Here is a 143780-nt window from a genome sequence, read left to right as displayed (position 1 = left end):
TGTTCACTTTTGATAATTTATTGAGGAATATTTTTATGATTGGTGCACTTTCCTGTATGCATGTTATACTTCAAAAACAAGTTTTCATGAAAAAGAAAAAAAGCAAACAAATACCAGTGCTGTCTGCTGTCCCCTCCTGTCCTCCCATGCCCTTGCCCTGTGCAGGCCAGCACCGCCTCCCCCTGGATGGCTGCCCTGGCCTTCCTCTTATGTGCCCACCTCCCCATACCTCCCACTCCCACTCCCACTCCAAATTATAGTCACCAGGCTTAGCAATAAAACTACACTAATTCCAAAAAAATTATTCACTGTTTATCTGAAATTCACATTTGGCTGAGGGTCCTATGTTTGACCTGACAACTCTACTCCTGATGTGTGTTCAACCCCCACCTCCTGAGAGGTCTTCCTCAAAGGCAAATTGGACCATGTCCCTCCCCTTCCCCTGCTCCCCTCTGGCCTAGGACTCACCAAACGCCTTAGTATGATTTTTAAGACTCTCCATTTCCAGCCCCCTCCAGTGTTTTCCAGTCCCATACTCTAACTACACCAAACTTCTCATGCATTCATTCATTCAAAAGATGTTTGCTGAGTGCTCGCTGTGTGCCAGGCCCTCTTCCCAGCCATACCATTCCGTCTAGAGGACTGTCACTCTGCAGGTGCTGTCTTCCGTGCCTTAGGTGCCTTCCATAGCTGGGCACCCGGATGAACTCATCTTCAGAATGCAGGTCAGGCCGCTGCCTCCCCCAGGGCACACACCCACCCTCCTGACCTCAGTCTATGTTAGGGGCCCCTCCCTGGGGCTCCTCTTTGTCCCAGCTCTGAGCACACCGCTTTGTCATTGTCATTGCCTGTGTCCACACCTGTCTCCCCACCAGACTGTGACTTCATCCTGGACAAAGGCCAGGTCTGACTCATCTCGGGGTCCCCAGCCCCGGCCCAGGGCCTGCAGAGGAGCTGGCACCAGGAAAGGTATGTGGAGTGCGCGGGAGAATCAGTCACAAATGAGCACAGGGAGCGGAGCCCTGGAGTTTTCAAGACAGTTCTGATTTCAGTTTCTGTCCAGTTGCTCCCATAAGAAACCAGCTATGGCCAGACCACACGTCTCACCTGCTGGCTTAGAAAGCACAGTCTCCATTTACAGGAGAGGCATGGGACCTGGGGTGGTGGTGTTATATCCTGATGCTCCAGTTCTGCCTCTGCCTCAGGGGCTCCCTGCTCCCTCCAGTCCCCAAGCCTCAGTCCCAAATCTGTGACGGGGTCTGGGGAGACTGGGAAGTGTCTGAGGGTCCTTGCCATGCAGCCCTCTCACCCTCATTTGTCTTCTCCGAGCTGCCTCTGTGCCTCACGCTCGAGCGCCTGTGGCTCTGGGAGGCGAGACTGACAGCAGCAGAGGTGAAACCCCGGGTGCATTAATGGAGCCCGTGTTTACCCAGGCTGGGCCCATAAAATGCCTGAAGCGGAAATGAGCTCGGCTTGCAGCTCCCGGGCATTGTCCGTTCCGGCTGCTGAACCTTGGAATGGACCACCCGGGTGGGCATCTCATTCCCTTGACACCTTGGAAAACTCCAAAGGGAAGCTTGGGAATGCCTTGAGGCAGAGGAGTAGACAAGGATGGGTTGCAGGGCTCGGGGCCCTGAGAGGTCGGCCTGTCCAGCCTCCTGCCTTCTGCTGCATTATGGCCGGGGGAGAAGGACTTAAGACTTTTTCTGCATGCTGCCTCTAAGCGGAACCCTGCAGTGGTACCCAGTAGACATGGCTCTGTGACTTGTCACCTCTGCCTGGTGTAGGTCTTCTTTCCCTACACTATTGCTGGGCCCTGTGGGCAGGTCCTGGGGCACCTCATCTCTCAGCCCCCAGTCTGGCCCTTTTCTGAGTTCCTCTTCTCTGTCCTGCCCTGTGCAAGGGAAGAATCAGACTCTGTCTTGCCTTTGGGGAGTTCCCTGTCTGAAAACAGCTAGCAGCTGAGTACCCAGTAAACTAGAGGATGAGGCAGGCGTTCATCCATCCATACACCCATTCTTGCATCCATCTCTTGGCAACAGTCCCATCAGTTTCTGGGGAACAAAGTTACCAGTGCAGCCTCGGGGGTCACGTGGTTCTGACTTCAAACCTGTCCCTATCAATCACATGACTTTTGGCTTCTCTCTCTACCTCTTTGGACCTCCGTTTCTGCATTGTTAAAAAAAAAAAAAATCCCACCTCACAGAGTAGTTACGGAGATTCCCTGAGACAATGCTCATCCACTGATTAGAAGAGGGCCAGGCACCAAGGCAGACATACCCGGAAGTTAATAAAGTCTACACTTCAGTGCCCCTTGCTTACAGCTGTCCCTTCGCTGGAAGATAGATACCTTAGCAATGCGTTCCCTTGGTTGTATGTTTTTGTACAACTTTGCACAAAGCAAGGTATTCTAGCCATAAAGCGTTGATACCGCTGTTTCTTTTCACTTTTACTTCCCCTCCTTCCTTTCCTGTCAAGGGGCGTTGAGTGGCTGAGGCATGTAGGGGATTTAGCTGAAGGGAAGCTGAGCTGAGGATACATTTACAGTAATTTGGGATTAGTGGTGCATATTTATATGGTTCGCGGTCACTTACGGGTAGAGTTATTACTAGATGTTCTGGTATAGGAACAGCTTTCAGAATGAATACCCGTACTGCCTGCCCACTGTGCCGACTCATTTGGCGTCATAGCTGTGACCGGGGCTGGAAGTCTGTGGACAGTGGAGGAGAAACAAGGTTTGAAATGTACAGAGACTGAAGCCAGTCTGTGGAGTATTCGTTCAGGCATCAGACGTACCAAATTGTAGGCAAAGAATTTGGGCCTCATCAAAACAGAAATCATCAGCCTGGTGCGGTGGCTCATGCCTGTAATCTCAGCACTTTGGGAGGCTGAGGTAGGCAGACCATTTGAGTCCAGGAGTTCAGGACCAGCCTAGATGACATGATGAAACCCCCATCTCTACAAAAAAATGCAAAAAAAAAAAAAAAAAAAAGTTCTTTGGCCATGGTAGTGCATGCCTTATAGTTCCAGCTATTCAGGAGGCTGAGGTAGGAGGATCACTTGAGCTCAGGAGGTGGAAGCTGCAGTGACCCATGATTGCACCACTGCATTCCAGCCTGGGTGACAGAGTGAGACCCCCTCTCAAAAAACAAACAAACCCAGTAATGACCTTGCATCAGGAATGTAATAGATAGTGCAGCCTATATAATTAGAAATTATAAATACATCTTTTCTGGGCCAGGTGCAGTGGCTCATACCTGTAATCCCAGAACTTTAGGAGGCTAAGGAGGACAGATTGCTTGAGCCCACGAGTTTGAAACCAGCCTGGGCAACATGGCGAAACCCCATCTCTACTAAAAATTCAAAAATCAGCTGGGCGTGGTGGCATGCATCTATAATCCCAGCTACTCCAGGGCTGAGAGGTGGGAGGATCACTTGACCCTGGAGGTAGAGGCTGTAGTGAGCTGAGATCCCACCACTGCACTCCAGCCTGGGTGACAGAATGAGATCCTGTCTCAAAAAAAAAAAAAAAAAACAACAGCAACAACAAAAAACACAATAGGCTGGTGCGGTGGCTTATACCTGTAATCCTAGCATTTTGGGAGGTTGAGGCGGGCGGATCACTTGAGGTCAGGAGTTTGAAACCAGCCTGGCCAACATGGTGAAACCCTGTCTCTACTAAAAATACAAAAAAAAAAATTAGCCGGGCGTGGTGGCAGGTGCCTGTAATCCTAGCTACTCAGGAGGCTGAGGCAGAGGAATCACTCAAACCTGGGAGGCAGAGGTTGCAGTGAGCCAAGATTGCACCACTGCACTCCAACCTGGGTGACAGAGTGAGACTCCATCTCAAAAAAAAAAAAAAAAAAAACCAGACAAAATAAATAAATAAAAAGTAAATAAATACATCCATGTTTTCTTCTTGATGGGAATCATGTGAAATAGAACTTGCCAGAGCTCTATATTCGTACGGCACAACCCTGCAGCAGTAGAAGAAATAGCAAGTGTATTTGTGTCTGAAGTTGCATATTTTATGCATCTCAATTGTCAATCATAATACACTAGTTTCAATCAATCACATGAAAAAAAGACTGAATTGTCTTTCTATTCTTTCTATAGAAAATATTGCACAAGTTGGCCAGGCACAGTGGCTCATGCCTGTAATCCCAGTACTTTGGGAGGCCAAGGTGGGCGAATCATGAAGTCAGGAGCTTAAGACCAGCCTGGCCAACATAGTGAAACCCCATCTCTACTAAAAATACAAAAAAAAAAAAAAAAAATCTGCCAGGCATGGTAGCAGGCACCTGTAATCCCAGCTACTTGGGAGGCTGAAGCAAGGAGAATCTCTTGAACCTGGGAGACGGAGGTTGCGGTGAGCTGAGATCACGCCACTGCACTCCAGCCTGGGAGAGAGTGTGAGACTCCATCTCAAAAAAAAAAAAAAGAAAAGAAAAGAAAAGAAAGAAAACATTGCATAAGTTATTATAATATCAGGAAGGGAAGAGTATATAGTTCAAATTTATAAGAAAAAAGCATTATAGAGATATTTTTGGCACTTAAAAATATTTTTCAGAATTTGGTAATGTTTGTGGTATTTTTTGGCATTTAAAAATTTGTAATTAATTGTGGCTTTCCTCATCCTAAATAAATATTCACTTTTGTATTTGACTTTGTCTTTTTTTTTTTTTTTTTTTTGAGACGTGGTCTTGCTCTGTCGCCCAGGCTGGAATGCAGTGGCGCAATCTCGGCTCACTGCAACCTCTGCCTCCCAGGTTCACGCCATTCTCCTGCCTCAGCCTCTCGAGTAGCTGGGACTACAGGCGCCCGCCACCACGACACCCGGCTAATTTTTTTGTATTTTTATTAGAGACAGAGTTTCACCATGTTAGCCAGGATGGTCTGGATCTCCTGACCTCGTGATCTGCCTGCCTCGGCCTCCCAAAGTGCTGGGATTACAGGCGTGACCCACCACGCCCGGCCAATTTTGTCATTTTTAATTTGATTTCTCTTTTCTTTTCTTTTTCTTTCTTTCTTTTCTTTCCCCCCCAGGCTGGAGTTCAGTGGTATGAACCTAGCTCACTGCAGCCTCAAACTCAAGCAATCCTCCTGCCCCAGCCTCCTGAGCAGCTGGGACTACAGGCACATGCCACCCTGCTTGGCTAATGTTTTAATTTTTGTTTTTAGAGATGGGATCCCACTATGTTACCCAGGCTTGTCTTGAACTCCTGGGTTCAAGCAATCCTCTCACCTCAGCCTCCCAAAGTGCTGGGATTACGGTTGTGAGCCGCTGTGCCTGGCATATATTTTTCTTCTTAAAGAGGATGCTCAGAATTACAACTTTCAGGCCCTCCCAAAACTGGATCCAATCCTGCCTAGCACATAGTAAGTGCTCAATAAGTGTTGGAAATTTCTGGCTTCGCCCTATTAATCTAGCCAGAACTCCAGTCAAAGTCTTCCCCCTCCTCCCACAGTGGAACCCGACGTCCCCTCCCCATTTTGCAATTAGATAAACGGACACATGGAGCCAGATACGAGGGCAAATGCAAGATCAGCTCAGCCAGCCAATGTTCCTGTCTCTCTCACCAAAGAGGGAGGACCCTGGTGGATTAGTTAGGGTTCTCTACAGTACCAACCATCAGGCCTGGCAAGGACATGCCTGACTCGTCTGGGTCCCCAGTGCCCAGCAGGATCCTGGCATGAAGTAGGAACTCAAACCCACGTGGAATCAGGCTCAGCGTCAGCAACATCTGGGTTTCCCCTAGCTTCCTTCACTTTTTATCTGATGGATAAAGAAGAGCATAGCTTGGTGATTTTAAACTGAGCCTTCAGGATCCTCAGAGAGGCTGGGAGCAGCCAAGATGGTCAAGGGAAGGTGAACAGATGGGACTCCAGGCATCCCTCCCTTCCCTTCACCCAGGGCGCTTTCCCTTGTATCTGACAGATGAATTGGGGTTCTGCCTGAGAGTCTCTTGGAAAGCAAGATGCAATGCTGAGAACCAGATGGAAACCAGCGCTGTGCTTCCAGCCTTGCGAGGGTCTGGAAAGCTCAGAGCTGTGTCCAAGGCTCACATTTAGAGAACCTCTCAGCAGGTGTTTTGTGAGCTAACCTTACCTCTTGCATCCTTGTTATTTATTTTATTTATTTTTACTTTTTTGAGACAGAGTTTCACTCTATTACCCAGGCTGGAATGCGGTGGCACAATCTCAGCTTACTGCCATCTCCACCTCCTGGGTTCAAATGATTCTTGTGCCTCAGCCTCCCAAGTAGCTGAGATTACAGGTGCACACCACCACAACTGGCTAATTTTTTTGTATTTTTAGTATATATGGGGTTTCACCATGTTGTCTAGTCTGGTCTTGAACTCCTGGCCTCCAGTGATCCACCCACCTCGACCTCCCAAAGTGCTGGGATTACAGGCGTGAGCCACCATGCCCGGCCCCTAGTTATTTTATTTTATTATTTTATTTTTTGCCCTGATTGTCCCTTCTCCCTTTAAAAACTGGTTGTGTTCTATATATGTCTGTATGCTACCTCCCTTTTGGAATAAGGCGAGCAAGAAATAAATTAATCTAAGGGTTTAATAAAAGTTTGTTGAATGGAAGATTCTCTAAACATGTGCTCTCCCTTAGCCCAGCCCTCCTCACAATTCTCTTGCTTTTTGTGTCTCACGGAATAATTCTCAGCCCCTGTCTGTTTTCCCCACTGGAAGATGGGCTCCTCCGGGGCAGGGGCCTGTGTGTCCAACAACTTCCCAGACAGTTCAAGTTTTTATTACGTGTTTACAGAGAGCAGAAAGACAGAAAGGGAGGAGGAAAGAAAGGATGTCCTGTGTGGTAACCCATCACTCACGATGTGTGGCAGGAGCCCACTTGGGTTCTGGAATCACACACACTTACGTTCAAATATTGGCCCTGCTGCCTGCCAATTGTGTGACATTGGGCAAGTCACTTCCCCTCTCTGAGCCTCATCTCTAAAATAGGAACAATGGGCTGGGTGTGGTGGCTCACACCTGTAATCCCAGAGCTTTGGGAGGCCGATGGGGGCAGATCACCTGAGGTCAGGAGCTCAAGACAAGCCTGGCCAACATGGTGAAATCCCTTCTGTACAAAAATACAAAAATTAGCCAGGCATGATGGTGGGTGCCCATAATCCCAGCTACTCGGGAGGCTGAGGCTGGAGAATTGCTTGAACCCAGGAGGCAGAGGTTGCAGTGAGCTGAGATTGCACTACTGCACTCCAGCCTGGGCAACAGAATGAGGCTCTCTCTCAATAAAATAAAATAATAATTTTTTTTTTTTTTTTAAAAAAGAACAATGATCCTTACCTTGTAAGTCAGTGGTCAGTGAGATAACGGGCAAAGCCTCCAGGCAGGCCTGCCGCACAGTAGGTGCTCAGGAAAGGGCTGGAAAATGAACTCAACTGGCTGGATAGGGGAGGGGCCTCTGGGTGCAGAGCCTGTCCCAAGCTGGGGCCTCCTCTCTCCCACAAGTTCCTCAGCCCTGGGGCTCCAAGTCTAGTGGGGCAGAACCTTTAATTGGGCCAGGCCTGGAGGGTCGGGGGAGGCAATCAAGGCTGCCCTACCTTGGCAGGCAGCCTGGCCCCGCTAAGCCTGCCCGTGCCAGCCACCAAGTCTCCGACAACAGGGTGTTCCAGGCCTGTCTGCCCCCACCAGCCAGATGCTGGCCACACAGCTGCTTGGCTCCCCACCTGTGCAGGCCAAAGCAACTCCATCTTGGATGCTGATATACCATGTTGACTTCTGATTAACCCCTGTTCTGGGAAGGCCTCTAAGATTTCCAGTTTCTCTATTGTTCCTTGTGTAAGAGTGCACACTTACTGTAAATCCTGCCCTTAGGCCAAAACAACCTTGATGTTGTGGTACTTCGATTGTCCTACACATCCCTTCTGAATCACAGATGCCCTTTCCCTATGGTATATAAGCCCTGGGTCTTCAGGGGATAATGGTGCAGGGATCCACCATCTTGTCTCACTGCCACCCAAGACACAACAATGGCTTCTGTTTGTCAGACCCTATTACATTTTTCTCTCTAAGAAACTGAATTTGCCAGCTTCAGCCTCTCGGTTTCCTCAGACACTGGGGACAGGTTTCCATATGCCTGCCCACTGTGGAACACCATCCTATGGAGTCCTTGAAGCCTGATGTGCACGGTTAGGAGCCCAGTGTAAAGGCTGGGCACACAGGTGAGTTGAATACAATTGCAATCTGTGGGCATACTCCCGTAGAATGCACAGATACCTCTGTAAGATGCAGAACCCCCTGGCCTTATATGGGCAAAATGAAATAACACAATAGCCACTTACTGAGCATCTACAGTACATAAAACATATTTATATAATGTAACCGCCAACAGGACTCGGTGGCTTACACTTGTAATCCCAGCACTTTGGGAGGCTGAGTTGGGAGAATCACTTGAGGCCAAGAGTTTGAGACTAGCTTGGGTAACACAGCAAGATCCTGTCTCCACAAAAAATCAAAAAATTAGCTGGGCATGGTGGCTTGTGCCTGTAGTCCCAGCTACTCAGGAGGCTGAGATGGGAGGATCGGCTTGAGCCCAGGAGGTGGAGGCTGCAGTGAGCTACAAACGTGCCATTGCACTCCAGGCTGGGCCACAGAGTGAGACCTTGTCTCAAAAATAAATAAATAAAATATAATTTAATTCCCTCTTGGAGTATTATCCCCATTTTACCCAGGTGGGGAAACTGAGGCCCAGGGAGGTTAAAAACTTGCTCAAGATCACAGAGATCATGAGCTGTGGCTGGAGTTTAAGCCCCACCACCCACCCCGGAAGTGGGTGTTCTTGTCCTGCCTGTTGCCACCCACCTCTTGGTTCAGGCCCATGTTACCCAAGCCTTCCTCTGTGCCCGGCCCAGTGTTGGGGCTGGGGTACAGGTTAAACCTTCAGGGATCTGCCAGGGCAGGTTTGCCTCCTACACAGTCAATGCTAAGATGAGGTAGCCGTTCTCAGAGCAGAAACTGGAAGAATCTGAGCTGGGGTCAGAGGGCCAGAGGTGGCCTTTGCACAGAGCCTTAAGGGGTAAAGAGCGATGAGCCTTAAGACCATCTGCTTTGAATTCCCATTTTACAGACAAGAACACAGAGGGGTGCAGGAAGCAGGGGCAGAGCTGGGCCTGTAACCCAGGCCCTCACACCCAGCCAGGCGCTCAGGCCCTGCTCTCTGTCCACGGCCTCCTGTGAGTCCTTGCTGACTGTTTAGAGGGCAGCCAGGTGGTAGGAAGGTGGGAGCAGAGAAAGAATGGACCAAGAGTGGAGGCAGCCTCCAGAGGACACAGAACGCTCCTGTCACAGAGGGGCTGCATGGGCAGAGGGAGTGGCAGACACAGGCTCCACCCACACCGGACTCACAGTATTTGCTGAAGGAAAACATGAACAAATGAATGAGTGGGGTCCCAGAGGGCAAAGTGAGGATCAACAGAAAGGAGGCACAGGAAGCCAGACGTTTGAACCAGTGTCTGGGTGCATCTTCTCCCAGGCAGGTGGACCCCACATTAGGTTACTCTGGGAGGAGGGAGCATGTGCCCCATCAAGGCAGGGGTGGAAAAATCACTTCCTGGAGGGCGATTGGTCAGGACTGCTGCAGCCAGGATTCCCTCCTGAGGAGCTGGTGTCTCTGGTCTGAGCTTCTTCCCACAAAGCCGCCTGGCCCAGAGCTGACTTGCATTAGGAGAAGGGACGTGCTTGCAGGCCAGCGATCTAGCCAGCTGACAGGTACCCCTCTGCTGGGCCAGGGGGGCCAGGCTCTGACCTCCACACCAGACACCAGCTCCCACTGCCCACTGGCCCCATGGGCCCAGGCCAGCCTGCCACCAGCTCACAGCGTGGCTGCGTGGAGGGTGGATCCCCTTGGTGCCCTCCCCTGCCCTGTCTGCAATCAAGGCTGTTTTGATGCAAAAATCATTCCTATTTCCCCCCATGTTGCAGCCTAAAAACATGTTTACTTTATTCCTTTCATATAAAGGGTGGAGGTGGGATATAAATTGTATCCTCAGTCACTGATACAATTTCTTAGGTACAAAAGCCTCCCCCTGTAGTCGGGATGGGGGTGGTCCCCAGAACAGCCCGTCCTGGGTCATTTCTTTCTCCTCCTCTTTCTCGTCCCCAGGGCTACCTTGTTCTTCCAGTCTCTTCGCCTGTCTAAGTCTCGGTTTCGTGCCCTGTAGAATAAGAATATAGCGTGATTTTACAAAATCAAAACAAACCAAAAAATGTTATTTAGAAAGGAATGATCCTCTGCACCCAACTCAGGGGCTATGAGGACTGGCAGGACGCCTGGCAGGTGCCTGTTCCCTGGCTGGCTTTCAGGCCCCCAGTCTCGACCCCCACCCCACAGCAGGCCTGAGCGTGGGAGCTTCCCCACAAAGCACTGTGCCCAGCTCCCGCTCCTCTCATTTTGTGCCTGGGAGACATGGAAACTCTGAGGGCTTCAAACTCAATGTGTTTTATGGGCCCTGTGAACCCAGCAGCCCCGTAAAGTTGCTCTAGATGGTTTCCCAGTCCTGAGACCTCCCGGGATCCCCTGACCCAGGGAACCCTGAGCTCGCTGGAGAGCACTGGGCCTCAAAACCAAAGGACAAGCTGCCAGGCCCATGGGACTGGGCCGCCGAGATAACTCCCTCTGCCTACCCTGCTGCCCTAGCAGCCGGAGAGAGGCAGGGCATGGCTGTCACCACGGATGGGGCCATCAGAGGACCCAGAGAGGGATTCTACCTGCGGTGATTCTTAGCAGCTTCCGGCTTTCCAAGGAAATAATGTATCAACCCAGCCAGGGCCCGGGCGCTGGATGGGCTGAAGGAGTGGCCGTGCTGCCCACCCACATGGCTCTCCCAGAGGTGTGGCCGGGGCCGCTGGAGAACTGCAGCCTCTCCCTCTGCTTCCCCTCCCAGGAGGGCCATGGTTATAGGCCCAGGTTTAGAGTCAGCCCCAGCTTGAATCCTGCTTCTGCCACCAGCCCTGTGACCTGAAGCAGATGAGTCCCAATCACCTCATCTGTGCACTGAGATGCAGAGCAGCTATTTCTACTGCATGTGGCTCTTGAGGGGACTGAGCAAGAGAGGTCCCCAACAGGTGCTATGATTTTCTCCCTGATTTGCCCTCCAGGTAAGATGGTACCAACCATGGACCCAACAGATGGGCACATCCTGTTGTCGCCATGTCCCAGTTCTCTCTGGGGCTTTGCCCAACCCAGCTACATTCTTTCTTTTTTTTTTTTTTAGACGGAGTTTCGCTCTTGTTGCCCAGGCTGGAGTGCAATGGTGCGATCTCCGCTCACCGCAACATCTGCCTCCCAGGTTCAAGCGATTCTCCTGCCTCAGCCTCCCGAGTAGTTGGGATTACAGGCATGCGCTACCATGCCCAGCTAATTTTGTACTTTTAGTAGAGACGAGGTTTCTCCATGCTGGTCAGGCTGGTCTCGAACTCCTGACCTCAGGTGATCCGCCCACCTCGGCTTCCCAAAGTGCTGGGATTACAGGCATGAGCCACCACTCCTGACCCTACATTCTTTCTTGTTCCTTGATTGTCAAGGAACTTCCAACGGAAACATCTACTCTGTTGTTCTCTAGCCATACCTGGCAACCCCCGAGTTTTAATCTGGCCCATGTAGACCGATCATTTCCTCCAAGTCCCCCTTCCCTGAGGAGCTGGCGTGCTTCAGTCTCACAGGTAATACTACTACTACTAATGTCCATAATCATGATAGGAATAGCTGGCATTTACGGAGGGCGAGCCCCCCATGTATTGCACGTTACACACAATTGAGTTACAGAAACAAACCCAATTTATCTTCACCACTATCTGTGACATAGGTGCCAACATTATCCCATGTTACAGATGAGGACGCTGAGGCACAGAGACAAGTAACTTGCCCAAAGTCACACAATTAAGCAGTAGCAGAGCTGGAATTCAAACTTGTGAAGTCTTGTTGTAGAGCCCCCACAATGATCATTCTTGGCACATGCTATGCATGCATTCATGAAACATGAATGGGGACTGGAAGGCAAAGAGAACGTGGGACAAGATGAGTGTCCTCCAGGCTGGACATCCACAAAGCCCAAGTGTAGATGTGCTCCGCAAATGCTGCACTCCCACTATCTCTCTCTCTCTCTCTCTCTCTCTTTTTTTTTTTTTTTTTTTTGTGCTGGAGTTTTGTTCTTGTTTTCCAGGCTGGAGCGCAATGGCACAATCTCGGCTCACCGCAACCTCCACCTCCCAGGTTCAAACAATTCTCCTGTCTCCGCCTTCCGAGTAGCTGGGATTAAAGGTGCATGCCATCACACCTGGTTAATTTTTGTATTTTTAGTAGAGACTGGGTTTCATCATATTGGTCAGGCTGGTCTCGAACTCCTGACCTCAGGTGATCCGCCCTCCTCAGCCTCCTATAGTGCTGGGATTACAGGAGTGAGCCACCGTGCCAGGCCTACACACCCACTATCATTGCCATTTTCAGATGAGGTGGCTGAGCCTGAGAGATGGAGGAGAGGTGAGTAGCCTAGGAGCTCACAGAACTGAAGGAAGGGACCCCAGGGCCCTGCCTGCTGAGGTCCAGAGATTTCCCTGGCAGTATGATGTCCCTGTGGCCTGGGCACTCTGGAGCCGACCCTGTCACCTACAATGTTATTCTCACCTAAAAGCATCAAGGTGAGGGTCGTGCTTCCCAGGACATGCTCCCTGGACCATCTACCTGTGCCAGAGTCTTCCAGAGACTTGTGAAAATGCAGATTCCTTGGTTCCATTCCTGAGCTCCTGAATTAGAACCTCCGGGGGTTGAGAAGAAGCATTAGGCTAGAAGGATTTCTGCTCGGACATTGGAATCCATTCAGATGCTGAGTCAAGGAACCCTGGGCAAGTCATTGAATTTCAACCTTCATTTTTTTTCATCTGTAACTTGCAAATGATAAAACCAGGGGCTGCGAGATTCAATGAAATAGTGTGTGTGTGACTGGTGTATGGAACAGACCGAATCAGTGGCATGCAAGTAAAAAACTTTTTCACTATGATCTTTTCTCTTTTTTTTTTTTTTTGAGACTGAGTCTCGCTTTGTTCCCCAGGTTGGAATGCAATGGCGCTATCTCAGCTCACTTCAGCCTCTGCCTCCAGGGTTCAAGCGATTCTCCTCCCTCAGCCTCCTGAATAGCTGGGACTATAGGCATGTGCCACCACACCCGGCTAATTTTTGTATTTTTAGTAGAGATGGGGTTTCACCATGTTGGCCAGGCTGGTCTCAAACTCCTGACCTTAGGTGATCCACCATCTTCGGCCTCCCAACATACTGGGATTACAGGCGTGAGCCACCATGCCCGGCCTCAATACCATCTTTCAGACCTGCCCTGTTGGATCTCCCTCCCCACCCCTTGAAAAGGACCTAGGGACCAGGCATGGTGGCTCACTCCTGTAATCCCTGCACTTTGGGAGGCCGAGGTGGGCGGATCACAAGGTCAGGAGTTCAAGACCAGCCTGGTCAACATGATGAAACCCCATATTTACTAAAAATACAAAAATTAGCTGGGCATGGTGGTGCACGCCTGTAATCCCAGCTACTCGGAAGGCTGAGGCAGGAGAATCGCTTGAACCCAGGAGGTGGAGGTTGCAGTGAGCCAAGATTGCACCACTGCACTCCAGCCTGAGACACAGCGAGACTCCGTCTCAAAAAAAAAAAAAAAAAAAAAAAGGAAAAGACCTAGAGTGGACCCGCATCTCCCTGCTCTGCGTTCAGTATTAAGGAACAGGCTCGTCTTCAGCTAGTAACAGGTGCACCCAGTCTGACCCCAGGAGCTTAACCTCATGCCCAATTCAAAGTTCCTCCTCCCCCAGCTCAGGCCCATTCCCCTATTCCACTGCTAGGTGGGGAGGGGCTCAGTTGGTTCCTCTCTTCCCTCCTTCCACTCCTCTATGCTGCCTTCTGCCCACAGTCAGGCCTGGAATGGGGAGTGGAGGGCAGTGTGGAACACCAGTTAGGGTCTTACCTAGAACTGCTGAATCCAGGATAGGGGAGTCCTGTCAGGATGGCAATGTGCAAACGCCACCCTTCTCTCTTTGGGGTGTCCTGTATCCTGTGGGCTCTTCAGTGACCCCTTTTTGCTAAGAACCTCCAACCCACAGTTCATCGGCCTGGGCACGCCTCCTCTTCCTGCTGATGACTTCCCCAAACCCGCCCTCAAGCCCACCTGATGTCTTCAGTCTTCCTTTCAGCCCCACACAGACGCTTTCTGTTGGGATTCCCTGATCCTGGCAAGCAGCAGACTCCTCGGACTGGTCCTTGCTGCATGGTTTGAGCCCCACTCCATTCCAGAGTGTCTACTTTGGCCCACAGGAAATTTGGCTTTTGCCTGCCAATCTCTGGCAGAGAGGGTTTGCCCCTGCAGCCCCCTCTTCTCTCCCTCCAGCTTCCAGCCTCCAGATGGTGTTTCAAGTGCAAATCAGACACCTGTCCCTCTGCCCCCCAAATCCAGGACTTGCCAGGAGGGGGACAGTCCTTGCACACCAGACCTCTCCTTCCAGTCCCTGCCTCTTTTCATGCTTGGGCTAAAGGTGGGTGCCAGTAATAGAACTGGTTTGGGACCATCCCTTCCTTCTGTCCTACACAGAGACCTTAAAATGTGTGCTGCAGAGCATCCATGGTGTGCACTTTGGGGCCTCAGCACCTAACACAGAGAAGGAGTCCATAAAGAATCTCAGACCCTTCTCTTCCTAAAACAAGGGGAGATGGGGACTCAAGGGAGGAAACAGAAGAGCAGAAACCAGGGCTACGCAAAGCATCAGGCGGAGTGGGGCACCTCCACAGGCTCCCGGAGACGGACATAAAACCAGGGATTGGGAGAGATTCGTTTTTAATTAAAAAGCCATCAAGGCCCAGGTATAAAGTATCATGACACTAATGGCTCAGGAAATCTGGAACGCTAAATCACAGCAATTTCTCCCCGGAGAGCAGGCCTGGGACCCCAGGATTAGATAGGGGGCTTGGTGTGTGCCAAGGCAGGAAATGCTGAAGGCGAGTGCAGACTCCTCCCTGCTAAGACATTCAGATACACAGCAGCATGAGAGCTCAGAGGCTTCAGAATCCAGCTGGGCGCCATCATTTCACAAATGGGGAAACTGAGGCCCAGAGTCACACAGAGAGCAGGGGCAAAGCCAGAAGAGGCGCCTGAGCTGGAGGCCCCTCCCTGTGCCAGCCTTGAAATCGCACCCCAGGATGGAGGGCTTTCCCACACTTCCCTGCCAGGGTTCTCCAGCGGGCCCTGGGGGAGGAGAACTCTGCCAGGGTCACTGAGCCCAGAGTGTTGAGTTTCTGCAGGGCTGTTGGGTGGTGGTGCTGGATGGGGCTAACCTAGAGATCTTGTAAACAGGGTGAGCCAGCTGTCCCCAAAAGTAGAGGCCACCAGCACTCACACCATCCAACGTGGTCCTCCCCATCTGCCTGCGCCGCCTTCCAATAGGGACTCCCTGGGTAGAGGCACCTTGCCAGCCTCCCTCTACTCCAGCCTCACTTTCACCATCTCTATGCAGAGGAGGTTGAACTGGACCCTCTGTAGAGGCCCTCCCAGTGCTGACAACCTGAGATTGCATGAGTCTATCAGCCTGCTGTTCCATCCCCCAAAGAGTGGTGTTGTGAAGGCAGAAGGCAACTAGCAGGGTGAGGGGAATGATGAATGGAAAGACAGGAAGTATTTTGAGCTCCCAGGGAAAAACTGTAACACCACCTCCAGCCTTGAAGATTGCTCTGTGCCCTCTAATTCTCTAGATTTCCCTCCTCAGGGCCGGCATGAGCCAAAAATCAGACACTTCATTCATTCATCCCACAAGGATTTATTGCTTCCCTGGAATGTTCTGTGCTTCTTCTACAAATCTTAAAATGTCTGACAGCATCTAGCCAAAGTGGACGGGTCTCCCTGCTGCAGCCGAGTGAGACAGGCTGCCAAATAACTACTGACCTCTTTGGCCACCTCAATAGAGATATTGTACCCAAATCCAGGGAGGTGATTTTCTCAATCTGCTCCACACTGACTAGATTCCTAGAGAGTGGTGGTGACCAGTGTGGAAGCATAACTTTGAGTGGAGCTAGAGGAGGTGACCAGGGAGGTGGGAGTTCTGGAACCAGAACATGTGGGGAATGTTGAGGTTGCTGGGCCAGGTCAGCCCAGGAGAGGGGTCATCTCAGGGGACAGGGATGCTAGTTCCAAACCTCTCTAGAAGACCTCAGAGACGGCTGGTTCAAGCTCTCCCCGCATAGTCTCCCTGGTTGATAAACCCTTATCCAGCTCATGTGCTTCCTGTGACAGGGAGCTTCCTTCCACCTGGCAGTTGCTTCCACAGTAAGAAGATTTGGGCTGGTAGAACGTTCCACTTATAGTCGGGCGTGGTGCCTCACGCCTGTAATTCCAGCACTTTGGGAGGCCAAGGCGGGCAGATTGCCTGAGCTCAGGAGTTCGAGACCAGCCTGGGCAACACGGTGAAACCCTGTCTCTACTAAAATACAAAAACTTAGCCAGGCGTGGTGGCATGCGCCTGTAGTCCCAGCTACTCGAGAGGCTGAGCCAGGAGAATTGCTTGAACCCGGGAGGTGGAGGTTGCAGTGAGCTGAGATCATGCCACTGTACTCCAGTCTGGGTGACAGAGCAATACTCCATCTCAAAAAAAAAAGTTCCACTTATTTGTGGTACCCCACTGGTTACAACTGTGTTGATCTCTGCCAGATACCAAGCTGGGTGCTTTATCAAACCTTTTTCATTTAATTCTCACTGCCCTGAGAAGTAAAACTTATACTCCATTTTCTACAAATTCTGAGGCTCAGACAAGTCAAATAATTCACTCAAAGTCCCACAGCTAACAAGACCAGAACTGGGGCTCAATCTTGTATCTCTCTGGTTCCAAAGCCATTTACATCAGAGTGTTCACTTCTTTCCTGCTTCAGACACATGGAACTTCTTGTCCTTCTCCAAACCCATGATATCCATTCATGAGTCACTGCCTTTGCCTATGAGCTCCTTTTGCCTGGAGTGTCCTCCTTCCATGTCCAGGAGAGAAAAACTTCTATTCTTAGGGTTATGACTTTCTTCACTACTGTTTCACACACACACACACCCCTACCCAAAGTGGGTGGGTCTCCCTGCTGCAACCGAGTGAAAGACAGGCTGCTAAACAGCTACTGATCTCTTTGGCCACATCAATAGAGATATTGTACCCAAATTCAGGGAGGTGATTTTCTCCATCTACTCCATATTGACTAGATTCCTATAGAGTGGTGGTGACCAGTGTGGGAGCATAACTTTGAAGTGGAGCCAGAGAAGGTGACCAGGCTCCACTCAAAGTTATGCTACACACACACACACACACACACACACACACACACACACACACCGTCTGTGCCTATTATGTTTTCTGACACATAGCAGGCACTCTGTCTAATCAATATATGAATGCATCAAAAATTCCAGTCCTCAACTCAACTCTCACCCACTTGGGGAAGTCTTCCCTGCCTCCTGCCTACAGGGGCTGCTGCAGGCCCCCTCCCTGCTCCCACCGTCTCCACCACCACCTGCATCCCTACCCCATACACAACCTCCAGCTGACCACTGGCGTCTCTCCTGACATGGCCTTGGCACAGAGGAGGAACCCAGAAAGGAACGTGGAGTGCACTGTAATGTTAGACCCCTAATAAAACTGAAAGATGACTGTATCTAATCCTCTATTGTTACGAAAGAGGAAACTGAGGCCTGGAGAAGGCAGAGTTGGGAGGACAGGAATCCAAGCTCTAAATCCCCATCCTATTAAATTGTCCTTACCAAAGAAAGAAAAAAGCCAATCAGATGAAGAGGAGGCCTGTGGGGGCTTAAGGGCCTGAGCTGGCGCTAAGTCCCACCTCGGGTCAGCCATCCCCATAGTGGAGCTTGCAAGACCTGCCTCTGGGGCCCTGGAGGGGTGAGCTGGGGGTCAGCGGGAGTTATTCAGGCTCCTGCCTCCCCACAGAGGCCTTTTATTTTCCAAGCCAAGGGCCTCCTCCTTGCACTGGCTGGAGGAAAGGCCTCGGTGGGTGCTGAGTGGAAGGCTGAGGTTCAAAGGCTGCCTGTAGCAGGCGCCGGCCCTTAGCTTCCACCATAAATTTACAACCCCCAAACGGCCCTGCATCCTTCAGGGAGGGGGAGAGGTGGTGAAGGCAGGTTTTTCCATGGCTGGCCCCACTGCTCTACAGAGTCAATGACTTGTTGGAAAGTCTGAGTGAGACAAAGTGGTCCATCATGCTGAGGGAAGCGGTGGGCCTGACCTGGGTGTAAAGGGTCTGCCTGAGGGGCCTCACTTGGGGGCATCTCCGGACAGGCTTATAGCCTGCCCCCATCTGATCAGGCCATTTCCTGCTTAGCACAAGCTCCCACACCCCACAGGATGAAGTTAAAGCCCTGGATCAAGAATCAAAAAATAAGGGTGGGTGGGGTGGAGGAGAGAGGTTAACTCCTTACCTCCAACCCCTGGGGGGCCTCTCTGGGCCCAGAGCCATGTGAGCCTGGCAGAAGCTGCCAGTCCCACAGATGGCAGCCAGGATCCCAAAGTGGAGTGTACAGGCAGCAGCGGAAGTGGGCAGCACAGCAAGATTGATGGATGGTTGCGGGTTGGGGCCCAGCCCCACTGCTGTGCTCAGCCTGGGACCACCCCTGACGCCCTCCTCTGTCTTCCTCACCTTCATGGCCCTCAGAAGCCAGTATCCACACTGGCCTCTGCTCGGTAGGGCAAGACTTCTACACCAGAAACTGCAGAATCCCTGAGCATCAGATGCAGGAGGGGCCCGGGGTCCCTGAAACCATGTCTCGCCTTTTGCAGAATGGGCAACTGAGGTTGAGAGAAAGGAAATAACTTGTCCCAGGCCAGCAGCTGAGTCATGAGCAAGGCACCTGGTTCTTCATCTAGTGCGGCTTGTGCAGGTGAGTGATGACCCAGCCCGGGCTAGGGACTGGGGCAGAGTCACAGCAGGAGAGCTTCCGGCAACACTCAAATTATCTCACCTCCCCTGATGCCACATTCATGCAAGGCCTCGCCTGGCCCTGGGGCCTGGTGCTGATGGTATCTGCCTCTGCCCTCCTAGTCATTTCCTGGCAAGACAGACCACCACATTCTGAGTGCTAAGTGCACTCAGGGAAAGTGAGGAAGAGGAGGTCCTGGGCAGGGGAACAGCACGGGCAAAGGCCGTGCCCAGCTAGGGAGCTGCAGGTGGATTCAGTCTCTCTAGAATGTAGGGTGGGAGTCAGGTGGAAGGAAGATAACCAGGAGATGAAGCAGGAGAGCCGGGTGAGTGAGGCTTTGTGAGCCGCATTAAGCAGGTGGGCTTTATCCTGAGCCTGGGAAGGGTTCGAGGATGTCCTCACAGCCAGCTGCAGCAGAGTCACCTGTGGCCCAGGTGCCCAGCTCTCCCCTGCACCTGCCCACTCAGCAGAAAGAGCCATGGGTCCCCTCACTGGGGAAAGTGAGGCACTGAGGTCTGGCCACGAGCCAAGGCCACCCCAAATGATCTTGTCAAGTTTCCTCCCTTGAACCTTGGGAAACTTGTTCTTAGCCAGACCTGCCAGACCTCACCTCGAACCAGGAATCAGCTTCCTCAAGTCTTTATTTAATTAAGATAATTTTCTCCCAACCTGCACATCAGACTGAAACCAAAACAACAGCCTTGGCCTTTCCCTCTGCTAGGGACTGGCTTTCCCACCAGGAGAGCGCAGCCTCCACATTAACCTCCCCAAGGGCTGAGCCTGGGCCTGGGGGCCAGGGTGGGTGGGTCAGGCCGGCCTCCCCATGGCGGAGGGAGGGGCTGGAGCATAGAGTCCATATAAATTAATTTAATTGGGCCCTATTATCACTTTGCTCCAAGCCTGCAAGCCTAATCTAGTGTTGAAGTAATTCATTGGGTGTGAAGTGTCCTGGAGCCAAGACTTCCCTCTGCTCACGGAACAAACCTCTCCATGCTTGGCCCAGGCCCTGGGCCACTGCAGCCTGGCTCAGTAGAGGGGCTGTGTGGGGAGCAGGGCGGGCAGGGGAGGCCTTAAAATAGCTCTTTGCCTTGGCTACGTCCCCTGACTTTCCCAGAAGGAGGCTCTAGCCCACACCCCACCTCCCGACACAGACACAGCCACATGTCAGGGTGACGGTCGGACCCTCACGGACCTAGAAGATGGCTGAAGAGGTCCAAGGAGACCTGGGTGAACCCCCAAATACTCTAAAATTTGGGGCAAGTCTTTTTTCGCCTTTCTGTGCCTCAATTTCCCTTCTTGCAAAATTTTCTGGCTTCTCCCTTTAGTAGCTACGTGACCTTAGGCAAGTTATGACTCAGTTTCCTCATCTATGAAACACAGAATCCAATAATGACCATCTTATAATGCTACTAGAAGGGCTGAATACATTAATATGCATAAGGTGATCTGAACTATGCCTGGCATACAGTAAGCACTCCATAAATGTTTGCTCATTCCTATTGTGAGGTGCGGGTGGGATGGGAGCAGAGAGCCCTCTGTGCAACTGTGATTGCTGAGGCCGAGGTACACATTGTCATTATAATTTCAGAGAAGTAGGAGGGTGTGGGACGGTCTGGTTCCCATGGAAGTTCTGTCCCAGGATTAGGGCCCCTGAGAGCTGAGAGAATGCAAGTTGCCCAGCATAGTGTTGTTATGATTAGATTTGCATAACTTATGGTGCAATTATTTGTACCCTGATGCCAAGCTCATTAAGCAGTCAGGCACCATGAACCCACGGGTTGAGGCCCAATCTGAAGGGGAGACATGACTTGGGGGCTCTAGGGTGCCCTGCTCTGGGTGCAGAAGAGGACACTCATGCATGAATGCAAGCATGCATACCACATACCCACAGGGGGCCCAGGCACTGCCCGGGTCTCATCAGGAACAGGTAAGGGCCATAGGCCCTAAAACGATTAGGGAGGCTGAGGATTTATTGGTCTGCTTGCCCATTCCTTTACCCCTCCTGAAATACCAGTCGACTTTTGCAGGGCTTTTGTGCTCCAGAGCCTGGGCCTGTGTTAACCCCTGCCATCTGAGCCATGCAGCATCATGAAAGACAGCACTGATTAGCACTACTCCTAGTATTAACACCCATTTAATGGCTTTAGCACCCAGGCCAGTCTCTGGGGAGGTTAATGGGCAACACAATGAGACCCCCATCTCTACAAAAACTTTTTAAAAATTTGGCACAAGGCTGGGTGCAGTGGGCATGCCTGTAATCCCAGCACTTTGGGAGGCCGAGGTGGGCGGATCACGAGGTCACGAGATGGAGACCATCCTGGCTAACACAGTGAAACCCTGTCTCTACCAAAAACACAAAAAATTAGCTGGGCATGGTGGCACGTGCCTATAGTCCCAGCTACTCAGGAAGCTGAGGCAGGAGAATCGCTTGAACCCAGGAGGCGGAGGTTGCAGTGAGCCAAGATCGCGCCACTGCACTCCAGCCTGGGCAAGACTCCGTCTAAAAAAAAAAAAAAAAAAATAGGCACAATGCTGCATGCCTGTAGTCCCAGCTACTCAGGAGGCTGAGGCAAGAGGATCACTTGAGCCCAGGAGTTTGAGACTGCAGTGAGCCATGATCATGTCACTGCACTCCAGCCTGGGTGACAGAGCGAGACCCTTTCTTTTAAAAATGAACAAATAAAAAATAAATATAAACATAAAATTAATCCCCATTTAATGGATGGGGAAAGTGAGGGTTGGTTGGTCCAACCAAAATTTCTCCCTAATAAGCACACAAGTGAAACTAAAGGCTTCTTCCCACTGTTATTTGCTCCTCAGTTCAGAGATCCATAGGATACAGGTCCTATCATTTGTGGAAATAGCTGGGAAACAGCGAAGGAATCCTGGGCTGGGAGTTGGTAAATCTGAGTGAGTCCTTTCACGTCTCTGGCTTCAATCTCCCCGTCAGGGCCATGGGAGTGATAATCTCTCCCCCACTGGGCTGCTGTGCAAATTGGACGGGCTCAGGGACTTACAACACCCCTATGCGGGGCTTGGCACCCACTACGTGCACACAAGACAAAATAGCATCTGAATTCAGCCCCAGAAACACTAAACCAGGAGAATACTCAAGTGGCTCCTGACACACCCCAACCTCTGGAAGAAGAGGCTTCTTGGTCAGAAACCATTGCCTTCTGCATGTCGCCTGTCGCCTATGAGGAGACTCCCCACATGTTGCCAGACAGGGTAGAACGCAAGTTGCCCAGTGCACTGTGAAGTGAGCATGCCAGCTTCACTCCCCGAGGTGAAACCTTCCTTGTTCTGTAGCCAGTGGTGCAATTATTTGTAACCCAGTGGCTGGGAGGTGGAGGGTGGCTCTGCTCCTCCTTCCCCTCTCCTCCCTTAACACCCAGGGCTCAGCAAAATCCAGGCGGAGCAGGTCAGGCAAGATTAACCCAGGGCGCTGTGGCAGAAGCAGCTGTAACCGGCTCCATCTCCAAAACACCCCCAAGTGCAGACCAGAGATGGCCTGGCTGAAACAGGGCTGAGAGGCATCCCCTCCACCTTCCCTGAGGGATGCCAGGGCCCTGGAAAAGTGGTGGCAGCTCACATCTCAAGTCAGGGACTCTCCCCCGACCTCACTCCCATTCTCCACCTTGAATTCTTTCCCTCCTGGGTTCCTCCCGTCACCACTTATCAGCTGGATATCACTGTGCAAGTCACTAGAGCTTTTCAAGCCTCCATGTCCTCATCTTTAAAATGGGCTAAGAAACTGTCCCTCCTGCCAGGCGCGGTGGCTCACACCTGTAATCCCAGCACCTTGGGAGGCCAACGCGGGTGGATCACCTGAGGTCAGGAGTTCGAGATCAGCCTGGCCAACATGTCAAAGCCCCATCTCTATTAAAAGTACAAAAATTAGCCGGGCGTGGTGGCAGGTATCTGTGATCCCAGCTACTCGGGAGGTTGAGGCACGAGAATTGCTTGAACCTGGGAGGCGGAGGTTGCAGTGAGCCAAGATCATGCCACTGCACACTCTAGCCTGGACAATAGAGTGAGACTCTATCTCAAAAAAAAAAAAAAAAAAAATTGTCCCTCCTCACAGAGTTGTGAGAATGACCTGCAGTGTAAGTAAAGCACCTGGGGAAGCGCTTGGCAGACAGTAACAGAGGGCTGGGGAGCTGGGGGTTTGGTTTTGTTTTGTTGTTTAGCCTGTCTAACTCAAAGTCCTGGGAACGGCAGGCCCAGCTCTGCTCACTTGTCTTCCCCCTCAATCATACCACTTACATCACCTGCCGGCTCTCGGCCAGTACCCAGGCTGTGCCTCTGAATGGCACGGGGGCCAGGGATGCCACCAGGGGCCGAATCGTGAGGACAGCTCTGATTCGGGGAGGCCCGAGAGCCCCCACACTCTATACACAATGGTATGGCCCCCAGAGGCAGCATTTGCAGTGCCCCTCCATGTACCAGGTGAGGCCAAGTACCAGATCTGGCAGAGGAACCAGCCCTCGCTGCTCCTCCAATCCACCCCCACGGTGCTGGATTATTGAATTATCTGGAGTACCCCTCAGCCTCTCCAGTGCTCAGCTGCCTCCATGGCTCCCCAGGGGGAAAGCAGGTGCCAAAGGAGGAGAAGTTTGGAAGCAGAGAGATAATTATAAGGCTGATGGGTGAGCCGTAGGACGACAGGAAAGCTTGTAACTCCTGTGAACCTCAGTTTCCCCACACACCACTCATGGGTGATGACACATGGCTCCCATGTGCGATGCTAGGCCTTCCAGGTCCCTCTTCAGAAATGAAGTGCTGGGAGTGCAGGAAGACAGCCCCCAGCTGTCAGCACTTCGGCAAGATCAGCTCTGCTGAAGAAAGCTGCCTTGGCCAAGATCACTCCCTCTTCTAGGGGCAGCCTCCACCGATGACTGACCAGCTTGCAGGGAGGGGAGACCCAGCCCCTCACCTTAAACTAGGGCAACTCTGAGTCTTGTCTCAGGTCCAGAGCTCCCCCAGGGGCCAGCCAGCTGAGGCCTTCATATGACTATCACGCCTCCTGCTTCCTCCCCTCCCTTTAGTAGGGATGATTCCAGGGACATCCCTCATCAGCCAGCCAGGGGCTGCCTCTCAGGGAAGCCAATCTGTGATCAATGCCATGTGAGAAGTGGCAAATACTTGTCCCAATTTATCTCTATTTCCTGGGCATTTCTCTGCCAACATAAGCCTCCCTCATTGGGATCCAGGCTCCCTGAGGGCCAGGACCCTGCTTATTTTTGTTCATCACTGTATTTTCATGCCAGGTAGATGGTAGGCACTTAACAAATGTGGACAGAAAGAAAACAGGCAGGAAATGGAGATGTTAGGATGATCTTTTATTTTTTCTTTTCGAGTTGGGGTCTTGCTCTATTGCCCAGGCTGGAGTGCAGTGGTGCGATCTCGGCTCACTGCGACCTCTGCCTCCCAGGTCCAAGCGATTCTCTTGCCCCAGCCTCCCAAATAGCTGAGATCACAGGCGCCCACCACCACCAAGTAGCTGAGATCACAGGTGCCCACCACCACACCCGGCTAATTTTTGTATTTTTAGTAGAGATGGGGTTTCACCATGTTTGCCAGGCTGGTCTCGAACTCCTGACCTCATGATCCACCTGCCTCGGCCTCCCAAAGTGCTGGGATTACAGGCGTGAGCAACCGTGCCCAGCCAAGGATGTCTTAAGGGAGGAAGGAAGGCAGTCAGAAGGGACATAGGAGAACCTACTAGACTCAGGTTCAGGTGAGAAGAACCCCAGGAAAGTGCTGTTCAAACTGAGAGCTGATGGGAGGGAAGACACTGGCCAGCGGTGGCCGCCATGAGGAGCAGACGGAGGGGCAGAAGGACATATTCTTCCAGGCACAGGCAAAGGCTCTGAAGCAGGAGTTTGAGGAGCTGAAAGAAGGCTGGGTGTAAAGCCCAAGGGGTCACGAGATGAGGCCGGAGAGGTGGGCACAGCTGGACACTGCCCCATGGAACACGGCCTGAGCCTCGAGGCAATGGGAGCCTGAAAGTTTTAAGCAGAGAGAGACAGGGTTTGGTCTGCGTTTGGAAAGATCTCGCTGCCACTGCGGAGGAGGGGTGAGAGGAGACTGTCATGGTCCAGTGTGACTGTGCGTCCATGACTGTGACGATGGTGGAGATGGGAGAATTGGCAACAGCAGCTTATTTGGAGGCAGTATCCTCAGATTTTTACTGCTTGCTTGTTTGGCTGTCAAGGGTGAGTGAGAGGAGAGAGGAATCTAGGAAGATTTGTAGATTTTAAGCCCTGGATGGATCATGGGGTCATTTATTGACCTGGGGAAACCTGAGAGAGAAGCAAGTAGCGGGTAGGGTGGGGGACAGATCAAGTGTTCTAGTTGGAGAAACCTATGGGACACCCAAAGGGCAAAGTCAGGGCGTCTGTGAGATATAAGATCTGGACCTGGGAAGAAGTGCTCAGGTTGAGGACTGAGATGTGAGGGCAGCTTGGAGGTGGATTGTGAGTCTTTGAAGGGAGGACCCCATGGGAGTCTGCTTGGCAGTCCCACATAGCCTAGGCCTGGGACGGAGACCATGCTGGGTAAATGTTTGCTGGCTGGATAGGTGTGTGGATGGACGAATGAATGGATGGTGGGGGATGGATGGAAGAATGGGGGGATGGATGGGGAGATGGAGGGATGTGGGGATGGATAGATGACTGATGGTGGATGGATGAACTGACAAATAGATGTGTCCTCCCCTGTACATCCATGGGTTCCCTAAGGGGGTGGAGACTGGGCCCTCTCTTGATGCCCATAGCGCAACCCAGGCCTGAAAAATAACCAGTGCACAGAATGCTCCTCTTGCTACCACTTTCACTGTGAAGGTGATGGAGCAAGAGTGAAGAGGAAGTGGGGAGGAACAAGGGACAGCCAGGCCCCTCACTCTACAGACAGAGAGCTGAGGCCAGAGAGAAGCGGAGCCAGGGCCCGGCTCCCAGCTGGTGCCTTTTCCATAGTGCCCAGCAGCACCTCCACCTCTCCAGGCACCTTCAGGAGTACTGGGCAACAGCTATTCCTCTGAAACAGATAAAGAAACTGAGGCCCAGAGGAAATCACCCACTTGCCCAAATTCATATCTAGAGATAGCACTAGGGATTAAAATAAACCAGTTTGGAGTTTAAGACTTGAGTCCAGATTCCCAGCTGGGGCACCGGTCACTGGGTACTCGGGGCCATTCCAGCCCCTCCCTCCATGGGTCTCACTTTCCTCAGTAACAGAATGATGATGGGGAGGCCAGCCCTCTGGGGTGTGGGGAGGCTGGGCTGGGTGTGGCACAGGCTTGGAAACCTGCAGAGCATTGTAGAGGCTTTTTGATCCTGTGGGCGGATTGCAGGGCCCGGCCCCCAACCCTGGCCCCCAGCAAGTCCTGGCTGATGTCAGCAGGTCTGCTGGCCAAGCTAGCTTGCTTGGGGCAGAAAGATGACAGCTAAGATGGAGCATTTCTGAGATGAGGCAATGCGACCCAGCGTGAAGGGAATGCAATTTGACGGGCCCTTCCTCCACCGTCGGTAGGCGGGGCCCAGGCTGAGGGGACAAGCACAGGGAGGCAGCTTCAAGCTAAGCATCTGCCAATGGCACTTAGCCCCTCCCTCGTTACCTGTTTCTCAGGGGCAGCTGAAGGGTCCCATGGCCACAGAGTACAGACCGGGCATGTGAAACCAGAGTGGAATGGGGCTTTGCCAGCTGGTGGCAGAACTGAAGCCCAAGGCTTGCAGGGTAGGGATATTTGCACTGCTTGTTTTACTCATCCATTCATTCATTCATTCATTCATTCATTCAACAACCTTTCCTTCTGGCCCTGTCATGGGAGCTGCAGACTCAGAAAGGAATCAACCCCCTGCCTTCAGGAACTCCTGGTCTGATGGGGAAACAACCACATAACTAGTCGATGACAACATGGAACTTGTGTCACAACAATTCACAAAGGCTGGGGAGCCCAGAGCAGGGCCCAATCCAGGCTCCAGTGCAAGGAAACTTCCTGGAGGAGGCTGAGTCTGTAGGAGAAGAGGGGCTCCAGGGCTACATCCCAGCAGGGCAGGGAGTACAGAGAGATGATAGAAAGACAACCTCCGCTAACTAATTCAGGCCCCACCCTAATCCCCAGTTGTCTTCCTGCTCCTCAGATTTGCTTCGCCTACATCTCAAAGGTGGTGGGAACAAGCATGCTCTGCCCACAGGTACCCGAGTGGAGCCTCCCCTCACATCAGCAGCTCTCTCCACACACTGTGGTTTCCAACAGGGCCGGTTCTGAATGCCAAGAAGGGCAGGTCATCTCAGCAGCTCCCAGTCCTAAGAATTAGTTCATTTGCTTACAACAAGTATTGATTGAGTCACTACTATGTGTTAGTTATTCCTACCAGTTAGAGTCACTTTAAGAAAAAAACAATGAATGAATATTGCTTCCCTATGCATGAATAAGGACAGCTTAGGAAAAGGTGAGAAACTGGATTCTGAAAGACATTCAAGTGCGATTCCACTTTTAGTGGCTTGGCAATTCGGGGTCTCAGCTGGTTGATGGGGATGGTAACACCTCCACCTCACGGAGCGGCTATGAGAACTCTGGTGGAGGAGGCCTTTACACCGGGCAGGGGCTCAGTAAAAGTGTGTGTCTCCTCTCATGAGGAGCACCCTCCCCACACCTCCCTGGGCAGGGAGTGGGAGTTTCAGGGATGAGGCAGGACCGGAGGCAGCAGGAGAGGCTCTGGGGCATGCTAATACTTGACTGACTTCCCCACTCGAGCTGGGATGATGCTTTACCCCTCATGTCCCCTGGCGTGAGTTGGCGGCACCATCCCAGAGGCCAATCTGACTTTTCCCACCAGGAAACCAGCAGGGACTCTCAGTGCGGCCCACAGCTAAGGACCAGTGCCAGAGGCCCTGCTGTTCAGAACTGGGTGGTGCTTGGAAGAGCCACCCTGCCCTGAGACTGATGACCCAGGGGAAAGGTTTACCTTCCAGAAGTGGCTGGACCCCTTGGCTGAGTCAAGGAGAAGCCCTGACCAGGACCCCAAGGGACTCCTAAGAGGTAGCCTCCCAGCAAGAGGCTGACCTCACCAAGTGGTGTGATGCTGGCAGGGGTGGTGATAGGAAGGTGGGCATCAGACTGCACTGGGCATCACCACCAAGCAGACACTCCCCAGCAACTCCCCACACTGTCCTGCCCCAAACACAGCCCCAAGAAGGATAGCTGCAGCTAGGGCACAGGGTAGACAAAGGAAGCTCTTTAGCATGCTCACCAGGGAGGCATCCTGAGTGCTCCCTCCTGGGAATAAAGATGAAGCTGCAGGCTGGGCATGGTGGCTCACGCCTATAATCCCAGCACTTTGGGAGGCCGAGGCGGGTGGATTACTTGAGGTCAGGAGTTTAAGACCAGCCTGGTGAACATGGCGAAACCCAGTCTCTACTAAAAATACAAAAATTAGTTGGGTGTGATGGTGGGTGCCTGTAATCCCAGCCACTCAGGAGTCTGAGGCAGGAGAATCACTTGAACCCAGGAGGCAAAAGTTGCAGTGAGCCAAGATAGCACCACTGCACTCCAGTCTGGGTGATAGAGCAAGACTCTGTCTCAAAAGAAAAAAAAGATGGGCCAGGTGCTAAAGCCTGTAATCCCAGCACTTTGGGAGGCTGAGGTGGGTGGATCACGAGGTTAGGAGTTGAAGACCAGCCTGGCAAAGATGGTGAAACCCCATCTCTACTAAAAATACAAAAATTAGCCAGGCGTGGTGGCAGGTGCCTGCAACCCCAGCTGCTTGGGAGGCTGAGGCAGAGAACTGCTTGAACCTGGGAGGTGGAGATTGCAGTGAGCCGAGATCGCACCACTGCACTCCAGTCTGGGCGACAGAGTGAGACTCTGTTTCAAAAAATAAAGAGGCTGCACCAAATGACCACCAAAGGGCTCCCTAAAGGATCTGAACACTCGCCTTGGAAGAACAGGAGGGATTGTGCTTTGTGCCGTAACCAAGTCAGACTTTTCAGGAGTTCTGGGCCTGTGTTCGTTGTGGGATGTGGGCAGCCCCAATCCCTCTCTGAGCCTGAGACACCAAGGGCCCTTCTACCTTTGACTTCTATGTAGCATCAAGACTGGGCACCCAGATACAGAGGCCCCTTGGGGGACTTCAGGCTAAAATTTCCCTTACTGGGGCCTAGAGAGGAACAGGGATAAGATCAAGGTCATGCAGCAAGTTGAGGACACTCCCATCATTGGTACAGTGACCTAGAAGCCTGAGCCCACTCTGCTGGCCTCTGCTTTTGCCCTTCCATGCTCCTGGGTTTTTCTGCAACAAATATTTGCAGTTTGTTACCATGGTTTTTTGTTTTGTTTTGTTTTTTTCTGAGACAGAGTCTTACTCTGTCGCCCAAGGTGGAGTGTAGTGGTGCAATCTTGGCTCACTGCAGCCTCGACGTGCCAGACTCAAGCAATCCTCCCACCTCAGTAGCTGGGACTACAGGTGCATGCCACTTCTCTCAGGTAAATTTTGCATTTTTAGTAGTGATGGGGTTTTGCCATGTTGGCCAGGCTGGTCTCCAACTCCTGGGCTCAAGCGATCCGCCCACCTCAGCCTCCCAAAGTGCTGGGATTATAGGTGTGAGCCACTGCACCCAGCTCATTACCACATTCTGCCCACCTATCTTCGTGGGCAGCCCATCACTGCTTACTTCTTGTTTCCAGGCACCCAGCCTACTGACCACAGGGCCCCTTGAAAGGCCTTGGTATTAATATTTTGGCCCGGCCTGATCCCAGACCATGTGCTGCTTGCCCTGCTGGGCCTTGCCTCTCTCTGGATCACCAGGTCGGCCTCTTGGCTGGCCTCCAGCTGCTGGTCTCTACCTCACAGCAGCCACAGAAGTGCTTCTGGTACTCAAGTCTGTCCAGGTCCCTGCCTGATTTGGAACAACTGGAGACTTCCCATGCTCTAAAACAGGGAAGGAACCTGACTTCTTGAGGGCCCAGGCACCTGAGTGGCCTCCTGATAGCTCCATATTAGCTTTGCTCAGACTCTGGGAGATTTGGCCCCTACTGCCCTGTAGCTCCTGCGAGCAGTCTCACCACGCTGAGCCCATCCCTTTAGCTGCCTGGGGCCTTGCTATGCCAGGCAGCCTGGTGAGCCTGGTTTCTATTCACTCACTTGCTGTGTGATTTTAGGCAAGTCACCTCTCCTCTCTGTGCTTCACTCTCTTCTGCAAAACAGAGTTAGTAATTCCAGTGTGACCCCACCAAGCTGTTGTTAGGATTGCGAGGCTGTGCATGGAAGTACCAGCACAGTGCCTGGCCCATTGCAGTGTACCGTGATCTGGTAAGGATCCTTTCAGAGTGTACCTGTCATTCAGTCATTCATCCAAAAGGACAGCACAAAGCTCCCATGGGGGCCAAGCCCCGTGCCACAGGGAGCAATGTGAATCAGGTGCCAGAGTCCCCACCCTGGAGGCGCTCTGGGTGATTCAGCAGAGAAGACGGGCGCAGGGACCCTCAGTCACACAGTGTGATCACAGCTGTGGCAGCCCAGAAGGGGCACCTAAGCCCCCATACCTTGGAGGACCCCACTAAGCCATGGAAGGTGAGTAAGAGTGCGACAGTAGGATCGGCACAGATAAGTCATGAGGGCTAGGGTGAGCAGGGGCCTGGGAGCCCAGAGCAGATCCGCAGCTGCTAAGCAGCATTTAGGGATGATGGGGGGCAGGGAAGGGTTTAACGGGGGGGCGGTGATCGTTGGATCTGTGTGTGAGGGAAAATCCCTAGGCTGGGTGGGGGATGGATGGGGTGGGGAAAGGTACGGGCAGGCATGGAAGAGACAACACAGCCATCTGTGAGGAGGCTGGGACAGTGGTCTAGGCCAGGTAGATGGCAGGAATCGAGAGGAGAGGGGGCAATGGGGAGGGCAAGAGGAGGCAAACAGGAGGGATTTAGGAGGGGGAAGGGATGGGATGACCTCCCACATCAGGCACTGGAACCACCCCTGAGCTACTAACACATTCAGTGACTCAGGAAACCCTCCCCCTTTGGGGGCCTCAGTTTACCCACATGTGAAATAGGACATGGGCCAGAAAATCCCTGGAGGCCCTCTCTACTCACACATCCTGTGGCTCTGTAAAGCAAGTGGCCTTCCCTGCTTCTGGAGGAGGAGGAGCAAAGCCCATCCCCACCCTACCCCTCCAAGCCTCATCCCTGGAGATGGGGCCCAAGCCCCAGGGCCAAGCAGGACAAGGGGTCTGACCCACTTAGGTGAGGGCAGGTAGCAGCACCCTGGAGGCTGCATACACAGAGCTGCAGCGCCACCTACTGTCCATGTGGGAAGAGGCCACCAGTCCCAGGAGCCCAGCTCTGACCTAAATAAATCCCAGTGGACTTAAGCACAGCTAAGAGTTCCTACCTGGGCCCACTGGCCCAGTTCCCTCCCCGCCACCCCCAGGTCTCTCCAGGTGGCTCGATGAATGCAAGATGCTTCCTTCTGTAATGGATTCTGACCACATCATTCTCTTGCTCAGAAACCTTTCATGGTTCCTCACTGCCCTTGGAGTCCTTGCTTGCTCCTTAGCTAGCATTCAAGGCTCTTCCCATCCGGGCCTCTGCTGACCTCTGATGCCCCATTTCCTATACAGCAAAATATTCACCAGCCCCTTAAACATTCCATACTTTCCCCAGTCTTGTGGCTTTGTATTAGGTTGGTGCAAAATTGCGATTTTTGCCTTTACAGTCAACGGCAAAAACCGCAATTACTTTTGCACCGACCAATATATAGATATATATTTTTGAAACGGAGTCTTGCTCTGTCGCCCAGGCTGGAGTGCAATGATGAGATCTCAGCTCACTGCAACCTCCACCTCCCAGGTTCAAGCAATTCTCCTGCCTCAGCCTCCCAAGTAGCTGGGATTATAGGCACACCCCACCACGCCCGGCTAATTTTTGTATTTTTGGTAGAGACGAGGTTTCACCATGTTGGTCAGGCTGGTCTCAAACTCCTAACCTCATGATCCACCCACCTCGGCCTCCCAAAGTGCTGGGGTAACAGGCATGAGCCACTGCGCCTGGTCCCCGATATATATTCTTGCCTCTGCTTGAAATAACTTTCTCTGCCTTCTTGGCTTAAAAACCAGTGCAGGCCAGGCGTGGTGGCTCACACTTGTAATTCCAGCACTTTGCGAGGCTGAGGCGGGTGGATCACTTGAGGCTAGGAGTTCGAGACCAACCTGGTCATCATGGTAAAACCCTGTTTCTACTAAAACAACAAAAATTAGCCAGGCGTGGTGGCACACACCTGTAGTCTCAGCTACTCCAAGGTTGAGGCAGAAGAATCGCTTAAACTGGGAGGTGGAGATTGCAGTGAGCCGATATGGTGCCACTGCACTCCAGCCTGGGCAACAGAGCAAGATTCCATCTAAAACAAAACAAAACAAAACAAAAAGTGCCAGTGCAAAGTCACCTCCTCCATGAAGCCTTCCTCAGTATACCTTTCTCCCCAAGTTCACTACTGAGCACAGAGCCTGCTCTTGGTAAAAGTTCAATCCCATCTTCCTCTGGGTCCCCATAGTTCCTGTGCTGTCCTTTATCCCTGCATAGGCCAGGAATGTTTCTGTACCCATCTCTTGCCCTCCCCAGGCTCTGAGCTCAAGGGAAGAGACTGTGTGTGACCCATTGCTTCTCAGCATAAGGTCTGGTGTTCAATACATTTGCATTTATTAAGCATCTACTATGTGCCATTGGACTAGATGTTTTCCTGTGCTTTACCTCATTACAGACTTAGGTCACCTGTGTTGAACATGGGAGTCTTGACCACTTTGTTCCTGCTCTTCCTGTCAGCCAAAATGCCTTGCCATGAGCTTGCCGCATAACCATGGGTGGCTCACTGGACCTTCATCTGGGCAAAGAGAAGGGTGTGATGACACCACTCATGGCTCCTTCATCTGGGACCTACCCAAATCCCACGGCTTTGCTCACACGCATCTGATCCTATTGTGCCCAAGATGCCTGCTCCCATGCCTGGATACCTGCTGCAGCTGCTCCAAGCCAGGACCCTACCAATCTGTCATCTTAGATCTTCAGCTCTGGGCTGGTCTTCCGGGTGCCTCTGCCTCCCAAGGAAACCCAAGGAACTCCGCCAGAAAGGAAATGCCTAAAAGAGCAGCAGCGGGGACTGTAGGGGTCCTCCTGCCTGCCCCTTTGTTATCCAGAGTGGGGCCCTGACTTGCCTGAAGTCACACAGGGACTCCGGTATTCCAATCCTCTGCCTTAAAATCGCTGCTATCCCGTTACTTCTTTCTAAAAGCCCTAGAGAAGTTTCAGCAGACACTCAAAGGGCCCTTGTCTGGTTTCCAGGCTGACCAACTCTAGTGGAGAGAAAGCTCACTCACTGAGCATACATCATATGCCAGGCGTATAGAATCCTTCAACGGAGGGATCATTCTCCCCATTTTACAGAGGAAGAAAGTGAGGCTCAGAGTGAATGAAAGACTTTCCCAGGTCACATGTCTGCAGTAGAACTGGGGTTCTCGGGTGGCCTTGATCACCATGCTCAGCTCCCTTGAAGGCTGACGCACGCAGATTAATTCCAAAGACAAGGCAGCAAATAACCAGATACAGGCTTTGGCGTTCTGAGACCCTGAGGGAGTAGGGAAGACTTCCTGGAGTTGGTGAGTGGGGCACTGAGAGAGGCCTTGGAAGAGGGTCCAAGCTGGACTAATGAGGAAGGAGGAGGGTTGGCAGGAGGGAGACATTCCCACTCCCGTCACCTGGGTGCAGGCACTGTGACTTCTGCCTACAGCCTCCTTACCCATCCCCTGCCACTCCCCCAGCCCCACTTCCACACCAGCCAGAGTGGCCTTCCCCGGAAAGCAAATGACTGGCCAGTCAGGGTCCTGCTTACAATCCCTCAGAGTCGCCCATCCTCCAGCATGGTATTCCAAGGACCTGCTTGGGGCTGGCTCTCCCCACTCTCTCCAGCCTCATCTTGAGCCACTACACCTTGAGCTCAGTGTTTCAACAACACACAGTATTTGGAATTTCTCCAACTGCCCCCCTGTTGGTCTTTGCATATTCTATTCCCTCTGTCCATCATATCCGTTCATCTTTCAAAGCTTAGCTGAAATGCCTCCAGGACGCCTTCCCTGAGCCCCGGATTGAGTGGGGCACCCTCCCCCAGCTCCCACCCTGGGTCTGTGTCCGCCTGCCCTGCCCGTGCCCGCCCCCCAAGGCCCACGCTTGCGCCCTCGGGCTGCGCAGGGCGAGAGTTTGGGCGCGCGGTACTGACGGGTGTCCAGGCCTCTCCTCGCAGGGTTCCGCGCGTGGAAAGGTGGGCCGGGGCCAGAAGACGCGCTGGAAAGGCGTTTTCTGCCTCCTCCGGGCCTCGGGAATATTTATGGGCTGCTGGCGGGGCAGGCGGGGTCGGGGAGGCTGCCCGGCGGGCGGGAAGCGCCACGCACTTGGGTCCCCTGCGGTCCCCGGCGGGGGTCGGCGCGTGCGGAAAGCGGCCCCGAGCCCCCAGCCTCGGCCCGTCCGCAGCCGAAGAGGAGGCGACCGCACCCTGGAAAAGAAGAGCCCCCAGCTGCTTCCTTCCACCCGGGCGGGCGGGACGGAGAAGGGAGGGAGCCTGGGAGAGACGCAGGTGTGGCACTCGCCTGTGCTGGCGGGGCGGCAGCCGGGGCGCGGCACCCTCGGAGTCTCGACTCTGTCCACTTCACAGGCAGAAAACTGAGGTGGTCCCATGGCCAGAGCTAAGAAAGGCGGTGCTGATTGCGGGGACCCCGCTGCTCACGGCGTCCTTCAGCATCCCAGTAGGCCGAGAGCAGCTCACTCTTAGGTGACCACAAGAATCACGGGGACAGTTGTTAAAATGCAGATTTCAGGGCCCCATCTCCCAGGGACGCAGTAGGTCTGAGATGGGACCCAGAAATCAGCTCTTTAAAACAAGGAAACAGTCCACATGTTGTGAAGCACTGGTGAAGAGATGCTTTGGAATAGGAAGCTTCCCCCTCGGCCTAGTTAAAGCAGAGGGCAGAGACTTGGAAGGGAGGGACTTGGACCCTGAAGCCCAGGCTTTCCTGCTGGGTGACTAACTTCTCTGTGCCTTGATTTTATCTTGCCTAAAGTGGAGATAACGTTCAGCCCAAAAGGTTCTGTAAAATCAAAGAGATCTGAGTAAAAGTGCTTTACTAACTTCACCACCACCATCATTATTATTCACTGTCACCGCCCATCCCCTAGGCAAGGAAAGAAGCCATCCCGAACCTGTGGGGTGATGATCTCAGATGCCACCACCTCTGCAAAGGCAGCCCTGGTCATTTGGGAGGAAGCCCTCTTTCCTCTGAACTGCACACCACTCCTTCACCCCCATTTGGTGCTCCTTGTATATGCCCAGGGCTGACTCTGCAGTACCATGTACCATTTTTTCACCAAAATATGAGCTCTATATTTGGGGCTCCTCAAAGTCAGCAATTATGTCAGAAGGGCTGCGTGGTAGAGACCTGAGTTTAAGTCTCAGGTCTGTCATTTACTGAGAGATCTTGAAACTGCCTTTGCAAAATTATGACTGAGACAGTGAAAGAGATCTAACTTAACTAACTCCATTTTGCTTCTAACCTCCAAGCTGTCCTTGCTCATTCCTAAGCATAGATTGAACTATCTTTGGGAGAAATTTAGTTTATAGTTTATTGTTTAAACAAAGATGGTAACAGACCTTTCCCAAAGCAGACCTCCTTCTTGCCTGGGAACTAGATTGCTTTGGCAGGACTAACATTAGCCACAAGATAAGGAATTATGGTTTAGGAGTCATGCAGCTGGAGGATACAAGATTCTGACCCTCTCTAACCTGCTCTAAGATCAGTGCTTGAGATGTTTCACAGGCCCTGCACTTGATGGATCAGCTGGCACCACCCAGATCAATAAATTGGCTCATCTGATCTTGTGGGCCCCACCCAGGAACTGACTCAGCGCAAGAAGACAGCTTCCACTCCCTGTGATTTAATCTCTGACCAATCAGCACTCCTGGCACACTGGCTTCCCCCCCACCCACCAAGTTATCAAAACTCTGCTCCCCAATGCTTGGGGAGACTGATTTGAGTAATAATAAAACTCTGGTCTCCCACACAGCCAGCTCTGCGTGAATTACTCTTTCTCTATTGCAATTCCCCTGTCTTGAAGAATTGGCTCTGTCCAGGCAGCAGGCAAGGTGAACCCCTTGGGCTGTTACAATCTTAGTAAATGTAAACTGTCCCCGTTATTCTTGTGGCCACCTAAGAGTGAGCTGCCCTTGGCCTACTGTGATGCCAAAGGGCGCCGTGAGCAGCAGGGGCCCAGGAATCAGCACCACCTTTCTTAGCTCTGGCCATGGGACCACCTCAGTTTTCCACCTGTGAAGTGGTCAGGAAGGCTGTGGGATCTTGATCAGTGCATCCACCTCTCCAAACGTCTATCACTTTAGAGTGTAAAGGTTTAAATGGAATAAAGTCTATAAAGTACTGTAATGTCTATCACTAAGTTGGCCTAACTTGAATAAAACAAATACAAGCTGGGCAGACTGAAGAAGGCATCGCAAGGAGTGGCTTTTGACCTGGACTTTTAGTGCCAGGAGTCTTAATAGGTAAAGAGCTGGTGGGGAAGGGCCCCTCTAGGCCCTTTTCCATATTCTGGTTACAGTCTCTATTAATGTTTGTAACTTTAAACAGAGACTTCCTGCTCTGAAATGTGTTGTTGCTGCCCATTTAAAAATTGAACTAGAATAAAGATAGCAAGTGGAACTCGCACTATGGTCTTCCCTGAAACCAACTGAAACAACAGTAAAGGGATTTATCATAATATTGGAAACCAGACACAGCCAACAAAGAATGGTAATTGATTAAATCCTAAAAGGCAATAAAGAAAGTTGAAAATCAGCCCAATTTACACTGTTAAGCCCCCAAATGGTTCAGGAGTTGGTTGTACCAGGTACTTCTGGAAAGTGGGTGGGTCGGAGGGGGGCGGGGTGGAGGCTGAAAACAGAAAGATTGCTTGGAAAACAATCTGACTTCCAGATACTCTCTCTCCTGGCAAAATACTAATACTCCAGACAGGATACACAGAATGCTTCAGGCAGGAGGTTGGAGGAGCTTTTCTTTTGCCTAGCACAAAATAAAAGACATGGAACTGCCCAATCATGTGCACAGCCCCAATCATGTTCAGAGGGTATCAAATCTGTTTTAGTGTCTCATTCTTAAATATGAACAGACAGCAAAGGATGAGTAAGCATTTGAGAAAAGCCTCCAATTAAAAAAGAAGTCAAAAGAATAGGGGGAAACAACAAAGGAACTTAGAAGATGGCAACTATGCAAAAAGCTGAAGACTTAAAACTATAATTAACATCCTAAGAAATAAGATATTGCTGCAAAAAGCTGAAGACTTAAAAGAAAACTATAATTAATGTCCTAAGAGATAAGATATTGCATCCATAAACAAGAATGGGATGCTACAAAAAAGAACTTTTGGAAATTAAAAATACAATAGCCAAAGATGAAAAAAACTGAAAAGAATGGTTGGAAGATAAATTTGAGAAAATATAGGGAAAAGGAAGAAACAGAAAACAGCAAAGACAAGCTAATTAGAGGGCTAGTCAAGGTGATTAAACACCTAAATGACAGGAATTCTAGAAAGAGGGATTAGAGAAAATGTCTGAGACTGAAATACATGAGTTTCAGATTGAAATAACCCATTGAGGACTCAGCACAATGTACGAAAATAGATTCACACCAAGACGTTAAAATTTTAGAATCTTGATAACAAAGAGAAGATCATAAAAGTTTCCAGACAGAAGAATAAATAAGAAGCCTTCATACAAAGGATTAAGAATCAGAATATCATTGGATTTCTCAATAGCAAGATGGGAATTAGGAGACAATGGGGAAATGTCTCCAAAATTCTGAAGAAAGTTATATTTCCATCCCAGAAAGTTATATTTACACCCAGCCAACTGATGATCAAGGGTGAAGAGAGAATACATTTCTAGTCATGTAAATTATCTTTGCATACTTCCTGAGGAAGCTTCTGGAGGATGTGCTTCAGCAGAAATGAGGGAGTTAACCAAGAAAGAGGAAAACATGGCATCCAAGGAAAAGAAAATGTAACAAAGGATAGGGGCAAAGGAATCCCCAGGCCATTCTATTCTATTGTGCAATAGAAGACAATTCATCCTAGTGGGACATGGTGGAAGACTCTGGGAGGGACTTCTTCAGGAAGATGAAATCGGTAGACTACCCAATGCATTTAAACATATTGAAAGGAGATTTGCATAACCACAATTGTTACGCAGGGAAGGAAAAATAATTATAGAATACCACATGGCCCAGTTGTCAATAGCATTTACGTAGCCTAATAATGAAAACATGAATACTGTTCCAATCAAACTTGTGATACTAGGAGGAAGTAGGGAGACACAAAATGTACATGTGAGTGTGGAGAGAGTAAGGGGAAAGAGAGAGAAAGGGAAAGAAACTGAAAAATCAAGAAGTAGTAGTATAAGCAAATAATTTAGAGTCAAAAGCAGTAGCCTGTGTCAAGCAGAAAAGTGTGTGTCTGTGTGTGTGTGTGTTGTGGGAGGGGTGCAGGAGGACTGCTGCTTTCCATTACAATCCTTACAGACTTTCTAAACTGTACACATGTACAACTAAATGTTTAAATTGCATAACAGCAAGCCCCTAAGTGAGGGCTACTCTTGGCAGGAGGGCAGTTATTTTCAGCAGAAGGCCCAGCTGGACACTGGCCAACTCAGTAAGGCTAGCAGGAGAGGAGCATTCTGGGGACGCTGGGATGCTAAGTTAGTTGAGTAGGTGCAACACAATTCATTCATCGGGGCAAATTCAAATGCATGGCTTTGAAGAGCCTTCCATGCTCCCTGCAACCTCATGTGATGCTTCCTTCCCCTTTCCCCTGTATTCCACTCTCATTACTGTGATCACTGTCTGGCTTTGACTGTAGATATTTTGTCTGGTCTCATCTCTCCAACCAGACTGTGAACTCCCCAAAGATAGTGACTTCAGCCTAGTGACAGAAAGATTGCTCAATAAAATATTTGCTGAATGCATGAATGGTCAACACCTAGTGAGGGCCAGGCACGTATTTATTGAGCATAATAGTACTTAAGACTTACTGAACAGAAAGGGTCTTCTTCCTTAGAATCACCTTGATCTATGTTTGGGTACAAAGCAAGTCCTTGACAAATGTGCATTGCCTTGGTTGAGCAGATGTGGCCTCCTGGATTCCCAGCCTGTTGTGTGACTTTGAACAACTTTCATAGCCTGTCAGAAAGGTGCCAGGGTTTCTCCATTATCAACAGGGAAAAAAAGGGTCAGAGGATGCTTCCTGGGTCTCAGAGCTGTGACTTGAGAATTGAGTGGGGGGAGAGGGGATGGCAATGGTGATGCACAACATGCACCTGAGGATTCCTAGGTGTCCGGAAGACCTGCCCCTGGGGTGGGTGGGTGGAAGGGAAAAGTAATGGCTGATGAAAAGAGGCTGCAAGAGAGGCCTGAGTGGGAGGAATGATTCATCCTCCAGCATCTCCCGTCCAAAGCCACTCCTCCTCACTGCCCCTTGGCCCTGGCATCCAGCAGCCAACTCTGCTGAATCTGGAGGGGATGTTTTGGCCAGATTCTTCCTATCTCCTGAGATGGAGTGGAGTGGGTCCCTGGCCCACGTCTGCTTCCCTCTGGTTGGCGTATCACAGAAGATAATGGCTCCAAGGGCTCCAGCAGCAGTGCATGGAACATTATTAGATCAGCTAGCCCAGAACATCTCCAAATTCTAGATTTTACCAACTGGTAAAATTTAAATGAAGAGGAGGTGACCAGCATAAAGTTACCAGCTTTTTTAGTTTGCTAAAAAAAAAATAAAAAAAAAACATTGAAAAAAGAATTATCATGATGTTCTGTGGTTCCATGGTGTGTTCACTTAGTGGTAAGGCATCAAGCTGTACATTTAGGAGTGTGATTATTCTGAATACATATTAGACTTTGTGAAAAGTTTACTCGAAAAACTGTCATGTACTAGACCAGGCGTGGTGACTTACGCCTGTAATCCCAGCACTTTGGGAGGCCGAGGTGGGCAGATCAGCCAGAAGTTCAAGGTCAGGAGTTCAAGACCAGCCTGGCCAACGTGGTGAAACCCCATCTTTACTAAAAATACAAAAATTAGTCAGGCATGATGGTGGGTGCCTGTAATCCCAGCTACTCAGGAGGCTGAGGCCGGAGAATTGCTTGAGCCCAGGAGGCAGATGTTGCAGTGAGTCGAGATCGCACCACTGCGCTCCAGCCTGGGAGACAGAGCAAGACTCCATCCTCCATCTCAAAAAAATTTAAAAAAGAAAAAATTTTAAAAAAAATTTAAAAAAAGAAAAATATCGTGTACTATTGCACCACTACTTCATCTAAAAAAATTTTTTGATGCCCAAAATGGGAAAAGCATAATCTCAATAAAGTCCAGTTGGTCCTTATGAAAAGGCAGTGAACAGAGAACAGTAGGTGAAATTACAATAGTATGCTTTACATGTATGATAGTAACATTCTAGGGGAGAAAGCCAAAAGTGTCATTTCACAATATCACTCACACATTGGTTTTTGTCAATTGAGGGATTCAGATGCGAAGTGGAATCCTATATCTAGCTTGTTCTTAAGCTTTATCATAGTTGTTGAGAAAAATCCAGTTTCACTCGGTTATCTGGAAGCCACACCCAGTGTAGTTCCACTGAATTTCTAATGTTCTCTGACTTCTGAGAGATGCTGAGAACAAAGACAGCAGCTGCCAGCCCCTGCTCTCCCTACCACTGGAAAGGCCAGAGGCCAGGTGAGGGGGACTTACAGCCATTGGGCACCCTGATCACCAGGCACAGAATAGTCAGATCTTTATTTGAAAGGGATGCTGCAGACCAAGAAGACCCTGGCCAGTCCATCTGTAAGCACTTGGGGACCTTCTTTCAGGCTCCCTTTTATGAGAACTGAGGTTCAGAGTGAGGAGGTGATATATTCAAAGACACACAGCAAGTTAGTGAAGAGCTGGAGCTAGAACCTGGCCTGCCAGCCCTGTGTTCTCCCCATGCACCCTGGCTCAGGAGCTCCTGGTGGCCACCCTTCTTGACCTTGAAAACTGCTCACTGCCATGTTGGAGGTAAACTCTTCAGAGCTCCGGCTCTGGTGGCCAGAGCTGGGCTGGTGCTGGCCTGCAGGGAATCGAGTTACCTAGTTGGAGAGGATCCCTCAGGAGCCAGCCTCTCTCCAGTTGGCAAGAGGACAACTTGGCGAGGCTGGGCTCGTGGAAGATGCCAGAGCTGCTACAATGGAGAGCTTCAACCATCCAACACCTCCTTCAGGGCTGCTGTCACCAAACCCAAGCTGACACCCTGGCTCTGGGCAGAGGCTGGTGGGTGTGGGTGGAGGAGGGAAGGTTGTTAGGAAGGCTCTGCCAGGCGGAGGGAGGGGGTTGGCCTCTGCAAAATGGGCCTCTTTCCTGCCTGAAGGGCTTTGCTCACTCTTGCCTCCTCGCTGCTTCTCTCTCCTCATGGACATGCCCAGTTTCCTCCGATTGCACAAAGCCTCTTTGATGTATGATGCCATAAAGAGGCTGCTTCAGGGCACCCAGGGTTTGGCCCACTCTTTGGGCCTTCCCCACCCGATCTGTGAAATGGCCAATTGTGAGTATATGAATACACTCAGCTCTGACAGGGAACCTTTCAGCTGAGCACCATGGTTAAGGAGCTCCCAAATGAGGGCATGGGCCCATAGCAGCCCAGGTGGCCCATTCCTACCCTGAGTGGAGGGGTAGGGACCCTTAATTTCTGTAACACATGTCAGAGATACTCAAAGCAGGAAGAAGTCTGGTCAACCATATGTTCCAGGTGCCTTGAAAGTCTCAATATTTGTTGAACGGGCGAATGAATAAAGTTCAGCTTATGACTTTTTTTTTTTTTTTGAGACAGAGTCTCACTCTGTCACCCAGACTGGAGTGCAGTGGCGCGATCTCGGCTCGCTGCAACCTCCACCTCCTGGGTTTAAGTGATTCTCCTGCCTCAACCTCCTGAGTAGCTGGGACTATAGGCACACAACACCACGCCCCTCTAATTTTTGTGTTTTTGGTAGAGACGGGGGTTTCACCATGTTGGCCAGGCTGGTCTCAAACTCCTGACCTCAGGTGATCCACCCGCCTCAGCCTCCCAAAGTGCTGGGATTACAGTGTGAGCCACCGTGCCCGGCCAAGACTATTTTAAAGGAAGATGCCACCGCTGAACAATAAAATCAAAGACCTCATTTAGCAGCCCTCATCTGACAGAAGAGAAACATGCCCGGTGAAGGGCCCTTCTTGCTGACATTTCCAAGTAACACAAGGGACCAGGCAGGCGTCCCAAGCCCAGGTGTCTGATGGCTGCTCTTCTGCTGGGTGAGAGTCCCCCAGCACCCCACTCCAGGGCCTGGGCTCACTACTCCATAAGCAGCCCCACTGCTTGCCAGCAGATCTGCAGCTTCCTCAGACACTTCCAGCTTTCAGTTCCTTGAACATTCCTGTCATTCCTTGGGCAAACCCACTCTACCCCACATTTCTTTGAACTTCCCTGACTTCCCTGACCCTCTGCGACTAGCTGTGTGACCTTGGGCAAGTTGCTCAACTTCTCTAAGCTTGAGCCTCCACATCGTGAAAGCGAGAGAAGCATTACTGACCCCAAAGGGTTGCTGTGAGGCCCACAGCTCCAGCTGAGAAAGTGCATGACAAAGTCAACGTGATGGGACCTTCATTCTGTGCCAGACACGTGCAAGACAGGGTTATGTCCTGCACAAAGCAGTGTAGGGGTTAAGCACAGATTAGATTCACAGGTGGGGCCAACCTGAGTTAGAATTCTAGCCCTACCACTGACTCACTGTGTAACCCTGGGCGAGTCCCCTTAGCCTTTCTAGGACCCTCTTTTCTTGTCTGTAAAATGGAGACAATAATACCTACTGTTGCTTAAAGGATGAAAAGGGAACCCCATAAATGAAGTGCCCTGCCCAATGCTCAGCATACAGCAGGTGCTCAGTGAAGGGCCACCTCCACGTACCTCCTTCTTCATGAAGTGCCCAGCAGGCTGGTCCTGCAGGTCCCCCAGTGACCTAGAGTCCCAAGTGTGAGCACTGGCCCCTGCTGCTTCGAAAGTCCTCTGCCCAAAGCTGTGGAGTCCTACTTGGGTCTAACTGGGAACACCAAAGTAAAGAGGAATGAGGAGGCCCCAGGATGGAGAATTTGGAGTGGGGCTGCTGTGTAGGATGGCAGCCAGCAGGCCTGGCCCTGAACCCCAGGGCCACCACCTTTTTAAGTCAGATCCTTCCCTCCAAGCAAGCAAGCAAGCTGGCTCTGGCAGAGGCCCTGGCCAAGCACAGCAGAACCTTTGTGAGCTCTTGACTATCCTCCTGCCTCCCACTTCATCCTTGTCATTGCCTGCAGGGAGCCCTGGGGGTGGGGCTCTGGGCAGGGGAGCAGCTTATAGGCTGCTGGCTTAACCTGATGTTAAAGGCCTGAGGGGCTGGTCTCACCCTCCAGCCACATCTCCCTCCAGCCGCCTCCTCCCCTCCCAGGCTGCCACTTGGTCTTTGCAGGCATAGTTGTTTCTCCCTTTGATACTCTGGAGAGGTAGAACTGAAGTAGAGGCTAAGGCTGTGGAAGGGCAGGGAGAGGTCTTTGTTCCAAGAGAGGCCTCACGCCCTTTGCTGTTCCTGGAGCGGAGCAATGCTTCACCTCCGCCCTGGCCAATTCTAAACCCTCAGACCCGAGTTTAAGTCTGCTGGCAGGGTAGCTTCAGCCCTGAGAGGTACTTTGCTCCTCCACACAAAGAGGTGAAACTCTCTAGACCTCACAGGGCAGCTTTCTGTGCACCTCAGAGACTCGACAAGACTCCTGGGACTCCTGTCCTTGCCTTTCATGCATGGCCATACCAGGTGCTTCATCACCACTCAGTAGAGCTTAGGCTCCAAGAACCTGCACTCTGAAACCTCTGTCTCTCCAAGGTCTAACCTTGTATGAGTTACTGCTCAGAATCCTCCCGCTGCAGCCCGGACCCCTGGGTAGTCCCTCTTCATTCTTCAGGTCCAGCTGGGGAGGTGTCCCTGTAACACCTGCACTGAGTACTGCCCTGCTCACCCATCACTGCCATGATGGCAGAGCCTCTGCCTGCCTCACTCACCGCTGGACCCCAGTGCCTGGAACAGGGCTGGGAACAAGGTAGGGGATCCAGAAAACAGTATTGCCTGCCTGGCCCAGGTCCCCCATCCCCTTCGCTGTCAGCACCTGAACCCACCTTCCCTTCACTGACAAGGTGAGCATTATTACATGAAAAAGAAAAAAAAGTTAGTCAAGTAACAAATGGAGAAAACATTTGGATTCAAGACAGACAAAATGCTAATTCCCCCTTGTTTTTGTAAAGCAACAAGAAAAATACTTTTGCTCATATTTTTTGTTTTTTTTTGGAGACAGGGTCTCACTCTGTTGCTCAGGCTGGAGTGCAGTGGCATGATCACAGTTCATTGCAGCCTCAACCTCCCAGGCTCAGGTGATCCTCCCACCTCAGCCTCCTGAGTAGCCAGGACTATAGAAACGCACCATCACGCCTGGCTAATTTTTCTTTTCTTTTTTTTTTTTTTTTTTTTTGAGATAGAGTCTCGCTCTGTCGCCCAGGCTGGAGTGCAGTGCTGCAATCTTGGCTCACTGCAAGCTCCACCTCCTGGGTTCATGCCATTTTCCTGCCTCAGCCTCCCGAGTAGCTGGGACTACAGGCTCCCGCCACCACGCCCAGCTAATTTTTTGTATTTTTAGCAGAGACAGGGTTTCACCGTGTTAGCCGGGATGTTCTCGATCTCCTGGCCTCATGATCCACCCGCCTCGGCTTCCCAAAGTGCTGAGATTACAGGTGTGAGCCACCGCACTTGGCCACGCCTGGCTAATTTTTAAACTTTTTGTAGAGACAGGATCTCACTATGTTGCCCAGGCTTATCTTGAACTTCTGGGCTCAAGTGATCCACCCACCTTGGCCGCCCAAAGTGCTGGGTTTACAGGCATGAGCCGCCACACCTCGCCCATATTCTTTATCAAATTGAAAAAAAAATTTACAGAAAAGAGGAAACACACACATTATATATATACACACACACACAAACACACACACACATATATATATATAAAATTTTTTTTTTTGAGACAGGGTCTGACTTTGTCACCCAGGCTGGAGTGCAGTGGAACAATCATGACTAATTGAAGCTTTGACTTTCCAGATTCAAGCGATCCTCCTGCCTCAGCCTCCCTAGTAGCTGGGACTACAGGCACGTGCTACCACACTGGGTAGTTATTTTATTTTATTTTATTTTAGAGATGGAGTTTTGCTCTTGTCACGCAGGCTAGAGTGCAGTGACACAATCTCGGCTCACTGGAACCTCTACCTCCTGGGTTCAAGCGATTCTCCTGCCTCAGCCTCCTGAGTTGCTGGGATTACAGGTGCCTGCCACTACACCTGGCTAATTTTTGCATTTTTAGTAGGGACGGGGTTTTGCCATGTTGGCCAGGCTGGTCTTGAACTCCTGACCTCAAGTGATCCTCCTGCCTCCGCCTCCCAAAATGCTGGGATTACAGCCATGAGCCACCGCACCCCGCCTGGGTAGTAGTTTTAGTAGAGATGGTGGTCTCACCATGTTACCCAGCTGGTCTCGAACTCCTGGGCTCAAGTTATTCTCCTGTCTCAGCCTCCTAAATTGCTGGGATTACAAGTGTGAGCCACCACACATGGCCCAACACTTTTATGTGTTTAAAAAGATGCTTACTTCACTTATAATAAAAGAAAAATTAACTAAAATCAGTGAAATGTGCTTTTTGAGCTATGTCTCTCAGATTGGCTTAGATCAAATGGGCTATTTATAAGAGATCTACTTACATGTTTGCAGTAATGGGGAAAGATATTTGTTGCAGCATTGTTTAAAGCAGAAGTCAGCAGGTCTACCCTTTTTCTGTAAAGGGTAGACAGTAACTATTTTAGGCTTGAGGACTATATAGTCTCTTGAACTCCTGGGCTCAAGTGATCTGCCTGCCTCAGCCTCCCAAAGTGCCGGAATTACAGGCATGAGCCACCATACCCAGACTATATGGTCTCATTGTAGGTAATCCACAATGCTGCTGAAGCTCAAAAGTGGTCATAAACAAATGTAAATGGATGGGTATGCCTGTGTTCCAATAAAATCTTATTTATGAATGTTGAAACTTAAATTTCATATACTTTTCATGTGTCACAAAATATTATTTTTTCAAAATCATTTATAGGCCGGTTGTGGTGGCTCATGCCTATAATCCCAGCACTTTGGGAGGCTGAGGCAGGAGGATCACTTGAGGCCAGGAGTTTGAGACCAGCCTGGCCAACATGGTGGAACCCCGTCTATAACAAAAATACAAAACTTAACTGGGTTTAGTGGCACATGCCTGTAGTCCCAGCTACTCAGGAGGCTGAGGCACAACAATCACTTGAACCTGGGAAGTGGAGGTTGCAGTGAGCTGACATTGTGCCACTGTACTCCAGCCTGGGCAACAGAGCCAGACTGTCTCAAACAAACAAACAAACAAACAAAAAAACCCATTTATAAACATAAAAATATTCATAACTTAAGGTACATAAAAAACAAGAGCTGAGCTGGATTTGGTCAGGAATCCATAGATTGCCAACCCTGGTTTAGATTAACAGAAGACTAGAAACTATCTCAATGTCCCTCACTGGAAGAATGGCTAAATGCACTATGATATATCCTTAGGACCCCTGGATAGTTCCTCCTCATTCCTCAGGTCCAGCCAAAGGAGGTGTCCCCATGACACCATTGCTGAACACTGCTTTACACCTAAGCCCGTAAAATACCTGCAGTAGAGATGTGTTTATCACCTGCCTCCACCTGCATTTTGAAAAGAAAACACACCCATACATCCTTGTGTAGCCTGGAACTTGGGAGGATACAGAAGGGAGACAAATGACTACCTTTGGAGAAGGAAACTGGAGACTGAGGGAGCCAAGGGTGGGAGGAAAACGCTTCAAAGTGTACCCTAGTGCACTGTTTGGAATATGTTAATACCATAAGCCCATGTTAGCTTTTTCAAAAAACAGTCAATCAGCTGGGCATGGTGGCTCACACCTGTAATCCCAGCACTTTGGGAAGCTGAGGCAGGCGAGGTCAGGAGTTCGAGACCAGCCTGGCCAACATGGCCAAATCCCGTCTCTACTAAAAATACAAAAATTAGCCAAGTGTGGTGGCACGCTACTTGGGAGGCTGAGGCAGGGAAATTGGCTGAACCTGGGAGGTAAATGTTGCAGTGAGCCAAGATCGTGCTACTGCACTCCAGCCTAGGCAACAGGGTAAGGCTCTGTCTCAGTCAATTCCCCACTCCCCCAAATAAAGATGTCCCATGACACAAAAGGATTTTTGGCGAAATAAGTTTGGTACATGCAGGGTTAAGTGATGTTCAAGTGTCTTTGCTGCATAGGTTTGGGGTGGGGTGGCCTTTAACACGCTGCTGGGTCTGGTGAACCCATCTGAGGCCTGGTGCTCTCTACGCTTGCTGCTGGGACCATTTTTCCAGACCATCTGATGTGGTTTGGCTCTGTGTCCCCACCCAAATCTCATGCTGAATTGTAAACCCCAGCATTGGAGGAGGGGCCTAGAGGGAGGTGATTGAATCATGGGGGTGGTGGTTGTGAACAAAATGCTAATAGTGATATGGACAATGAAGTCCAAGCTAAAGAGGTCTCAGATGGAGATGAGAAACTTATTGGGAACTGGTGTAAACGTCACTCTTGCTATGCTTTAGCAAAGAGACTGGCAGCATTGTGCCCCTGTGCTCTAGGGATCTCTTGAACTTTGAACTTGAGAGAGATGATTTAGGGTATCTGGTGGAAGAAATTTCTAAGCAGCAAAGGATTCATGATGTGGCCTCACTGCTTCTAAAAGCCTACACTCACCTGCATAAACAAAGAAATGACTTGAAATTGGAACTTATATTTAAAAGGGAAGCAAAGCACAAAGATGTGGACAATTTGCAGCCTGGCCAAGTGGCAGAAAAGGAAAACACATTTTCGGGGAAGGAATTCAAGCTGGCTTCAGAAATTTGCATAAGAGGAGCTTTACTTATTAAATAATTATGTTAAAGCATGTTAATAGCCAAGGCAATGGGGAAAATGCCTCCATGGCATTGCAGAGATCTTTGTGGCAGCCCTTCCCATCACAGGCCTGGAGGCCTAGGAGGGAAGAATGGTTTCACTGGCTGGGCCCAGGGCCCTGCTGTCCTGCGCAACCTTGGGACACTGCTCCCTGCCTCCCAGCCATGGCTTACAGGGGCCAAGCTATATCTCAGGCTGCTGTTCAAAAACAACAAGCAAGTCTTGGCAGCTTCCTGTGGGTGCACAGAGAGCAAGAGTTGAGGCTTGGGAGCCTCCACCTAGATTTCAGAGGATGTATGAAAACACCTGGATGTCCAGGCAGAAGTCTGCTGCAGGGGCAGAGCCCTCATGGAGAACCTGTACTAGAGCACTGTGGAGGAGAAATGTGGGGCTGGAGCCCCCACACAGAGTCTCCACTGGGGCACTGCCTAGTGGAGCTGTGGGAAGAGGGCCACCATCCTCCAGATGGTAGAATGGTAGATCCATCAACGGCTTGCACCCTGTACCTGGAAAAGCCACAGGCACTCAACGCCAGACCATGAAAGCAGCCAAGGGGTCTATATCCTGCAGAGCCACAGGGGTGGAGCTTCCCAGGACTTTGGGAGCCCACCCCTTGCATCAGTGTGGCCTGAATATGAGATATGGAGTCTTAAGAGATTATTTTGGAACTTTGAGATTTAATGACGGCCCTGCTGGATTTTGGACTTGCATGGGCCTGTAGCCTCTTTGTTTTGGCCAGTTTCTCCCTTTTGGAATGGGAGCATTTACCCAATGCCTATACCCACACTGTATCTTAGAAGTAACTAACTTGCTTCTGATTTTATAGGCTCATAGGTGAAAGGGATTTGCCTTGTCTCAGATGAGAATTTGTTTTGTGGAGTTTTGAGTTAAAACTTAGGGAACTATTGAGAAGGAATGATTGTGTTTTGAAGTGTGAGGACATGAGATTTGGGAGGGGCCAGGGGTGGAATGATACAGTTTGGCTCTGCGTCACCACCCAGATCTCATGTTGAATTGTAATCTACAGTGTTGGAGGGGAAGCCTGGTGAGAGGTGACTGAATCATGGGGGTGGTTTCTAATGATTTAGGCACATCCCCCAGTGCTGTCTTGTGACAGAGTTCTCATGAGATCTGGTTGTTTGAAAGTGCATAGCACCTCCTCCTTTCCTCTCTCTTCCTCCTGCTCCAGTCATGTAAGATGTGCCTTCCTCTTTGCCTTCCACCATGATTGTAAGTTTCCTAAGGCCTCCCAGCCATGCTTCCTGTACAGCATGTGGAACCACAAGCTGATTAAACTGCTTTTCTTTATAAATTACCCAGTCTCAGGTAGCTCTTTATAGCAATGCAAGAATAGACTGATACAGCATCCCTGAGGACTAGTATTCTGTGGATTAGATGTTGAGGATCACCACCTCCAGGAGCAAGTACAAATGCCCTCACCTTCCTGTACACACACACACACACACACACACACACACCCCTCCCAGCTTTTCCTGAAGTGCATTCCTCAGGCCACTGATCTGAGATTCTCCATGGTCAAACATTCTTGGGAAACACTGCTCTGTCAAAGTAAATGACAAAGTAAATGACAAATGATCACCAACATTTCTCCTAGACTTTAATACTTCTCTGCCTTAGCTCCCACCATTCTTTCCATCGGGACTGCTTTTGTTTTAACTCCTTTCTCTCTGCCAAAGTTCTGTGTCATCTGTCAAGGGTTGAATCTCATGCTTTTTGCATCATGATGGAGGCTTCTTGAATCCTAGCAAAGTGCTTGAGGTGTCTGACGGGTGTCCCCACTCATTGAAATAAATAAATTACTGAGTGCAATAGGGGAATGACTGAAAGGAGGGAGGAGGAAGTGATAGGTGGATGGGGAAGTGGAGAATTAGATCATTGGGAGTGATTGTGACTGGGTTAATGAGTGGTGGCATGCAGTAGTTTGCTATTCCTGTCCACAATTCTACTCATTGTGGGTGGTTTAGGCAGGAGCTTGAGCTCTACAGGTTGGACTGAGGTTCCCACAGTAGCCTGTTGGTGGCTCTTGGGCAGCCCCCAGAAACAGCTGAAAAGTCCCTCTCCTCAGCCTTCCCCTTGGTCTCTCATTCTTTTCTGAACCCCACCAAGAACACTGCCAACCACTGGACAGTGATCTAGGAGTGCCTTGCTGCATTGCCTGTTCTTGTCCTTCAGACCATCCCCACGGGCTCTCCAGAGGAGAGGGCACCTGAATTAGTTTGACCAGAGAACCTGGTAGGGCTCTGTGGAAACTGGGCTGTACTCACTTCCCACCCAGATTCTGCAGCTCACTGGACACCCCTACACTGCCCCTCTCAGGGGCCATAGGAGGTGGACCTCCAAAAGGACCCAAAATGGGGAGGCCTATTGACCTGCTTATCCTTATTTATTTTTTATTTTTATTTTTTGAGACAGGGCCTCACTGTCACCCAGGCTGGAGAGCAATGGCACAATCATGGCTCACCACAACCTGGACCTCCTGGGCTCAGGTGTTCCTCCCACCTCAGCCTCCCTAGTAGCTGGGACCACACAAGTGCACCATCATGCCTAGGTAATTAAAAAAAAAAAATTAATGGAGACAAGGTCTCACCATGTTGCCCAGGCTGGTCTCAAACTGCTAGGCTCAAGCGATCAGCCTACCTCAACCTCCCAAAGTACTGGGATAACAGGTATGAGCCATAGCACCTGGCCTGACCTACTTATCCTTATAAGTAATTTCCTCTGGAACCGTCACGTCAGCAAATTATCTAACCTCTTTGAACCTCATTTCATCCTAACTCTACAATGGGTCTATCTATCTCACAGGCTAGTTTTAAGTTAAAGTGCCTGGCCTATAGTAGGTCCCTAGCAGCTGTTACTTTCCTCCTTTTCCCCAGTCCTGATTCTGAGCTGCTAGACAGAGACTGTTTTTTAGTTTTCCATCATGTGGTGTCAGGACACTGAATGTAGGACAAGTTGGGATGATGGGAGGGGGCAGCTGTGGCCCAGTCCATGTCAAATACAGGTGTGCAAATTTTAAAAGAAGCCTCACTGCATCTCCTCCCACTCCAGGGAAGGCTTTCCTGAGCCTTTCCCCTTCAAGGATTGTTTTATTGTGCCATCTTGTAACTAGCCGGTTTTCTCATCAGTCTCCCACTCACTCCCACCCACCTCCCACAGATACGAACTTCCCTCAGATCAAGTGTCAGGGATGACTCAGGTCTGTGTCCTCAAGCCCACTCAGGGCTTGGCACAGAGCAGCCTCACCAAATAGAATAGTGAGAAGGATGGTTCTCTATAGTTGTCACTGAAGGTCCCTAAGAACAGTTTTACTGGCTGGGAACAGTGGCTCACGCCTGTAATGCTAGCACTTTGGGAGGCCGAGGCGGGCGGATCACCTGAGGTCAGGACTTCAAAACCAGCCTGGCCAACATAGCAAAACCCCGTCTCTACTAAAAGTACAAAAATTAGCTGGGCATGGTGGCGGGTGTCTATAGTCCCAGCTACTCAGGAGGCTGAGGCAGGAGAATCGCTTGAACCCGGGGGCGGAGGTTGCAGTGAGCCGAGATTGTGCCACTGCACTCCAGCCTGGCGATAAAGTGAGGCTCCGGCCGCCCCCCACCCCCCAAAAAAAAGTTTTACTTGCTGCTGAGAGGGTGCAGAGCTCTTGCAAGGATGAGTGGGCACCGGGAGCCGAGACAAGGAGAGGAGATGAGGTGGTGAGAGACAAGGTGGACAGAGCTCAATGAGGAACAAACTACTTTGTGATTTCCCCTTGTATTCATTCATTAAACTCAATTAACAAGTATTAAGTGCCTAGTGTTTGCCAAAACCTTTGCATGCTCTGGCTTGGGGTACTGCAGTGCATTGGTTAAGAGTGATGTGGATCTTGCTCTATGCATTCTGGGCAAGTTGCTCAGCGTCTCTGAGCCTCAGTGATATCAACAATATGGCCATAATACCCAATGTTTCACGAGGTGCTTCTGAGACAAAACTTAAAAAAAATTTTTTTTTTTAGAGACAAGGTCTCGCTTTGTTGGCCAGGCTGGTCTCGAACTCCTGGCCTCAAACAATCCTCCCACCTCAGCCTCCCAAAGTGCTGGGATTACAGGCATGAGTCACCACACCCCACCAACACAACTTTATTTATGTAAACTGAGACACAGTCCCTGCTAGATAATTGTTCCCTATTAAAGATAATAAAAATCCTCACTCAGTTCTGTGTGGTTAGAGTGAGGGCTCCAGTAGGCCTTGGAGTTCAGGTCAGCAATCTAGTTCCTTCATCCAAGAGCTCAGAAAACTGAGGCCAGAGAAGACAGAGGTGGAGCAGGAAGAGATCCCTGGCCAAAGGCTTATAGGGCACTCTCTTTCCATCTATGCTGTTGTTTTTCCCAGAGCTTAGAGTCTGCAGAGCAGGCGTGTATGCTGGTTTGCCAAGTGCTCCTTTGGGGAAAGTGGTATGTGAAGCTGGGGCGCAGTTTGCACATAACAGAGCAATAAAGGCGACTTCCTGGACTCACAGCTGAGGATGCACGTAAGGACTGGGCCTGCAACGTGCTACTCTGAGCACCTCCTCTCTCTGGCTGTCCCTTCTGCTGAGTTACAGCCTGGCCCGGGAGAGTTTATTGCTTTGCCCCAGAACATTCTCTTACTGGATAGAGTTTGAGGCAATAATAATGATACCAGTGTATCTGTAAGATTTTCCACTGTTTCCCTAGTGCTGTCATATTCTTGATTTCATTTGATCCCCGAAAAGTGTTTTGTTGTTGTTGGTTTTTACAGCTAGAGAAACTTTGGCTCACGGAGATAAGTATCTTATCTGAAGTCTTGGTACTGATTACCAGGTAGTTTCACCAAGTCTAGTGCTCATTGAGAACTTGAAATAAGTTGACACTGAGTGCTTCCTGGATGCCAGGCTCTGCTTGAAATGCTCCACCTGCAGTAGGTCCTAGTAATCTACACAGCCACTGTATGTGGAAGACAGTTATTATTCCTTCCCAGATGAAGATGCTGAAGGACAGAAGTGAAGCAACTGACCCAAGGATACACAGCTAGAGATGGCAGAGCTGGGGTTCAAATCAAGGCAGTTAGGCTCCACAATCTATGTTCTTCATCTCAATGTCAGGGTTTCCTAAACGTAATGGGAATTTTGGGCCAGATGATCCTTGTTGTGGGGCTGTCTATGGGATGCTCGGCAGCATCCCTGGCCTCTACTCACTAGATGCCAGTACCACTTCCTTGCACCATGGTCATGACAATCAAAAATGCCTCCAGATATTACCGAATGTCACTGGGGGGTGGGGGTGGGGCAAAATCGCCCCCGGTTGAGAACCGTTGGTCTGTGTTATGCTATTCTAAAAATGACAACATAGAGTTATTCAATGGCAACCCATAATTTGACAAAATATGTTCCTGGAGACCTCTTCCCAAAATGAACCAACATTCAGACTCAAACAACCTTAACTGCTCACCTCCTATGCCCAATTTATAGACCATTTAAAAAATGCATTGATGCCTAGAGAAATCAAGTGACTTGCCCAGAATAACAAAGCTAGTATGTGACAGAACAGAAACTTGAACATTGGTTCCAAAGTCCACATGACTTTTTTTGGTAATATTCATTCTGAAGTGAGATAACTGTATTTTTTTCAATTCTAAAATACATTTTCTCCCCACGGTTTAATGGTTTTGAAATTGAGATGCAACATAAAACTAGTGTATGTTTACAGTTGAAATATTTTTTATTCCCCTAAAAGCTATTATGTAATTAAAAATGTGTCTCCACCAATAGCCTCTTAGAATTGAGACTCACGGGCTTGAGCTGTGAGAGTGGGGGATGGGGTCAGATGGAAGGAAAGAGACACAGCAGTAGCCCTCCTGTTCTGATAGGACACTGGGCCTCTACCCTAGCCATCCACACGAGTTCTGCATCCTTACCTGCTGACCTATCCAGTCTTTGTGACCTAGTTCACACCACACTCCTCCAAGAAGCCTTTCCAGGTCCCTTGGCACATATCTCGCCCTGTTCTAATTTCGTCTAGAAGCCTTTTTTCTGTCAGAGCATTTTAGTAACAATATTGTATATAGCTTATTAAATGCTTTCTCCTTAATCGTGAGATGTTTTAGCATCCTTGCTTTACAGATGAGGAGACAGGCCCAGAGAGGGATGGCAATCTGCCCAACATCTCTCTCAAGGTCAGTGGAAGGGTAGGGAAGGTGAGTCTCTGGGTTCTTCACACCAATATTTCATGCTTGTTGTGGGATAGTTAACCACAATCAGCTGGTGAGCAGTCAGGTTAGCCAGACCTTTCCTTGGAGAAAGTGGCATTCCAGGATGTGATGAGGTTTGCCCATAGACTCCACAATAAAAACTGTAATATGAGCTCAAAGAGGTGAAGTGGTTTCCCAAGGCCCCACCACTTCAAAGTGACAGCATTTAGATGGGGTGTCCCGACACCCTCGTTGTTGCTATCTCTGGTTCCTTGCTGCTGTTTTGTCCAACCCTGACCCTTTTCTCACTCTGATGCTTCCAGGTCCTGGCCACACTTGTCTCCACTTCCTCCAGCAGGAAAGGGACAACAGCCTCTTCTAGGCCCATGTCTTTGCTCTTATTGATGTCACAGGGGCTGTGGCTCCTCCAGCATCTCCCACCAATGCTCTCTTCAAGAGCCAGATTCAAATCCCTCCACCCACCACAGTGACATACACAGGACCCTATGCAGCAGACTCCAAATCAGAAAGCCACAGAGCTGGCCTGGTGCGGTGTCTCATGCCTGTAATCCCAGCACTTACGGAGGCTGAGGCGGGTGGATCCCTTGAGTTCAGGAGTTCAAGACCAGCCTGGGCAACATGGCAAAACCTTCTCTCTACAAAAAATAAAAAAATTAGCAGGGAGTGATGGCTTACATCTTTTGTCCCAGCAACTAGAGAGGCTGGGTGGGAGGATCGTTTGAGCCCAGAAGGCAGAAGCTGTGGTGAGTCGTGATCACATCACTGCACTCCAGCCTGGGTGACACAGTGAGACCCTGTCTCAAAAACAAAAAACAAGAAAGAAAGAAAAGAAAGAAAAAGAAAGAAAGAAAGAAAGAAAGAAAGAAAGAAAGAAAGAAAGAAAGACAGACAGACAGACAGACAGACAGACCAGCCAGCCACAGAGCTGGAGGAAAAGAGACAAAGTCCATCCCAGCAGTGCTGCATTTTGGCAAGCCACTTGGGGATGACACTGCCATCTTATAGGCTGTTACGAGGACTGAAATGGCAAGACGTCTGTGCAAACTCTTGGTGCACCTTCGAGTGCTGTGGGATTGAGGCTGGCTGTGTGGTGCAGTGCAAAGAGCACTGCCTCTGGCTTTGGGCAGACATGGACCTCAGGCAAATGATCCTGAAATTCAGTTCTCCCATGGGAATAACACATTAGCCTCATCAAATTGTGGGTCCACAGTGCCTGGCATACAGGAGGCACACAATAAATATTATATTCCTTCCTAAGTGTAAGCGTCATTATATGAAGCACAGCAGAATCAATCCTTTAATTCTATTATTTAAGCACATGGATAAATCTCATGCTATGGGTAGGGAATTTAACCTCAAATGAGCACTAAGATTGCTAATGATTTTAAGGCACAAGCATTTAGTCATCTATCTTTCAAGGAGACTGTAGGCTGGAAAAAGAATTGCAGTCCAGAAGAAGATGCCGCTATGTATGTAGGGTGATTTAAAAATGCACATCTCTTCATCCATACTGTTTCAGGTTGGCTCCCCTTCTGTATAAAAAGGCAAGAGCTGAGACACAAGCAGGTTCTAAAGAGGGCAATGAAAATTATATGGGTTGTGGTTTGAGAAGGGAAGGAAGAGAAGAAAAAATAAGGCAGAAATTATTTCACTTGGAAAGGAAGGGGTAAGACGGATGATAAAAAGGAGGGTATTATACAGCAGCAGAGGGTGGTGAGTCGCATGCCAAGGTTGTTATTGTGGCAGGGGCCTGGGGGACCAAAGGGATCATGTCTCGAGACTTGGAACGCATTGGAAGAAAGACTATACATATCACAGACGTTATTAATTACGATTAACAGTGGCCAGTGTGAGGTTTGCTTTTTGATTGTGTTCTCACTTTTTTTTTTTTTTTTTGACAGTTTCGCTCGTTGCCCAGGCTGGAGTGCAGTGGCACGATCTCGGCTCACTGCAACCTCCGCCTCCTGGATTCAAGCGATTCTCCTGCCTCAGCCTCCTGAGTAGCTGGGATTACAGGTGCCTGCCTCCCATGCCCGGCTAATTTTTATATTTTTAGTAGAGACGAGGTTTCATCATGTTGGCCAGGTTGGTCTCAAACTCCTGACCTCAGGTGATCTGCCTGCCTCAGCCTCCCAAAGTGCTGGGATCACAGGCGTGAGCCACTGCGCCCGGTCTCTTCTCTCACTTTCTAAACATGCCCAGAAACTACAGGCTGTACTCTGCCATATGCATCTCACCTGCGAAGGGCACTCTATGACCAGGTCACACAAGCAGGGCCAACTCCTGAGCAGGGCTTCCTAGGTTTTCATGGATTGGCCCCTAAGTCCCTTTCTATCCTCACTTTGGTTGCTTTCCTCCCCTCCAATCCTCTAGCCACTCTGAATTTCCCATTGGCCCTAGAACCCACCATTTGTTCAACAAGTATGGAGCAACTATTACATGCCAGGTCCTGTTTTACTCATTTGGAATACAACCAGTAAATAGGACAAAGTCTCAGCCCTTTGTAGAACTTAAATACTAGTGTGAGAAGAACCATTATTTCCAGGAAAGGTAGGCTAGTTTTGAAAGGGTAGTCTGAGAAAACTTCTCCATGGAGATAATATTTAAGCAAAGACCTGAATGGTACAAAAAATGAGCTAGGAGCTAACTGGGACAACAGCTTTCAAGGCACATCAAGTGTAAAGGCCTTGAACAAGCTTCTCTCAATGAACTTGGTGAGCAGATGAAACCAAAAGACCACCATTAACAGCTGGGCAGAATGAAGAAGGTCCAGAAGTTGGCATAGACCAGCTCACATGGGGCCTTAAGAGTCATGGTCAGGAGCTTGGATTCTGGTCTAAGTGTGGGGGTCCGAGAAAAGGAGGTCCACGCGATCACTCTGCCTGTTGGGTGGAAAATAACCTTGTAGGGAACGATAAAGTGAGAGATGATGATGGTTTGGACTAGGCAGGTAACAGGAGAGGGGGTGAGAACTGAGGGCCAGACATAGGGGTACACTGGTTATAGGACACTTGAGCTGGGCCCTGAAGAATTAGCAGTCTAAGTTTGCCAACAGGGTCATTGTCTCATCTTTGCAGCCAAAACACCTAGCATAATACCTGGCATGACATGTGTTAAATGGAACTGGAAAAGTAGTAACAAATATTCTGGAAGAAAAATGTTTTCATGAAGTAATCTTGAATTTTCTATTTCAGAATGCTATTTAATCTTTTTCAAGATGGCTATATATATAATAGAACATTTGAAAAATTGAAATGTCAAGGACGGGAAGTTATAATTCCTCATAGTCCCACCGCCTGGAGACAAACTGGTATTTTGGTGTACTTTCCCCCAGTCTTTCCATACTCATTTGTAAAAAGGTGGGTATTTCCTCTTTGAGGAGCAGCCTAGTCTACCAGAATCAGTTGGTTAGGGTCTGAATCCCACTCTGCCACTGAGTGGTTTTGGACAAGCCATTTGCTCTCTGGTCTATCCCCAAAATGGAGATAGTAACATCTGATTATTGTGACCTAAATGACTGATACAAAGTCCCTAAAACGATGCTTGGTACATAGTAAGTGCTCAATATATAGCAGCTGCTATTAATAAAAGGAAGTCCAAATTCCACAAACCTAATTATAAAGAAAGCTTTCAACATCTCTTTTAGGAAATAAAGGCTTTGCAAATCTACAATCTTATCACATGTACTCTTCTAAAGAAAAACAATCATACCAAGAATAGGAATTTGCCAAAAAAGATGTAAGCAATACCAAATATTTTTAAAACCAAATTTTACGGTAACACAAAACAGAAATGGTGCCAAGAATCCCAGACCCTGGCCTGTTTAATAAATCTCTCTCCTATAAAGCTGACATATTTATGGGATTACCATTTACACTAATAACAGTTTAAAGGGCAGACACTGCTCACCTGCCAAGAAATGATTCTTTCATGTTTTCCATCTTGAGTTACATCTGTGTGGTGTGACAGAGCACAGCACTGAGTGAGGACACTTCTGCTCACCCCCAGCCTCTGCCATCACCAAGCAGTGAGATCCTGAGCAAGCTGTCCTCTCCAGTACTCTGTCAAATGAGTTGTCTACAAAGTTTCCACAACTCCTTCCAGCTCTAAAACTCTACCACCATGAAGAATTTACAGTTCAATGTGTGTAATACTGGTGTGAGGAAGACGTATTACTTATATATCAGGTGACTTAACAACCTGAAACAGCATGCTGAATATCAGTTTTTTTTGGGGGGGGGGCGGGGGGCAGAGGATGAATCACATTATATGGGTATACTTGTAATGCTAAGATAAAAGCTACATTTTCACTGAGAAGGAAGTGAGAGACTAACCTAATTTGGGGTCATAAAGTTGCACAGTACACACCATTTTCAAAGGTCCAACTACTGTTAGCAAATGCCAATTTCTCAGTGGCTTCAAACATGTTTCAACTGGACCTATATTGGCAATGATGGTGGTGAATTTGGCATAGTTTTATATACCATCATCACTCATTAACTTAATGAGGTAATATACGGGGAAACAAATATTGCTGTTTTTATAGGTTTCTGCAAAGGCTGTTGCCTACCTCTTTGACCTCCTATATTCAATGCTGTCTACTACTCTGACCTGCAAACTGGGAGACACCTCAGAGCCACACAGATTCTCACACAGCTTTCATCCAGTGGCAGAGCCGGGCAAACCTGGAAGCACATGTAAGGAACCCCCGACCCAGATTTCAGGGATGAGGAGGCCCCTAGGGGAACTGGCATCTAGACTAAGGCCTGTGAGGGTAATGACACACTACACATGCTGCACTCTGTTGATCCAGGGCATTGCCTCTGGTCAGTCAGGGTACTCTCCACTGTACTCCCCTCACACTGAGTTTACCTCTAGCTATGGTGAACAAAAGTCGTGGTGTACCCTAGACAGTCTGTAATCTGTTGTCTGGCATAACTACTAATAGTGCCCCCTTACATGCTCGAAAGTGCTTTGGTTAGGACCATCAATTATAGGGTTACCCTACCTTTAGACCTGATCCTGGCAGACTCCAGCTTGCCTGTTTGGCTCTCCCATGTGACTCAGCTCACTGGGGGCCTGGGGTCAATCTTATTCTCCTGTGTATCCATGGCATGGGCTCTATGTCATTCACATTTGTATCCACGACAGCCTTGTGCCTGATGCCAAACAGACTGAGCAACATAGGTGTTCAATATGATATTCAAAATTAGAATGAGAAGCAAATACAATTAACAACAAATTAGATTTGCAAATCATTATATCATGTCGGGATTCTGGATTTACCTTTCACTAGCTGTGTGACCTTCTGATTCTTAGGTTTTCACCTGCAAAATGGGGATAATAGTACCTTCTTCATAAAGTAGAGAAGTTTAAATGAGACACTATAGGTAAAGTGTTTTGCACATGGCTGGCATATACTGAGCACCGTTAGCAGCAGCTGCCGCTGTGGACAATGATGACTGCTGCTGCCACAACCCTGTTTTGGTGTGAGAAAACTGACACCTAACAAGCATCCAGTAGAAACTCAGTAAGTGTGCACTAAAGGAATGCTTGGTCTCATGCTAGGTGCTGGCTTCACACCAGAATCTTGGGTTACGAGATGCATTAATCAAAATTACAATTTAGAAGTCAAAAGTTTTGACTCCAAGCCCAGCTTTCATAACAATTCAAAAAAACCTCCTCATATCCATAAGAAGCATAGAACACAGCAGCACTATCTGGCTGCATCCTTAGATGTGTACCAACATTTAAACTTCACCTTTGTTATAACTATACTCTTAAAATTTACTCATATAAGAATGCCAACTTGGATATTTGGGTCCATCTCTTCTCTTTTTGAACTGTCAACCTCTCAAGTTGTATGTGATTAATGTATATAGAGAAAAGTAGAAAGGCCTCAGATTGAGTCAACAGTTTTCTTGATCCCTCAATTACAATATCCTCTTTAAAGTATATCCTTGTTGAACATTTGGAATGAATTAAGACTTTAAACTTCCAGATGTTTAAACTACTACTGTAAATTTAAACTCATTAAAAAGGAGCAGATTTACTACCTCTACATAGTTTTGAAGTCTGTTGTTCACCCTGTCCAAATAATTTATGAAACTAAATACAGTGGCAGGTAGTGTATTCTATTTATATAGTATTCATGGTGAGAAATAAGGGGCATTTTAAAAAGGTCTGGAAATTAACTGTCATTTAGCCAACCTATAGATCACACTTATTGTTACTTCTAAGCTAGTAATTGTTTCCTGAAACTGATCTTGTGGATATTTTTATGCTCATCTGTACTAAAAATTACTTTACTTTTTCTGGCCACAAAAAGCCGGCTACAGAGAAGCATTTGATTATGGCAAGACAGCTGCATCCACTCTCATGAAATAAATGGACCTGGATCTAGTCCTCTGTGGTAGTGTCTTGGCAGCCAAACAAAGGTGGCAGCATTTCTACACCCAGTTTGTAAAGTCTCAGAAGTTTCAGGCTCCATTTTTTTTTCATTGCAAGAAACTCATGTCGACTACAATGAGTGCATTTTGGAGATGCTGTGCTGAAAGCTGGCAATGGATAAAGCAAGAACACAAAAGGAACCTATTCCTAAAGCAAATATTCCTTTTACAAACCTTAAGAATGAAGTGGCTTTCACAATCAATTTTAATATCGAAGCATTGGACTGAAGTACCCGCCTCTGGCACTTACTTGCCATTTAATTTGAGGCAATTAATTCATCTCTGTGAGCATGATTTCTCAACTGATAAAAGGGGGTTAATACCTGTCTGAATTTTTCTGAGAACTTGAATGAGATCATTAAAGTGCTTTGTAAGCTCTAAAGTAACACATAAGTATTAATAAACACTGCAAGTACAATTTTCCTGTTTTATGACTTACTTAAAATAGCACTTAAAAGTGGCTGCCCCTAATATCAAACAGAAATAAACCTGATCCAACTAAGTTACTGCAGAGGAACTGGTCTCAGAAGGAAGGCTCTTTCCACCCAACCGACTACTACTTACTTCACAGGAATTATTCTAAGAATTAACTGAAAATTACATAGAATTATTAATAAAGTGTTTGTTCCCGCTTATTTCACAGGTCACACATCCTACATCAGGCTTCAACTGTGTAACTTTTATTTTCCAAAAAAAAAAAAAGAGATGTCAAAAGCAAAAATTCCTCTGATTAGATATGCTAAATCTTGAATGTCTTTCCTAGTGCATTTGCAAACTATTTAGATATGATACAGACTTCATTTTTTAAAAACAGTACAAGGCTTTTGTGGATACTCTATATGTTATTTTCCTTTCCTTTAATTTCAATAAATCGGATTTTCTGAAGTCTATGAAGTTTGTGTGTGTGTAGTTATAAGTACGTACAATTGCATGTACTTATGGGCCAACTGTGGGCCAACTCTAGGCTGTAAGCTTGGTGAGTCAGAAAATGCACTGGGTATTGCCAGCACTTAGACAAGAGGCCTGGCACACAGTAAGCATTCAACTTATATTTGTGGAATGGTCATGACACCTACCACTTTCTAAATTATCTCATCTTGCAAAAGACAACCTGTTTCATCAGTGCACTGATTCAACCTACCATCAAAGATCAGTTTGTTGAAAACATCTTTTAATAAATTAGGTTTTTAAGCTTTCAATAGACTCCTAAATTGGAGAATATACATACATTATAAAAACAAATGATGGGCATCTTTAACTAATGCTTGTTGCATGAATGTTTTTGGATACATTATTGTGGCAGACTGAAAAGGGGGCCATTATTTTGTAGCTCCTCCCAACAAAAGGAGTCTATTTCCTCATCCTTCGAATCTAGACTGGCCAAGTGACTTGCTTTGACCAAAAGAATGTGGTGAAAGTGATGCTCTGAATTACTGAGTCCAGGCTTTGAAGCCACTGCCTTTGCTTTCCTGGTACTCTTGAGACCACCATTACATAGCGCAAGATAAAAGACCACATGGAGAGGCCCAGTCATCATATTCAGTCCCCAGCCACCCTCCCAGCTGAATGCAGAGAGCCCAGATGAGACTAGCAGAAGAACCACTCAACCAACCCACAGAACTGCGAGAAATGGTAAAATAGTTCTTTAAGCCATTAAATTTGGGGGTAATGTTAAGCAGCAATAGGTCACCGATGATAAATTAATTAACCCTCATGGCACAACCTTAAGGTAGATTGTATAGCTGAGGAAACTGATCCAGGTTAAGTAATCTGCCAAGGTCACACGACTCTTTTTTTCTCCCCACAACACTCTTAAGTGCCCTAAGAACAGGATGAATGTATTGAAACACCAGCTTTGTGTCTCCTTCATTGTCATCCTGCCATCATGAACTTGATCAGTTCTTTCTGCCAAGGACAGAGGCATCTCTTAGAGCCCTGGTTACAAGATAAACTCTTGTTATCTTTTTGATAAGCTGCATGCATAATGTGTCCTGATTTGACACATCTGTGGGCTTTCCTAGGACAGAGAAATGGACTGTGGGCTATCATTCTCAGCAGTCCAGCAAATACACACCACTCTGGTTTCTGAAGCTCAAGGAACACTTACTCCCAACATAAAATAATTCATTAACACCTCTGCATTCATTTTAGCTAGGAACAATAAGACAAATTCCGACAATTTATATCAGGGCTTACGCAGTACATTAAAAAAAAAAAAAAAAAAAAAAAACCTAGTTGGGTGAACCTTACATTTAATACTTTCTTAATTGTTTTTTTCTATAACCCAAGTAGTAAACCACATACAAAAGACTCACCTTGAATTGTGAAGCTGTTTATCAAATGTTTTTTAAGAGAATTTACACAATAATGTTTTGACCCCACCAAAAACAATGTGCCTAAGCTTTAAACAAAATTCACATTTTATTTAGATTGAAATAAACTATACAAAATTGATTTTCTTCACCAAAAATAACAGCAATATTTTCCATATTTTTCCAGATAAACCACAACACTTATTTTGTAGGTTTTCCAGGTTTTGCTTATAAATCAAGATGAGGCAGTAGGTAAGAGTCATGGAAAAAGACAGAAAAAAAAAAAAACCAGACAAATCAGTTGTCAGTATCCATGGCCTCTGATTCTGTCTCAATCATGAAACAGAAGTGTTCAACATATACCTGCTAAAAAGCTTAGGAAGATGTAGGCTCCACAAAGGAATGTAAACAGCAACGAGATGTGGAACAACAGCAGGCTTTTCCATTCAAACTTTGTCATTTGTTCCTTTAAGTTCGAGAAAGACAAAATCTACACTGAAATCCGTGTTTGGTGAGCTCACAAGCTTTTCTCCAGTAATTTCTTGTAACTGTCCAGTACAGATTTTTAACATACTTAAAACTCCTATTAGTCAAAGGTCAATTGTGGGCTTCACTATAACATTTTATAAAATGTATTCCTTCCTCCCACACCTCTTCAAAATATATTTCTTCAAAGAATTCATAACACCCAACAAGTAGAGATCCACAGTGATAATAAATGCTATGTCTAAAATGACTTAACTGAAACAATTCCAGAGTGCCGTCAACAGAGATCACGCAAAAGGAAGCATGGCACTTTCAATACTCTCTTCTGGAAGAACAGGTAGGTCTTCAAAGCATGAAGAGTTCAAACAGGTGCCATTTAAACAGGTAGATTATCAATGGCTAATGTATTCAATGGAGTCCTATAGGCAAAGATATTTAGTTATTAAGTGGCCTACATACACCTTACAGCTTTTCTTCCAAATATCAAATATAAGAAAGCCTATTTTTAAAAGTCTCTTAGGTATTTTCCACTGTTTCAGAATTATCTGTAGGAAGCTCTGACTTACTTGTATAGAGTTTAATATATGTGTCCACCATTAAATCCAGGTCGTGTTTTATATCAAAATTTATGTTAAGCAAAGCCAAGTTACTTGACCTTTGGTCTGTCAAAGTGTTCCTCAAATATGCTTTAAGACGCTTTCGTCCATTTTCATACCGCTCATTCTCAACCTTCATCACAGGAAGAATACACAGGACCTTCAGCAATGCATACACATTAGGAAAAAACTTGATGTCAGGTAGGTGGAGGGCTTCATAGATGGTGGACGGAAGCTCTATATCTTTCCCCCTGTGTTTCCATTTGATTCTCCAACAATGAAGCTCAGCTGACAGCGTGTCAGGATTGGGTAAGTCACTTCTATACATGTCAGCATGGTGTTCCTCCGACGTATTGAATTTGAGTTGTCCCATGACTGAGGGTACCAGAGATAAGCATTTAAGAGCTTTGAGGTGCTGTTCTGAGAATATATCTTTAAGTTCCTGAATAATGTGCTCCACTGTTGGGACACTTAGGGTTTCTTTATAGTAACTCTCAGAGGTTAGCTGAGATTCCAAGTTACCCTGGTGAGCTCTGCGGAATTTCCCAGGGAGTTTCATTTGAATATCAAGTTTGGCTGCCAAATTTGTGGCTTCCTCAAACCAAAATTCATGATAAACTTCAATATTTTCCATCACTTCGTTGAGTGAATGCAGTACTGCAGTCAAGCTACCGGCTGCAAAGAAGACATCGGAGGTTTGCCCCTGGAGGTTTTTCCCAAAGGCTCTTGTAAAAGATAGGACATTTTTAAGAACAACAATAGTAACAATGAAATCAAAATCTGTTACTGCACTGCAGAGTACAAATGCTCGGCCAGCTATACAGTTACTCCATCTAATATTTGTGTCACTATTTATACCATCTAAACATAAAACAAGTGCTTGCAGGAGTTCCACTAAAATTTCAAAAGCATCATGCCTGCCTGTCCACTGAGAATGGCAGATTTCCTTCAGTTCTTTACCCCTTTCTTTACTGTTCTGAAAAAGAACAGAAATTATGTTGTCAAGTTCTAAAAGCAGTTGTGGTGATCGATGGAAAAAAGAACAAACTTCCTCAATTGTTCCTAATGCAACAGATACTCCCATAACGGGTACTGATTTTGCCAACCACATATTTAAGGCACAGGAAGAGCAGAGTGTGTAGATAGCTTGGGGATATTTCTCTAAAAGTCTAGAAGCAACAACTTTCATTTTGGAAGAAAATCCGCTAGAGACAATGTAAGCCTGGCCACGACAATACTCCATATTTAATCCCCACTTCTCAGTTATCATAGTGTGAAATTTCACAGCCAAAATTTCTGCATCGGCTTCATAAGGCAGGAAGCCTATAAATTCCTCTCTTAGGTTATGAGATTCATCAACAAACCTCACCAACACAGGTAGGTGCTCTTCCCCTGCTATGTCCACTACATCATCAGTGATAATGGAAAAGAAGTGTGAGTCTCTCACTTCCCTGAGAGTTTCTTCTCGAATACAGCTCTCACAGATCTCTAGCATCTGCCTCTGCTGTGTTTTTGAACAAAACAACGTGTTAACTGCTGTTGTCTCAAACCGCTTTCTCAGAACCTCTTCACCAGAATTTATCCGACACTCCAGCAGTGCCTGAAAGTTATCTGGAGTAAAGAGACCTTCTGGGATTTCATCAGCCTCATGTCCATCCAGAGGTATGTTTTGCTTTCCCATCAGAATCAAGATTTCAAATAGAGATTTTAGGTATTCTTTGTTTTCCTTCTCTTCAAGGGTTAGAGGTAAAATGTCCTCATCTTGCCCTTCACCCTCTTCTTCGCTGGGGTTCTGAGCATTGCTATTGTTGGTTTCTTTATGTTTTTGTTCCTGCTCAGAAGTTTCATCAACTGGAAAACAAAGAATTAATTTTACAAACAGGCTCATGAAAAACCATACAACAAAAAATATTACATCTTTGGTTAAATATTTAAAATCCATAAACTCATTCATTCAATATTCACAGGGCATTTACTAGACCACAGACTAGGATAGAGATTAAAATAAGACACTAAGATAAGACACATTCTAGTGGGAGGGACAAACAGTGTAAAGAGATATATTTTAATCCTACATGTAAATGCTGTTATAAGATAGGAATAATTTTTTTTTTTAAGAAGTAGAGGGAGGGTCTCACTATGTTGCCCAGGCTGGTCTTAAACTCCTGGCCTCAAGTGATCCTCCCAACTCAGCTCCAAAGTACAAGGATTAAAGGTGTGAGATACCACATCCGGCCTAATTTTAAAAATACACTTAACAAGACATTCCACATATGTAATGAATGACAGTCCATGCCCTCAGAAAAACAAAGTGGGACAGAACTAATTACTAAGGTACTGTGCTTAGTATTTTATATGCATCACATTACTCTCTGTTCAGGCAGGTGGTATCGGCCCCACTTGACAAACGAGGACACAACTTGCCCAAGATCACAAATACAGTTAGGAGAATGGAAGTAAAGTTGAAATCCAAGTGTGTCTGGCTCCAAGATCCATGCTGATGCTGTTTTTATCAAACCATTATGCCACACATTTACATGGGAGATGGGATAACTGTACAAACCAGTATAATATAAAGGAGATTAATGTAACTCTTAGGGCTAGTATTAGAATATCACACATCTTAGCCTAATCTCTTCATAGGGGATAGGAAAACTGAGGCCCTACAGGCTAAATGCCCTGCCCATAGTCATACAGGTCAGTGGTGTCTGCAGGAAAAGAACCCAAATCTGAGGAGGCACAGTTAAAACCTAGTTCTTAGAACATAAGACTAGGGCCAGGTGCAGTGGCTTACGTCTATAATCCCAGCACTTTGGGAGGCTGAGGTGGGTGGATCACGAGGTCAGGAGTTTGAGACCAGCCTGGCCAATATGGTGAAACCCCATCTCTACTAAAAATACAAAAATTAGCTGGGCGTGGTGGCACATGCCTGTAGTCCTAGCTACTCAGGAGGCTGAGACAGGAGAATCGTCTGAACCCGGGAGGCAGAGGTTGTAGTGAGCCGAGATCGTGCCACTACACTCCAGCCTGGGCAACAGAGTGAGACTCCATCTCAAAAAGAAAAAAGACTATGGAGGGCGGTGGGGAGAAACAAAAATTCAGAAGAAGTTGCATTTGATGACAAGGATAAATAAGGGGGACATGAACAAGGAGGGCATTTCAGTTGGTGAGAACTATTCCAGCAAAAGCACTAAGGTAGAAGAGGGAAGCAGGCTGTCCAAGTACAAAGAGAAATCTAGTCTGACTGGAGCCCGTGTGAGCCATGCTTCAGAGCTTCATAAGGGCTCAGCAAAATGCAGGGAGCATCCTTCCTTCACCCCTCCTCAAATCAGATGACACTGCTATTCATCATACGTGACACAGCAGTGGTTCTATACTAGGGAGGCTTCCCAAGCCAGAAAGCAAGAGGTTATCCTGGACGCCTGCCTGTCTGGCTCCCTCCCTCTCTCCTCCATTATTTCTCCACTTCCAATTAACAAGTACTAATTCTTTTGCTTTTATTTTTTTTCAAAAAGAAGTTCATTAAAGAGCAAAGAGTACAAACTGAAAAGTCAAGTCCCTCTTCTTTTGGGCATCTTTCCTAGGTGTCATAGGTATACAAATTTTTTAAGTTCCTTGGATCTATTCCCTTTACTCTCTCTACTATTGCCTTAATTCAAGGCCTTTCAACTTTTATTTGGTCAGCCCAACTAGCCTCCGTGCCTCCAGTGTTACCTTTTCTAATCCAACAGAGTACTGTATGTACCATGGAAATCAGGTCCCTGTTATCACCTACTTACAAACCCCTCAATGGTTCCCTATTGCTAATAGCCCACAAGTCTGCAAGTTCTGGCCTCTCTAGGCTCATTTTCTAACCATAATGGGTTATCACAAACTTTAACAACACTAAAATGAGTGTAGTTCCCCAAAACAGCACCCTGTTTCATGCACAGAATACCTTTCCCTCTCTTTGCCCAAGTCCATATCTCCTCATCCATAAAGAGAGAAATAACAGTACTTATCTCATGGCTATTGTGAGAATTAAATTAATTAATACAAGTAAAGCACTTAGAACAATGACTTGGCATCAGTAAGCACTCAGTAAAATGCTATGTTAATAATAATAGCAATAGGAGGAAGAAATAGAGGAGGAGGAGTAACTAATAACCAACAAGAAGAAAAAGAGCTTCTAGCCCTCGTCCTTTGGTAACATAATTCGGACATCAGCACCTACAGAAAGGCTGTTGTGACCACTACTCCCAGTGGCACTATATGCCCCCACAGCATTTAGTCCTTAAACATTTACCAAGAATTTATTACATACCACAACTGGGTGGACAGAAAAGAGATTCGGTGCATGCCTCTACTGTTGCCCTTCCTTCCCTACAGTGGAGCACTGTGTGCCTGCCACCCCTACCACACTGAGAGAGGAGGCGTCACCTCCATGAGGCCTGCATATAGCACAGTGTGTGGCATTGCAGCGCTCAATAAAGACAAACTAAAATTAGACTTTAGTCTCACAGATAATTCCAAAACACAGGACAAAGTTGAGCACACTCCTACATTCATTCTCAAGGTAGGTTTTCAACACAGAACATATTTATTTGTCCTTACCAGGTCAAGGCCTTTTTAAAAGGCATTCAGAAGTTGAGTCATTAACACTATCACTTACTTTTTTTCTGTTTCAGTGTCCTGATTTCATCTTCACTCTAAATGTCAAGAAAAAAAAGAAAAAAACAAATCATCTTTAAAAAACTGACCTCTAGTGTATCATCTTAGACTCACAAATACAAATGCCTATTCTGAGTCAATTTAATTCTTTCAAGAGCATAAATTCTTTATATAGTATACATTCTTCAAACAGACAGACAATGAGAAAACCAGGATAAGCTGTTAATGACTCCAAGGTTATAACAAAGTCTTAGGGAAAAAAGAATATATCATTTTACTTATTTTCTACCTAAATCATCATAACTTTGGGTTATAAGTGTTTACTGGCTAATGAAAGGCACGAAAATACACCATGGCACTTGGAGTTAAATTCAAGAGGACACAAATCATTTTACTTCCCAATTTAACCCTGGAGATGTCCCATAAGAAGGAGGTTGCTGAATCTCAGGACTCAACACAAAAGTGATGAGAAATCCCTGAGAAGCAGAAGGTGAAAGAGTACCAGCATGGAAGAGATACACAGAGCATACACAGAGCATAGTAGGCCAAGTGGCACCAATAGGGTTAGACAAAGGAAGAACTTTCCAGCTGCATCCTTTACTTTCCTTCCAACCCTCTACAATGCTTAAATCATGAGCCACTCTGTTACTTTCTGTGGCAGAAAAGCAGCAATGCCAGTGACAGCTGAAGACAGCAGGATGCCTGTTGGGCAGCACTGGATATGGTGCTGGTAACAAGAAACATCAGCAGGTTGGTCAACCTGGACATCCCCTCCTTATCCTATGGACTGCACGTTTATAAGGATGGTGGGTCAGGAAGAATATGCCTGCTGTGAGATATGTGAGGCTCTCTAAGGGACAGACTACAGGGAAATGATAGCTACAGGACAGCAAGTGACTGAGCTCCTCATCCTGATACATATTACACTTCGTATCTATGGATTCAACCAACCATGCACTGAAAATGCTGGGGAAAAAATGGATGGTTGTATCTATCTTGAACACGTACAGACTTTTTTCTCATTATTCCCCTATATAACGTAGCATAACTATTTATACAGCATTTACATTGTAGTAGGTGTTACAAACACATAAATGTATTAAGTATCATAAATAATCTAGGTATTATTTAAAAATGGATGGTTGTGCCGGGCATGGTGGCTCACGCCTGTAATCCCAGCACTTTGTGAAGCTGAGGCGGGAGGATCACCTGAGGTCGGGAATTTGAGACCAGCCTGACCAACATGGAGAAACCTTGTCTCTACTAAAAATACAAAATAAGCCGGGCATGGTGGCACATGCCTGTGATCCCAGCTACTTGGGAGGCTGAGGCAGAATTGCTTGATCCCGGGAGGCGGAGGTTGCGGTGAGCTGAGATCACACCCTTGCACTCCAGCCTGGGCAACAAGAGCGAAAATCTGTCTCAAAAAAAAAAAAAAAGGATGGTTGTGTCTACACTGAACACACAGATTTTTGTTCTTGTCATTATTCTCTAAACAATGTAATATAACAACTATTTACATAGCACTACATTGTATTAGGTATTATAAATGATTTAAAGTACACAGGAGGATGTGTGTAAGTTATATGCAAATACTACACCACTTTATATAAGGGAATCAAGCATCTGTGGATTTTGCTCTCTGAGGGAAGGTCCTGGAATCAGTCCTCCATGGACACCAAGAAGAAAGCTGATATGGAAGACTGTAATGTAAGTGCCAGTATTCATCTAAGAGAAGTCCCAGGAAAATAGAAATAAACAAATAGAGGGGAAAATCCATAAAGAAAAATAAAAACTAAGGATTTCTCACAATTTAAGATGTAAGTCCTCAGCTGTAAGATGACAAATTAAGGTACATAAGAAACAAACTCACATCTAGATAATTAGCAAATTTTAAAATGTCAAATATAAAGAAAACTTCTAAAAGGCTTTGAGGGAGAAAAAGAAGATTACCTAAAAAGGAACAAGAATCAGGCTGGCACAGACTTCAATAGCAATAATGGATGCAAAAAAATCAAGAAGAATCAACATCACATAGACTATATGTATCCTCTATGTATCTCTTAATAACATTTAAAATTTAAAATATCAAATAGTTTTTAAAAATAATTCCACATCTGGAAACTAAGAAAAACAATTCTATGTTAACAAAATAGAGAAATTACAAAATACCTACAGCCAGACATGACAGCACTATATGTCTAAAGTTGTGGGGTATAGCTAAAATGGACCTAAGAGGGACTTTTATAGCTTTGAATACACATAAATATGAGCTAAACATTCAAGAAGCTAGAAAAAGAGTCAAAAAATAAATCACCCTAATCAAGGAAAAACCAATAAAATAGTTCATAAGTACAACAATCACTGACAAAACTACTGGTTCTTTGAAAAGATTATTAAAGTTTCATAAATTTTTGGAAACATTAACAAAACACAAGAAGAAAGAGAACACCAATAAAGATAGCAGAATGGCAATCAAAACTTTCCCTCACCCACCCCAAACCATCTAATGGTTTTACCAAGTTCTACCTTACTTTCAAGAGCAGATAACATCTATCTATACAAATTTTTCTAGGAGAAAAAAAAAAAAAGATATCTAACTTATTTTATGAGGCCAATAGAACCTTGATATTATAACTGGGTAATAAGAGTACATGAAAAAAAAGTTACAGGCCAAGATTCACAAATGTAAAATCCTAAATATAATATTGACCAATTGAATCCAATGGTATATAAAAGCAAATAGACATATTGCAATCAACTAGAGTTCATTACAGAAATGCAGATGGTTCACAGAAAATCCATTAGTATTACTTATTGCATTAAAGAATGAAAAAAATGAACTTTTCTATTAAATACATGCAATGAAAGCATGTGATAAGTTAAATACAAAAACGGGATATAGATCAGGCGTGGTGGCTCACTATTGTAATCCCAGCACTTTGGGGGGCTGAGGTAGTAGGACTGCTTGAGCCCAGGAGTTTGAGACCAAACTGGGCAACATGGCATGACCCCATCTATAAAAAAAAAATACAAAAAAATAAGCCAGGCATGGTGGCACACACCTGTGGTCCCAGCTACTTGGGAGGCTGAGGTAAGAGGATTGCTTCAGCCCAGGAGGTAGAGGCTGCAGTGAGCAGTGTCTGCCCCACTGCACTCTGGCCTGGGTGACAGAGTGAGACCCCGTCTTAAAAAAAAAAAAACAACAGAACTCTGAATATGGGAGTAGAAGAGAATTTCCTTAACTTGATAAAAACTATCTAACAATACCAACAGCAAACATTATACTTAATGGGGCAAAGCAAGTATGACATTACTAGAATTGTTCAACATAGTACCAGGGATCTTGACTAAACAAGACAGGCAACAGAAAAAATTAAAATAATAAGAACTGAAAGAGACAAATTTCTCCTTATTTGCAGATGATACAATCAGTAACAGAGGAAAAACTCAGACGACTTATTAGGATTAACTTAAAAAGAAGTTCATCAAAAGTGCTGGAAACAATTTCAACCAGAATATATCATCTGTACCAATAAGAATCATAATGTATTTAAGAAGTGATCTAAGGAAGAATGTATACATTCTCATTTAAAGAACTGTAACAAAAGCTCTCAAAATTTTTCATTTTCTGTACTCCTAAAAGTATTCTAATATTCTTTTCAAAAAACTAGTATTTAGTTTTGTTGACGATTGCTATTATTTGGTAGGTATTTTATGGGATATTTTTTTCTATTCATGGATAGAACTAGTTAATACTTTACAATAGTTTATACTGTAACAGTAAACTAGTAATATTCATTTACTAACATTAGTAATACTAAACTAGTAATAAATTTACAATAGCTAATATTGTAAAGATGTCAATTCAAAGCAATTATAATGAAAATCCCAAAAGAAGTTCTAGGAGAACTTGACAAAAGGACTTTCAAATTCATATGGAGGAGGCTGGTGGCTCACGTCTATAATCCCAGCACTTTGGGAGGCCGAGGTGGGGAGGTCAGGAGTTCGAGACCAGCCTGGCTGACATGGTAAAACTGCGTCTCTACCAAAAATACAAAATTAGTCAGGCGTGGTGGTGAGCACCTGTAGTCTCAGCTACTTGGGAGGCTGAGGCAGGAGAATTGCTGGAAACCGGGAGGTGGAGGTTGCAGTGGGCCAAGATCATGCCACCGCACTCCAGCCTGGGTGACAGAGTGAGACTCTGTTTCGGAGGGGAAAAAAAAAAAAATCATAGGGAGGAATAAAGGTCCACAAATAGTTAAGAAAAAGAAGAGTTAAACAATCACCTTATTTGAAAGTAAGATATATTACAATGCCATGGTAATAAAACAGTGTGGTATAGTTGCAAACAAATAATACAGTGAAATGGAACAGAACTCCCCAAAACAGCCTTATGTAAACTTGTTACATAACAGAGGTGGCATTTTATACCAGTGGAGGAAAGGAAGAATTAACAGACTATGTTGGGAAAACAGTTTCTCTATAAGGAGAAAAAGTTATTATAGATCCCTACTGTACATCATACCTACTAACTCCAAATGGATAAAATATCTAAATAGGTAAGCATAGAATAAGGAAAATTAGATAAGTGCTATCTTTAAAAAGCACACAGTAGGTGGACTGATAGGACATATACTAAATACACTAGCATGGACACCAACTGGTAGGGAAAGGAATGGTAATGGTAATAGTGGGTGAAGAAGGAAAAATAATAAAGCAAAACAAGGGCCTTGCTAGTGGAAATGATGACAGAAAGCCATGGACTAAGGAGTTACTGTACTTCTGTTCACCTAAGGTCAACAAAATACAGACAGGTGTCAATCCTCAGAACTGAAGGATATCCAAGGAACATAAGAATATGTGTAAATTATGCCATATACAGAGATTTCAATGTTTTTTTCTAAACCCTGTCCATATTTAATAGTGATAGAAGCCTTATCTTTAAAACATTCCATGTCTCCACTTTGACACTTTCCCTTTCTTTATTCCTTTGTGCTGAACTCTGCAAACACCTCGGCTCTATTTTCCTTACTACGAAAGAAAAGGTAGCTTTTTCCTTCTTCTCCAGAAGGGAATGAGCTAGTGGCCTGTAATTAACAGCACACTCTGGACCAAGTCAACAAGTATCAACTGGCTAACTTTGAGGGAGATTTTCCAGTTTAAATACTAAAACTCATCATCTCACATCTAGGCTACTATTTAACAACCATAACATTTATTTCCTGTTACATTACCTCTGAAATAGAGAGTAATTTGGATTAATTTTAACATAAATGCATCTGTATTTGATTTCATAGTATTATGGGGGAAGGTGGGAAAGCTGAAAGTACACAGACATACCAGTTCTTTTATTCGTTTTCTGTGTCTACTATGTGGGTTGTTCAAATGACTGGTAAGATCAAATATTGTTGGTATTGCATTATCTCGAAGAACTGTCCTATAAGGACTCTGAAAAAGAAAAATGTGTTAATTCAGAGATGGTCCTTATAAATATATTACACATCAATAAAATTCTATGTTAATGACCTCCACAATATTCCTTCAACTCCAGCTCTAAAGTATAGAGACTTACAGAATTTGATGTCAGTTCAGGTCAGTCTACTATTTCCAACTGTGCCTGCATTTGCCCTTCTGGCAATCTATTATAAATTAAGAAATTGAATTGAAGGTAGGCATAAAACATAAAATGTACTTGCATTTTGCATATCTGTTTCTAATTCAGCATCCCAGCTACTTTATCTGTACTGGCATTCCACAAGCCCACCAAATCTACAGGAGGTACAAGTCTCCCAAAATAATCTGCACTCTTGTATGTTCCATAATAATGCATCCCTATTTTACCTAATGTTCCACTTTTGCTAATATTACTGAGAAGCATCAAGGCACAGTGAAAATATTGGACTGGGACCCAGGAGACCTAGGAACTAGTCCAAACTCTACTAGTGAGTGACTCACTAAGACACCCTGGCTAAATTACTTTCCCTTTTTGGGCCCCAGTTTCTTTTTCTGAATAAAATTCTGGTATTGAACTAGATCAACATTTCCCAAAATGAAATTATTCACATAGTAATGATCCTAATGCTTGCCATTTCAGTTATATTACCATCTGTATTTTTACACAATCTACTCATTTTTTAGTTAACACTGTCTTAAGTAATAAAACTGTAGGAAGAATAATCTGATGTTTTTATCTTATGTTTTTAAAAAAGTCTTTAAAAATTTTATGTTTTTAACACATACTACAAAACTTCTAAAATAAAAATTGATTCATCTGCCACATGAAACCAACTCTCACACCACAAGTGATATTGATATACATAATCACACTTTTGCAAATGCTAATCTAGGTATTTCTATATTTCTTTCAAGTCCTAATCATCTTATGAAAGAATGATCATACTCTACCCTACTTCCTGTTAATTTCATCCAACTTGGCTAGAAGCTGGATGCATACTTAGATGGTAACAGTCCTACTGCCAGCCCTGAGGAGGCTGGGTAAGAGACAAGAAGCTTATTAAGAGGGACAGTAATAAATAACTGCTATTACACTCCCCTCAGACAGTCCAAAGAATAGTGCCTTTAATTTCTTCCTGAATTTGCAATGATAAAGGTAAGACATACTTTATTTAAACAAGCTTTCTTGGAAGCAGTGATTATTTCAAAATATCTAAGCATGTTCAAAGAACATGCCAAACAAAAACAACAACTTCTAAATTTGTTCACCCAAGGAAGGGAGGTTGGGAGGACATGAAGGGAAAACATGTATCTAAATGGAACACACTATCTTGGGTTGTACCCAAAGAGTTGTTAAACACATTTGGGATGAATTTCTATTCAGAGTCAATATTTTCTAGTTCAATTCCATGCCATAATAGAAAACACAAAGGTGATTCTCTGACTTCTTAGTAACACTCAACTTCTAGTGCTGGGCTTGTGATCCTCCTGAGTCTACTAGGGAGGCTGAATGAGGAATCGGTTAGGGACACAATCACTGAAGGGAGTACAAGTTATTATACTCAAAGCTCCCCCATCTTTCACACTGAGCAAATGTCCCCAAAATAAGCAAAAACACATCCACAGTCAATTCTTGATATCTTACTAATTATTAAATAAGGAGGAGAGGAATAAAACATTTTAATAAATTTTTAAAAGTCAAATCAAATTGATTTTCTATTTGCAAATAAAGCAAAGATATTATAGATCAGAAAACAGAATGTATGAATGAAAAAAATGAAAAAAAAATTTTATACATATTTATTTTGGCCAGGAATGTTGGCTCACACCTGTAATTGCAACACTTTGGGAGGCCTCGGCCGGGTAGACGGCTTGACCCCAGGAGTTCAAGACCAGCTTAGGTAACATGGCAAAACTCCATCTCTACAAAAAATACAAAAATTAGCGAGGTATGGTGGCACGTGCCTGTAGTTCCAGCTACTTGGGAGGCTCAGCGGGGAGGACTGCTTGAACCTGGGAGGTTAGGGCTGCAGTGAGCCATGACTGCGCCACTGCACCCCAGCTTAGGCAACAGAGCGAGACCCTGTCTCAAAAAATAAAAAAAAAAAAATACATAAATATCTATAAGGACACATGCCAAAAAAGACAATATTCAATTACTACGTATGATATCAAGTATCTCAGTGTCAAGATTTAATCTTTAACTGCTGAATTAAGGTTTGAGCATAAAACAATAATCTTACTCTAGCATCAAAATAATAAAATATTTGGCTCCGGCCAAATTCAGTAGTCATGAATGTTTACTGATGAGATCTTTTTTTTTTGTCTGTTTGTTTAAAGACAGGGTCTCACCACCATGTTGCCCAGGCTGGCTCTGAACTCCTAGGCTCAAGCAATCCTTCAGCCTTGGACTCCAGAGTAGCTGGGACTACAGACACGTGCCACTGTGCCTTGCTACTGATGAGATCTTCAATGCCAAACTAATAAAGCCAAAACTCTTAAACATTTAGATACAGATATCAGAAAATCCAGGGGTTTTTGTTTGTTTTTGAGACACAGTCTCACTCTGTCACCAAGGCTGAAGTGCAGTGGCGCAATCTCGGCTCACTGCAACCTCAGCCTCCTGGGTTCAAGTGATTCTCCTGTTTCAGCCTCCTGAGCAGCTAGGATTACACGTGTGCACCACCACGCCCAGCAAAATTTTTTTTGTTTTGTTTTGTTTGGTATTTTTAGTAGAGAAGGGGTTTCCCCCTGTTGGCCAGGCTGGTCTCAAACTCCTGACCGCAAATGATCAACCCGCCTCAGCCTCCCAAAGTGCTGGGATTACAGGTGTGAGCTACCATACCCAGCCCAGAAATCCAGTTTTTAATAACAACATCTCCTAGACGTATAGAAAGAACATTTTCTCACATTTGGATTCATTTATTCAAGATTGAAGAATCATTTAGAAATTTAAAAAGTAAACCTGGCTCATCTTTCTGTTCTATTCTCTAACTAAAGAATGTAAGAATGAACTATCCTTTAAATTTCTCACAATCTGGTTAGAATTATCTAATTAAGAGACCATATTTATTGCTAAAATAAAAATGCAAAAATGCATATGGCAAATGTATTTAAAATAATTTGGGATATTTTTACTTAGTATCAAGAACATAAAAGTAGTTTGCCTTTTAAACATATGAAACCTTTTATTTTGGTTGATCATTACCCTCTTAACAAATCAAGGCAAAAATATTCCTCAAATATTTGTGATTAAACTGTTGAACCGGAATTGGCTCACCTCCCAGTGACTTCACAAGTATCTGCTTCAATTAATTTTGAGAAATAAAATAACCCAATCATTCTTTAGTTTTCTGATGCCTCTGCAAAATGTATCTGAAAAAAATATCAAAATAAATTGCTGCACAACAACATATAGTGTATCTTTGAATCAAGTTTATGTCTATCCCAATATCTGAGGTGTTACATTAGTTACAATGAAACAAGTCTGCTTCATTTCAATCAAATTTGTCTTATTTGTGCCTTTTATAAATCACAGCAAGAGAATCACAGAGGGTTAAAAATCTTAGAACTCAGGAACTACCTGGCCTAATCTCCTTATTAGGAACTGGGGCCCAAAGAGGGGAAGTGACTTGGCCAAGCTCACACAGTTAACAGTAGGTCCTGATATGAAATTACATAATATTGATGAAAATGTTTTTCCACACTACCTGGCTAATTTGTTTACTATTATATCTACCACATAAAAATTAAAAGTTGGTTCTAATAGTACATACAAAAACATGAAAACAAGAGCTCCATTCCGAGATGAAAATTTTACTCATAAAAAAGCTCTAGATAAACAGCTCCAAATAAAAACACCAACTTTACCTTAAATAAACATATACTTTTATAATCATCTAAAATTTTCCTGAAGACTAAATAATATTTAAAAGTGGTTACCTCGGCCGGGTATGGAGGCTCATGCATGTAATCCCAGCACTTTGGGAGGGCGAGGTGGGCGGGTCACTTGAGGTTAGGAGTTTGAGACCAGCCTGGCCAACATGGTGAAACCCCATCTCTACTAAAAATACAAAAATTAGCTGGGCCTGGTGGCACATGCCTGTAATCCCAGCTACTTGGGAGGCTGAGGAGAGAGAATCGCTTGAGCCCAGGAGGTGGGGGAGGTGGCAGAGGTTGCAGTGAGCTGAGATAGCGCCACTGCACTCCAGCCTGGGTGACAGAGCGAGATTGTCTTAAAAAAAAAAAAAAAAAAAAGTAGTTACCTTGGGTGAGTAGAAATGGGGCATCAGGAACAGAAGAGTTTTTTTTTTTTTTTTTTTAATCATTTTGAGTTTTTTTTCCAGACAAGCTCTCACTCTGTTACCCAGAATGGAGTGGAGTGGCATGAACACAACTCTCTGCAGCCCCGACTTCATGGGCTCAAGTATCCTCCCATCTCAGCTTCCCAAGTAGCTGGGACTACAGGCATACGTCACCACACCTTGCTAGTTTTTTTGGTATTTTCTGTAGTGATGGTGTCTGGCCATGTTGCCCAGGCTGGTCTCAAAATCCTGAGCTCAAGTGGTCTTCCTGCCTCAGCCTCCCAAAGTGCTGGGATTATAGGCGCCTGGCAAAATCAGGATTTTAAGAACAAAACAGATACTATGCAGCTCCAAATCTGTCTTCATCTTAAAGTGGCAGGATATAGGAATACCTTCCAACATTGGTAAATACTTACATTTCCAACCAGAGTGAGAGAGAGAAATCAAGACAAACAGAGAGACACCAAGCTCTTCTATTACTCACAGTTCTACAGATCATAGAGGTCTCAAAATGTTTGGCACATAATCGATAATGTTTATTTAGCTGATCAGGTGTTTTATCTTCTAAGTCTGCTCTCCTACAGTTCTCCACCCACTTCTGGCATCTATAAATAAAACCAAAATACAATTATGAAAATGAGCTCAGCATTTAAATTTCAGCCTTTAGTTTTAAGGCAAACATACATTAATAACAACTGATTCCTGCTTCCCTCCCTGAGAACATAATTTGGAGAATTTGATTAATAACAAAATAACAGTTGGAAAAAACCTTAGAAGTCATTTAGTACCAACATTTCAATTACAGACAAGGTTAAGAAGTAACTTGCTTGGAGGGAAGTACAAAATCATCAGCAGAACTAGAACTGAAACCTGCATCTTCCAACTCCCAAAACATCAAAGAAGATTCAACCATCAGCAGAACAAGCAGAAAGCTGCATGCACAGCCACAAGGCTAACAGCTTAACATTCCCTTCAGGATTTCAACTTCAACAAGCAAACAAAACAACACTGTCACTGTAGAAAATCAGCAATTAGGCCGGGCACGGTGTCGCGCCTGTAATCCCAGCACTTTGGGAGGCCGAGGCAGGCAGATCAGGAGATCAGGAGATCTTGGAGATCGAGACCATCCTGGCTAACACGGTGAAACCCCGTGTCTACTAAAAATACAAAAAATTAGCTGGGCGAGGTGGCGGGCACCTGTAGTCCCAGCTACTCGGGAGGCTGAGGCAGGAGAATGGCGTGAACCTGGGAGGCGGAACTTGCAGTGAGCCGAGATCGCGCCACTGCACTCCAGCCTGGGCGACAGAGCCAGACTCCGTCTTGAAAAAAAAGAAAATCGGCAACTAGATGTTCTTTAAATAACTAGTTTCTAAGGGAAGCATAAAGGCTGTATTCGTTTATCTTCCTATGAACACAAATTATTATCTACAGTGATACGTGCTGACTAGATTGCAAGCTCCATGAATGCAGGGACTTTGACTACACAATCTAGTATACAAAAAGTGTTGAAGACAGAGAACAAGACAAAGTCCATGCCCTCTCGGTGCCTAAATATTTTCAGAAAAACTAATAATAAGCACTTATTATGAGCCAGACACTGTCCTAAGTCCTTTCCAAAGATGGGTACTATTATTATCCCCCTTGTGCAGATGAAGAAACCAAGGCACAGAAATATTAAATAACTTGCTAAAGTCACAACTAGATCTTTCCTCAAATTTCTTTTCTTTTTTTTTTTTTGAGACAGAGTTTTGCTCTTGTTGCCCAGGCTGGAGTGCAATGGCATGATCTTGGCCCACTGCCTCCTTGAACTCTGCCTCCCGGGTTCAAGCGATTCTCCTGCCTCAGCCTCCCAAGTAGCTGGGATTACAGGCATGCGTTACCACACCTGGCTAATTTTGTATTTTTAGTAGAGACTGGGTTTCTCCATGTTGGTCAGGCTGGTCTCGAACTCCCTACCTCAGGTAATCTGCCCGCCTCGGCCTCCCAAAGTGCTGGGATTACAGGCGTGAGCCACTGCGCCCGGCCCATTCCTCAAATTTCTAAGAATAAAAGTTCTGCCGTGGATAAACAGTATCACAAATTATTTTTTTGAGATGGTGTCTTGCTCTTTTGCCCAGGGTGGAGTGCAGCGGTGTGATCTCAGCTCACTGCACCCTCTGCCTCCCAGGTTCAAGCAATTCTCCTGCCTCAGCCACCCAAGGAGCTGAGATTACAGGCGTGCACCACCACACCCAGCTAATTTTTGTATTTATAGTACAGATGGGGTTTCAGCACGTTGGCTAGCCTGGTCTCGAACTCTGGATCTCAGGAGATCTGCCCACCTTGGCCTCCCAAAGTGTTGGGATTACAGGCGCGAGCCACTGCGCCCGGCCCAACATATTCCTTTATAATTAAATCACAATATTTTATTTTTATGTTTTAACACTATTGTCCACCTCCCCCCAACATATATGCCCCTGACACTTAATTCTCTCTACTCTAAAAATGTAAAATCATGGTAAAATGCTATGATTTTTAAAAAACTACACCTAAATTGTACAGCATTTCATTTGACCAACAAGTATTACTGCTCACAGTAATGATGCCTAAGATGTTCACAATTTAATCACACTTTTACACAGTTGTACATTATGATTATAAACACTTCATGTTTCAAAATCCAAATATTAAGTATAAAAACGATCTCACTATAAAATAATTTGCCATACTGCTACAGTTGTTTGTTTTTTAAATTCTTAAATCTCTGGAGACCTTCCACACAGAGTAATACTGTACATACTACCTCTGAACTAAGTTGAAGCAGCTTTCTGATATCAACAGCAACTCTTATTCAGACAATCAAGAACAGAATGGGCATCAGGCAGAGAGCCTAATTAAATACACCTGTCTTTCTATATGAACTACTTAAGAATAAATCTAGTGAAAGATGTGTAAGACCTCTAATAATCTTTTTAAAGCAAACTTAAATACACAAGTTTATGAACCGGCACACTAAATTCCAAAGATGTCAATTCTCCCCAAACCCATTTACTAATTCAATATAATCATAAGCCCAATAAGTTTGTGAGAGCAAGAGAAAGAAATGACAAATTACTCTAAAACTTTTTATACACAAATTTAAAGAACCAGAGATAACCAAGATAACCTTGAGAGAGAGAGAGAGGAAAAAGGAGGTTGAAAGAATTACACTACCAGATATTAAGACTTACTGTAAAGGTTATTAAGACAGGTACTGGCTGAAGGACAGAACAATGAAACAAAATAGAGCACTGCAGATACTTAAAGGTAGCTTTGAACAGCAGCAAATATGGATTTTTCTTTTCCAATAAATAGGGCTGAGTCGGCTGAATATCTACATGAAAAAAATAAATCTTAACTCCTACTTGTACACCATACACAAAAATAAGTTCCAAGTGATTGCAGATCTAAATATGAAAGGTAAAACAATAAAGCCACTAAAAGATAACACAGAAGATTATCTTCATGACCTTGGAATAAAGATCTCTTAAGGCAACAGCACAAACGCTAGAGGAAAAGATTTATAAATTAGGCTACTTTAAAGTTAATAACTTTTCTTCATTAAAAGAAGCCATTTAAGAGTGAAATGGCAGACCACAAAATGTCAGATATTTGCAATACATATATCTAACAATACATATATCTAACAATACATATATCTAACAATTTGCAATACATATATCTAACAATTGCAATACATATATCTAACAATATCTTCAAAATATATATGAAGAACTCCTACAAATAAATAACCCAATATAAAAACAGGCAAGGGGCCTTGAACAGGCACTTTATAATAAAAAGGTTATAAAAATGGCAATACATAGATGAAAAAAATGCTCAATCTCATTTGCCATCAGGGAAATGCTAATTAAAGCCAAAACAAATTACTACATACCCACAAGAATGACTACAATGTAAAAGAGGTAATACCAAATATTGGGGAGAAGGTGAAGTAACTTTGCCCATCAACAGCAGAATGGATAAACTGTGGTATATTCACTCAATGGAATACTACTTGGCTATGAAATGAACAAACTATCTATAATCTCACAAATGTAATGTTAAGCAGAAGAAACCAGGAGTACATACTACATGATTCCTTTGATACTAAATTCAAGAACAGGCAAAACTCATTTATAGTGATTGTTCAGAAAGCGTTAACACAGCAGACCTCAGGCTGCTGTCCTTAGAAAGGCCTGTTTGTTAAGGACCTTGGGCTGGTATCTGGGAACTTGGTTGGTAAACAGTTCCATACACAGAAATAAAATTTTTCCTAACTGATAATGCAGCTCAATGTGCCTAGACTGTTTGTGCAAACAACATGATTTATGCTGAACACCTGCCATCCCTTCTGGGAATCTGGAATTTTATTATATGCCAGGCAGAGGCTGCCTATGTGATCAGGACCCAGTAAAAACCTTGGACACTATGTCTCTAACGGTCTTCTCTCCACAGAAACACGGCACATGTGTTGCTACATTTCCACCACTGGGGAAAAATGGGCTCTGGGTGACCCCCTCGTGGGAAGGAGAGAGCATACGGAAGCCTATACATGGATTCCTTCAGACTGTGCCTGTGTCTTTTTCCCTTATGATCCAGATGTGTATCCTTACTACAATGCTGCAATAAATCTTCACTGTGAGTACAACCATATACTGAGTCCTGCAAGCCCTTCTAGTGAATCTTTAAATATAGGGTGGTCTGGCTCCGCCTCAACACAGTGATGGAATAGTAGATACATTTGGGGAGGGTAACAACCGGGAGTGGGCACAAAAGAGGCTACTGAGGTGCTGCTAATGTTCCATATCTCAAACAATAATAAAGCTTCCATTCATTCTCCCTCTTCCCCCCAAAACCTAACTAATCCAAGGTATGTGAAGTCACAGTGGCTACTACTGGGGAGAATGGGATAATGGCTGGGAGAACCATGGAGCAGAGGAAGTTTGGGATGCTAGTAATACTCTATTTTTTAAAAAATCCCAGTGAAATTTTCATGGATATGTTACTCCGAAAATCCAACATGATGTACAGTTACCATTTGTGATCTTCTACGCATATGTTTTTTGGGTTTTTTTTCTTTTTGAGAGAAAGGATCTCACTCTGTTGCCCAGGCTGGAGTGCAGTGGTACAATCTCGGCTCACTGCAGCCTCCATCTCCTGGGTTCAAGCGATTCTCCCACCTCAGTCTCCCATGTAGCTGGGACTACAGGCACATGCCACCGTGCCCGGCTAATTTTTTGTATTTTTTGTAGAGGCGGAGTTTCACCATGTTGCCCAGGCTAGTCTCAAACTCCTGGGTGAAGTGATAGCCCTGCCTCAGCCTCCCAAGGTGCTAGGATTACAGGCATGAGCCACCGCACGTAGCTCTTCTGTGTATACGTTTTTACATGAATAAAATTATAAAAATTATATATGACCGGGAGGCTGAGGTAGGAGAATCACTCGAATCCGGGAGGCGGAGGTTGCAGTAGGCCAAGATCGCGCCACTGCACTCCAGCCAGGCAAGAGAGCGAGAGTCTGTCTCAAAAAAAAAAAAAAAAAAAAAAACATATATATATATATATACATATATATATATATATAAAACCACAGTAAGTCTTTTCACATGTGTATTATGAACATGTATATATATTTATATACATACATACCCACTTATATACTCGTCTCAAATTTTTACCAATGCCTCCCCTTTCCCAGCTCTCCCTGTCATTGTTCTGTTCCCTGTACTCCAGATTTTGTAGACTTTTCCCTTAGCACAGTGGAATGACTCCCCAAATCCATCTGCTTCTCTCCATCAGTAACACCCTGGTCCAAGCTACCATAATTTTTTACCTGGTCTACTAGCATCTCTTCCAAACTGGTCATCTGCCCTTCTCTAACCCCTTCTCCATGCTGCAGAGTATTTTTTAAAGCCGATTTGAGAATGTCTCTCCCATGCTTAAGCTTTTAGTGGCTTCTCATTACTCTCAGGATAAACAATTGTGTTCACTTCTATCCTGGGGCCTTCTCTGCACTGTTTACTCAGCCTACTACACTCTTCTTGCTGCTTTTTATATACTTCCTATGCACAGTTAACTATGACTCAGCCTTCAGATCTTAGCTCAAATGTCATTTCTTGAGGGAAACTTTTCCTGATTCACATGTGTACATATATGTGGGTGTATGTGTATGAATATGTATGCACACAGAAAACTCCAGGTATTTAAGACTTTCCACCTCTCCATATATAATATCTGAACTCCCTACATTTATCTTACTATATTATTCCCACCGTGTAAACATGCCCTAATGTCTCCCATCTTTAAAACTCTCTTAACCCTGATCCTCTTTATAGCAAAACTTGTTAAAGCATCCATTTGGACTGCATCCACTTATCTTGTTGTACTGTCTCCTTAATCAATGTCAAGGAGGCTCCTGCTCTATCCCTTTTCCACTGAAACTGCTCAAGAAAATTACTAATGACCCTATCTTGCCAAATCCAACGGTCACTTTCCCGTACAGATTTTATTTTATTTTTAACTTTTCTTTTCTTTTTTTTTAGGTGGAGTCTTGCTCTTGTCGCTCAGGCTGGAGTGCAGTGGCACAATCTTGGCTCACTGCAACCTCTGCCTCCTGGGTTCAAGCTATTCTCCTGCCTCAGCCTCCTGAGTAGCTGGGATTACAGGCACCCGCCACCACGCCCAGCTAATTTTTGTACTTTTAGTAGAGATGGGTTTCGCCATGTTGGCCAGGCTGGTCTCGAACCCGACCTCAGGTGATCCACCCGCCTCGGCCTCCCGAAGTGCTGGGATTACAGGTGTGAGCCACCGTGCCTGGCCTATCTTTTATTTCATTTTTAAAGTAATGAGAAGAGGTGTCATTATATTGCCCAGGTGGGTCTCAAACTCCCGGGCTCAAGTGATCCTCCTGCCTCAACCTCACAAAGTGCTGGGATTACAGGCGTGAGCCACTGTGTGCAGCCACTTTCTGTACACACCTTAAACACCTTCGGCACTAGTCAACCATCACTGATCACTTCTTTGTTTTGTTTTTGATGTTTTTCCCTCATTGGTTTCTTACTAATGCAGCATTTCTAAAAGTGTATTCCAAGGAATCCTGTTCAAAGAATTGCTCCTAAAAAAAAAAAAAAAAAAAAAAAAAAAAAGACAGGGCCTCAATCTGTCGCCCAGGCTGTAGCACATGGTGCAATCATAGGTCATCGTAAGTTCAAACTCCTGGGTTTAAGCCATCCTCCTGCCTCGGCCTCCCAAAGTGCTGGGATTACAGGCCTGAGTGACCATGACCAGTCAGAACTGTTCCATTTAAAAAAAAAAAAAAAAGGGACCGGGCATGGTGGCTCATAATACCAGCACTTTGAGAGGCCAAGGCAAGAGGATCACTTGAGGCTAGGAGTTCAAGACCAGCCTGGACAATATAGGGAGACCTCGTCTCTATAAAAAATTAAAAAATTAGTCAAGTGTGGTGGCGTGCGCCTACGGTCCCAGCTACTTGGGAGGCAGAGATGGGAGGATTGTTTGAGCCTGGGAGATGGAGACTGCAGTGAGCAATGATTGTGCCCCTGCCCTCCAGCCTGGGCGACAGAGTAAGAACCTGTCTCCAAAAAAAAACAGGGTTCCATGGTCAAATAAGTTTAGGTAATACCTATTTTATCCTGTCCTACTCTTAAGGTTTTAGACATTGCTGTAGGGCCTTTAAAAAAGTTAGCTAACCTCTCTGTACCTACTTTGGTCACCTGTAAATCAAGGACTACCTCAAAATTTACTGCAAGGGTAACATGAAATAATGTATATATAACAGAGAAGTATATAACAGAGCAGTGCCTGTCACAAAGAATACACTACATAAGTACTGTTCCAGCCTGGGCAACATGGCGAAACCCTGTCTCTACAAAAAATACAAAAATTAGCCAGGCATGGTGGTATGTACCTGCAGTCCCAGCTACTTGGGAGGATAAGGCAGGAGAATTGCTTGAGTGCAAGAGGCAGAGGTTGCAATGACTGGAGATCGTGTCATTGCACTTTAGCCGGGGTGACAGTGAGACACTGTCTCAAAAAAAAAAAAAAGGAAAAAAAAAGAAGTACTATTATTACGACTCATCCCATTGTTTGGAAGATTAAATGAGTTGATATGAAAGTACTTCAGGCTGGGCGTGGTGTCTCACATCTGCAATCCTACCACTTTGGGAGGCTGAACAAGGGAGGAATGCTTCAGCTCAGGAGTCCAAGACCAGCCTGGGCAACATGGTGAGACCCTGTCTCTAAAAAAAATTTTTTTTAAAAATTAGCCGGGGGTTGTGACAGGCACCTACAGTCCCAGGTACTTGGGTGGCTGAGGCTGGAAGATCGCTTGAGCCCAGGAGGTTGAGGCTGCAGTGAGCCATGCTCCTGCCACTGCACGCCAGCCTGAGTGACAGAGCAAGACCCCTCAAAAAAAAAAAAAGTTTGAAATTTGCTGCTCACATTTTAGAGCAGCAATTCTCAAACTTCATAGTCCCAGGATTCCTTTGCACTAATACATTATTGAGGACTCCAAAGATCTTTTGTTTATGTGGATTTTACCTAACAACATTTATCAGAAAAAATTTTAAAATATTTATTAATTCATTAAAATACCAACCTTATAATATGTTAACATAAATAACGTTTTAATAAAAAATTACATTTTCCAAAACAAAAACATTTAGTGAGAAAAATGACACTTCTTCCTTTTTGCAAATCTCTTTAATGTCCAGCTTAACAGAAGACAGCTAGATTCTCACATCTACTTCTGTATTTAATCTATTGCTATACGTTGTTTTGGTTGAAATATATGAAGAAAATCTAGCCTCATAACGATACGCAGTTAAAAAGGTTATTACAATACTCCTCTTTTTTCCATATAATTGTGAATTCTCCACAAGTGGTAGTTTCTTCAAGATTAGTTGAAATGTGAAATCTGAGACCAGACCAATAAGCTTTTTCATCCCCTACTACATAAAAAATCCCATAGTCTATCTTACACTTTGAATAGATCTTTTATCCACGTATGTCTCTGTAAAACCATAAATTGGTCACTTGGAAAATATTAGTTCAGTGAGTTATACATACCATATAAATGTTAACGCAATTCATTATACAAAAAAAAAAAAACCACATCAGTATCATCAGTGATCTCACCAGAAAAGTCTTTAAGTATTAGAGAGCTGTCAAGCTCACAGTAGCACATAAGTTTTCCAAAATTCTAATTTTCAACTTGAATGCTCAAATTATCAGTTGTTCTCCTTGAAGTGGCAGGCTTGTTTATTTCTGAGAAAATGTCTACCAAACACCCAGATCTGAATAATCATATTTAGAAAATTCTAGAAAACACAATACAAAATTTATCAAAGCAATGATGCCATCATGTTATGTAGCACCCCAAAAATTCCACTGTCCAATCCTGAGAGACCGAATATGAAAAATGCAAATAATATCAGTGTTATTATGAAAATACTTTTGACATTGTGGACTCCCTGAAAGGGTCTTGGGGATTGCTATGGTCTGAATGTCTGCATCCCCTCAAAATTCATATTGAAACAATCCCCAGTGCAGTGGTGTTGGGAGGTGGGGCATCTGGGAGGTGACTTAGGTCATGACGGGGAAGCCTTATTTGCCCCTTCCACCATGTGAGAACACAACAAGAAGGCACCATCTAAGAAGCCAAGAGTGAGCCCTCACCAGATGCCAAATCTGCTGGTGACTTCATCTTGGACTTTCCAGCTTCCAGAACTATGAGAAATAAATTTCTGTTGTTTAAAAATCACCTAGTCTAAGGTATTTTGTTATAGCAGCCCAAACAGGCACCCTCACGAGTCCCCAGAAAACCAGTTTTACATTTCACAAAGTAGAGCACATCAACTCTCAATCAGCCTTCATTAAATTGCCAGAAGAACCTTGGAAGCCCTCACCCATCTTGGGTGAGTTAGTACTAGCTGCCTGAGGAGGAAGAAGAGAGCTTCAACACCCAACTCACTCTAATCAGAGCAATTCGTTAGCTCTACCTGTACCTTCTCCTGGTTTAGGAAGAGCTCCACTGTGAGCTGCCTCACAGTGGCAAGCCTTGGCATTAGGCAAGCCACCCTGGGGCAATCAAGATTTAGGCTTTTTTTTTTTTTTTTTTCACTTAAATCATGTCACTGACCTAAGCTGGGTTATTTCACCTTTTTAAAAAAGAAGCATATTAATGCCACTTTTTCTAAAACAATAAGAACTATTATGGTATGTAAATTCCACACCACTTTATTAATTACACTCTTGAAGTTTAAATTATTTCTAAATAGCTGTTTCTAAAAGCATGCATGGAATTTATAACTGATGACTGGGAATGTACTGTTTTAATAGCATTAAATATATTCATCTTTATTGTCAACAATGTTAGCATTTGAAGATTAGACTGGCAATGTCACCTTTTGTCAACCTTCCCTACAACCTGTTTATAGATGAAAAGGTGGGAGGGGGTTAGAGCTAATAACCCTAAAAATACTGTTATTAATTCAATAACACCTCTGGAAACTACTTCTTTGTTATAATAACACTGGGCACAGTGAAAAGGAAACTATCAAATACAGTAGAACTTAAAATCATGTAGTATGAGGAGGTTTGATTTGGATAAAAAAACCTTGAACATATTAAGTTAAACAAGCCAGACATAAAAGGAGAAATATTGTATGATTCCACCAATATGAGGAACCTAGAACAGGCAAATTTGTAAAGACCGAAAGTGGATTCGAGGTTACCAAAGGCTGGAAGGGCAGGGGAATGGGAGGTTATTGCCTAATGGTTACAGTTTTTGTTTGGGATAAATGAAAAAGTTTTGGAAATGGTGGAGAAGGTTGCACAACACTGTGAACGTAATTAACGCCACTGAATTGCACATTTAAAGGTTAAAATAGCAAATTTTGTTGTATTTTACCAAAATTTTAAAAATTAATGTATATACCCCAAATTGTACACTTTACATGGGTGAATTATATGTGAATTGCATCTCAATAAACATCTTTTTAAAAAGAAATTCATGATTTGGTCTTGAAGCATTCAAAGGAGTCTAACGCTGAAAAGGGCACAGGCTTTGTGTGATCCTGGGGACAAAACTAGGACCTCCAAGGCCTCAATTACAGGAGGCAGATGTTCACTCAATACAAGGAAGAAACAACAGCCAAAGCTGTCCAGAATCATCACGTGTCTTCTCACAAAGGGGAGGACTATCATTAGAGGTGTTTTAGCAAGGGCAGAGATGCCCATCTGTCAGGAATGCACAGGGCCTATAAAGACCCATAAACACCTTTGTCTTCGAATGCTAAATTGTGTCTATGTTTTTTCAGGTAAGAGTCCTTATGCTAGATTCTCAAAAGGGATAATAACCCTAAAAATGACTAAAAGTCACTATTATTGAGAAAATTCCAGTATTTCAAGTGAGATTTCACTAGATCTAAACACTTCTTTCAAATCTGAAACTGTAAACCCCTATAGACTATACTCCCCTTAAGGAGTGTAGTCAAAACAGGATTCACTACATATTAACACAAATGACCTGTGGTCCAGAACTGACTAGGGGTGCCCTCATTATGGAAGTGAAATAAACTTGTAAGAATGTCTTTGGGCTAAAATTTGGGTAAAAGGAAGATAACGCATAATGGGGCAAGGCCAAGTCAGACTAAGATGCTCCTCTCCTCTGTTCCCAACTGCTACTCCTCACTGTACTGAGCGAGTTCTTTCCCGTGTCTCGGAACTTAAATCACTGGGAATGCCCCAGGACTCAATCCTCAGATCTGTTCTTTGCTCACTCCTTAGATAACCTTAACCCGTACCACAGTTTTAAATACTCTCTATAAACTGAGAACACCCATATTTACAATTTCCAGTCTGAAAGTCTCTGAATTTCAGACTTGTATATCCTATCCTCTCTTCAAGACATTGATTTTCTTTAAGGTGAAATTCTCATAACATAAAACTAACCATTTTAAAGTAAAAAACTAATGGCAATTAACACATTCATCATGTTCTGCAACCATCACCACTACCTAATTCTAAAACATTTTCATCACCTCAAAAGGAAACCCTGTAACCATTAATCAGTTGCTCCCCACTCTCCCTTTCCCCCAGCCCCAGGCAACCACTGATACGCTTTCTGTCTCTATGGATTTACTTATTCCGGATATTTAATATAATAGAATCATACGACATATAAGCTTTTGTATCTGGCTTCTTTCACTTAGCATGTTTCTGAGGTTCACCCATACCGTAGTATGTACTGGCACTTCATTCCTTTTCATGGCTAATATTTCATTGTATTGATATACATTTTGTTTATCCATTCACGCACTGATAAACATGGCTTGTTTCTACCTTTTGACTATTGCGAATAGTGCTGCTATGAATGTGTGCACATTTGGTTTTTTTGAATATCAGTTTGCAATTCTTTGGATATACGCCTAGGAATGGAATTGCTGGGACACACGGTAATTCTACATCTAACTGCTACTTGTGGTTTTGATTTGAACTTCTCTAATAACGAGTGATGCTCAGCATCTTTTCATGTGCTTTTTAGCCATTTATATCTTTTGTTTAAAGAAGAAGTCCTTTGCCTATTTTAAAATTGGGTTGTCTTTTTGTTGCTGAATTGTAAGAGTTCTTTATATATTCTGGATACCAGACCCTAATCAAATGTATTATTTGCAAGTACCTTCTTCCATTCTTTTCACTTTCTTGGTAATGTTCTTTGACACACAAAAGTTTAATTTTGATGAAGTCCAATTAGTCTATTTTTCTTTTTACTGCATGTATTTTGGTGTCATATCTAAGAATGTAGTGCCAGCCAGGCACAGTGGCTCACACCTGTAATCCCAGCACTTTGGGAGAAGCCAAGGCGGGCAGATTACCTGAGATCAGGAGTTCGAGACTAGCTTGGCCAACATGGCGAAACTCCATCTCAACTAAAAAAAAATACAAAAATTAGCCAGGCATGGTGGTGGGCGCCTGCAATCCCAGCTACCTGGGAGGCTGAGTAGAATAGTTTGTGAACATCAGTGGCGGAGGTTGCAGTGAGCTGAGACTGTGCCACTGCACTCCAGCCTGGGCAACAGAGTGAGACTCTGTCTCAAAAAAACAAAAAACAAACAAGAATGTGCTGCCAAATCTAAAGTCATGAAGATTTACCTGTATTTTTTTCCTAAAAGTTTAATGATATGGCTCTTATAGTTAGGCCTTTGATCTAAATAAAAGTATAGGCCATTTGGAGTTCATTTCTGTATATGGTATGAAGAAAGACATCTGTTCTTTTTTTTTTTTTTTTCATCTATTCTTTTTTTCTTGAGACGGAGTCTTGCTCTGTCACCCTGACTGGAGTGCAGTGGCACCATCTCGGCTCACTGCAACCTCTGCCTCCCAGGTTCAAACGATTCTCATGTCTTGGCCTCCTGAGTAGCTGGACAGGCACGCACCACTGCGCTGAGCTAATTTTTGTATTTTTTAATAGAGACAGGGTTTCTCTATGTTGGCCAGGCTGGTCTCGAACTCCTGACCTCAAGTGATCTGCCTGCTTAGGCCTCCCAAAGTGCTGGGATTACAGGTGTGAGCCACCATGCCCGAGCTAGACATCTATTCTTGAATGTCTATCAGGCCTCTCAAACCCAAACTTTTAGTATTCCTCTACCAAATCTGCGCTTCCCAGTCTTCCCTATCTCAGCAAATGCTCACGTTAAAAACCTTGAAGTCGGCTGGGTGCGCTGGTTCAGAGCCTGTTCTAGCACTTTGGGAGACCGAGACAGGAGGATTGCTTGAAGCCAGGAGTTAAAGACCAACCTAGCCAACACAGATTTTTAAAATCTTGAAGTCGTCCTTGAGTTCTCTTTTTCTTTTACAATCTACCTCCAAACCATTAGCAAATCCTGTTGGCTTCACCTTCAAACCATATCTCAAATTTACCATCTCCTCCTCTCCTAATCTGGATTATTACAACAGCCTTTTAACTTGTCTTCCGGCTTTCACCTTTGCCTCCCCACAATCTAATGAGCAGCCACTGATCCTGTTAAAATTTAAGTCTCTGCTCTAAACCCTTCAATGACTTCCTATTTCACTCATAATAAAAACCATAGTGCCTTCCAAGACCTACAATGTCCTACCTAAAGAATTTGCCCCTACCATACACACACCTTTCTGCTCTCATCTCACCTCTCTCCCAGGACTCCTGGCTGCCCTGTCTTTGCCTTCTTTGGAATGCTGCCGCCCAAAGTATCTCCATGGCTGGCCCCTTCACCTGGTCTTTGCTCAAATTCACCTTCTTAGTGAGGCCTTCTCTAACCACTGTATTTAAAATACCAATTGTGCATCCCTTGATACTACTTATTCCCCTACCCTCTAACCTTTGTTTATTTTTCTCCACAGCATTTATCATCATCCGACACACTATGTATTTTACTTGTTTATCCCCCCCCATTAGAATGTAATCTTCGTGAAAGCAAGGACTTCGATTTGTTCATCTGTAACTCCCACTGCTCACAACAACGCCAAACACAAGTAGACCTTCAATAATTAATTGAATTAATAAATAACATAAATTATAGTCGCCCGTTGCTGTACCTGTTCCCTTAATGGACTGAGAGCTTTCTGCAAGCAGTGACACCCTTATTCACCCATGAACTCCCAGCACCTAACATTTGCGCTCGGCACATAGTAGGCATTGTTTTTAAATGAATGAACCAACAAGACAGGCCTATGAAACATCTCGGCCTTTCAAACACAGTCCCTATGCTATCATTCCCTAAATATAAGTCAGTGTGTGGGGCTTATCCGAAGGAAGAGGTTCCAATACCAATTCCCACGCCCTCACGCGTACACTCTGTTATCCCTACAATAACCAAGTGAGAAAATGAGTAACGGTGACAGCCAGAAAACGAACCCTGAACTGTGCAATGACAAGTCCGAAGGAGAAAGCAGTTGTGATGAGATGAAAGAAGGCAGCGGGACTCAAAACAGAAACACTGTCCCGGGGGTGGCGGCAAGGAGAGGGAAGGGCCCCAGAGGCCACAACCATAGAGTCCTGCTCTTTTGACAGCTAAGGAAACTAACGCCCAGAGAGGAAAGCGACTCCCTCGAGGTCACACAGCGAGTGAGCCACGGCGAGAACCCACAGCATCCCGCGTCCGCGCGCCGCCCCAGCTCCCTCGCGTTTGGGGTGGTGTCCTCCGCGCAGAGCCCCCACCAGCGCACGTGCGCCGAGGTCCCCGGACGCCCGCCCGCCCACGGCTCGGGGCCGGCTCCCCATCTCGGTCCAACGCTGGGGTCGACGGTAGTGCGCTGCGCCCGCCTCCTGCGCCCCTCTCAGCCAGCCCGGGAGCCCGCCCGGGTCCGGCGGCTGGCAGCGCTCACCGCGAAGGTGGGCCTGGGCCGCCCGCTCTGCGCCCGCCGCTTACCTGGCAGGGTCCCGCGGGAACCTGAAGAAGGCCAAGTCGGACTGCGTGCTCTTCCGCGTGCAGTTGGGTGCAGCGCAGAAGTTCGGCATCGTCGCCCGCCCGCCGGCCGACCCAGCCCTCCCCTCCCCGCCTCCTCAGGGCAGTCCGCCCGCCCGTCGGGGCCGGGGAGGGGAGCCAGGCCGGCCGGCCGGCTCGGCAGGGCCGACGCGCGGGGGAGGGGCGGGCGGGCTAGAAGCCGCGAGGGCCAGGAGGGGTGCCGCGGTCCGAGGCCGGGCTGGAGACGCGGCTCCACAGTGCTGTGAGCGGCCGGGAGGATTTACCGCCGCCGCCGCCGCTGGTGCACCTCCCGCCCGCCCGAGACGCTGCCGCCTCCTTCCCACAATGCACTCTGACGCCCGGGGGTGCCCTCTCTTCCCTCAGCCTTCCTCCCCCGCCCCTCCTTTCCGCCTTCTCAGCAGGCGGGCACGCGCAAGGTAGCGCGCCTGCCGGGGTGTGGCGAGGCGGAGGCGGGACCTGGCGCGCGCTGCCGCAGTGCGACTGCGCACAGTCTAATCCGCGCGGGGGGAGAGAATTGCGCATGCGCGCCTGTCTCCCGGGACGCTAGAGCAGGCGATAACCGGGCTGCTCCGGTAGGTTTGGCGTGCGCGGGTTTCTGCAGATCTAGGGCGAGCTTACACGTTACATCACCGATGCATCTCTTCTTGCTTGCTTAATTTGCCACCACTTAGGCCTTTCTTGCAGAATTCGCCATATACTCCTTAAGGGCCGCAGAATCGGAGCGACCTTGGTGACTGTCAAACTCGGCAGATGTGCGTGCACTGGTTTGATGCAGACGTGGTTGTAGGCGATTTAATTTTTCCCAGCTTTGCAGCGACTGTTGGCTTCCCAGAAGGGATCCCCCCAGCCTCGACTGGAAGCTGAGGGACAAAAATTCATAAAAGCAGTTACTCTTTCCCGGTCTGGCTTCTAGAAGAGCAAGAATAGCGATATGATTACATCTGCAGCCCTATAAAGATTGATCTGTCCGTCTTTCCCTTACAGTCGTGGTGTGTTAACGTTCCTGTGTTGTTCAGTGCCAGAATGAGTGACCGCTATTTAGAACAAAGGATTAGTATCAAATTTTGCGTGAAATTGAACAAGTCTGCAAGTGAGACCCACCATCTTTTAAAAGAAGCTTATGGGGATGAAGTCATGTCAAGGGCCAGAGTTTTTGACTGGCACAAAAGGTTTAAAGAAGGTCGGGAAGATGTTCGAGATGATGCCCGAAGTGGGCGTCCAGTCACCCACCGAACAGATGACAATATCCAGAAGGTCAAGGACTTGGTTTGTTCAAACAGGCAGTTAACCGTGAGGATGATGGCTGAAGAGTTAAATTTAGACAAAGAAACAGTTAGGCTCATTTTGAAAGAAAACTTGAACATGAGGAAGATTTCTGCAAAAGTTATTTCGGGTGTTTTGAAGGGTGAGCCTAAACCACAAAAACTTGACTTTCGGTCCGATCTTTCAAAGGAAACTAGGAAAAATAGCTCATGTTTGAGGAAAAAGGTAACAGGTTCTGAAACATGGAGTTATCTCCAGGGTGAAGCTGGTGGGGAAATGCCCCTGCCGGTATCCCATCCCAGAGTCCAGTACCCTGCCAGCCAGCTTCTGCAGGCGTCATCTTCAACAAGCCTTCCCCCCAGGGTAGCTGAGAATTGGTTCACCCCATGGTGAGAGGAATGTGAGTTAGCTGAACCAGAACTAGGATGCTGCCTCACTGTTAGGCACCTTCTTTGGCTGCTCACCTATTTTTCAGTCTTCACCACTCCTCCCTATGTGCCATGGCCCTCCTCATTACTCTTTGCTGGACTCTTGGACCATTTTCCTTGCTGTTCTCCATAACTTTGAAAAACTTTTGGCTGTTCCCTTCTGGTATTTGCTTGTTCTTGATTTCTTTTGCTCAACAAGTTTGGATTTCTTCTCTGCCCAGACCTTAGCTCATTGTGGCTGTCCTGTTCGTTTGTTCTCAACATTCTGCTTCAGAGGATCATGCCAGTGAGAAGAGAGGAACAGAATCTCCTGGAATCTGTATCTCTGTGCCCAGGGAGGCATGCTTTTCTGGGTGGACCCCAAAGGAAGGCTTACAGTTTCAGCCTGCTTCGCAGTCAGGGCCTGAGGTATGGTACAGAAGGTAGTGGTATGCTGGTACTACTGAACAGTGCTGGGCCTAGGGGCTGATCTGGCCCAGATGACTCAGTAGGCGCCCCTTAGGAATCAGGGATTGGCCACCAATACTGATCTTCTCACAGGCCTACACCTCACAGAAGAGCTGGGTTTGTTTCATTCTAGTCCTATGCTTTGGACCTCCAGTCATTTGGGTATCACCCCTGTTGGAAGAGGAGGATCTGGTGCTAGAAAATATAAACCCGGGCACCCAGGCCTAGGCTGTGATGTGTAGGGAGGAAGACCAGGTGGCTCTCTAGTCCCTGAATTAAGGGAGCCTGCTGCCTATATGCGGATTCCCACACAGCAGCCTGTTTTTAGTAACTAATGCTTATAGTTTTGAGAACTTGCTGTTTTTAGAACACTGCTGGGCATTGACAATGTGGAAGTTATGAACAAGATCTCCAAGGGCTGATGGGCTTCATGGATGAGATGGTTCTTGAACTGGATCCATGAGGATGGGTGAGACGGGGCTGTGAAATTAGGGAAAGCTTCCGGGGCAGGTGGAACAGCATGAGGCTTCTAACCTGCATCAGTAGAAAATGACACTGGCCAGGTGCGGTGAATCATGCCTGTAATCCCAGCACTTTGGGAGGCTGAGGTGGACGGATCACAAGGTCAAGAGATCGAGACCATCCTGGCCAACATGGTGAAACCCCGTCTCTACTAAAAATACAAAAATTAGCTGGGCATGGTGGTGCGCGCCTGTAGTCCCAACTAGTCAGTAGGCTGAGGCAGGAGAATCTCTTGAACCCGGAAGGCAGAGGTTGCAGTGAGCCGAGATTGTGCCACTGCACTCCAACCTGGCGACAGAGCTAGACTCTGTCTCAAAAAAAAAAAAAAAAAGGAATTAGAAAATGATGACACTATGGGCTAAAATAACAAAGTTTAAAGAGGAAGATAATGGTGTTGTAGCAGATGAACAATTTGGGATAATTTGCTTTCTCTCCTAAGTCTCCAACTCTGTGCCACTTGTTGTTAAATTGCTTCCCCTGAGTCTGTGAATAGGTTTGTAACAACCAATTTGATATCTGATTTTCCATTTGGACCCCAACAAGCAGTTTCTGCAAGTTCAAACTCTGTCTCTTCTCTTCCTGCCTCTTCTAGGATTTATGGAATGGAACTTTTCCCAAGTGGGTTCCAAGTAATACCACATAGACTGGAAACATTCAGGGGGCAGGGGTTTGGTAATAGCATTTCACAGAATTGGCCAGTCTTTGTTTTACTCAAGGATTTTTAGATAAAACAGCTCCTCTTAAACAATATTGCTTGATAGTAGAGGCACAACACTCATTCATCACAGTTACTTTTAGTGCTGTTCTTTCACTTTCTCTACTCACCTCCAAAAATTACAAGTTCCTCATTAACACCTGTTTTTGTTTTGTTTTGTTTTTTGAGACGGAGTCTTGCTCTGCTACCCAGGCTGGAGTGCAGTGGCACGATCTCCGCTCACTACAACCTCCGCCTCTCAGGTTCACATGTTTTTCCTGCCTCAGCCTCCCGAGTAGCTGGGATTACAGGTGCAGGCTGCTACACCCGGCTATTTTTTGTAATTTTAGTAGAGGTGGGGTTTCACCATGTTGGCCAGGCTGGTCTTGAACTTCTGACCTCAGGTGATCCACCCACCTCGGCGTCCCAAAGTGCTGGGATCACAGGCGTGAGCCACCACGCCAGGTCAACACCTGTTAGTTTTGAGGCACCTTGAAAGCTAGACCTTGTCCCACAAAGAGAAGATACTATATAAGAAAACTCTTAAACCAAGCAGCAGCTTATAGACCTCCAGCTCCTTAACAGTTTCTAGACATTCCATTTCAGGACCATTAAGTCTTCCTACATCAGATGCGACTCTAGGTTGCCCACAAGCACTTGACACTAAGGACACTGCACTTTAGGAACAAAGTCCCCACCACTAGTTCTTGCAGCTTTGTTGCTGAACCTCATATTAATCCTTGCTAGTGGTAATTGTTGCAGATTTATATGCTCCTGGACCCAGGCCAGGATCCCACAACCATACCTACAGGAGTTGTTTCTAACCTGTTATAAAACAGAGGTCCTGAGACAACTTACTTCTGGATTTTATTCCAGTCCTATGAACAGGGCTGGTGTGTCCCTGCCAATGATGCTGGACCAAGACCCATGGTGAAGTATAGAGTACCAGAAGCTATGTTGGTTCAGACATGGTTTAGACACAGCAACCAGAAGCAGGTAATTAGGAGTGTGAATTCAAATGGTTCCAATTGGCTATAATGAAAAGGACTTATCCAGAGCAAACCATTCACATTTGGCTGCTCAGAATCTCTAAACCCAAGGGTAGAGCATGATCTAGGCATCTCCAAATAGGAAAGTTCTTATATGAGTACTCCTAATGTGCCCACCCACCACATCTATTTTATTGCTGATGCACGTTTTGCCCTGGCCTGCACCTTGCTGCCTAGGCCTCTTGAGCTCCTGGTCCCGTAGTCTCACACATTCAGCTATGTGTCTGTCACACCCCAGGCTCTTGTCCGTGACTATTTTCAGACACCTCTCAGTTTATTCTCCACAGTTTGCTCTTACTCCTCTCTTTCCTTGTTGCTTTGTTTTCTGGTCCTGGGTCACATCTTCAGTAGCTGCTTTTGGTCACTTTGGTGTGCTGATCCTTGTATTGACCTTTGGGTCATGGTTTTCCACTTAAATTACAACTCTTCTCTCTGATTTTTTAGATCCTTTCAGCTCCTCACTTCAGCTGCTGAGTAAGGAAATTGTCTGCTCCAGCCTTGGCGCCAGGTTGCCTTCCTATCTTAAAGAAGCAGGGTGGGGTGACATGGGGGAATTATGTGCTGATTTTGTTTTTTCTAAGGGACATGGGCACCTTAGCCACCCTCAGTTGTGCTCCCCAGAGGCACCCAGTGTCACCAGGAGGCAATATGGTTACCTCTAGTAGCAAGAGTCATGAAACTTTTTCAGAGCTATAACATCCAAAGACCATTCTCCTAGCAACTGTATTTTCCCTGGCAGGAGAAGCTCCACCTAACCACAAGAGATCAAGCCTGGCTTTCTGTGGGATGTCAGTAGGAGAGCTGGCCATCTGCAAACTTTCTCAAGCTTAACACTATCGGTCAATGACTCCGTTTGGCTTTCAGGTTGATCTTTGTCCCCGCCCCCACGCTCATTCTAATTCAAAGTCCACATGGAATGTTTTATGCCACAGCTGAGAGTCTAAGAGGAATACATGCCTTCCGGAGCAGGTCATCCTAACACTGATTTTATGCAATTCTCCCCTTCCATCACCCCACCCTACCTTGCTTCATTTGCCCCACTAGTAATGATCAAAAAGAGAAAATAAAATGTTCACCAAATCTGTGACTTAGAAAAACATGTGGAGGGTTCAGCCATCTTCTGAATTCTGATCCTCACTGAGTCCTCATTGAAATGTTATCATTTGGGGAAGAATGTTTACCTGGGGCCTCCTTCCCAGAACCTTTTTTTCAGATCAATTTTTTAGTCAAAGTCTAGACTTGCCTTTGGAAATGCCTGGATCAATCTGGATGCTAAATGACTTGAGGACACCTAATAATGGAATGGGGTACTACTGGGGAATTGTCTGTCATTGCATTACAAATGCTGCTCAGCCTCCCTGCCATTTTCAGACATCATCACCAGCGAGTTTCACTAGGCTCTTTGGGATTGGGTCTCAGCGGTGTCCCATGTGACTCAATGAGAGCCCACCTTTGCTGCTAAATTGTGTATGTTACCCTGCATTCTCCAATTGCTTCTTCTTCAGTCAGCCCACCCAGATTTTACCAGGCGTTTATATCTTTTCTGAGGTAACCATCATGTATTTATGTTCTACAGTGTCTCCCTTATCAGATCCTTGCAAATACTATCCTAGTTGAATCACCCCTTTCCCAGTATTAATATCCAGAAACAAAAAATCTATAGTGGGGAGCTCCAGTGGGTCCCCTCCAAGGACTCACTTGGGCATAGTCCAGTGGTCAACGGACTTCTGTAAAGGAGTCTTTATGGGCCATATGGTCTCTTTTGCCACTAAATATTTTAGTGCAAAAGCAGACATAGTTAATATAGAAACAGATGAGCACAGCTGTGTTCCAATAAAACTTCATAGTCGGGCGTGGTGGCTCATGCCTGTAATCCCAGCACTTTGGGAGGCCGAGGCAGGCAGATCACGAGGTCAGGAGATCGAGACCATGGTGAAACCCCGTCTCTACTAAAAATACAAAAAATTAGCTGGGCGCAGTGGCGGGCACCTGTAGTCCCTGCTACTCAGGAGGCTGAGGCAGGAGAATGGCGTGAACCCGGGAGGCGGAGCTTGCAGTGAGCCGAGATTGCGCCACTGCACTCCAGCCTGGGCGACAGAGCGAGACTCCATCTCAAAAAAAAAAAAAAAAAAAAAACTATAAATGGATACTAGAATTTGAATTTTATACAGTTTTTACAAAACACTATTTTGATTTTTTTAAACCATTGAAAAATGTTAAAAAGAGGCCGGGCACGGTGGCTCAGACCTGTAATCCCAGCACTTTGGGAGGCCGAGGCGGGTGGATCACCTGAGGTCAGGAGCTCAAGACCAGCTTGGCTAACATGGTGAAACCTCGTCTCTACTAAAAATATAAAAATTAGCTGGGCGTGGTGGTGTGTGTCTGTAATCCCGGCCACCTGAGAGGCTGAGGCAGGAGAATCGCTTGAACCCGGGAGGCTGCAGTGATCTAAGATCTCGCCACTACTCCAGCCTGGGCAACAGAGCGAAACTCCATCTCAAAAAAAAAAAAAAAAAAAAAAAAAAAAAGTTAGACATTCTTAGCTTTTAGGCCATAGAAAAACAGATGGCAGGACAGATTTGGCCCATGGGCTATAATTGATATAACCCCCAGTCTAGTGTATATAAAGTGTGTATATAAAAATGACAGATGATTATTTTCCATCAATAACATTATTAATGCCACATTGATCTGGCAGTGTCTGACAATTTATTTGTAGAAATTGTGGGCCAGGCACGAGGGCTCATGTCTGTAATCCTAGCACTTTGGGAGGTGGAGGCAGGCAGATTGCTTGAGGCCAGAAATTAGAGACCAACCTGGGCCAACATGGTGAAACCCTGTCTTTACAAAAAAATACAAAAATTAGCCTGGCATGGTGGCACGTGGCTGTAGTCCCAGCTACTTGCAGGGCTGAGGCAGGAGGATCACTTGAGCCCAGGAGGTCCAGGCTGCAGTGAGCCATGATCGTGCTACTGCACTACAGCCTGGGCAACAGAGTGAGACCCTGTCTCAAACAAAAAAAATTGTGGAATGTTGGAGGGAATCTGTGGAGCCAGGAGAGTAAACTAAAGCTGAATGATTGGCTATTTTACCTTGAAACATTCTGGTTCACAAAATAAATTTTATGCTGTTTTTGACTAAAAATGATATTATAAAACCACCTATATTATTCCCATGTAAAATATCAAAACCAGTGTTGGCAACACTGAAACTGATGCCAAGCTGCAACCAACAATAATAGAATGAACTGAAGGTAGTCCCAAAAATGATTTGACCATGGGTAGCATTTGAATAAGCTTATGTTACCACCTATTAAAGTGTGTACTATGGAGCTGACAAAACTCACTGAAATGTATTTTTTGCATGCTTGCAAATATATATATGTATTACAGATACATATGTGTATTTGCACCTTGCAACTGGTGCTGAGATGTGTCCTTTTAGGTAAGTGTATTTGTCTTTTCCCCTAGAGGGCTCTTTATTGTGTCACCTTTATTTAAACTGATTTTCCAAAGTTGTAGTAGAATCTCAGCATTGAACAGACCGTTACAACAGTGTCTGATCCAGCCAGTCATGTTTCCTATGAGTTCAGGAGTAACTAAACCCTACAGCTGCTGAAAGATTGCATCTGAAAGAAGATTCTGTGTTAATTCACTCAACAAATTTTTATTGAGTGGCTGTACGTGCCAGATGCTATCTTGTGTGTCGGGATACAGCAGTGGACAAAATAGACACAGGCTGTGGATTAGATGGTCTGAAATCTAATTATATTACTCTTCACTCTTGCAAACTTTCTGTTCCGTGTGGGCACACTAACCCATTGTTAACTGCATACCTGGAAATAGGTATGACCGTTGCCACATGCCTTTGTACTCTGGTTTTGATGCCTCTCCAGCTGCATTAATAATTTGAGGACTGCGTATTTCATTTAACTTTTATTATCCTTTAGACAGATCTATATTGGTAGAAAAACACACTGGCAATGTTGGAAGTGTAGACTGGCAGTGGTTTTCTGAAAAGCAATTTGGCAATATCTATCAGGAGCTTTAAAAATGTTTAGATCCTCTGATCCTCCAATTCCACTTCTGGGAATCTGTCCTAAAGAAATAGTCTAAAAGGTGGGCAAAATCAATGCTTAACAATCTTAAAGTCCAACAGTAGAAAATTAATTAAGTAAATTACAGTATGACTATCCAGTAGACCGTTGTGCCATCATTATAATTTATGTTTCTGAAGAGTATTTGACAGCATGGCAAAGTGCTTATAGTGTTAAGTGAAAAGAGTGATATACAAAATTGTATGTATAAATCCAAAAAATGTCTTTTAAAAAGACGGAAAGGATATGCAAACTCTGGGTAGTTGAATTATGGGTTTTCCTGGTTTTATGCTTTAAAAAAATTTCTCCAGTGTATTATTACTTGTATTATCAGTAAAAATCAATAGCATCTAGAGCTGGCAGTGGAGAGACTGAGGCCAGATCACTAGTTTGGTCCATGAAGAATTAACTGGCTGGGTGGACACAGAGGCTGTATGATCTTGTGTTGGCAGCAAGGCTGGGACAGAAGGGAAAAGGACCTGCCCAGGAGGAGAAGGGACCGTGTGACTATGTGACCATAATCCCTACAAAACACAAAATGTTAAGGGAAGACACCGTGGGTGGCATGCTCTTGTGATGTAGTCGTAGGTAGGTAAAAGAGCACTTATGAATCAAGTATATTCTGACAAGTGGAAAAGGATATGAATGCTCTCCTGGGTAAAATTAACCTCCTTTGCATTTCATTCTCACATTCTCGCACAAAATGAATTCTCGAGATGGATTTTATAATAGCTGATTCTCTGAAGAATCCCTGAGACTTCGTATGATTCTTTAGTATAGCAGTGGCTTTCGATGTGCCAAGTCTACCTCCTCTCATACTGGGACACTCAAGCAACACAGACGTACACTGGAATTTTGGGTATTCTATACTGAGAATACTGCACACATACCATTAGTCATCTTAATGTTGTAACTTACCAAACTCTTAAGGTTTGCAAATGTGATTTTGTTGGCATCTAGAACCAGTGTATTTTTTATTTATGTCTGAAAAATAATCATTGTGGGGTTTTAAAATGAAAAATCATGTAGCTAATGCCTATCCGTAGATGAAATTGTTATGTTGGGAAAATGTGTACTTAATCTTTGCTTTAGTAAAATGATTATTAAAAAAATGTTAAATGTCTCCTCAGTGAAATTTTAAACCTCCAAATGAGTACACAAGGTAAATACATATTTTATAGGCCTATAGCTCATATAATTGCCAAGCTGAAAGAGTTCTTTAAGATCTAAGTATAAGTCCTCTGGTCTATAGAATGAATGAGTGAGGCCTGGGTTTCAGTTCTGGCTTCTTAACTAGCTATGTAACTTTGGGCAGTTCGTTTGTACCCTCTAAGGTTGTCAGTTAATTCATCTGTAAAAGGGAAATAATGCCATCTATCTCATGGAGTTGTTCATTTTGTTCATTTCAACAATATTTATTGAGTGCTTATCTATGATGCTGTTCTAGATACAATAAACAAGACCCCAAGAAATGTTCCTCCTCTTGAGCACACATTTCAGTGAGGGAGACAGACAAGAAATAAGATAAATTAGTAGGCCGGGCGCGGTGGCTCACGCCTGTAATCCCAGCACTTTGGGAGGCCAAGGCGGGCGGATCACGAGGTCAGGAGATCAAGACCACGGTGAAACCCCGTCTCTACTAAAAAAATACAAAAAAAATTAGCTGGGCGTGGTGGCGGGTGCCTGTAGTCCCAGCTACTTGGGAGGCTGAGGCAGGAGAATGGCGTGAACCCAGGAGGTGGAGCTTGTAGTGAGCCGAGACTGCGCCACTGCACTCCAGCCTAGGCGACAGAGCGAGACTCCGTCTCAAAAAAAAAAAAAAAAAAGATAAATTAGTAAAAATATCTGTTAGATAGTGATTATTAGATGTGAGGCTTACGTTAAACAGTGTATATGAGGCACACAGCACAACACCTGGCATGGAGTACGTGCTCAGTAGAGAATAATTTCTTCTGTTTCTTGAGGCTTCCTAACAGCTCCGGAATTACCCTACAACATGGTGGTAGTTGGCAAGAAGCCTGACTCATTGCTTTCTATCTCTTGCCAGTTAAGGCCTAAACCTGTTTTTGCTTAAGAAGACAAAAGAATTCTTACAGTGGTGTTTTGTACTTCCTATATGGCAGATTAATCAAGGCGGTGCCTAAACACTGTTGATAAATGACCTTTTCTGGAGCCAGTTGGCAGGAGTCCTTGCCTGGGGCGGGATGGCAGGTGTTAAGTCCACAAAGACAAATGCATAGTGTCATTGCTATTTAAGCAAAACAGTCTAGAAGACCGAAACGGCTGTTTCTCTTAAAGAAAAGATGTGTGCCCTATGTCCTGGGCCAAACGCTGGAGCACTGAGCAAAGTTTGCAGTATTAGAAGGAAACTGCCTACTGCATTATTTATGGGAGACCAGGGCATTGACAGAAAGCCAGGAAAAGGAGAGTTTAATGCTTTGCGGTTTTGATATTTTTGTCCATTATAGAAAATTTGGAAAGTTTAGAAATGTTTAAAGAAGCAGCCAGAAGTCCACTCCTAGAGTTCGGGTCTTTCATCAGACCCATCTGCTTGCCTCAGCTTCCTCCTTCAAAAACATCCAGCCAGGCTGGATGCGGTGGCTCATACCTGTAATCCCACCACTTTGGGAGGCTGAGGCAGGCAGATCACTTGAGGTAAGGAGTTCGAGACCAACCTGGCCAACATGGTAAAACCCCGTCTCTACTAAAAATACAAAAATTAGCCGGTCGTGGTGGTGCACACCTGTAATCCCAGCTACTTAGGAGGCTGAGGCAGGAGAATCACTTGGACCTGGGAGGTGGAGGTTGCAGTGAGCTGAGATCGTGCCATTGCACTCCAGGCCAGGTGACAGAGTGAGACTCTGTCTCAAAAAAAAAAACAAAAAAAAACAGTGAACAGTCATTTACTGAACTCCTTCTTCAAGCCTGGGCCTGCACTAGGCACAGAGTATAGCCCTTGTCCTTGGGCAGTGCCCAGCTTTGTGGGTTAGGGAAAGGGCCAGAGGTGGAGAGGAGCCCCAAGAAAGGGTTCCTACCTTAGACTGTCAATTTTTCCCAGAGGACAGAGCTAAGGAACAAACTTTTGTAAAGAATTGAAACAAAAAGTTGTAATCATCAACTGAGGGTGATTGTGAAAAAGAGACAGTGGACTGTAAAGAAGCAAAACACAGAACGATGGTAACTGTAGCTCTTCTTATGTAAGAGAGCCTGGAGCTCTGTCCACAAGGATTTAGTGTGTAATATTACCTCTCAGAAGAAACTGGACTTGAGACTGCGGGCCAGTACCCCTGTACCTTGCATTAAGAACCTGATAAGTGAAAATTCAGAATTACAACCCAAACTCAATGAGGGAATTGGCCCAGGGAGGTTGAGTGATTTTCTTGAATCACACATTTAGTTGGTGGCAGAGCCAGGATAATAATGAAGGACTTTGAACTTCGCTCAGTCCGTGAGTTTTTTCTATTACTCCATCAGTAAATATTTCCTTTACTAAAATGTACATTCTTATGATATCTTTAAAATCATGCTCACCCTTGCATTTAACAAATGATTTACCGACAGTTGATTTACATACAATTTTTAAGGAACATATTTATAGCATAGAAAGTGGTGCAGAGGGTTTTACCAAATTTCTCTGGGGTGTCCAGGTCCCCTGGTCCTTCCAGAGCTCTGTATTCATAAGTAAATGTTGGCATTCTGTCATCCATTTTTTTCCAGATGTTCTTCCCAAGTAGTGTGTTATGTTTTGTGTTTTTAATATTTCTCATATACGTTTTTAAAAATCTGGGCACATAAATCCTAATAAAGCTCTCAACTATCTCCTCTGTGCTGTCTCAAATTTCTGAGTATGCTTATATTCATGACACAGTGTCTGAAGTCATGAATGCTATCACGTAATTAGGACTTACATCCCTAAACCCCAGTCTTATGTTTCTAGATGTTCTGAAAATTCTTTACACTTCACTTATAAATGCCACTATACTGTGCCATGACATTTCCATAGTAACATATATTTCAAACATGAAAACAGGAAGTCCAAGGAAAAGGGAAGTTGGTTTCCAATGCATAAATAAAAAAATTAAAAATTGTAGAATACATAAAATGAGGTGATGGGTGTAGTACAAGGGGATACAATTAGGGGACTGTATATTTTATTCTACTTTGACCTCTTCTGAACAGAATGTTCCTGTAGGCTCACCTTAGGGATGGGCAGTATCTACCACCCACCCAGTGGCCCAATCTTGGAATCATGCTTTCTTTGACCCTGACATCCTGGCAGGTCCATGTGATTTCCCTAACATCTCTTATTGTCACCTACTGCAACTGGACAGGGGTGGTCACCCACCTCTCACCTCACTGTCTGAAGACCATCCCCTACGCTGCTCCTGTGCTATTTGGCTTGGAGTTTGCTGAAAATTGGAGACTTCTGGACACCAACTTTTTGAGCTTGCTCAATCATGCCCCACTTTGTGCCTGGAATCCCTCTCTGCTGCCATCCACCTGGCAAACTCCCCTTTTGGACTCAAGCCTCAGCCTCACCATTGCTGTTCTCCCCCACCACCCACCAACCCACTCAGTGAAGCAGCCACCCTCCCCTACCACCATGTAAAATGCACATTCTTTAATTTTTTTTTTTAGCTTTAGCTGTTGTGGATACATAGCAGGTATATATATATTTATGGAGTATATTGGATATTTTGATACAGGTATACAATGTGTAGTAATCACATCAGGGTAAATGGGGTATCCATCACCTCAAGCATTCATCCTTTGTGTTACAAACAGTCCAATTATACTCTTAGTTATTATTATTATTATTTTTTTTTTTTTGAGAGGAGTCTTGCTCTGTCACCCAGGCTGGAGTGCAATGGTGCCATCTTGGCTCACTGCAGCCTCCACCTCTTGGGTTCAAGCGATTTTCGTGCTTCAGCCTCCTGAGTAGCTGGCATTACAGGTGCACGCCACCACACCTGGCCAATTTTTGTGTTTTTAGTAGAACAAGGTTTCACCATGTTGACCAGGCTGGTTTTGAACTCGTGACCTCAGGTGATCTGCCTGCCTTGGCCTCCCAAAGTGTGATTACAGGCGTGAGCCACCAAGCCCAGCCTTCCTTTAGTTATTTTTAAATGTACAATTACATTATTATGACTATAGTCACCCTGCTGTGCTATCAAATATTAGATCTTATCCATTCTTTCTAACTATTTTTTGGCGCCCATTAACCATCCCCTTTTCCCCCCACCCCACCCTCCACTATCCTTCGCAGCCTCTGGTAACCATCATTCTACTCTCTATCTCCATAAGTTCATTTATTTTAACGTTAGCTCCCACAAATAAGTGAGAACATGAGAGGTTTGTTTGTCTGTGCCTGGCTTATTTCACTTAACATAATGACCTCCAGTTCCATCCATGTTGTTGCAAATGACAGGATCTCATTCTCTTTTATGACTGAATAGCACTCCATTGTGTATATATACCACATTTTCTTTATCTATTCGTCTGTTAACAGACACTTGGGTGGCTTCCAAATCTTGGCTATTGTGAATAGTGCTGCAAAAAACATGGGAGTGCAGGTATCTCTTTGATATACTGATTTGCTTGCTTTTGGGTATATACCTAGGAATGGGATTGCTAGATTGTATGGTAGCTCTATTTTTAGTTTTTTGCAGAACCTTCAAACTGTTCTCTGTAGTGGATGTACCAATTTACATTCCCATCAACGGTGTATGAGGGTTCCCTTTTCTCCGCATCCTTGCCAACATTTGTTATTGCCCGTCTTTTGGATAAAAGCCATTTTAACTGGGGTGAGATGATATCTCATTGTAGCAATGCACATTCTGACGTCAAGAAAACTGTAACACTTAACTGAACTTTGTCGTTTGCAGGATGTTTTTCTTCCCTACCAGCCCAGGACCTCCTAAAAGCCAAGCCCACATCTGATTCTTCCATGTTCCCTGCATCCAGAATAAACCTTGCCTGGAACTGCTCAATAAATGTTTGATAGATGAATGAAAGAAGGGGTTTTTATGGTAATTTTTTATTGTGGTAAAATTCACATGACAAAATTCACCATTTTAACCACTTTAAAGTGTACATCTCATTTGCATTTAGTACATTCACAATGCTGTGCAACCATCACCACTATCTAGTTCAGAAGATTTTCATCACACTAAAAGGAAACCCTATACTCATTAAGCAGTCATTCTCCATTCTCTCTTATCCTTGGCCCCGGCAACCATTAATCAACTTTCTATCTCTATGGATATGTTCGGACTCATGTATGTTTGTTTTATATTTTGTGTAATAATCCCATACTGTGTTATTTATTTTGTTGCTCAAGTTGTTCCAGCTTTGGCTATTGGATGTTTTTTCAGGTTGGCTTCCGTGTCTTGATGTGCTCCCAACCTTTTGTTTTTTCTTAGCAGGTCTTTACCTTCTGGTACTACGATATGCTCCAAGATTATCTTGTTTTTTGCCTCTCCACACCTGTGACCAGCCATTTCTCTATTCTCGATTTCTCTCTAGCCCTGGTTCCTTTTATTGGAGAATGGTGTTTAGAAAGCAAGATATGGGCAGTGAGTGTATTGCTACTGGAATTTGGGTCTTTTTGATATCTTCCATGTCTCTACTTAACAAGCTCAATTTTTTCTCTAGGATATTGATCACATGGAATACAGTGATAATAGTTTTAATGACCTTATCTACCAATTTTACCCATCTCCCTCAGTTTCAGTTGACTGAGTTTTGGAAATAGCTTTTGGCTATTACTTTTAAGCTTTGTTAGATGAGACCAGAGTAATATTAGTCTAGGGCTAATTTTACCCCAGTGTTGAGGGCACCTGAAACTTTATGAAATATGTCTTGCCACTCTAGATGTTAGGAATAGGAAGTGGACCTGTGTGATCTCCAAAAATGGTTCCTTCTAATCCTTTTAGGTAGTTCTTTCTCTGGCCTCTGGTAGTTTCCTTACATGCATGCTGAAGACTTGAGGGGGCTTCATATATTTGGAAGCAATGTTGCCAGGTGGTACTCAGAGGTTCTGGGATATATCTTCCTGGTGAACTTTTCCTTTTATCATTATCATTATCATATGATTCTTTATCCCTAGTAATTATTTTTGGCTTAAAATCTGTCAATATTGCATTATTTTGCTTAGCATTTGCCTAGTATACTTTCCCATTCTTTTAACGTTTCTGTGCTGCTATTATTATTATTATTTTTTTTTTTGAGACAGGGTCTCACTCCTGTTGCCCAGGCTGGAGTACAGTGGCACGATCTCAGCTCACTGCAAACTACGCTTCCCGGGCTCAAGGGATCCTCCCATCACAGCCCCCCAGGTAGCTGGGACTGCAGGTGCATGCCACCACACCCAGCTAATTTTGAATTTTTTTTGTAGGGATAGAGTTTCATCACGTTGCCCAGGCTGGTCTCGAACTCCTGGGGTCAAGCAATCATCCCACCTTGGCTTCCTAAAGTGCTGAGATTACAGGCATGAGCCACCATGCCTGGGCTCAAATTAGATGTTTTAACAACCAGTGTTTATTTAGATTTATAAACCTGCATACCGGTTTCGTTGCCTATCTTTCTCTCTTTTTACTGAAATATAATTCATATCCAATAAAATCGTTAGTATATTTACAAAATTGTAGAACCATCGCCACTAATTTTAGAAAGGTTACAGCATTCCAAAAGGAAACCCCCTACCCATTAACAGTTTCCTCATTTTCTTTAATCCCCTGGCAACCACTCATATACTTTCTGTCTTTATGGATTTGCCTATTTTGGAGATTTCATATAAATGGAATCATAATATTTAGCCTTTTATGTCTGGCTTCTTTCACTTAGCCTAATGTTTTTAAGGTTCATCCATGTTAGAGCATGGGTCAGTCCTTCGTTCCTTTTTTTTTTCTTTTGAGATGGAGTTTCGCTCGTTGCCCATGCTGGAGTGCAATGGTGATCTCAGTTCACCACAACCTCCACCTCCAGAGTTCAAGCGATTCTTCTGCCTTAGCCTCCCGAGTAGCTGGGACTACAGGTGCGCACCACCACGCCCAGCTAATTTTTGTATTTTTAGTAGAGACAGGGTTTCACCATGTTGGCCAGGATGGTCTTGACCTCGTGATCTGCCCATTTCAGCCTCCCAAAGTGCTGGGATTACAGGCATGAGCCACCGCACTTAGCCCCTTCATTCCTTTTTATGGCTGAATAACATTCCATTGTGTGAATCTACCACATTCTATTTATTTATCAGTTGATGGACATTTAGGTTGTTTTCAGCTTTTGGCTATTATGCAGAATACTGCTATGAATGTTCATGTACAAGTTTTTTGTGAAAGTATGTTTTTAATTCCCTTGGGTATACACCTAGGAGTGGTATTCATAAGTAATTCATTATTTCTTGTATTCATTGGTATGCTGGTAAATATTTAACACCAGTTTTCACTTGGTAGGGTTGGGGATCTCTGATTTGTAACACTTGTTAATTTCTAGAGTGTAAATATTCAAATTACCAATGTGTCATCATTTAATGTAGAATTGGGAACAGATGCAGAGTAGTACACCATTCTATAGTATGTCTACTGTATAAACACAGGAGATAGAAATAAAAGTTGCATGGATGATAGCACAATGTGGTAAAATAATTAAGAAGGCATGCATTGTGAGGAGTTTTGACCTTTATATTTAAAATGATTCATTTAATTGTAAGTTTACATAATTTAATTTTTGAAAATGGACCAGATGCAGGGGCTTATGCCTGTAATCCCAGCACTTTGGGAGGCTGAGGTGGGTGGATCATCTGAGGTCAGGAGTTTTGAGACCAGCCTGGCCAACATGGTGAAACCCCATCTCTACAAAAGTATGAAAAGTACCCTGGCGTGGTGGCCCATGCCTGTAGTCCCAGCTACTCGGGAGGCTGAGGTACGAGAACCCCTTGAACCCAGAAGGCAGAGGTTGCAGTGAGCCAAGATGGCACCACTGCACTCTAGCCTGGGTAATAGAGTGATACTCTGTCTCAAAAAAAGAAAAAAAAGAAAAAAAGAAAATGACTGTATAACAACCAATTCTCAAAATTCCTGAAAGTTTTAATAGTCTGCTATCTGGGCTGATGAGAGCTAGCTTCAGTGCCTCACTTGTATCCCACACCTTACATGTTACTTCTTTCTGGATTCAATTTTCTTTTTTCTTTTCTTTTTTTTCTTTTGAGACAGAGTCTCACTTTGTAGCCCAAGCTGCCAAGCTAGAGTGCAGTGGCGCAATCTCAGCTCACTGCAACCTCTGCCTCCAGGGCTTAAGTGATTCTCATGCCTTAGCCTCCTGAGTATCTGAGACTACAGGTGCACGCCACCACGCCAGCTAATTTTTTGTATTTTTAGTAGAGACGAGATTTCACCATGTTGGCCAGGGTGGTCTCGAACTCCTGATCTCAGGTGATCCGCCTGCCGCGGCATCCCAAAGTGCTGGGATTACAGGTGTGAGCCACTGCGTCTGGCCTCAATTTTCTCTAAAAAAAATTGTTTTTTTATGGAGTTGGTCTTGCTATGTTGGCCAGGTTGGTCTTGAATGTCTGGCTTCAAGCAATCCTCCCACCTCAGCCTCCTGAAGTGCTAGGATTATAGGTGTGAGCCACCATGCCCAGCCTGAATTCAATTTTCTTATAGAAGTATATCTATTAATGTATTAAAATACTTTCAGCAGGTTTCTGTGAGGTAAACTAACTGTCTTTGTTCATCAGAAAATGTCTGAAAGTTTGGCTGTCGCTTACTAATTTGACTGTTTATAGGATTCTGGTTTGAGATTTATTTTTTGTGCACACTTTGAAGATATCCTACTGTCTCCTGGTTCTCCTGGTTCCCATTTTTGCTGATGAGAAAGCTGATTTCATTGTAGTTAACATTCCTTTTGATAATCTGTCCCTTGTCACTGCAGACTTTTATATTTGCCTTATGGTTTTACAGTTTCATCAGTATGTGACTAGTAATGTAATTGTATTTTATTTTTTATTTTATTTTTTATTTTATTTTATTTTATTTATTTTATTATTTTATTTTATTTTACTTGAGACACGGTCTCACTCTGTTGCCCAGGCTGTAGTGCAGTGGCACGATCTCAGCTCACTGCAACCTCTACCTCCCAGGTTCAAGGGATTCTTCTGCCTCAGCCTCCCGAGTAACTGGGATTACAGGCGTGCACTACCACTGCCTGGCTAATTTTTGTATTTTTAGTAGAGATGGGGTTTCACCATGTTGGCCAGGCTGATCTCCAACTCCTGACCTCAAATGATCCACCCACCTCGGCCTCCCAAAGTGCTGGGATTACAGGCTTGAGCCACTGTGCCTGGACTGTTTATTTACTGTCTTGGTATGTTTCTCCAGTTTTGGAAAATTATCAATAATTCATGATGGTTAATTTTATTTGTCAATTTGACCGGGCCACGGGGTGCCCGGATGTTTGGTCACACAATTATTCTGGGTGTGTCTGGGAGGGTGTTTCTGGATGCGTTAACATTTGAATCAGTAGACTGAGTAAAGCAGACTGCCCTTTCTAATAATGCCAGCGGGCCTCATTCAATTGTTGAAGGCCTGGATGGAACAAAAAGGCTGACTCTCCCGCAAGTAAGAGGAAACTCCTCCTGCCTGGCTGCTGGGACATCAGTCTTTTCCTGCCTCCAGACTCAAACTGAAACATCAGCTCTTTTTTTGGGTCTCAAGATTGCAGGATTTTGAACTGGAACTTATACCATTGGCTCTCCTTTTCCTCAGGCCTCTGGACTCAGGCTGGAAAGTCACTGTTGGCTCTCCTGGGTCTACAGCTTGCCAGGTACAGATCTTGGAACTTCTCAGCCTCCATAATTGCATAAGCCAATTCCTTATAATAAATCTCTCTCTCTCTGTACACACACACACACACACACACACACACGGATCTTGTTGGTTCTGTTTCCTGTTTCTCTGAAGAACCCCATAATATTTTAAATAATGATTTTCCACCATTCCCTCTGTTAAATCTTTCTTTCTTTTTTTTTTTTACTTTTTTGAGATGGAGTTTCGCTCTTGTCACCCAGGCTGGAGTGCATTGGTGCGATCTCTGCTCACTGCCACCTCCGCCTCCCAGGTTCAAGCAATTCTCCTGTCTCAGCCTCCCGAGTAGCTGGGATTACAGGTGCCTGCCACCACGCCCAGCTAATTTTTGTATTTTTTAGTACAGACAGGGTTTCGCCATGTTGGTCAGGCTGGTCCTGAACTCCTGACTTCAGGTAACCCACCTGCCTTAGCCTCCCAAAGTGCTGGGATTACAGGCGTGAGTCACCCTGCCCAGCCCCCGCCCTCCACCTTTTTTTTTTTTTTTTTTGAGATGGAGTCTCACTTTTGTCGCCCAGGCTGGAGTGCAATGGTGCAATCTCAGTTCACTGCAACCTCTGCCTCCTGGGTTCAAGCGATTCTCTTGCCTCAGCTTCTCAAGTAGCTGGGATTACAGGCGCGTGCCACCATGCCTGGCTAATTTTTGTATTTTTAGTAGAGCTGGAGTTTCACCATTTGGCCAGACTGGTCTTGAACTCCTGACCTCAGGTGATCCGCCCACCTTAGCCTCCCAAAGTGCTGGGATTACAGGCATAAGCCACTGTGCCTGGCCCCTCTGTTAAATCTTTCTGGAACTCCTATGAGACATCTGTTTGGCTCTCTCTTTTTATTATTCATTTCTCTTAGATTCTTGTTCGGGTTTTCTCTCTTTATGTCTCTTTACTCCATTTGGGGTCACGTCCTCAAAATGTTTCTTCAGATTCCCTCTTCAGCTAGCTCGAATATGTAGGTTAACTCATCTTTGAGTCTTTAATTTTAGTAACTATGTTTTTATTTCTGGAAGTTCTATATGGTTCTTTTTCAAATTTCCCAACTCTGTCTCCTCCATACTATTCTGTTCCTTTATTATGGCTTCTATTTTTTATATATATATATTTTTTCTCTTTTTTTTGAGACAGGGTTTCACTATGTTGCCCAGGCTGCTCCTGAACTCCTGGGCTCAAGCAATCTGCCCACCTCGGCCTCCCAAAGTGCTTTAATTACAGGCATGAGCCACTGCGCCTGACCAGGCTTCTACACTTTCTTATCTCTCTATTTTAATCATCCTTACTTCATAGTCTCTTTCAGGTGGTTCCATTTTTACCCTTCATATCTCTAGTTTGTTTTGTTTGTTGACTCTCTATTTTGATCTTTTTTTTCCTCATGTGATTTATTACTTTCTGAGATTATTTTCCTCAGGATTTTTTTTTTCTAATAAATTTGTCAAGCGTCCATATCGAGCTATTTTGATTTGCTTCAGCCTAAACCTAAGAGTTTTAGTGGGTCTTGCTCCCTCCTAACCTATGAATTTTAATGATCTGGACCAATTTTTCTGTTAATTTATCTTGCTGGGCGCAATGGCCCATGCCTGTAATCCCAGCACTTTGGGAGGCTGAGGCAGGCAGATCACCTGAGGTCAGGAGTTTGAGACCAGCCTGGCCAAATGGTGAAAACTCGTCTCAACTAAAAATACAAAAACTAGCCAGGCGTGGTGGCACACGCCTGTAATCCTAGCTACTCATGAGGCTGAGGCAGGAGAACGGCTTGAACCTGGGAGGCAGAGGTAGCAGTGAGCTGAGATTGCACCATTGCACTCCAGCCTGAGTGACAAGAACAAAACTCTGTCTCAAAAAAAAAAAAAAAAAAAGAAAAGAAAAGAAAGAATTTATCTCAATGGGTGCCTGCATCTAAAGGTAGAGTAAATTCAAACTCCCCATCTTGCATGTGGCAGAGACTGGGGTTTCTATTTCTTGTAAATGCTATTTATTACCCCACCCACAGCCTCTTCAAAGATCAATCTTTCTCGCAACTTCTCTAACACCAGGGTTCAGCTTTTCCAGTCTCCTTTTCATGGAAGAAACCCAGCTTCCAATCTCAGGGCTTTATCTCAGTTCCAACTTACTCACCTGGCAGAAACTTAAGCCCTATCTCCTACTCCTTAGTGTGCAGTGAAACCCTAGCCCACAGCCCTCTGGATCTACATCTAAGTCTGAGGTCCCTGTGTGTTGCCTAGGCACTGGCTGTACCCTGTCCTGCCTTTGAGCTCCTTTTTCATTTCCGATGTCTAGAAATTTCTCTTTATATTTTTCAAATTTAGCAATAAAAAATAACATTTTTAGGCTGGGCATGGTGGCTCACACCTGTAATCCCAGCACTTTGGGAGGCTGAGGTGGGTGGATCACTTGTGGTTAGGAGTTCAAGACCAGCCTGGGCAACATGGTGAAGCCCTGTCTCTACTAAAAATACAAAAATTAACCAGGTGTGGTGGTGCGTGCCAGTAATCCTAGCTACTCGGGAGGCTGAGCCAGGAGAATCACTTGAACCCAGGAGGCAGACGTTGCAGTGAGTCCTGATTGTGCCCCTGCACTCCACCCTGGATGACAGAGCAAGCCTCTGTCTCAAAAAAAAAAAAAAAGATTTGTATTATAATTCATCCAGCACCTCCATGTGTCTATAGCAAGGAGTGCAAAGTGAGACCCATCTTCATTAGTGTAACTGATCATATTTCTGGAAGTTGCCAGATGAGAAACAATAATTCTGTCAAGTAGACACTTATTTTTCTTAATATAATTTAATTTTTTTTTTGAGAAAGGGTATCATTCCGTCACCCCAGCTGGAGTGCAGTGGTGCAATCACCCAGGCTCAATTGATCCTCCAGCCTCAGACCTCCCCAGTAGTTGGGACTACAGGCACACACCACCACACTCGACTAATTTTTGTATTTTTTTATAGAGATAGAATTTTGTCATGCTGCCTAGGCTGGAGGTAGACATTCATTTATTTGTTTGTTTGTTTATTTATTTATTTTGGAGACAGAGTCTTACTCTGTTACCCAGGCTGGAGTACAGTGGCACAATCTTGGCTCATTGCAACCTCCACCTCCTGGGTTCAAGCAATTCTCCTGTCTCAGCCTCCTGAGTAGCTGGGATTACAGGTGCACACCACCATGCCCGGCTAATTTTTGTATTTTTAGTAGAGACAGGGTTTTACCATGTTGGTCAAGCTGGTCTGGAACTCCTGACCTCATGATCCGCCCGCCTCGGCCTCCCGAAGTGCTGGGATTACAGGCATGAGCCACCACTCCCGGCCTTGGAGGTAGACACTGTCTCCTGTATTAGTCAAGGTTCTCCAGAGAAACAGGACCAATAGGAGATATATGTAAATAGATTGATTCTTTCACATGATTTATTGTGATTGTGGAGGCTGAGAAGTCCTAAGAACTGCCATTTGCAAGCTGGAGCCCAGGAAAGCCAATGGTGGTGTTCTAGTCCAAGCCCGAAGACAAAGACCTGAGAACTAGAGTTTAGCGGGTTTTGTTGTTTGTTTGTTTAGAAACAGGATATTGTTCTGGCACCCACGCTGGAGTATAGTGGCACGATTTTAGCTCACTGCAGGCTTGCATTCCTGGGCTCAAGCAGTCCTCCCGCCTCAGCCTCCTGAGGAGGTGGGACTACAAGCATGTGCCACCATGCCCAAATAATTTTTTATTTTTATTTTTTGTAGAGACAGAACCTCGCTATGTTGCCCAGGCTGGTCTCGAACTCCTTGTCTCAAGGGATCCTCCCACCTTGGCCTCCCAAAGCTCTGGGATTATCAGCATGAGCCATCATGCCCAGCCAAAACCAAGACTTCAACAGTGTAAATTCCAGTCCGAGTCCAAAGGCCGAAGAGCGAGGAGTGCTGATGTACAAGGGCAGGAGAAGATGGATGGCACAGCTCAAGAAGCGAGAACCAATTTGCCCTTCTCCTACCTTTTTGTTCTATTCAGGTCCTCAATGAATTGGATGATGTCCATGCACATTAGGGAGGAGTGCCTCTTCATTACCTGGTCTACCAATTCAAATGCTAATCTCTTCCAGAAACATCCCCACAGACACACCCAGAAATAATGTTTTCCCATCTATCTCAGTACCCCATGATCCAGCCAAGTGAACACATAAAATTGGCTGTCACATCTCCATTTTGTTTATTTTACTTATTTATTTTAGACTAGTTAAGTTCAGTAGTGAGAAAGAGGGAAGGAATAGAACGAGGAGTTCAATCTGTGACTGACTGTGAACAATCGATTGAGATAACTTACTACCTTTGGACCAGCCATCTCCATTTTATAAATAAGAAAACTGAAGCTCAGAAAGGTTGTCTAAACTGCCAAAGCCATACAACTTTAAGTGCGGAAATAGGTTTTGTGTTCGATCTGCTTCTCTATAAAATCCCATGCAGGACATCCAGGCATCTAAAAGGTAGCTCAGTATCTCTGCCTTCTCTCCATTGTTAGCATTTATGGGCAATTTTTGCTGGAGCAAATATTCTGACAAAGATTCCTCCCGTTTCCTATGGGAGTAGAGAGCAAGCAGGTGAAGCCGGGCTCTCTTGAGCCTGGGAGCCCCTGGTAGGAGAATTTGGCTGGAAAGATGTGGAAGTCAATAAGCATTTCCTCCACCACCCAGAAGCATCTCCAAGCTCAGGCAAGAGGTGGGCAGTGAAGGGGAATACCAAGCATCCTGCACATCATCTTTGACCTGCCTCAGGTAGAAGGAGGAAGCCCAGGCCATGGCAGGACTTACCTGTTGAGTCCTGCTGGGTTTGGGCAATGTCTCAGCAGAGACTGGCATAGTCTCAGGCTTTTCACTTCCTTCCTTAGATTGGGGGCGCCTCTTGCCCTGTGCATCTTGCACAAAGCCTGGTCCTGAGTAGGTGCCCTGCAAAGATGCAGGGGATCAATGGGGATGACTGAGGTCTAACTGAAGAAAAAGAAGGCATTTCAAGTCTCTACAGGATGGGGACTTTAATGAGTGTAAATAGCTACCCTTTATTGAGCATTGTTTATGTGTGGACACTTTTTATGCATGTATATTGGAATATTTTTAGCCGCAAGTAATGATAATTAACAGTGACTTAAATAGGTAGTTATTTTCTGGCATAACAAGAATTCTAAAGGTGCTCCTTTGGTCTTTCCATCTTGGTTACAAGATGGCTGTGACACCCAGCCCTCACCTCCAAGGCAGGCAGGGGTTGGGAGGTGCAGACAGTTCAGACTCCACAGTCCTGTTTCATCGGGAAAGCAAAAGCTCTCCCAGTAACTCCCAGCAGAGTTCTACTAAATCTCATTGGCCCAAGGGAGCTGCAGTGGTAGGTAACAAGGAGCAAATGGCTTTTGGGTAGCCAGTCAACAGGGTCTGCCACGTGCATAGAAAGCACAGTATGTATTTGGCATGGAGTCAGTACTCAATAAGCATTTAGCTATTTGGCGCGCCTGTGTGTGTTTGTGTGTCTGCGTGTGGTTATATGTATATTCTCCATTTTCCTGAACAGTCCTTGGAAGTGGCTTCCTCCTTTACTAATGGGACCTAACACACAGCTGGCAAAAGGCACAGGTAGAGCCACACATCAGACTCATTTCTTTCTGACTGAAGTCTGAGGGCTCTTTCCATTGCCATGCCATGTTCCACCCTCCCCTTCAACTGCCCCTCTAAAGTCACATCAGGTCCCAGTGGGCTTGATGAAGAAAGAAGCGGGAAGGAGATCAGATCAGTACTGTTGTCCAGGCTGGAGTGCAGTGGATTGTAGCTCACTGCAGCCTCCATCTCCATGGCTCAAGTGATCCTCCTGCCTCAGCCTTCCAAGTAGCTAGGACAACAGGTGCATGCTACCATGCCTGGCTAATTAATTAAAAGAATTTTTTTTTTGGTAGAGACAGGGTCTCACTATGTTGCCCAGGCTGCTCTTGAACTCCTGGGCTCCAGTGATCCTCCCCCTTCAGCCTCCCAAAGTGCTAGAATTACAGGCATTAGCCACCATGCCTGGCCTGGAAATCAGTTCATTTTTACTTTTTTTGAGACAGGCTCTCCTTATGTCACCGAGGCTACAGTGCAGTGGTTCAATCACAGCTCACTGTAGCCTCTACCTCCTGGGCTCAAGTGATCCTCCCACCTCAGCCTCCTGAGTAGCTGGGACTACAGGCATGTATCACCATGCCCAGCTAATTTTTGCATTTTCTGTAGAGTCAGGGTTTCACCATGTTGCCCACTCTGGTCTCAAACTCCTGGGCTCAAGCAATCCACCCACCTAGGCCTCCCAAAATGCTGGGACTATAGGTGTGAGCCACCACACCTGGCCTGGAGCTCAGTTGTGAAATAAGTTGACACCTGTCCCTGGGGCTATCCACAGAGTAACGATGAAGTCATGAGAGGAGGTTCAATAACTGTGTACTAGAGTCATACCTCCACCTGAGTGCAGCCACTTTTAAATGGTCAGGCTAGAAGGCTCAGCCTTTATTCTGATGATGCCACTACTGCCCAGAACTCCTCTGGGACTCTCTTTACAAGTTGCAAAAGACCTCAATCTCATTACTGTAATACTGCACCTCATTTCTGACCCCAAACCCAGCTGCAGCTTCTCATCTCACAAATTTCAAGTGACTTTTGACTATCGCCAAAAATCAAAAATCATTCCCCGAAGACAGAGTATATTGTAATTTAGATGCAAAAGAATGTGTTGTCTGCTTTGCAGCCAATTTTCAAGTAAAAAAAATGTTTAAAGTAGTGGAAGCACTGTTTAAATAAATATGCCGGGCCAGGCGTGGTGGCTTACGCCTGTAATCCCAGCACTTTAGGAGGCCAAGGCGGGTGGATCACGAAGTCAGGAGATCAAGACCACCCTGGCTAACACGGTGAAACCCCATCTCTACTAAAAATACAAAAAATTAGCCGGGCATGGTGGCAGGCGCCTGTAGTCCCAGCTACTGGGGAGGCTGAGGCAGGAGAATGGCATGAACCTGGGAGGCGGTGCTTGCAGTGAGCTGAGGTCGCACCACTGCACTCCAGCCTGGGCTACAGAGTGGGACTCTGTCTCAAAATAAATAAATAAATAAATAAAATTAAATAAATAAATAAATAAATAAATATGCCCTCCCAGGTTGACATCTTGGAAGAGGATAACTCTAAGTTTGGTTGTATAATTTCTGCTGTGTTTAAGAAAAATTACTTCACTTGTGAGACATTGTGAAAAGGATGCTGGACTTGGTAAAGATACAAATGGGATTATAATGTTGGTCAGGTGACACATGTTGCATTGGTGAACTACAAATTGATATTGTTTTCTCAGAGCAATTTGGCAATGAGCATCACGAAGCTATAAAGAGTTTAAACCAGGCCGGGCGCAGTGGTTCACGCCTGTAATCCCAATACTTTGGGAGGCCGAGGTGGGCAGATCACAAGTCAGGAGCTCGAGACCAGCCTGGTCAACAAGGTGAAACCCCGTCTCTACTAAAAATACAAAAATTAGCCGGGTGTGGTAGTGCACGCCTGTAATCCCAGCTACTCAGGAGGCTGAGGCAGGAGCATCGCTTGAACCCAGGAGGTGGAGGTTGCAGTGAGCTGAGATCGCACCACTGCACTCCAGCCTGGGTGACAGAGAAAGACTGCCTCTCAAAAAAAAAAAAAAAAAAAATAGTTTAAACCAGTTGACCTAGGAATCTTCTAGGAAGATTTCTTAGGAATCTTTCTTAGGAAAACAGTCAGAAATGCAGACAAAGATTTATGTAACAGCTATTCATTGCAGACTTATTTGTAAAAACAGTAAAAAGAAGGAAATAACCCAAATGTCCCACAATGGAGAAATTGTTAAGAAAATTACGGCATACTCATTAAGTGAAATAATGCAGCTATTTAAGATGATGTTTTTAAAGAACTGTCAATGATGTTTGAAGATGTTCACAATAAGATAGGCGATAAAATCAGACTATAAAACCACACGCATTATAAAGTCCCATTTTTACCTTCTCTGTGCTAAAAAAAACCCTCAAGATATATCCAAAACATTACCAGTGGTTTGATCTGGGTGATGAAATTATAAGTGATGTTAAATTTGCTTCATTATGCTTTTATATATATAATTTTTATTATTATAACTATAAATATTACTTTTGTAGTTAGAAAATATGTATAATGAACATTTTTAAGAAAGAAAGAAATGTGTTTTACTGGGAGAAGAGAGGTTCTGCCCCCAGGGTTCTGATGGTTTAGTGGAGGAAATGAGACACGTACACAGATACGTTTATTACAAGGCAGTAAGGGCTATCATGGAGGTTTTATCAAGTGTGGAGGAAAGGATTAGCTCTGCCTGGGAGAGCTGAAGGCTAGTGAAAAGAGGTAACATTTGTTCGGGCCTTGAAGGATGAATAGGGGTCCTCTAGGGCTTTGTAAACTGTGAAGCACTATCTAAGTGTAAGTTAGTCTTTGACTTTTATGATTACTGTCAAGTCTTACCTCATATAAAGCTCTCTTTCTTGTCTCTTTCCCATGCTCCCTGAAGCCCAGGATCCCTGGGACAGGAAGCAGCAGCAGTTAAACAGTCACACATCAGTGCTCCAGCAAGTGAACTGAGGTGCATCCAACTAAGGAGCAGATCCAGGACCAGAGGAAATAAAATTATCTGGGAGCAGGGCCAGGAAGGTGCTGGTGGGTAAACAGTTCCCCCTTATTTGCCACCCTGTGGTAAGGCTGGCTTTGCTTGAGGCCTCCACCCTGAGATTTGGGGCCATCTCCGTCTGGGGGATGGTAAAACCTGTGAACGAGCATCACACAGCAGTCTATGATTTACACTGGCAGGAAATGGTGTGTCAGATGTCCTTACAGCCTCCAGACAGGGTGGAATGGAAAGGAGGGGTGTGAGTGAGGGGATCAGGAAGGGTGACAAGAGATGATTTGTACGGGAGAAATTCTTAGAAGCTCAAAATTGGAAGGGACTTAAAAGTTCTGTGATTTAATCCTCCCAATCCCCTTCCTAGCATCTCTATCACATTGTCATTCTTCCCGGGTGCAGCTCAGAGGCCACCTCTTCTATTACCTTCCACTTCAGTTCCTCTGGCCTATGCTTCAGGCATTTCCCATTATTTAATTTTACGGAAGAAAATTCAGGGTCTGCTGCGTGCCAGGCACTTTGCTTAGAATAGGTCCTCAATTGCGGTATGCCCTCCTGTGCCTCCTGTTGTTTATTTATTTATTTATACAATGAATGTATACCGAATGCCTGTTATATGCCAGGTAATGTTCTAGATGTTGTAACAGAGTGGAGGAAAATAAAGCCAGGATCTCAGGCTCTCATGGACCTGTTGTTCTAGTAGGAGAGATATACAATAAACAAATGAAAAAAAAAATATTGGGTTATAAATGTCAAGAAGGAGCTGGCTTTGGAAAATTTAGGGGAAGAACTTTCTATACAAAGAGAACAGCTAGTTCCAAGATCCTATGGGGGTAACTCCTGTTTGCTCTAGGAACAAAAGGAAGAAAACTGTGGCCTTGTGCATGGAAGATGCTTTCTTCTTTATCTGTAAATGAAAATATTCTTATGTGTCAGGATGTAGTTCAAGCATTGCCTCTTTAGGCAAATCTATCCTGATTTCTCAGGTAGAAGTGACCACCATCTCCTTTCCTCCTCACTGCCCCTGAGTAGACTTCTGTGAGCACACCTGTGACACTTTGTCATTCTTACCACATTAAATCATTGTGACTCCCTAGTGGACCTCAGTCTCATTCAAGGGCAGGACTGAGCTTCCTATCTAAATCCCTGATGTTCAGGATAGAACCTGGCACAGAGTCTGTGATCAGTAATGGTTTGTTCCTGGAATACTGAACTGTCACCCAGCACCCTATCAGAGCCTCACTAGTGATGCTTATTTTGAATTGGAAACAATTTATTGATCAGTGCCAGGCCCTATGCTGGGTATTTTCTACCCTGCTCATTCTTATAAGTCTCACAGTCAACATGTCCAGTAAGTATCACTATTTTATTCTATAATTAAAACTCAGGCCAGACTCAGTGGCTCATGCCTGTAATCCCAGCACTTTGGGAGGCTGAGGCAGGAGGATCACTTGAACCCAGGAGTTCAAGACCAGCCTGGGCAACAGAGTAAGACCCCATCTCTACAAAAAAATAAGAAAAACTGGGTGTGGTAATGCACACCTGTAGCCCTAGCTACTTGGGAGGCTGAGATAGGAGGATCACTTGAGCCCTGGAAATGGAGGCTGCAGTAAGCTGTGATTACACCACTGCACTCCAGCCTCCCAAAGAGGGAGAAACTTAGAGAATTAAAGTGATTATCTGAGATGGCTCAGTAAGAAGAAACAGAACTAAGATTTGAACCCAAGTCTTGATGTCAAATCCCAATGGTTCCTCTTCTATGTGATGTGACTCATGATGCATTAGTTCATCTGTCCTCTCTTTTCTCCTATATAATCATTTTCCTGGGAAAAGGGTCTTTTTTTTTTTTTTTTTTTACTTCATTCTACTATGTTCCTTATGACACCAGAACAGTGCTTTGTATTTAGTACACAATCAATACATATGTCTTAAATCTCCAAGAGGTAAAAAAGAAAGAATGAACGTGTGAATGAATGCTTCACCCAAAGTGAATCAGTCTCTGATAACAGTTCATAGGATGGTGATGGGCTGGAGAGAGGCGTTTCTGAGGGGAGGCGCCTTCCCAAATACCTCCAGGCGTCGATTCCAGGAGGGCCTGGAGAGAGCTGAGATGCTGTCTCTGTGCTAAAGCACTTGTTTCTTAGAAATCACACCTTTTGCTCAGCTGCACATCTCGGCAGGCAGGCAGAGAAGAGGGGAACATGCATGGCTTCCAATCAGTTGGGAAAATGAGGTTAGGTTTCAATTCAGACACTTATTTGTGTTTTCTAGGTCTGCACGGTCGATGAATTTTCAACGAGCAGTGATTCTGTTCCTCATCTTTCATTGCTTTATGAGACTTCAGGGAATGAAAGCATAACATCCTGCTTTCCCATAAGTTCTCTGGCTGCTACACTGGCACCAATTAAAGACATGTCTATGCAATTAATCAAAACCAATTTGGAGGCACTCTGGCACTGCTCCTCTGATGTACTGCCTGCTCCACATACAGTAGTTCCTCAGCTGCGGTGATGGAGCCAGGCACATAGGAGCTTTTGATGAACTGGCTGTACTGGCCCCAAGTGTTAACTATGTCATCTGACATGACTAATGAGGCTCCGGACTTGATCCGCGTGAATGGAGCAGCCCTGCTGTCTGGAGGAGGCTCAGTTTCCACAGCCAGCCTGGGAAGAGGCTGCAACGTGCAGGGTACACACTGCATCATGTCAGCTGGAGTCCTGGAGGCCTCTAGTGTTGGAGCTGGGAGTCAGCCATGGAGAGGGTGATGGAAACTGTGGGCCAGGCTCTGTGTTGGGTGCCAGTGTGAAGGTGACCCAATTTAAACTTCTAGCTCAGCCTCCTCATTTTAGACCTGAAAATCAAGACCCAGCAAAAGTGTGAGGCTTGCCAAAGACCTGAACTTTGGAGAGAGAAATGATGGAGAAAGCATGGTCTCTGTCCTAGATGAGAGGTAAATATGTATGAGGGTAACAACTGGGGCCTGGTGCGGGTATACCTCATCAAGCGCTAACCATAGGCTTCCTTTCTTCCTTCTGCAAACCTTTATCAAGGGGAAGGGTTGCTTGTGCCCTTGTCACCTCAGCAATTCCAAGAGCGTGGAATTTGGAGTCAACAGATCTGTGTTTGAGTCCCAGCCCTACTTTGAGTTGATGTAATCCTGCAAATCACTTCATTTTTCTGAGCCTTGGTCTCCTCAGCTGTAACATTGGAACAGGCCATATACTGCCCAGCCAGCCTACTTCCATGAGCCCTTCTGTGACTCAACTGAGTTAATGGGTGTGAAAGTGTAAGTAAGAGCCTCTGCATGTGTTAGTTATTATTCCAGTTTTCATCCCCCTAAGGAACACTGGCTGAAATCTCTGGAATATGGATCCACAGATAGCTTTAACTCTCTTTGTCTTCCTGCCTCTTTCAAATAGACATAAAAACCAATTGGTCATCTGCCTATAATCTCAACAGCTTTCCCAGAGAGCCCATACATAGAAAGAGGAAGAACTCAACCGTTGTAAATTAATGTCATTCCATACATTGATTGAGCACCTACCACACGCCAGACATTGTGTGAGGGATCAGAGTTGGATAAGACATGTTTCTTGGCCACCTTGAGAAGCTCACCATTTAGTAGGAGAAACAGAGCTGGGCATAAATAACTATAATGTACTGCAGACAAATGCAATTGCCATAGGAAAGATACAAATCAAGTGTTTTGGGAGCCAGAGGATGGAGTGATTCATTCCCCAAAAGGAGACTGGAAAAAGGTTCATCGACAAAGTGGTACTGAAGGATGGGCAGGGCTTAGCTCTGTCAGGAAAAACGAGGCAGGGCATTCCAGACAGAAAGACCAGCATAGGCAAATGTATGAAATCTGGAAAGGAATGGCGATCTAAAGGATAGAATAAAATCAAGTGAGGTAGGGGGTGTGAGCATGAATCAAAGAAAAATCACTGCACCCCAGCTCTGAAACCCAGGCATAAATGGTGCTGTTTCACTGTTCTCTTTGCTGGCTGAGGTCACCTTGGCCTCTGTCCCTCAGTCAGAGAGAATCCCACACTGGCCCTTCCTCCAGCAAAGCCAAACCCAAGCCCCAGCCAGCAGAGGCAAAAACAAATGAACAGGGATCAACAATACCATTAGATGCAAAAATTCTTGAGCTGGGAAGTGCCAGGTCACAGCCATACCTCCCCAGCCAGGGTAAGAGCTTGATCAGATGTGGCAATGACACCAACCCTGGAGCATGATGGCAAGGAACTTAAGCCTCTTGGCATGGGTCACAGGCTACATTTTTCTCCTTCCCCCCTTCATCCAAAAGAAGCTAGCTTCTTCTTTATGAGTGCTGCTGTCAGAATGGCTTTGGAAAGCCTAGAGCTGCAGCTGGACTCAAGGCATGGCCATGGGCCACCCCAGGGACTCGTATTTTCTCAGTCTTTCTATCTTTCCTTATGAATTGTTTTTTATTGTGCAAATAATACAGTGTTAAGAACGGAAACTTCAAGAAGAGAAAGAGGAAAGAGAGCACCCACTCACACATTATCTGTTTCCATTTCTCCTTGCCCTTTCCAGCTGTTGTCCATGAGCATAATTTTTTGGCTGCTTGTATTACTGATACAACTACGTATTCTGTTTTTATTGCTTAGCCTTGTATCATACAAGGCTACTTATTGCCAGCCCCTTGTATCCACACTGGCTTGGCATTGTTCTCCCAAGACTGAAGAAATATGCCAGGGGTCATGTAAAGGGACTTTCCACAGATAACATGATCGCCATTGACAACTGGCATCATGTGGCAGAGGAAAAGCATCGATTGCTCTGCCATCATGTTGACTTGGGTTGGAATCTCAGCTCCTCTACTTTGAAGCTAGATGGCCCCGGGCAGATCATTCCATCTCTTTGAGCCACAGGTCCTCATCTATAAGATGGGGATGGCATTAGTACCATCTTATGATACTAATGGGATCACAGTGAGAATTAAGTGAGATACCAAAAGGGGAATGCTCAGTAAAGAGCAGCTCTCCTTCCCAACCCTTGAGGGGCCGACCTAGAATCCACTCTGCTTTTTCCTCTCTTGCCCACATTTGGCCACCTCCCCTCCCCTGGGCCCAGCAGGCCCCCTGGGTGAGCCCACCTAAATTATGACAGGCATACCAGTCTGCATATTTATTGTTCACTGGGTGAATTTGCTATCTTTTACTTAAGTATTTTCCTCTGATGAAACTTTTGTTTTTGTCCAGTTTTTCACTGTTTCCAATAATGATGAAAAAAAAAAAAATACCAGTGTGTGCTGCTCACCCTATACTTTAAAAATTGTATTTTCTCAGAAACAATCCCCAGGAGCAGGATCACTGAGATAGAGGATAGAAACATTTTCAAGGTTTCTGATGTGTATTTCCAAATTGCTTTTCAGATTTGAACCTGTTATGCTGCCACCAATTTGAGGGAGGGGACCACTTGGGCTACATTGGAGGCCGCTGGGCTCTGGTCACAAACTTCTGTCTCTGCTTTATTTCTACCATTGTCTTCTCTTAACATGGCTCCTGGACTTCTCACTCCATGGGACAATTCATTGTTTGTCCCCAAAACAATGCTCACATGCTTTTGTGCCTTTGTACTTCCTATTAGTCTTCACCACACTTGCCCAAGAATATTCTTCCTTAAGATACCCTCTCACCTTAGAGCTCAACCTTTGTGGAACTGGGAACTTCTATACTCTCTTCAAGACCCAGTTCAAACACCCCTCTCTCTGTGAGCCAGTTCCAATCCCCCCAAGCAGAGTTCGTCACTTTTGTTATAAGCGGTACCTGGAGGAACCCTTGGCATCCAAGTATTCACCAAGAGTCAGCCATCCCCTAACCTCAGCTACAGGCCCCAGTTTTCGTGATTCTCTCTTCTCTTCTCCTCTCTCTTTGCACCAGGCAATCTCACCAGGTTTTCCCAACTCATGTCCTAAATATTCTTAGATCTACTTATCTTTGCCTCGTGGTCATTGCCAGAGCTATCACCTCTCATCAGGATTCCTGCAATGGTCTCCACAAAAAAATAAATAAATAAATAAAGAGTAATATGTACATGGTTCAAAAGCCAAAATAGTCTCCAAGGCTTATTATAAGAAACAGTAGATTCCTGCCCTAATCCCCCCTACCCCAAACCTTACTCCTCAGAGACAACTAGCCACTTTCAGCTATTTCTTTCGGTATTTACTTCCCTTTGCCAAATAAGATACCTATACTGCAGCTTCTTGATTTTAAGTTCAGGCATTATCTTTTTTAAAGTTTGTTTTAATATTTTAATAAACTTTTAGTTTAGAATAATTTGATTTACAGAAAAGTTTCGAAGATAGAACAGAGAGATCCATTTACCCCCACGCAGCTTCCTTTGTTAACCTTTTACATTCCTTTCATACATTTGTCAAAGCTAAGAAATGACATTGGTACAATGCGATTAAGCTCCAGACTTTATTTGGCTCTCACCAGTTTTTCCGTGAATGCCTTCTTTCTGTTCCAGGATCCAGCCCAGAACACCACATTGCCCCGTTTCCCTATGCCCCCGGCTCAGTGCCCTCGGCTGCCTTAGTCTCTTCCTCTGTTTATGCTTAAAGCAGGGCAGGCCTTCCAACAACGCCGGAGATCGCGTTGGGCTGGGAAAAAACCTTTAGGGGCCTAGCTCTGAGCTTGGGCATCCCCACTCCGCCACCGCCTCCAGTACGCTGGGTTCCAATGCTGCCTCCAGCTGTGTTGATTCCCTGATTACCTGTGTTCCCAGGTCATTCCCCAGCCCAGCCTAGCTGCTCCCGAGAAGCCAGTGAAGGTGTGACCCCACATTTCCCAAGCAGCTCTGCTGTGCTCCATGCGAGGAAAGCCGGGGTTGCTGTGATCTCTAGGGCGGAGAGCGGTCTCTGGCCTGGGCAGGTGACGGGTGTGCCAGGGCCCGTGTCCCGCCGGTGTGCAGGTGCTGCCTGATGGCGCGGGCTTGGGGACGCGGCTTGGCACGTGGTGGGAGGTGGAACCTGGAGGGCGTGGCGGGGCGCCTGGCTGGAAGGAAAATGGGGGGCGCGGCCTGGCGTTAGGGGGCCTGTGGCGGGGGGCGTGGCCTGGCGCGTGGAGAGAGGCGTGGTCACCCGTTGAGGGCTTGGGGCGGGCTGGTGGGAGGGGTGGGTTCAGCTTGGTGCGTGACAGTTGTGGGGGGCATGGCGCGGCCTAGCGCGTAGCCCTCGGGGGCTGAGGGCGTGACCTTGTACGTGGCCGTTGGTGGGGCGTGACGGGGGCGTGGCCTGGCGTGTGGCCATGAGGAGACTGGGCGTGGCCCGGAACGTGGCCGTTGGCGGCGCGTGACGGGGACGTGGCCTGGTGCGTGGCAATTGGCAGGGCGTGATATGGCGTGGCCTGGCGCGTGGCCATGGGGAGCTGGGCGTGGCCTGGCACATGGCCGCTGGCGGCGCGTGACGGGGGCGTGGCCTGGCGCTGGGCGGTCCGGGGCTGGGGGCGCGCAGACTCGGCTGCGGCGGCGTGGCCCTGGGGCCCGGGTCAGCGGCGGCATGGGGCGATTGAGCTGGCAGGTGGCGGCCGCGGCGGCTGTGGGCCTGGCTCTGGCTCTGGAGGCGCTGCCCTGGGTGCTGCGCTGGCTGCGGTCCAGGCGGCGGCGGCCGCGGCGCGAGGTGCTGTTCTTCCCGTCTCAGGTGACCTGTACCGAGGCCCTGCTGCGGGCTCCGGGCGCGGCGCTGGCCGGGCTCCCCGAGGGCTGCCCGTGCGGCCTGCCCCACGGCGAGAGCGCGCTAAGCCGCCTGCTGCGTGCCCTGCTGGCCGCCCGCGCCAGCCTGGAGCTCTGCCTGTTCGCCTTCTCCAGCCCGTAGCTGGGCCGCGCCGTGCAGTTGCTGCACCAGCGTGGGGTGCGAGTGCGGGTCGTCACCGACTGCGACTACAGGGCCCTCAACGGCTCTCAGATCGGCCTGCTGCGCAAGGCAGGTAGGCCCGGCGGGGTCCAGGCGGAGAAGGCCGGCTTGACCCACGCGGGGTCCTAGGCAAAGGTGGACACTTAGAGGAGGGGGTCTGGGGACGGACTGAGGCCTCATTTACTTTCCTCGTGGCCTTGTGGGGTCAGGGTGGTGTAACGCGGAGAAAGCAGAGCTCCCACAGAAGGTCTAGCCGGCTGCGCGGGCATAAGCGAGCCGGGCCCTCGGTGCCTCCGCGGTGGGGGCGGTTCTCTAAGTGGCCTGTCCCGGCATGCTGGAAGCAGGTGGGCCTGCGTGTGCCGGGTTAGAGGCGGAGCAGGCTCCCCTAGCAACTCCTTGGTCGCCGTTAGCAGAGTTTTCGTGACTGCTGCAGCCCGGGCCCGCCCTCCCACAGGCTGCCGGAGACCCCCGGACGGCCTCTGGTAACCTGGATCCTGCTGGCCGGAGAGCTGGACGCCAGGGTTGTGCTTGGACTTCCAGACTGAAGGGCTCTTCACTCGGCCACCTGCTGCCGAGTGAATCTCAGGCCACCGGGCTCTGGGAGACCTAAACATATATTCTAGAAAGCAGCGCCAGGACGTTCGGTTGTTTTCCCAGCTGCAAAAGGAGGGGAACACATATCTGTCTGGCGGGGGCGCCTCTCTCATGGGGTGGGGACAGAAGGGACCAGGAAATGTGAATAATTGGGATCCTTGTCCCACCTGAGGATTCTCAGTCCATCCTGGCCCAGTTCGGCGGCCCAGCCTGCTCTTGCCTTTTGTGTATTTGCCCCCACAGACTCTTGGACCTCTCTTGTCTCCATCGCTCAGGCACCCAGAAAGTCACGCCTGCACATGCAACCGTTGGACCTGATAATTCTGGTGGTCGCAGTGACCGAGAGACGTGTGGAGCCCTGGGAATTGTCCAGGCTGGGCAGTAGTCACTGCCACACTGTTTCTTCTGCACAGCCATAGCCTCTTGTTGACCTGGGCCTCAGAGCAGCCTCTCCAGAGTCAGCCAGGGTCCCTCCCTGCTCCGGGTGGTGTGGGGCATTGTTGCACGCCATGTGGGAGCAGAGTGGGGCACGTGGTTTTCATATTGAGGATGTCTCCTCCTCTTTGGGGCAGCCACAAGAGCTGTCCTCCCATGTGTTGGTCATTTTAATGGGAGGTTTGGGGACCTCCAGGCGTACACAGTACAGTTCTGTTTGAGTGGCTTTTGGAGTCGTAGAAGCTGAGGTTGGTGAACACCCTTCAAGGGCCCCTAGACCAAGGTCCCATCGGATCCCCTCTGGGATGGCCTCTCAGCGTCCTCGCTGACTTCGAGGCTGTCCAGTGGCATTCATCTGTTCAAGGCATGTCCCCTCTGTGCCAGTATTTGTGAGGAGCTAGAACATCCTACGGCACAAGGCCAGGTTCCCACGGAGATGCCAACTAAGTCACGAATATTTCATTTAGGGCACTAAGAAGGGCCAAGAAAACTTCATAAAGCAGGGTAAGGAGGCAGTGGTGTGGGAGGAAGTGGCGTGGGCCAGGTCAGCTGCCCAGGGGCAGTGACACTCAGGGCAGGGACCTTGCTGACACGAGTGGACTGTCCGGAGGGAGAGGCATGCGGCTGGAAGGGGCAGCAGCACAGACGCCCTGGGTCACAGACTGACTTCCTTGTGAGGAACGGCAGGGAGTCCTCTGTGGCCAGAGGTGGCGGGCCGCGGGGAGGGGACGGGGAGGTGGGCAGTGGATCCCAGCGGAGGCAGGAGGTGTCGGCAATGGTGGGGTTTTAGATTGCCCACCGTGTGGAGGAATGTGTTTGGAGGGCTGTGCCGACAGGACGTGCTGGAGGAGTGGCCAGAGTGTGAGAAGGGCTGGCTCCCCGAGGTAAGGAAGCCACCGCGTCTTCATCCTGCCAGGCCCAATTCAGAGGGCACAATTAAATATGAGTTCCATGCACAGGGAGTGATTTTTAGGGTATGTTCCCAGTACTCCATGGGACTCACTTCCCTTCAAAGATTACTCTCTATCTGAAATTCCACTTAACTTGGATGTCCTGTATTTTGATTCGGAAAATCTGGTAACTGTGTTCCATGGCAGCCTGTTTAAAACTTCTTTTAAGCCCCATTTCTGATGGCCTCATTCCTTGAGCAGGTCGTGAGTGAGGCAGTGTTATTCCAGGGGAGACAGACACAGGCCCTTCCCAAGAGGAGTTTGAAAGCTGGGAAGAGCAGAGGCCAGGATGCCCGGTTCTTTGGTGAAGGAAGCAGGGGGGTGCGGAAGAGGAGAATTCATTTGTGCGTTGTTTGTTAGGGCCCTTCCTGCCTTGGTGGCTGAGGTTGTGCCAGCCAATTGGGCTCTGCTCCCAGACGCCAGGGCCTCTCTGGGCAGAGTGGGCACGGCTCTCAGCCTTAGCTGTGGAAGAGTCAGAACCTGTCTTTGCCCTGGTCACCCTGACTGGGTTAGTGACAGCCTTGGCAGTAACCAGTAACCCCGAAGGGACATACTGGCTGGTATAGACTCGGAGGTGTGGTCTCACCCAGACCACGGCCTGTCCAGTCCCCCATAGCCTGTGTGTGATGCTCTGGCCCCATGTGTGATGTCCCCTCTGTGGTTCTCAGCGTCCCTCCTGGGAGCTTAGCCACCACCACTCTGTGAAATCGTGGCGGGCTTTCCTGGCCCACCAAACTGGAAACATATAGTAAAGCCAGTAGCCCCCAGGAACAGTCCACACTGGAGGCGGGACTCCTGCATGGAGTGAAATCACCTTGTCCTTTCTGCAGGGATCCAGGTCCGGCACGATCAAGACCTGGGCTACATGCATCACAAGTTTGCCATTGTGAACAAGAGGGTGCTCATCACTGGCTCGCTCAACTGGACCACACAAGCCATCCAGAACAACAGGGAGAATGTTCTCATCATGGAGGATGACGAGTACGTGCGGCTTTTTCTGAAAGAATTTGAGCGCATCTGGGAAGAGTTTAACCCTAAAAAGTATACCTTTTTCCCACAGAAAAGGAAAAGCCACTGAAGCTGTGCCCCACTTGTCTCCAGAGCTGGAGGGAGATTGCTTTCATGGCACAGAACTTGCAGCACCTCCAGCCAAAACCAAACCTAACCAAGAATGGGGTTGAGCCCTCCCTGCGGGCTGCTGTGCGTTCTGAGGGAGGGAGACCTCAGCACTAGAAAAAAATCGTTAAACCAAAGTCTCATCTATTAGAATACTAAATTGAACTAAAGAAGGTTAGGAAAGGGAAATTTCTGTTACTTCAGGTCAGTTATTTCAGGCCAGACCTTTTTTTTGCCCCTTTGCCAAAATAACTTCAGTCACGACCTGCCACCGGGTACTTTCAGGAGTGTGGTCTGCATCTTGGTTTGGAATTGAAGCTTCTGCCACAGCACAGAAAAGGCACAGTGCCTCTTCCAGGTCAATCCCATTCCCTTTCCTGATTCTAGAAAAGCCTCTTCTGCTTTGGCTGACGTGGGCCCTTTCAGCATCTCCCTGAGAGTTTGTCCCTCTCTCCATGGGTTGGTTGGGGCCGACAGTCTCCTTGTCCCTCACAGTCTGCCCCTGTCAGAGCTCGGTCCTCAGAGTAGGGAAAGGAAATGGAAGTCAGGAGTAAGGGAAGATGTGAATGTGCGGTGCAGGTGGCAAAAGCAGCCTTCGGGGCAACCCCGTGAGCATCATTGTCACCAAAGGCTGGCTGTTCCCTTGCTTCCTTGCATAATTGTTCTTTAAAACCAGTATGCACGCCAGTGCCAAGCTCTGCAGCAGCCTGTCCTTGGGTCTGTCAGGATTGATGGCCAGCAGCTGTTTCTATTTCCATGTTGGGCTTTTAACTTTTTTTTTTTTTTTTTTGAGATGGCGTCTCACTCTGTGGCCCAGGCTGGAGTGCAGTGGCGCAACCTCGGCTCACTGCATCCTCTGCTTCCTGGGTTCAAGCGATTCTCCTGCCTCAGCCTCCCGAGTAGCTGGGATTACAGATGCCTGCCACAACACCTGGCTAATTTTTTTTTTTGGTATTTTTAGTAGAGACAGGGTTTCACCATGTTGGTTAGGCTGGTCTCAAACTCCTGACCTCAAGTGATCCACCCACTTCCGCCTCCCAAAGTGCTGGGATTACAGGTGTGAGCCGCCACGCCCGGCCGGGCTTTTAACTTTTAACCTCCTAATGTTTAAGGTAATTTTGTTGTGTGTTTAGAAGTGACCTTACCTTTAACACCTGTGGAGTTAGTGCGTGCACATTGCTGGCTCAGCGTAACCCAATATGGGACTGGAGGAGAGGAGGGAAGAGGAGAGCAGCTTCAGGCTGTGGTGTCTCCCACGTCTGTGTTCTTATTTGCAGCTCAGGGTTTGCATTCCCAGGTAGAACAGGTGCCGTACACTTGGACCTGATGTTTCTGAGTTGCCGGGTGACACAGGATCTGTCTGTCTTCAAGAAGTCAGGGTTGCTTTTAGATTTCATTATATCATATCCGGACACCGTGGCACTGTCAGGGGACTTTTCCCCCAGCGCTTCCGTTGCAGCCTTGAGCTGCTCCTTCAGCCTGCTGATGTCACAGCCTTAGCCTTCGCGATGCTGAGTTCTGTGTAGATGTCTTTGTACTTGTCACTTGAGTGCTTGTTGTCCCGCAGTGCCGTCTGCAGCTCACCCTTGAGGGAGCTAATCTCCTGTTTCAGGTACTACATTTCCGATTCCTTTACCCGCATAAGACCTCTAGTTCATAGGCATCCTTGCCCTGTGCAAGGGGTGACCCAGTGGCCTCCCCACCGCCGTCCCCAGTCAGCAGCGTCCGCAACCGTGTAATCTCTGCAGCCAGGCGGTTGTTCAGCTCCTGGTTGTGGGCATTGAGCTCCTGGTTCTCACGCTGGCACTGCCACAGGGCCTGCCGCTCGGCCTCCAGCGCCTGGGCCAGGTGGGCATTCTCCAGGCACTTCTGCAAGTACTGCTCTGAGAGGACCTCCAGTTCCCGCTGCACCGACTGCAGCTCCTCCAGGTACTGGCGCCGCAGGGCCTCAACATCCGAGTTGACGCTGCTGATCTGGGACCGCTGGCTCTTCTTCAGCTCCCGCTCCATCTCCTCCCGGTGGGTGTTCTTCATGGCTTCGATGGCTGAGATGGTGGCCGCTGTCTCCTCGGCTAGGAGGCGGTCTTTCTCTTCCCGAAGTTTCTCTAGCTCCCACTGGTGCTGCCTCTGCAGATCTTCAATCTTCTTCTGGTGCGTTTCTTCCATTGCTGCAAACTGTAGCCCTCACAGGCGCTCTGCTCCTGGCCCAGGGCCACCCTCAGCTGGTCCTGCAGGAGCCAGTTCTGCTCCAGAAGGTCTGAGGCCTCCTTCTGGCTCTGCTTCAGCTCCTTCTCGAGCCAAGAGGTCAGCTTGTGTGTGGAGAGCCGGTCACCCCCATCTTCAGAAGACAGGTGGATGGGGGCGATGGGCACCTTTAAAATTTTTTTTAAATTTTGTTTATTAGTTTTATTACAGACCTAGTCCTTTTTTTTTCTTTTAAGGGTATTCCTGAAACACCAAGGTTCAGACATTATCTACTGACTTTGACCAATGGAAGATTTCTCTAATAGCGCTTCCCTCCTCCGTTCTCTAATATAATTGTATCTACAATTATTTAACAATTTTTGGTTAATCATTTTGCAGTATTTACACATTATGACCACAGAAGCCATTACAAAATATTTATCCTCTGAGATACCAACATCTCTTCCGGGGCTGCTGTCTCTCCTGGTGAGGTTTGAGCCTCCTGGGGGCAGGTGGAGCACTCAGTGACAGGGGCTGATATGTGGGAGGTGGGGCTAGCTAGCTATTGGCTGGCAGCCAGGTGGCACCAGAACAGTCTCAGGATGGTTCTCTTGCAGGGCTCCCTGGGCCAGGTAGGTGTTGCAAGCAAGGTTCAGGTCAGCCTTTTGGGGGAGCCAAAGGCAGTGCCCAGGAGGGACTGGAGGCTGCTGACTGGCACAGAAACTGACTGATCTGAACAAATGCTGGCCTCTTGAACAGGATTCTGGGGCCCCTGGCTATATGTCAGGTACTGTCTTTTTAGTAGCTGGATCTGATGGATAGCCATAGTTAAGCCATCACAGTGCCTGGGATATAGCTGGACCTGACAGATTTGGTCATCATACTGTTCTTTCAAAGAGTTTGAGAGAAGACTTAGTGATAGAGGTAGAGAAAGTAAGCGAAAGAAAACAAAAAGGCAATTATTAACGTAGGAGAAACTGAAATCTTAACAAGAATGGAAATATAATCACAGACCCCTACATGGCTTAACTATGAATAACATTTACATAGTCATAACCCCGGCCAACAGGACTGCATTAGGTACGTTCGACTGTATTGGTTATTAAAGTGTTGAAATATTTCTATACTAGCTAGTAAATAGTAGCCATCCTCAAGCTCCCTGGGTACCCTGTTGCCACTGTACCAGCCATCCCGCCCACCTCCTCTCCCCGCCTGTTAGAATTCCCTGGAACTTCCCAGGATCCATCAGATCCAGCTACTAAAAAGACAGTACCTGGCATATAGCCAGGGGCCCCAGAACCCTGTTCAAGATATATAATTAATAATACATAATTTTGTTTAATTTTAATACTTAAATGTTAATAGCCACATGTGGTTAATGGCTACCGTGTTGGACAGCACAGATCTAGAATGATGTGTTTTCCTGACAGGACACTGCTGATATAATACTTGACATGAAAGCGGTCATGGGAAACTGACCCTCCATGATACAAATCTGGGATTGTAATATGACCTGAGTGGGCTTGAATTCAATGATGACTTCATTGCCAGTGGAAAATGGGATACTGTGTCAGGGAAGAGCTCCAACCTCATGGAAGATGGCAAGGAGTAACAAGACTCCAAACTGACTTGCCACAACTCTATGGGTGCTGAAAGTAGGCAAGACCCAGTGGATGAGAAAAAGACAGCATAGCAAACAAAAGGGCCAAGAGCATGGTAGAGCAAGTCTCCTTGCCCTCAAATCCCACGAGTCAATACAATGGCCCCGATGTTAGCTATGCGTGCCTTGGGCCTGTGATGTCACCGAGGAACCCTGGGCTAAGGGCAGAACCTTTTATAGCAAGCAGTTAACAAGCCAGTCTCCTTCCCCTGGAGAGTGAATTGCTGGACGTTGTGGTCACCTTGACCCACCCCTACCTACCTAACTGTTTTCTGACTAATTATATAAACGATTCAGGGTCAGAAAATGGTTAGTCCTTGCAGTCTGCGACAAACAAGAATATACAAGGACATTTGGAGGTCGGCGAACTGCATCTCCCAAAACTGTCCGCCATAGTCCATGGCATGCAATAGCAAACGTTACTTAAACTAGCACCTTGTGAATAACTGGGATGAAATGCCTTCAAAGGCGAGTCTTTGGAAGACCAAATGGCTGCTGAAATGCGCTACTAAGGTGAGAATTGTGACCAAGGATTTTTAAGATGGATTAGTTGCTTCTGACGGTGCTGAAGTTCTTATTAAAAAAAACCTTCAAGCTCAGGATTCTAAACTCTCAGTTTAGGCATGTTCAGAGAACCAGAGAGCTTCCATTATAGCTTTAAAATATGTATGTATTTATAACTAATATACAAAAACTATATATATATTAATATGTTACTTATATTAATATATAACCTATTATAGCTATGGGACAAAGATAATTGAAAGTCAGACCCAAATTTTAATCCTGTGGGTGCAGAATTACAATGTTTGTAGAAATTACAGGTGCCCTGGGTTTCTTACAGGAAAGTTAGAGCATTAAATGGCAAGAAATGGGATCCTGAAATGTGGAATGGAAACATTTGGTTCACCTTGGAGAAATATGAGAATCTGGAATGCCTAAATCCTCCTGCGCTCCAGAAAAAATAAAAAAAGAAGTTTAAGGGCCTCTTTTCTATCTAATTTATTGAAGAAGCATGGGAATGTGATCTTTTTTTAAAAATCAGTCTCCGCCTATCAAAGTGCGTGTGCATGTATGTGTGTGCATGTTGTGAGAAAGAAACAAAAATCTAGGATGCACATGTGCATAAATGCACACGCATCCCCCAAGACCATTGGGAAACTCTTATGTTTGAAGATAGAATGTAAAAATTTAAAGCTGTTTCCAAGTCAAATTAATTTAGGTGTCCTGCTTCCTCCAAATCACTTTGGCTTTATGTCCCGCCCTGCGTGCTATTATACTGGAGGCAGGGAAGATCCATGAGGAAAAACAAACTTCTCAATAATAAATCTATCAGCTTTGGATGTATTCACAGCCTCTTGCCAAGTCTCATTCCAATCCTCCTCTTGGGGTCCCACATTTCCCTCTTCCATTTGTTCCACACTTATTATTTATTTATTGAAATGCTCCACTTGCTAGGATAGGCTCCCAAGGAAGGAAATCATCTTGCTATTTGTTGTAGTTGGGATTCCAGGGATGAGAGGGGAGGGAGGTGAATGATTCCATGGTGCTACTGGGGCTCCAGGCAACACCCATAGAACTTCATTGGAACTGGAACTCCCCTTCAGTGACAACACTTCTTTGCAGTGATGACATTTCAACACTATATTTTTCTGAGGATAAAGTAATGAGTAAGTCCAGGGACCTTCCTCTTAATTTGTGGTCTCAAAACTTAGTGGTTAAGAAAGACAAGTAAAAGTTCCCATCCTGGGACAGCAATGCAATTATAGCAATACGTTCAAGGTATCCCAGTTAAAATGGCTTTTATAGGCTGGGTGTGGTGGCTCCTGCCTATAGTCCAAGAACTTTGGGAAGCCAAGGCAGGTGGATCACTTGAGCTCAGAAGTTTGAGACAAGCATGGGCAACATGGTGAAACTCCATCTCTGCAAAATACACACAAAAACTTAGCGGGGCACGGTGGTGGATGCCTGTAGTCTCAGCTACTCAGGACTCTGAGATAGGAGGATTGCTTGAGCCTGGGAAATCAAGGCTTCAGTGAAGCATGATTGTGCCACTGCACTCCAGCATGGCGACAGAGTGAGACTCTGTCTCAAAAAAAAAAAAAAAAGTCTTTATCAAAAAGACAGGGAATAATGGATGCTGGAAAGAATGTGGACAAAGGGTAACACTTATACACTATTGGTGAAAATGTAAATTAGTACAGTCACTATGGAAAACCCTACGGAGGTTCCTCAAAAAACTAAAAATAGAACCACCATATGATCCAGCAATTCCAGGACTGGGTATTTATCCAAAAGAAACCAATATATCAAAGAGATACCTCCATTCCCATATTTATTGCAACACGATTCACAGTAGTCAAAATACAGAATCTATTTAAGTGTCCATTAACAGTTGAATGGATAAAGAATGTGTGGTATGTATACACAATGGAATATTATTCAGCCATAAAAAAGAATCAAATCCTGTCATTTGCAGCAAAATGTAAGGAACTGGAGGTCATTATGTTAAGTGAAATAAGCCAAGCACAGAAAGACAAATATATGTGGGAGCTTAAAAACTGGATCTCATGAAGATAGAGAGCAGATTGGTGGTTACCAGAGGACAGGAAGAGTAGGAGGGAAGGGAGGTGAAGAGAGCTTGATTAATGGGTACAAATACACAGTTTGATGGAAGAAATAAAACCTAGTGTTAGATAAATATGTAATACATTACAATAATATATATTTCAAAATGGAAGAAAATAATTTGAATATTTATAGCATAAAGAAAAGAAAAATATTTAATGTGACAGATATCCCAATTATACTGATTCAATCTTTACAAATTATATGAATGTATTAAATTATCACATGTACCCCCAAAACTGTTAAAAGAACAAAAGAAGTAAGTCCAAGGTGCTTTAGGATCATTTGAGCTGTGGGCAGGAGGTGGAGAAAGAGGAAATGCTTTCCTGAACCCCATCCTGATTGGTGAGGATGAAATGGGGTTGGCATTGATTCTGGAAGGGAAAGTAACCTGTAAAGGCTTGGAGGGGAAGATACTGTGGTCTGTTCAGGAACATCAGGTCATTCCAAGTGACCAGAGGCCTGAGTTTGAGGGAAAGGTAGCAAAACATGAGGCTGTGCCCCATTTTACAGGTCTAGCAGATGATATTCAAAGAGAGGTAAAGCGGCGGGGTATGGTGGCTCACCCCTGTAATCCTAGCACTTTAGGAGGCCGAGGTGGGAGAATCACTTGGGGTCAGGAGTTCAAGAGCAGCCTGGCCAACATGGTGAAACCCAGTCTCTACTAAAAATACAAAAATTAGCCAGGCATCGTGGTGCATGCTTGTAATCCCAGCTACCCGGGAAGCCGAGGTGGGAGAATCGCTTGAACCTGGGAGGTGGAGGTTGCAGTGTGCCAAGATGGGGCCACTGCACTCCAGACTGGGCAACAGAGCAAGACTCTGTCAAACAAACAGAGGTTAAGTGCTTTGCCTAAGGTCACACTGTTCATAAGTGGCAGAGCTGGGATGGGAATCAGGGTCTGACACAGCTATAGCCCAGGGTGCTGTGGAGAATTAAGCTCCCATCCTGAGTTGAGGACTCAAAGCCCAAGAAGAGGGATCTTGGATCAGTTGATGTTGGTGTTGGGCCATCAAATCCAGTAGGAGAGGCAGGATTGCCTTTAGTGCCCTCTAAGGGCAAGGGCAGGGGACCACCTAGCAGAAATCACTTTCTTACTGGATCTCCTTACATGAAGGGAGAACTATTGGGCATGGGCAACTGGATTAAGGTCTGGCAAATTAACACACAGAATCACAATTATAGAAAATTGAGTATGAACAGTTTCTAGTGCTCATGCTTTTGAGCTTTTCAGGCTGGTGCCAACTCCAGGAACCTTTGCTGGAGATGTCGGCCTGCTGCCCAACTACTCTAGCAATAATTATATACAACTGTAAGTAGCTATCATTTACTAAGCTCCAAAGACTTCACATGTGTCGTCTTGTTTAACTTTATAACTATCCAACAAAGCTGATAATCCTACTCCTATTTTCAGATTAGGAAATTGGGGATCTATGAGATTTGTGACTTGAATAAGTTCATACAGCTAGTAAGAGTTAATAACAAGAGTTAAATGCTTAAATGCTTACTATGTGCCAGATTCCATGCTGTAACAGACCGTGTTGCTTGCGTACCCAGTAGCCATCCTGCCCCTTCTCTGCTAACAGAATTCTAATTTTACCCAGCAATCTATCCGGCAGGAAAAGGGGCTCTATCTGCAGTATAACTGGCCAAGCCAATGATAGTGATCCCATTCCCCCTTTGTCAGCAGTTGGATTAAAGGCAGGCCTATTACGCAGCTCTGGCCAAAGATGTGGGGGAGAGTATCAGTGAGATGTTTCTGGGAAAGGTTTTCTTATTTTTAGAAAGACACGAAAGAGATGACCCTTTTCTGCTTTGTATATTGTAGTATCTGGATATAATGTTGGGAACTGTGGCACCCATCTTATGACCATGAGGGAAGCCAGCCCAGGAAAGTCTATATACCAAGGTTGGAAAAACATTAAGATGAAAAGAAGGGCTGGGCGCGGTGGCTCACGCCTGTAATCCCAGCACTTTGGGAGGCCGAGGCGGGCGGATCACGAGGTCAGGAGATCAAGACCATCCTGGCTAACACGGTGAAACCCCGTCTCTACTTAAAAAATACAAAAAATTAGCTGGGCGCGGTGGTGGGCACCTGTAGTCCCAGCTACTCGGGAGGCTGAGGCAGGAAAATGGCGTGAACCCGGGAGGCGGAGCTTGCAGTGAGCCGAGATAGCGCCACTGCACTCCGGCCTGGGCAAAAGAGCGAGATTGTCTCAAAAAAAAAAAAGATGAAAAGAAGAATTTTTGATGAATTAACCAACCCTGAAACTTCCTTACTTCTAGACTTCCTGTTATATGAGATGATACATTTTCCTTGTGTATTCTGCCGTGTTTCAGCCATTTCAAGTTTTGTTTTGTTACTTGGAGCTAAAGACATCCTAGCTGACACACATGTATTTTCTCATTTAATTTTCACCAAAAATCCATGAGGATAGTGTTATTATCCCTATTTTACATATTAGAAAACGAAGGCTCAGAGAAGGTGGGTAATTTTCCCAAAGTCATAGAGATAAGAAGTGGCATAATAGCATTTGAACCTGGTTCTGCTTAATTCCAGAGTTCTTAACCACATCATACTAAGCAAAACAATGAAAATTAAACCTGTTCTGGCTGGCTCCAAAGGCCATGCTCTTTCCTTCATGTTTTATTGCCTCCTAATTTATGGGATGAAATTCCAAGAAACTTGAATCTATGATGTATGGTACTTAAAATATGATGTCTCCTCCCGTCCCCTCACTCCCCATGGGGATGAGGTAGGCTAGCTACACAATGCAAGGGAGGATGATTGCAAAGGACGCCTGAGTTGGCTTGGTCTTGGTTCCCCGTTACCAGTGGACTGGGCCTGTCTTACTACTGTGGCTTGAGAACATCTGGCAAAAAGGATAGCCTGGGCTAGCACGGTGGCTTATGCCTGTAATCCCAGCATTTTGGGAGACCAAGGTGGGTGGATCACTTGAGGCCAGGAGTTCAAGACCAGCCTGGTAAACATGGTGAAACTCCGTCTCTACTAAAAATACAAAAGTTAGCCAGGCATGGTGGTGGGCACCTGTAATCCCAGCTACTTGGAAGGCTGAAGCAGGAGGATCGCTTGAATCCAGGAGGCAGAGGTTGCAGTGAACTGAGATGGTGCCATTGCGCTCCAGCCTGGGTGACAGAGCCAGTCTTTGTCTCAAAAAAAAAAAGAGACAGCCTGGCCCCCAGTGAGACACAATTAGACTAACTCTGATGCCTTGTGTGTGAACTTTCTCTCTTGCCCAGGTATTTAGTCTCACCTGGATGGGTCTTACTACTTTTCCGTCTGCTCTAGTGGGAAATTACTTGGCATCCTTCCTTGGCAGGGATGTCAGGAAGAGATGCCTATCATCAAATGCAAGACTCGACAAAATAACAGTTAAGAGCCATTCCTTTGTGAAGAGATGAGGATTACATGAGAGGTACCAGGAAGGTAGATTTTTTTTTTTTAATCCACCAAAAAATATGGCAGGAAGAAGAATGAACAAAATTCAAGGAAATATTTCTAAGCATCTTGCATTCACCAGGCCCTGTCCAAGGAATGGTGACACAGGCGAATGCATAACCCCCTTTGTCTAAGCTCAGCCTTGCAAAAAGGCTAAGGTGTGTGGCCATAATTAAAAAAAGAAATAGACTATACCCAGGGTTAAACAAGGAGAACAATGTATGGCAGGTACCTCAAGCAAGAGTGACATGTGACTAGAACCATTAGGAGTTTTGAGAGGTGGCTCAAGATGAAGTTTGTAGAATGAGTAGGCTTTGGACAGCTGGAAATGGGCACGAAGGAAGAAAAGAACCAAGGCAAGAAACCTTCTTGCTTGCAGAGATGGCCAAATGAAATTTTGGCTGGAGCATTTTGTTGTTGTTGTTGATTGTTTAGACGGAGCCTCACTCTGTTGCCCAGGTTGGAATGCAGTGGCGCAATCTCGGCTCACTGCAACTTCCACCTCTTGGGTTCAAGTGATTCTCCTGCCTCAGCCTCCCTAGTAGCTGGGATTACAGGCCCGCGCCACTACACCCAGCTGATTTTTGTATTTTTAGTAGAGACGGGGTTTCACCATGTTGAACAGGCTGGTCTTGAACTCCTGACCTCAGGTGGTCCACCTGCCTCGACCTCCCAAAATACTGGGATTACAGGCATGAGCCACCGTGCCTGGCAGCATTTGTTATTTATAGTGGGAGATAAGCCTGGA

At 46.0% G+C, this 143780-nt stretch overlaps 2 protein-coding genes and 2 pseudogenes across 7 annotated transcripts; 2 read left to right on the top strand and 2 right to left on the bottom strand.

Annotated features, from left to right (window-relative positions):
- Positions 1-63238: 63238 nt before the first annotated feature.
- THAP12 (THAP domain containing 12) lies at positions 63239-94474 on the bottom strand. Of its 2 annotated transcripts, XR_004033682.1 has the most exons (6): positions 94090-94451; positions 79126-79246; positions 77618-77712; positions 74224-74331; positions 68882-68918; positions 63239-66081 (listed from the first exon to the last, which is right to left on the bottom strand). XR_004033682.1 is itself a non-coding variant. In XM_030829642.1 (5 exons), the coding sequence occupies exons 1-5, from the start codon at positions 94176-94178 to the stop codon at positions 64151-64153; spliced, it is 2286 nt and encodes a 761-aa protein (XP_030685502.1). In that variant the 5' UTR covers positions 94179-94474; the 3' UTR covers positions 63239-64150. The 2 variants fall into 2 exon arrangements, 1 of the variants encoding a protein (XP_030685502.1); XM_030829642.1 differs by lacking the exon at positions 77618-77712 and having other exon boundaries at positions 94090-94474.
- A 146-nt stretch (positions 94475-94620) lies between these two features.
- On the top strand, positions 94621-133364 carry GVQW3 (GVQW motif containing 3). Of its 3 annotated transcripts, XM_030829305.1 has the most exons (3): positions 94621-95634; positions 124395-125073; positions 132815-133364. In XM_030829305.1, exons 1-2 carry the CDS (start codon positions 95170-95172, stop codon positions 124632-124634), a joined length of 705 nt encoding a protein of 234 aa, XP_030685165.1. In that variant the 5' UTR covers positions 94621-95169; the 3' UTR covers positions 124635-125073; positions 132815-133364. The 3 variants fall into 3 exon arrangements, with proteins under 3 accessions (XP_030685165.1, XP_012358456.1, XP_012358459.1); XM_012503002.2 differs by lacking the exons at positions 124395-125073; positions 132815-133364 and adding an exon at positions 117207-121670 and having other exon boundaries at positions 94621-95551; XM_012503005.2 differs by lacking the exons at positions 124395-125073; positions 132815-133364 and adding an exon at positions 117207-121670.
- LOC100605102 lies at positions 129586-133149 on the top strand (annotated as a pseudogene). The gene is made up of 2 exons (XR_004033624.1): positions 129586-130078; positions 132815-133149. The product of XR_004033624.1 is annotated as a mitochondrial cardiolipin hydrolase-like (transcript).
- A 900-nt stretch (positions 133365-134264) lies between the features above and the next one.
- LOC105739188 lies at positions 134265-137345 on the bottom strand (annotated as a pseudogene). The gene is made up of 2 exons (XR_001115096.2): positions 137280-137345; positions 134265-135517 (listed from the first exon to the last, which is right to left on the bottom strand). The product of XR_001115096.2 is annotated as a myosin phosphatase Rho-interacting protein pseudogene (transcript).
- Positions 137346-143780: the final 6435 nt, after the last annotated feature.

This window comes from Nomascus leucogenys, chromosome 15 (assembly GCF_006542625.1).
Source record: "Nomascus leucogenys isolate Asia chromosome 15, Asia_NLE_v1, whole genome shotgun sequence".
NCBI classification, from domain to species: Eukaryota; Metazoa; Chordata; class Mammalia; order Primates; family Hylobatidae; genus Nomascus; species Nomascus leucogenys.
Note: the sequence above shows the minus strand (reverse complement) of the source record. Positions and strands in the feature narration are given on the sequence as shown.

Bases quoted from the DNA above. Each gene is read 5' to 3' on its own strand.
- THAP12 (XM_030829642.1), bottom strand. From the start codon at position 94,178: ATGCCGAACTTCTGCGCTGCACCCAACTGCACGCGGAAGAGCACGCAG. The intron at 68,919-74,223 runs GTATGTCTGTGT...CTTGACATTTAG, and splicing joins GAAAACGAATAAAAGAACTG to AGTGAAGATGAAATCAGGAC. The intron at 66,082-68,881 runs GTAAGTGATAGT...TTTGTTTTCCAG, and splicing joins GACACTGAAACAGAAAAAAA to TTGATGAAACTTCTGAGCAG.
- GVQW3 (XM_012503002.2), top strand. From the start codon at position 95,170: ATGAGTGACCGCTATTTAGAACAAAGGATTAGTATCAAATTTTGCGTG. The intron at 95,552-117,206 runs GTGAGCCTAAAC...TATTTTTTGTAG, and splicing joins TATTTCGGGTGTTTTGAAGG to AGACAGAACCTCGCTATGTT.